Below are 144,179 nucleotides of genomic sequence, written 5' to 3' on the forward strand. Positions count from 1 at the left end.
CTATTTTTTAAATTAAAATTTATTTTTAATTCATGGAATAAAACAAGCATCTCCATAACATAGTACAATAAAAAAGATGATTACACATGAAATTGAAAAACTGCTATGCACAACTTGCTATTCCTTTCAAATATACAACAAAATTATCATGCAAATTTTTTTCTTTCCTCCCTCCACCACCCTAGAGATGGCTATCATTAGACACAACAGGTGTGTGTAATGTTCTCTTTTTAAATAAGACTTGTGATTTTTCTAGTGTGTCTTTCCTCTTTCTAGCTGCCCAGGCAAGACTAACTATCTAGGTAGCTTATGTCTTATGACGAATTAGACTTGCCCTGTGTTACAGGCAAGACTACACCTGGAAACTAGGCGGGAAGGAGAGCTAGAGGTTGAGAAGTGGAAATGTAGTGATGCTGTTGCCAAATGCTGACCTTTTTGCACAGGCTGTATCAGTTTTGGAAGACACTAGCAGAACATCGAGTTCTTGCAAGAGTAATCATAAAGCTAATCTTCCACAGGGGGATTTTTGAGTGAAAAACCCAGGATGAAAACCCACCCAGGAGAAGATGAGTCTGGGGGAGGGTATATTAGCTCTCTCTGCTACCTGGAAGATTGATGTGGGATGTGGATGCACTATAAGCTAAGAACATGTGCATTGGGAGCATTAAAATAAACTTTGCTTTGTTGCTAGCATTCTGATTGAAGTTCATCCACTATGTCTTATAAGTGGCTTTGAATAAAACAAAGAAAATATAGGATGAAGGAGAGGTATTTCATAGGGAAGATGAGGATTTAGCCATGACTCAGACTTAGCCTTAGCTAAGATGAAAATATGGACAGTGCCTACAAGGGGCAGAGCTAAGGTGTGAATGGTAGCTAGATGGTCTTACAGCTCAAGGCACAAAGAGCTCAGTAGTAATCCCAGGGAGGCCTCTGTTGCTGACTGATGGGCTATGACAGATGGGGCTGACCACTCAACAGCCACATGCCCAAGTTCCTGATTGCTGCAGAGAATCAGGCCCTCATCACAGCACCCCTTAGTTGTCACAGATGTGATTGTAGTTCTTCATGGCTATACCAAAAAAGATCAAATTCTGGCAAGTCCTTTTGATTTGAAAAGCTTATAGTATAGGTCTGAAAATGGATTTTGCATATATTGTCTGAAGGTCAGCCTCACTGAATTTGGAGAGGCTCCATATGAGAAGGTTGTTCAAGAGGTTAAATGTTTTTTTGTCTATATGAATAGGATCCTTTCCAAAGGCCTGGAGGGGTCATAATCTGCTTTGTTTTATTCCGGAATGTAATCTAGAGTCTAATTTCATACCCCAGTGAGAATGGGAATTTTTTCAGAGAATGTGGAATAATAGAAAGATGTCAAGACACTCTGGAAAAATGTAGTGAGGACCAAATGCTCTAGGAAGTTTTAACTTACCCTAACCCTTTGCCCTTAATAAGGTGTTTTGACTAGAGTGAATGAATAGTAATTTGCTCTCTTTTAAGTGTCAACTCAGCTGGTGGGTAGTACTTACCATGAAGAGTTTTAGATGGCAGTTGCTGACTACTTAATTACTCGTCTGTTGACAACACATCCGGCAAAATCTGAAGAATGCCATTTTTCCTCCAGTTGGGGCAATCTTACTTTGACTAATGCTCATTAGGTGGGGATATATGAGTGTAGGGATGGAAGTTCTGCCAGACAGCAACTAACCTTTGTTCAGCAGAGAAGGTGCTGACACAAAAGGTAATATTTTATAGACATTAAAAAACACACATAAAACTCTATTAATTCAGAAAAGCGCTTACGTCACAGTTGCACATTATTCTGTGCCTTGGCATAGTAACATGTAGATGCTTACTACACATTTGGAGGTACTAACTGGGGAGTCAGGAAACGAATTCAATTCCAGTTCTCTCACAATGTGATCACTGTATCAAATGGTCACTTTATTTATCATTTTCCTTTTCTGGGCCTGTTTTGTCAAATATAAAATGAAGTGACCAGACTAGATAATCTCTAAGGCTCCTTCCAGATCTGATATGCTAGGATACTAAGATATTTTTCCATGTACTGCTCAACTTAAAGCTATGCATTTAAGGTAAAACAATCAAAATTATCTTAATTTTTAGTTTTCCCTGAAGGTTTAAGCCCAGTATAGGAAATCAGGTAAGAAGGATCTAGGAATCAAGTATCTTTACCCTATGGTAAGAGAAGTTACATTTAACAGAATTTCTAATTCTTTCTTTCAACATATATTTACTGAATGTCTATCATTTAAAAGGCACTGTGCTAGACACATGTTCCTCCCTCTGAAAAACTTATAGTCTAGGAAGAAAGATAAGATGATAACAATGTATACTGGTATATAAGTGATGTAAAAATGGCACCCAGTGCTATGGGAGTTAATAGAAAGGACAGATAATTTCTAGTTGGAGCAATTAGAGAAGATACCATGAAGAAAGCAGGGTTTAAATAGGACCTTGAAAGATCATTAAGAGTATGAGATAGAGTTGGAGGAAAGTATAAGGTATAAGTATAAGGCAGAGGAAATGATACAAATGCAGAAGGGCAGAAAAATGTAGGGTTTATTTAGGCAACAATGAATACTCCAGTTTGGTTATAGTGTGGTGTGTACAAAGCCTAGTAATGTGAGATAAGGCTGAAAAAGTAGTGTGAAGTCATACTGTGGTGGGCCTTGAAAAGAATGGCTGAGGAATTTAGGTTTTCTTTGGTGGGCAATGGGGAGCTGCTGAAGATTTCAGAGGGAAGCAGTGACAAAATTAAAGTGATTTAAGTGATTTAAGAAGATTAAGTTAGAATAAATTTGCAGGATTGATTAAATGCATGAAATGCTCTGAAAATTTTTTTTGGGGGGGTAACACTTTTGTATGTTTTCTCTTGTGCACAGGTATTAAAAAAACAACTCATTTTCACTAGTTTGGAAAAAAATATATATACTTTAATTGTCTCCTAGTTCATGAAGGGTTGAATCAAATGTTATCAATTTTATCAGGAACTGTACAAACCCAGTACAAAATTACTTTTACTTAAATTACATCACATATACTACCATTCTTATGCAGTATTTTATTGCAGAAGAGAAATAAAATCAAATTTTTTACATATTTGAAAGCTGCAACAAGATTTTCTTTCCAGAAATTCCTATGTTTATGTTCTTCCCAGTAAATAGTTCGAATACAGTTGAAGGTAATATTTCAAATAAGTATTAACATGTATCAGATATTATCTGCAACCACTTCAGAAAATTCTGAGAAAACAGGCATATTTACAATAAGCGTTTAAATGATACTTATGCCTCCAAAATGTATTCGTTTGAGTGGCAATGACATGAGAAACTAAATAATTAAAATATCCTACCTTTTTTTTTTTTGAGACTGGGTCTCACTATGCTACCCAGGCTGGAAATGTGGTAAACACTTACAGGCTTGACCCTGATATTAATTGGCATGGAAGCTTAAACTCGCTGCTGCTGGTTTTTATTTTTTTCTTTTTTACTTTTGGGTTGTGTCCTGTTTGCCCCTCTTTGGGTAGTCTAGTGGACTTCCCCCTCCAAGGGGCTCACTGGATTAGTGCTGATCAATTCTACTGTAGTTCAGAACTTCTGAACTCAAAGGATCTACTGGCTTTAGCCTCCACAGGGGCAGGGATTACAGCCACACACCACCATGCTGGAATCCAGATTTCTATGACTTAGGGAAGATGTAATTCCACATCAGACTTGAAATAAAGGTAACTGATAAATACTTGGTCTCAATAGGACAACAAGATGCTATGTACTTAACTCATAGACCTACCAGAATAGATACACACATACGTACGTGTGTGTGTGTGTGTGTGTGTGTGTGTGTGTGTGTGTGTGTGTGTAAACATGGGAACTTATAAGAGTTTGGTAGCCTAGTTTCTCTCCAATAACCAAATATTTTTACGATAATATGGAAGAACTTTTTCCACAGAGTAGGACTGATAATATATAATAAGCAAAACCTTACTTAGATAAGATCAAAAGATAAGGGATTTTTTAATCTGAAAGTTCAGAGCAAGATCTCCCTCAAGAATTGCCATGGAAAACAGCTTCCACATTTTTAAAGGTACTGTCTTATGCCTTTGTCTTCGGTCGAATTTCTGAAATGCTGATGTGCATTTTGGGGGTTGGGGAGTGGGGAGGCAGCCCTATGTGAAATGCCCAAGAAAAACTGCTTTGGATTAGCTCTAGATGTTGTAGATCACCTCATCCATTTTTTTTCCATTACTGTTTGAAATGATACGGTTTTTATAAAACAGGGAACAATTTAAGAGTAATGCCTTTAGTTTATTCACAGGACAAAGAGGCAGCTGAATTTTTTCTGCTCTGCCATAGCAGAAAGTTACCAGTATTTGTTAGGCATTTAGGGCCTGAGAAACAAACTAGAGGTGTTAGATTACTAGTGTACATCATTCATCAGCCTGGTGGTATTGTTATTTAAAAAAAAAAAAGGACAAAATGGGCTGGAAGGAGAAAAGGAGAACCCACATACATTTTTTTTAGAGATGGAAATGTAAAATGGATGGGGAAAGAGAGATATGTTATCTCTTATTATTACCAAAAGGTAGTCTGTTGCACCAGGCAAAAGATAGTCTTTTAAAATACTAATTATTGGGGCAGCTAGGTGGTGCAGTGGATAGAGCACCGGCCCTGGAGTCAGGAGGACCCGTGTTCAAATCCACCCTCAGACACTTGAGACTTACTAGCTGTGTGACCCTGGGCAAGTCACTTAACCCCATTGCCTAGCCAAAAAAAAAAATACTAATTCTTTAAGCTGACCAATTCCCCCACAAGGAATTTTTTTGATCAATATCTATAAAAATATATGCGTACGTACCATGCATATATCAATTGCCCGTATTTCAGGATATGTGTATAGATAAACATATATACACATATACATATATGTTACTATAGCATCATTTATAAGTGTGAAAGATTATTTTAGAATATCAACTTACTAAAAACAGTTAATCCCTGTACTACACTTTCTGGTAGCAAAAATGTTGATAGCAAAAATGCATGTTACTCCATAGCTCAATTTTCTAGAAAAGTTATTTGATTTCAGCTGTTAAGTTCCCATTTATCATTTTCCACAACAAATGACTGCTTACAAGTGAGCATAAGGAGCAAGAGTAATGGTAAATGCCAGAGGCTACAGAAAAACAGTTTCCTAGAGCTGATTCGGTCTGAATCCTTGTAAAACCGAAAACCAAGGTAGGAAATGTATAAGTTGATTGGGAAAGAGATGATGGGAAAGGTCCATGTGGTGACTTTCAATATGGGGGCCATCACTGACAGTGCAATTAAAGCCAGGCAGTGGCGTAAGGCCACTCGCTTGCACATGGCAGGATGAGTGACGGACATCATACAGTAGCCTCCCCGGGAATAATCTTCTCGAAGGCCCCAGCTTAGAGCATTGAAATGAGGAAACTGCCAGGAGTAGAGGATTCCACCCAGTAGTAATGCTCCTGTAGAAAAATTTTAAGGAAAAGAAATGAAAACATTCATGAGGAGAAGTACATGAACACAAATCTCACAAAACATTTAAATTAAATTTATAATAAACTTTTAAAAATTTTATAAACATGATGCTTATTTTAACTTCGATTCTTTATTTCCTGCTGTCACCTTCCATTTATTGTTTATCCTTGTCCATTCACTCTTATATCTGTATATGCACACACACAGACATATGTACACATACACACCCAGATATCTATTATACACACATGTATGAATCTTATGGTTCTGCTTTTTTCAGAAGGCCTTTTAAATATATTTTTATTTTATTCTGCTTTTTTCACTTTGCATTACATTTCACATATCTTTTTTTTAAACTTTCTTTGTTTATTTTTAGTTTTCGACATTCACTTCCATAAGCATTTGAGTTTTCAATTTTCTTCCCTTCCCTCTCCTCCCCCATTCCCAAGACGGAATGCAATCTGATATAGGATCTATATATACATTCATATTAAACATATTTTCAATTAGTCATGTTATAAGGAAGTATTAGAATGAATGGGAGGAAACACAAGAAAGAAAAAACAAAACAAAACAACAAAAGAAAAAAAGAGATCAGCATTCAGATTCCAGAGTTCTTTCTCTGGCTGTGGATAGCATTTTCCATTATGACTCTTTTGGAGTTGTCTTAGATCCTTGAATTGCTGAGAAAAGCCAAGTCTATGAAAGCTAGTCATCACATAATATGGCTTTATGGGGGCAGTGAGGTGGCACATTGGATACAGCACTGGCCCTGGAGTCAGAAAGACCTGAGTTCAAATCCAGTCTCAGACATATAACACTTACTAACAGTGTGACCCTGAGCAAGTCACTTAACCCCACTGCCTAGCCAAAACACACAAACAATATGGCTATTACTATGTACAACAATGTTCTTCTGGTTCAGCTCATTTCACTCAGCATCAGTTCATATTTTTTTTTTGGGGGGGGGTTTGTAAGATATTAGTCTATGCTTAGTTTCTGCCATACTATTTTCCTAGCAGTTTTTGTTAAATAGTGAGTTCTTATTCCAGAAGCTAGAGTCTTTGGATTTATCAAATAGCAGATTACTATAGTCACTGACTACTGTGTCTTACATGCCTATCCCATTCCACCGACCTACCACTCTTATTTTTTTGGCTAGGCATTGGGGTTAAGTGACTTGCCCAGGGTCACACAGCTAGTAAGTGTCAACTGTCTTGAGGTCAGATTTGAACTCGGGTCCTCCTGACTCCAGGGTCAGTGCTCTATTCATTATGCCACCTAGCTGCCCCAACCACTCTATTTCTTAGCCAGAACCAAGTAGTTTTGATGACTGCTGCATTTCTTTTTATTAATTCCCTTCATATTCTGGACCTTTCATTCTTACAGATGAATTTTGTTATTATTTTTTCTAGCTCCATAAAATAATCTTTTGGTACTTTGATTGGTATAGCACTGAATAAGTAAAATAATTGAGGTAAGATGGTCATTTTTATTATATTAGCTTGGCCTATGCGTCAGGAACTGCTATTTTTCCAATTATTTAGATCTGACTTTACTTGTGTGAAAAGTGTTTTGTAATTGTGTTCATATTGTTCCTGGGTTTGTTTTAGCAGGTAGACTCCCAAATAATGTCTATAGTAATTTTAAATGGAATTTTCCTTTCTATCGCTTGCTGTTGAGTTTTGTTAGTAATATATAGAAATGCCAATGATTTATGTGGGTTTATTTTATATCCTGCAATTTTGCTAAAGTTATTTATTATTTCAAGTAGTTTTTTACTTGATTCTCTAGGATTCTCTAAGTATATCATCATATCATCTGCAAAGTTAACCTTGTGTTCTTACAGATGGATTATTTTATTTTTTTCTAGCTCTGTAAAATATTTTTAGTAGTTTCATTGCACTGAATAAGTAAATTAATTTAGATAGAATTGTCATTTTTATTATATGTTCATAGGTGGCCATGAACAATTAATATTTCTCTAATTGTTTGGATCTGATTTTATTTGGATAAAATGTTTTGTAATTGAGTTCAATTAGTTCCTGGGTTTCTCATGGCGGGTAGACTCTGAAGTATTTTATATTGTCTACAGTTATTTTAAATAGAATTTCTATTTCTATATCTTGTTGCCAGACTTTGTTGGAAATATATAGATATGCTGATGATTTATGTGAGTGTATTTTATATTCTGCAATCTTGTTGATGGTAATTATTTCAATTAGTTTTTTAGTTGATTCTCTAGGATTCTCTAAGTATACCATCTTATCACCTGCAAAGAGTGATAATTTTGTTTCCTCACTGCCTATGCTAATACTTTTTCTTCTCTAATTGCTATAGTTAACATTACAATTTCAATATTGAATATTAATGGTGATAATGAAATCTTTGCTTTACCCCTGATCTTATTGGAAAGGCTTCTAGCTTATCCTTATTACAGATAATTCTTTTATGATGGTCTTAGAAAGACACTAATTTTTTTAAGGAAAGCTCTACATATTCATTTTTTTCCAGTGTCTCTAATAAGAATAAATGTTGTATTTTATTGAAAGCTTTTCTGCATCTATTGAGATGATCATATAATTTTTGTTGTTTTTGTAATTGATATGGTTGTGCTGATAGTTTTCCTAATATTGAACCATTCTTCCATTCCTTGTATAAATCCCACCTAGTCATAGTGTATGATCCTTGTGATATTGCTGTAATATTGTTAGCATTTTATTTAAATTTTTTCCATCAACATTCACTAGGGAATTTGGTCTACACTCTTCTTTTTCAGTTTTTGCTCTTCCTGGTTTAAGTATCAGCACCATGTTTGTGTCATGAAAACAATTTGGTAGGACTCTTTATTTGCTATTATCCTGATTTTACAGATGAGGAAACTCAAACAAACACAGGTTAAATGACTTGCTCAGGGTCACAAAGCTATAAGGCCCACATTCAAACTTGAGGGACCAGTGCTCTAACTAATAGTACTTAGGAGTTGTGCCTGGTAAACAGGGTCAAATAATATGATTTGGGAAAGGATTCTTGGATGGAAAGTCTACAAGCTGTAACTTGAAGGAAAAGAAAAACAAGTATAAGCACAGAGGTCTAAGGAGGTTATATGTAAGGAATCTAGATAAAAATAGGTTAATCAATCATTATTTCCTAAACACCTGGAAGATCCTCTGATACATAAGAAATAGTTCAAGGAGCTCAGTATCTACTTAGGGAGATCGATACAAACAGAAACATTAGAGAAAAAATGAAGCATTTCACTTGATTAGGACTAACCAATATAATAGGTTTTTAAGGTAAATGGAAGACAGTGTGGGTTAGCATAGTTGGAGAAGGCTTTATGGACATTAGAGAAGGTTTTATGGAAGAGGTAGGACTTGAGTTGCATATCCAGCTAGATTTATAGATCTACAGAAAAGAGAAAGAAAAGTATTATAGATCAAGTGAATAACATGAGCAAAGGCATGGGGGAAGCATGATATGTGTGTAAAGCGATCTGTTTAACCAGGAATAGTGTAGAAGAAAAGAAAGGTAGTAGAATTAAAAAGGACTGGATGGAGGGTCTTAAAAGTTAAGCTAAGAAGTCTGTATTTGAATCTGTAGGAAAATAGGAGCTACTATGAACTCGTATCCAAGGGTGACATAATGAAGGCAGTTTTTCATGAAGATTAGTTTATAAAAATTTTTTTTTCCTTATGAAATAGTATTCTGTGCTAGTGAAAAGGGCAGTACTGATTTTCAGTTAATGAAGGTGAAATCATCTGAAATTCATGACTGAGAATTTGTTTGATTTCAAAGGAACCTTTGGAATCAATAAAAATATCTAAAAGGAAAATTATATGAATAAAAGAGCCTTTATGATGGCTGGTTGATCATAAAGGGTGATATGGTTTATTGGGAAGTCACTCAACAAGAATTTATTAAGTGCTTACTGTTTGCCAGGCACTGTGCAAAGTGTGGGCAAGCAAAAAGAAAAATAGTCCCTGAAGTTTACGTCCTAATGGGGGAAAACAACACATAAATGGGTAGCTGAAAAGTGGGTGGAGGGAAGGTGTCTGGGAGGGGCCTGGCACAGTTTGGAGAATGAGGGATGGCTGGTCTGGAGACCTTTCCTAAAATAAAAGCTCCAGGAAGAACCCACCAATGAGAGAAAGGGCTTTCAGAAGTGGAGCCAGTGAACTTGGAGTCAGGAAAGTTGGATTCTTGTCTTGGATTTGCCATAGCTGCATGATCTTGTGGGTAAGTGACTTCACCTCTCTAGGCCTGAGTTTCTTCATCAATGAAATGAGTTTGAACTAGATACCTCAAGATTCCTTTGAGCTCTGGGGCACCTAAATAATCTTTGTGAATTCAAGTCATCAGGTTCCCATTAACTATATCCCTGAGAAATAGAAGAACTGGCTAATGTTATGGCTGAGCCACTGTTAGTTTTGTTTTGTTTTGTTTTCAGGACTAGTGAGGGTAGGAGAGGTGGTATAGGCCTAGAGAAGGACAAATGTCCTGAAAGTGCAATAAAAAAAAACAGGAAGAGAGTGAAATCTGAGAACTATAATAAAGTGAACATGACTTCAATTTCTTAAAAATTGTGGAATATATTATTAAAGGTATGACTGTAGAAAAGGAAGTGGTGATTGCACAGCACCAGCATGGCTAACCCATGAACTAGTCCTATTTGCCTCATTTATTTTTGTGACAGAGCTACTCAACTGACAGCTTAAGGGTATGTTACAGATTGAGTTTACCTAGATGTTAGCAAAGTATCTGACAAAAAAATTTTTTTATGTTATTCTCATGAATAAAGTGGAAATAAATAGGATAGACAACACTATATGGTATATTTGCAACTGAATGAATGGATGGACCCAAAGATTAGTCACTGGGCTCCTAGTGGAGTGTCCCCAGGGACTTGTCCTTGGCTCTGTGCCATTTATTATTTTTATCAGTGACTTGTATGAAGTGATAGAAGGCACATTTCTCATTTTTGAAGATGATAGTCAAAAAGCATTTAAGTGCTTACTAAATGTGAGGCATTGTGCTAAGGGCTGGGGACACAAGGAAAGTCAAAAACAAAGCCCCTGCCCTCAAGGAGCTTACAAATGGTCATATAACAATAACACCACAAATGGAAGACAATCTAAGAGGGAAGACACTATTATTGAGGATGTGATAGGATGACTATCTAGTTAGCCTAGTCTTTTCCCCAAAAGGTTACAAGGTTGTTTCTGGGACTTGATTAATCTAAGGGGCTAAAACTAACTGCTTTTCCTCTGAGATACCTTTAGGGAGACCTCTGAAATGTACTGACATGGTCACCTAAGGGCTTAAGAAGGCCCAATCATGTGGAGTTGAGGTATTCCCCATTTGAAGGATGTCTCAAGATTTCTTTAGTCACCGTCCTGATAACTACCCTCCTGATGAGACCTGTTTTCATATGAAGGCTGCTGTAGGATTCTTCCTAAATATTTTTTCTTTGCAATGGCTAACTTTTTTAACAGTCACCTTTCACTAACTGTTCACTAATGATCAACAAGAATCTCATTTCATTTCAACTTTTAACCTAAACTAACAGGAAACTAGTTTGAATTAAGTACACTAATGACATGTAGGGAGGGACTGGGAAAGGCTTCCTGTACAAGGTGGGATCTGAGTCAAGTCTTAAAGGAAGCCAGAAGGGGAAGGGAAGTAGAAAAGTATGATAGTTAATCAATTAGGCACAGTTAATGCAAAGGCAAGGAGTCAGGAGAAGGAGTGTCAATATGTAAGGAATAGTGAAGCTAAGAAGGATAATTAATATATTAGAGGACAGATGCCTAGGAGGCATCTAAAGAGATAAAATTTAAAAAGGAAAAATATAAAGTTTTAAGAGGGTTCAATATGGGGGAGGTATGGCTATATACAAGTTTAGCTAAGAAATATCTTGGTGTTTTTGAGGACTGCACACTCAATGAGTATATTATGGTAGCCTACTGTGTACCACAGTAAGAGAAGTATGGAGTCCAGGGCCACTATAGGAATACTGTGTTCAGTTCTGGGGACAACATTTTAGAAAAGGCACTGATAAACTAGAGATCATCTAGAGCAGAGGTATCAAACTCACAACCTGCTGGCCACAAGAATGCAAGGAAACCAGATAAAAATGTAATTGGAAATGTTTAACAAAATAAAAACACTGAACAACATAGGTAAAGTTAATGTGTGATTTTCTAAACCAATATGTAGTCCACAGGGATCTCTGAATTTCATATGACTAATGTGGAGAACCACTGATGTAGTCAAAATTCTTGAGACTGTGTTACGTGAAGACTTGCTGAAGCATTTGGGATATCTGAAGAAGAGAAGACTTATAAGGATGCAAGAGCTTTTCTAAAGTATCTGAAGGGCAGCCATAAAGAAGAGGAATTAGACTTGTGCTTTACCTAAGAGGACTAGGTACTAGGAATAAGAGATGGAAGTTGCAAAGTGGCAGATTTAATTATGATGTGAGGAAAAACACACTGACAATTAGAGCTATTCCAAAAGGGAATGTGCAGCCTTAGCAAGTGGTGAACAAAGGTTGAATGATCAATTATTATGTATGTTAGGGAAGGAATTTGTGAAACTTTTAAGTCAACAAGAAAAATATATAAAATACTCAGAAGGGAAAATGGTCACATCAAAGGCGTTTAAACAGATAAAAGTCTATGGAGCAATGCTACCCATCTTAACTCAGTAATGTCCTAGGAAGTTTTACTATTAAATAGGGTTGGCAGTTTGGCATTTGCAGAATTATGACACGTGCAAACACATTGAGAAAAACACTATCAGTCATTTAAACTGAAACAGAGAGAGAGAGGGACAGGAAAGGTAATTTATGATCACCACCCAACATTCACAATTACTGTATCAATGGCTGGGTTAAAACAACAACAACAACGACAACAACAACAAAATGTGAAATAGAATATCAGTTCCAAAATAGATGTCAAATCTTCTTGTACCTTTCAAATATGTTGCTTTTAGTCTGCTGATCCCAAGAATTCTATTTTTCTAAATTATAATTTCCATTATTTTGCCTGAAATGATGCAATATAATAAAAATACTTCTGTTGAAGAAAACAACTATTTTTTTTTCCTTCAGAGAAAAGTAGGGATGTTTGGCTCATGTTTGAAATTAAAGGTTTTGGAAGTCACACCTTCACCTTTCATGGGCAGTAATCAGAAAATCATCACATGTAATTCTATGTGATATCCTGTTATACCTGGCTCTCCTTAGATAAAAAGAAGTAAAACAAATTACTCATTTAATCCTGATATGGTAAGTTAGGAAGAATTGTATTAGTACAGCTGTATCCACCTGCTTTGGGGATAAGCACAAAGCATTCAATTCTACTGCAAATGTTTCATCTTTCCTTTAGGAAAAAAAAATACTCTAATTGGTTTTCATTTCTAGGCCCAATCCCAAATGGTCTGTTTTTGAATTCAACAATAGAAACCTTATATATTTTGCTTCTTTAACCTGTGTTTTTCTTATATCAAAAACTCCCCCTTCCATACCCCATATATTATACAAATATGATTTAGCCATGTTTGACAGAAATTCCTATTTCCTTTTTTAAAATCACTACAAATCACTACAATCCATGAATGTGCTGGCAGCTGAATCTGTCCTGATGTAGGTGGGGACATCTGTTGGAGATTAGTTAATTCATGGCCATCTCTCTAGTTCAGGCCCTTGTCAGCTCTATATTGGACTGTCACAATAGTTTACTAAGTGATCTCCTTGCCTCAGATTTTATTCCTGTCTATTCATCAAACTCAGCTCTTCTGAAGAACAAATACAAAACATATTTTTCCTTCAGTAAGTTCTAAGCAGTACATGTCAGTGTAGGCTCTGAGGTCAGATTCAAAGGGAATTTCTCTTAAATCCTAAGCTCAGTTCAGCTCAGTTCTACTCCAATTAGGGTCTTTTTGATGAGATGAATGATCTCTACTTCAAACTCATATTTCTGCTATATATACATTAACTTGGCAATATATGCTTGTCCCTTAGTCATCAATTAGTTCTAAGAATCAAAAAGTTTCCACCCAGGAACACAATTGAACACAATTACAAAACACTTTCCACACAAATAAAGTCAGATTTAAGTAACTGGAAAAACATCAGTTGCTCAATGGGTAGGTCAAGCTAATATAATAAACATGACAATCCTACCTCAATTATTTTACTTATTCAGTGCCATACCAATCAAAGTACCAAAAAATTATTTTATAGAACTAGAAAAATAATAACAAAATTCATCTGGAAGAACAAAAGGTTCAGAATATCAAGGGAATTAATGTAAAGAAATGCAAGGGCAGGTAGCCTAGCCATACCAGATCTTAAATTGTATTATAAAGCAGCAATCAGAAAAACTACTTAGTACTGACTAAGAAATAGTGCTGGATCAGTGAAATAAGTTAGGTACACAAAACACAGTAGTCAATGATTACAGTAATCTACTGTTTGATAAACTCAAAGACTCCAGCTTCTGGGATAAGAACTCACTATTTGACAAAAATTGCTGGGAAAACTGGAAAAGTATGGCAGAAACTAGGCATAGACCAACATCTTACACCATACACCAAAATAAAGTCAAAATGGGTACATGATTTAGACATAAAGGCTGATACTATAAGCAAACTGGGAGAGCAAGGAATAATTTACCTGTCAGATGTATGGAGAACAGAAGAATTTATGACCAAAGAAGAGACAAACAACATCATGAAATGCAAAATGGGTAATTTTGATTACATTAAATTGAAAAGTTTTTGCAGAAACAATGTCAATGCAACCAAAATTAGAAGGGAAGCAGAAAGCTGGGAAGCAATTTTCACAACCAGTGTCTCTGATAAAGGCCTCATTTCTAAAATATATAGAGAACTGAGTCAAATTATAATACAAGTTATTCTCCAACTGATAAATGGTCAAAGGATATGAACAGGCAGTTTTCAGATGAAGAAATTAGAGCTATCTATAGTCATATGAAAAAATGCTCTAAAACACTACTGATTAGAGAAATGCAAATCAAAACAACTCTGACGTACCACCTATCAGATTGGCTAACATGACAAAACAGGAAAATGATAAATGCAGGAGAAAATGTGGGAAAAGTGTAACACTAATGCATTGTTGGTGGAGTTGTGAACTGGTCCAATCATTTTGGAGAGCAATTTAGCACTATGCCCAAAGGGCTATAAAAATGTGCATACTCTTTGACCCAGCAAGAGCACTTGTAGGGCTATATCTGAAAGAGATCATACAAACGGGAAAAGGACCCACATGTACAAACTCTTTTTGTGGTCGCCAAGAACTGGAAATTAAGGGGATGCCCATCAGCTGGGCAATGGCTGAACAAGTTGTGGTGTATGAATATAATGGAATACTATTGTGCTATAAGAAATGATGAGCAAGTAGACTTCAGAAAAACCTGGAAAGACTTGAATAAACTGATGCTGAGTGAAGTGAGAGAACACTGTACACAGTAACAGCCACAATATGCAATGACTAACTTTGATAGACTCATCTCTTCCTAGCAATGCAAAGATGCAAGACAACTCCAAAGGGCTCATGATAGAAAATGCTGTCCAAATTAAGAGAAAGAACTATGGAGTCTAAATGCAGATAGAAGCATACTATTTGCGCTCTCTCTCTCTCTCTCTCTCTCTCTCTCTCTCTCTCTCTCTCGCTCTCTCTCTCTCTCTCTTCTTTCTCATGGTTTGTCTCATTGATTCTAATTCTTCTTTATAATATGACTAAAGTGAAAATAGGAGACTATATCAAATTGCATGGTGTCTTGGGGTGGGGGGAAGGGAGAAATGGGGACAAAATTTGGGACTCAAAATCTTATGGAAATGAATGTTGAAAACTAAAAATAAATAAATTTTTAAAAAAAGAATCAAGGTTTCCCATATATTACCATCAAAGACCTCCTGTTAGTCATATACCACTCATTCAATCAATAAGCATTTATAAGGCATCTCCTATGTGCCAGGCTCTGTGTAAAGTGACAGGGATACAAAGAAAGGCAAAAAAGGACCTTTCCTCTCAAGGAATTCACTGTCTAATGCGTGAGACAACATAAAATTAACTATGTGCAAATAATATGTATAGCTTGTTTATACTTACTTATTTTCATAGTGTCTCTCCCATTAGATTGTGAGTCCCTGGAGGGCAGAGACTATCTCTTATTTTTATTTATCTTTTATCTATCTATCTTTTATTTTGTGCACAGTGCTTGGCACACAGCAGACACTTAAATGTTTACTGACTGATTGATTTTGAAATGTCTAATAGGCAACTGGAGATGTGAGACTGGAGGGCACAGCCAAGGTGGTGGCATAGAGGAAGCATTACAGCTAAGCTTTCCCAACATTCTCCTGCAAACAACCTTAAAATAACACCTCAAATCAAATTCTGGGGTGACAAAGCCAACCAGAGGTAAAGTGAGATATTTTTCCAGCATAAGATAGGAGTTTGGAAGGAGAGGTTTCTGATACTGAGGTAGGGCTGGCCCACAGTACAGGAGACAACATCATTAGCTCTTGGCCTTGAAAACAACTATAACAGCAGCAACAGCAGCAGCAGCAACTTTGGGAGCTTTTGGCTTACAGATGGTAAGGGGCTTCAACAATTGGTCAGAAAGGGATTACAGGATCTCCCTGTGCTGGCACTGGGTACAAGATCAGGAGTTGTCTGGCAACTGCATTGCCAATACTCAGTTCTGGGTTACAGTCCCAGGGAGGAAAGGAAAGCTTGTAGTTGCAAGGAAGCTGGGGCCCTTCCTGGGAAAGGGCCATAGCCTAGCCCAGAATGGTGATTATAACTCTCACTGAAAAATATCACCTTGGAAGCACTAAAAACTTACTGGGAAAACCGAAGTTTGAAGAAACCTGAAGCTTGGCAAGGTGCCTTCATGCCCCCCAGAGTGAGCAGAGCCTAACTTTAACATAAAGTTCAAAGTCAAGAAATAGGCTGGGAAAATGAACAAACAAGAAAAAAGTTACAAGCAAAGCCTCAAGGAAAAAATGCAATTTGGATATAAGGCCAACAAGAATTGCTAAAAGAGGTAAAAGTGGTAATGAAGTGAGAGAGAGAAGAGATCCTAGCAGTATTAAGCCAGATTGGGGTAAACCAAGCTGTGGCTTTCTTTTTTCTGAAGTTTTCACATGGAAAGGATCTAGCAAAACCCCTGTCTCAATTCCATCCCTGCTCCCATCAGGTAAGAGCATTGTTGATTTTTGAGATAGCAACAAACCACAAATGTCTCACTGAAACATGATGAATTAAAAAAACAAATACCATGCTGCAGCAAATAATGCATACAAGCCTCAGCACACTGGCAACAAAGGTCAAAATAAAATAGAAATTCCAAAATTTTAAGCTTCAGGATTTCTGTCAAACAACAAGTGTTACAGGCAGCTAAGAGAAAGATTCAACTGTCAAGAAAAATAAATTTAAATAGCCAGGGAGTAACTTCCTCTAAGAGAAATCAAAGAAGAGACTGGAATATGATGTTCCAAAAAAATATGGTTGCATACTAAAATAATATATAAACCACAAAGCTGAGACTAATTACCAAAAGAAAAATTGGCTTTTCAATAAAATATAGAAATGAATCATTCTTCAAAAGAAACCAAGGCTAAGAAGGGTATTCAATATTTAAACATTTTAAATAAGAAAAATTAAAAGAAAAATAAATTAGAAAGAGAAACAAAAGACAAGAGAGACATAGAGGGAATCAGGTAGGGAGAAGTGAGATAAGAGACAATAAAGTCACAGATACCTATGCTTGGCCTAGGATTGAGAAGATAAGAGAAGTGAGATTTATTTAATCTCTAGCCTTGCTAGGGACCCATGAGAGTATGGAAAGAGCAGTTTTGCTTGTGGGAAGGAGTCTATGGAGGAGAAGCAGGAGTTTTAGTCTTACCAGAGGTGGTAAAGAGGATGCCAAGGTGCATTCTTTTGGAGGCAAGGGAGGGAGGAAAGGGGGTCTTGCAACAGCTTTCCTTTAGAAGAAGTGGATACTCTTTTCCTGAGCAATAGCTGAGCTTCCTAGGACTGTATTTCAGACAAAGAAAGGGGATCTTTGTTGGGGACTGACAGTAATGAGATTACTCAAATCCAATTTGTGTTAGCAAAACTTGTCTTGGGCCAAGTTTTGACTTTCTAATGGAAGAAAAAAGGAGGGGGTAGATAAATATTAAATAAGCTGAAGAAAACACAAAACTATTATAACCTTAAATGTGAGCAGGTTGAACACTACAATGAAATGAAAGGCTATGGTGGAACAGACAAGAAAATACATCCTAACAATTTGCTGCATACAAAAAACACATTTATAATATTAAGACACACCAAACAAAGGTGAGAGCTAGAATGAAATTTTTATGTTTTTGGCAGGAGTTGAATTGATAGCTTCAAAATAAGGCAATAATAAAAATTGAGAACTTTCAGAGAGACAAAGAGAGGGAACTACACTGTGCTTAAATATATTGTTATATTACATATAATGTATTTATTTAATATGTTTATAAATAATAATGTTATTTATATTATATAATTTATATTATATATATTTAATATGTAATATTAAATGTATATGCAATAAAGGCCACGATATCTGAGTTTTTAGAGGAAAATCTAACTGAATTTTAAAAAACCAGATAGTAATACAATAATTGCAGGAGACTTTAATGTTCCTTTTTCATAGCTAACAAAACATAACAAAAACTAATAAAACATAAAGAAGCTGAACAAACTGATGAAAAAATTTCATTTATTAAGAAAGGTTCATGGCATCTTCTGAATGCGGATATTGAAGAATGTATACATTCAGCATCACATGGTATCTTCACAAAATTATAAAACTACTCACATCTTTGGGCACAAATAAAAAATAAATGCAAAAAGGTAGAAATATTAACATAAATTATAAACAAAAACACAGAGAAAACAGTAATTAATAAAGGGAGCATAAGAAAAAAGATAAAGATTCAAACTACATTACAATTAAAGGGACCATGAATAATAAAATAATATCAATCCTTAATATTTACCCACACTCACACCCACACCCATACACACCAAATGACACAGCATCTAAGCATTTAAAAGAGAAGATTAAGGAACGACATCTTGGAGGATAAGAAAGAAAAAAACACAAACAATAAATAACTATGCTAATAGTAATAGATCAGACACCATTTTTGTTAGTATTTTCACTTTGTGGTCCATACATGCATATATACATGCTGACACACTCATACAAGAAAGAGTATAAAGGGGAAACAAGAAAGGGCCAGTCAATGTGTCTAAGCAAAATTCAATAAAGGAGTGAATACTTTCAGATGAGGCAATGAGAAAAATCTACACAGGGAACTCACACAAAATGACAGATGGATGAGACTCATCTATGGAGAAAAATATATAAAAAATGAAAATTCAAACAAAAAAGTTCTACAAAAATTATTGTGTATATAATACATGGACAAGTCAAACTGTGGTTCAACAAAGATACCAGTAGTCTTATGAGGGAGGAAAACTGAAGGTAGAAGTAAATAATCCTTCTGAAACTTAGAACCTAGGTGACCTTGGGCAAGTCATTTAAATTTCCTGGGCCTCAGTTTGCTCATCTATAAAAAAAGGAGGTTGGATGAGGAGGCCTCTGAAGACCTTTCCAGCTCTACATCTATGACATTATGATTTTTCAAGGTAGACCAATCCTTTTTCTTACTGTAAGTGATTTTATGAAAAGCTTCAGAAATGTGGCAGGTAGAGACAGAGAATGGTTAAGTGGTCCTTTGATCTTTCATGTGAAAATTATATACTTGCATGTATTACAGAAGATACAAACATCTTGAAATACTTTGCAAAACTGTTGTCCAACAATCCCTTTCTCTCTCCTAACTGATTATTATACATGGCAACCACTTTGTAACTGAATTATGAATATTTCCTGAAAATTTTATGCTTGATTTACAAGTTTTTAACTCTGGCAGACCAAAATCTCCTAAATGTTTTAGTGTTTTAGATGCCCATTATATCAACAATTTAAATAGAAATATCAAAATAATCCAGTTGCTAACAACAACAACAACAACAACAACAAAGACATTCTTTTATCTGTATGGAACGAAAACAAACTTTATAGTACATTACAAAGGGACAATTAGGTGAACTGTTAATAAAGTAAAACCATTCTGTAATGTTAAATGAAGGATAGCTACTGGCTAACTTCTCTCTTTAAGTGGTAGACTCTGACCACCAATTTGACAGCACAAGTGTTTGCATTTGGATTAGGAATTTTACATTTTTTTTTTTTATTATATTATAGTCAGTGTATTAATGCAGTACTCTTTCTCACTTCCCTTTTCCTCCCATACCCTCCAAAATGAAAATGTGTATCATATCTGCTCTGACAGACTCATATCTGCTCTGACAGACTATAGAATGGAGTCAGAAAATAGAGAATTTCTTCATGGTTCCAAATTTTTAGTAATTTAAAGTGTGTCAGCAGCACATCTGTTAATAACATTGGTAATGAACATGGAGGAACATAAAAACCATTTTTCAGTGCTAGGGAAAATACAGAAACATAGTTTCTTGACATCTGTTTCAACTGTCTATTGAGAGAAAGAACATTTTATGTCACTAGCTACTCACCAGCATCAAGGCTACCAGTAGCTGCAGTCCAGCCCATGACTGGTGGGATGGCTCCAACGAGGGCTCCCACCCACGTGTTGGCAATACTAATCCTTTTCATAGGTGTATAACAGCAGGTGTACAGGAAAATGTTGAAAGCACCCAAAACTCCTGTGAGTGGATTTACCCCCCAAGTCAGGAGTGAGATTCCTGGAATGGCACAGCATGTAGCAAAAGATACAGCTAGCAGAGGACTGTAGGAAAGCAAAGAACAGAAATATTAAATGGTTAGCCATATTGCTTAGAACCTAAAATTTTATAAGTGAATAATTTATCCTTGCATTTAAAGTAATCCTTCCTCCACACTAAAAGATATTAGTTTGATCTCTTATATGTTGTAGGAAATAGACACCTTGGAGGCAAAGCAAAGATGGTAAAGTGAATTCAGCATTTTTGCTGAGCTTTCTCAACATACCTCCTACAACAACTTAAAAAAATGTGTTAAACCAAATTCTAGGTGGGAAAAACAACAATAAGTCATAATGAATCATTTGTCTAGACCAGTTAAACTTGGAAAGAGAGGCCTGTGGACAACTGGGGTAGAGGCTGGTTGGAAGTATGGTATGGCATAAGCAGCACCAGCTGTGGAGTAGCAGTGAGTACAGCCAAGTACCTTGGAATGTTAAGGGGACTGCACATCTGGTCAGAAAGAAACCCCAGGGGACCTTTGTGCTAGTACTGGGAGTAAAATTTGGAGCCATTTGGTGACTCTGTTGCCCATTACCCAGTACTGGGGATGCAGTTCCTGGGCAAAAAGAGTTTGCAGACACCTGTGAGCAGGAGTGCTACCTGTACAAGACTTCTTTCTATATTACACCACTTTGGAAGCACCAAAAATTTAAATCCACTGAGTTGTAAAAGCAACAGAAGCTCATAAAAGACAGAGGCTCAGGATAAACATTCCTCTTAATCTCCAGAGGTAATCAGCCCCTAATTCTAAATGAAGTCCAAAGTCAAGAAATAGGCTGGAAAAAAAAAAGAGTAAACAAACAAAAAAGAACCTAATCATAAAAAAAGATGGTGATAAGGAATTATACAAACACAGAAGAAGACAATGACTTGAAAACATCTACAAGCAAAGCCTTAAAGAAAAATATAGTTTGGACAGAAGCCCAATAAGAATTTCTAGAAGACCTAAAGAAAGGGGAAAAAAGGAAAAAAAAAGGCAACAAAATCACCCATTTTTTAAAAAATCAAATGAGGGTAGTAGAGGAAAAATAGAGAAAAAAGAGTGTCAGTTAAGAAAATAATGAAAAGAAAATTAATTATTTGGTAAAAGAGGTTAAGAAATACTGAAGAAAATAACTCTTTAAAAATCATAGGCAAAAAGGTACAAAGTCTCACCGAAGAAAATAACTCCATAAAAATTATAATTTATCAAGTAGAAGTGAATGATTACATAAGACATCAAGAAACAATAAAACAAAGTTAAGAAACTAAAAAAATAGAAGAAAGTGTGAAATATCTTATAGGAAAAAAACTAACTTGGAAAACGGTAAAGGAGAGACCACTGAAGAATTATTAGACCAGGATGTGAAGCCAAGATAATGGAGAGAAGCCAGGAAGTTGCCTGTTAAATCAAGCCTCTAAATGAATTCTAGAACAATAGAACCTATAAAAAGATGAAGTGAAACAATTTTCCAGCTTAAGATAACTTAGAAGGACTTCAGGAAAGATCTGTCTCATTTGGGTAAAAGTGGAGTGCAGCCTAGTGCAGTTGGTATCCAAGCAAGCCAGTGGGAGGGTCTTAGCCACAGTACGGATCAGTAACTAAGGCCTATCAGTCCTGGCTCAGGAGGCCATCTGTGAGGCCTCTATAGCCCCAGTGCAGAAGGCAAGTTGCCAGCCTGGGAAACCAGACAACAACAGGTGCAATTAGGCCAGGCCACCCCAGAACAGTGAGGAAGCCACTAGCACTTGGGGCCCCAGTACACAAAGCCACTGCCTAGGCCCCTGGCTCCCAGAACAACAAGCTTGGGACAGTGCCCCCTGTGTTCCAGGAGAAGAGCTCAACTTTAAAAGCTATGAAATAGGGCAAAAGAAAAAAAAATTATCAAGAAGCAAAACCAAACACTGACCAAAGAAAGTTACTACGGTGACAGGAAAGACGAAAACACAAACTCAGAAGAGGACAACATTGTCAATATACCTACATTAGAGGCCTCAAAAGGGAATATGAATTGGTCTCAAGCCCAAAAAGCCTTCTTGGAAGAACTCAAAAAGGATTTTAAAAGTCAAATTAGAGAGGTAGAAGAAAAATTGGGAAAAGAAATGAAAGGAATGCAAGAAAGAGTCAACAGCTTGGAAAAGAATACATTAAAAACAGATCGAAGAGAACAATCCCTTAAAAATATAACTGGCCAAATGGGGGGGGAAATCCACTGAAGAAAAGAACTCCTTAAAAAGCAGAATTGGCCAAATGGAAAAGGAGATACAAAAGCTCGGAGAAGAAAATAGTTCCTTAAAAATCAGAATTGGGCAAGAATGAAAATTCCAAGGAATATTGTAGCCAAATTCAGAATTCTCAGGTCAAGGAGAAAATATCACAAGCAGCCAGAAAGAAATAATATCCTAGAGCCACAGTCAGGATCACACAGGACTTAGCAGCTTCTACATTAAAGGATTAGAGGGCTTGGAATACAATATTCTGGAAGGCAAAGAGCTAGGATTACAACCAAGAATCAACAATCTAGCAAGATTGACCATAATCTTTCAGGGGAAAAGATGGACATTCAATGAAATAGGAGATGTTCAATCATTCCTGATAAAAAGACCCGAGGTGAACAGAAAATTGATCTTCAAATACAAGATTCAAGAGAAACACAAAAAGGTCAACAGGAAAGAAAAAAGAAAAACCAAACATATTCAATAAGGTTAAACTGTTTACATCCCTACATGGGAAGATGATACTTGTAACTCTTGAGAACTGTATTTTTATGAGGGCAGTTAGAAGGCATATAGATAGAGGGTGTGGGTATTAGTTGACTTTGATGTGATGATTTTAAAAAAGGAATGAAAAAAAGGATTGTAATGGAGGGGAAGAAAAAGAGGGAGGCAGAATAGGGTGAATTACATCACATGAAGGGGTGCAAAAGATCTATTTTAGTAGAAGAAAAGAAGGGGAGGGTAAGCATTGTTTGAATCTTACTGTCATCAGATTTGCCTCAAAGACGGAATAACATACATATTAAGTTGGGTATAGAATTCTATCTTACCTTATAAGTAGGAGGAGAAAGGGGAAAGAAAAAGGAGTGGGGATGGTAGAATGGAGGGCTCATTGAGGGAGGCAGTGGTCAGAAACAAAACACTAGTGAGGAGAGAATAGGTGAAAAGAGAGAAAAAAGTATAAACAGGAAGAAACCAGGATGGAGAGAAAGACCTAACTGTGAATGTGGATGGGATGAACTCTCCCCTAAGATGGAAGCAGATAGTAAAGCGGGTTAAAAACTATAATCTTACAATACATTGTTTACAAGAAACACATTTGAAGCTTAGAGATACACATAGAGTAAAGGAAGACATAGAATATATTATGCTTCAGCTGAAGTAGAAAAAAAAAATAGGGGTAGCAATCCTGATCTCAGACAACACCAAAGCAAAATTAGATCTAATTAAAAGAGATAAGTAAGGAAATTGCATCTTGCTAAAAGATACCATAGACAATGAAGTAATATAACAGCATCCAAATTCTTAGAGGAGAAGTTAGGGAGTTACAGGAAGAAAAAGACAGCAAAACTATACTAATGGGGGACTTCAACTTCCCCCTCTCAAAATTAGATAAATCTAACCATAAATAAATAAGAAGTTAAGGAGGTGAATAGCATTTTAGAAAGGTCAAGTATGATAGACCTCTGTAGAAAACTGAATGGGGACAGAAAGGAATACACCTTTTTCTCAGAGGTAAATTGTACCTACACAAAAATTGACCATGTATTAGGGCATAAAAACCTCACAGTTCAATGAAGAAAGGTAAAAATATTAAATGCATCCTTTTCAGATCATGATGCAATAAAAATTACTGGTAATAAAGGACCATGGAAGGACAGACTAAAAATTAATAGGAAACTAAATAATCTAATTCTAAAGAATGAGTGGGTCAAACAGCAAATCACAGAAACAATCAATAACTTCATCCAAGAGAATGACAATAATGAGACAACATACCAAACTTATAAAATGCATGGAAAGGGATTCTTAGGGGAAGTTTTATATCTCTAAATACTTATATGAATAAAATAGAGATAGAGGAGATCAATGAATTGGGTATGCAACTAAAAAAGCTAGAAGAAGAACAAATTAAAAATCTGCAATTAAACACCAAATTAGAAATACTGAAAACCAAAGGAGAGATTAATAAAATTGAAATAAAGAAAACTATTAAACGAATAAAACTAAGGGCTTTTCTACAAAAAAACCAATAAAATAAATAAACCTTTGGTTAATTTGATTAAAAAACAGAAAGAAAAAAAACAAATTATCAGTATCAAAAATGAAAAGGGTAAAATTCACCACCAATGAAGAGGAAATTAAAACAACAATTAGGAGCTATTTTGCTCAACTGTATGCCAATAAACTTGACAATCTTAGTGAAATGGATGAATATTTACAAAACTATAAACTGCCCAGATTAACAGAAGAAGAAAAAAAAATTTAAATAACCTCATTTCAGAAAAAGAAATTGAATAAGCAATTAACAAATTCCCTAAAAAAAATCTCCAGGGAAAGATGGATTTACAAGTGAATGCTACCAAATATTTAAAGAACAATTAATTCAATACTACAGAAACCATTTGGAAAAATAGGCAAAGAAAGAGTCCCACCAAATTCTTTTTATGATACAAATATGGTGCTGATACCTAAATCAAGAAAACCAAAACAGAGACAGAAAACTATAGACCAATTTCACTAATAAATCTTGATGCAAACATTTAAAATAAAATATTAGCAAAGACATTACAGCAATTTATCATGAGGATAATATACTACGACGAGGTGGAACTTATACCAGGAATGCAGGGCTGCATTCCTGGAATGCAGGAAAATTACCAGCATAACTGATCATATAAATAACAAAACCAAGGGGGCGGAGCCAAGATTGTGGAGTGAAAGTAGTGGCTTGCTTGAGCTCTCCCCCAAACCCCTCCAAATACTCATAAAAATGGCTCTAAACAAATTCTGAAGGAGCAGAACCCACAAAAAGACAGAGTGAAACAAATTTCCAGCCCAAGACAACCTGGATGATTGATCAGAAAGGTGTAGCGCTTCGGGCTGGGAATGGAATGCAGTGAGGCGTGGGCGCACAGGCCACAGCAAACCTGGAGCAGGCCTCAGAGGACTGAATCTTGGGCAGCTGTGGAGGTTTCCAGACTCCTCAATCCACCAATACCAAAGACAACTTAGAAGGTCAGTGGGAAAAGTCTGTTTCTACAGCGCTGAGACAGGAAAGTGGCCCTGGGCGGGTGGGGGGGGGAAGCTGTTTCCCGAGCTTCTGGCCCATAGACGGAGGGGGAATCCAGTGGCTGATCAGAGAGGGATTGCAGGGATCTCTTTGCCAGTGCTGAGGCAGGAATCTCTTTCTTTGCCCGTGTGGATCTGGGTCACAGTTCTGGGGGGTGCTGGGGTGAGGAGGAACTGGCATGGTGGAGCTTGTAGTGGCTGTGGAGAACCCCTCCTCACAGTTATAGGACAGAAAGGAGTACTTGTGGTCACAGGCCAGGAAAGGAGTAAACACCTCGCCCCTTATCATACCACCTTGGGAACTGAAAATTTACAGGTCCCTACAAGTATCTCTGAAAACAGCTATACAAACCCCTGAAGCTTGGGACAGTACATTCTCCACATTGGAAGCAGACTCTTACCTTAACAAAGAGTTTAAAACTCAAAATTGGCGGGATCATGAGCAAGCAGCAAAAAGAGTCAGACTATATTATCTTACTTTGGTGAAAAAGAAGATCAAAATATACAACCAGAAGAAGACAACAAAGTCAAAGCTCCTACATCCAAAGCCTCCAAGAAAAATATGAATCAGTTCCAGGCCTTGGAAGAGTTCAAAAGGGATTTTGAGAAGCAAGTAAGGGAAGTAGAGGAAAAACTGGGAAGAGAAATGAGAGTGATGCAAGAAAATCATGAAAAACAAGTCAACAGCTTGCTAAAGGAGACCCAAAAAAATAGTGAAGAAAATAACACCTTAAAAAATAGCCTAACACAAGTGGCAAAAGAGGTCCAAAAAGCCAATGAGAAAAATGCCCTAAAAAAAAAATTGGCCAAATGGAAAAGGAAGTCCAAAAGATTACTGAAGAAAATACTTCCTTAAAAATCAGAATAGAGCAATTGGAAGCTAGTGACTTTATGAGAAATCAAGACACTGTAAAACAAATCCAAAAGAATGAAAAATTACAAAACAATGTGAAATATCTCATCGGAAAAACAACTGACCTGGAAAATAGATCCAGGAGAGAGAATTTAAAAATTATTGGACTATCTGAAAGCCATGATCAAAAAAAGAGCCTAGACATCATCTTTCAAGAAATTATCAAGGAAAACTGCCCTGATATATTAGAACCAGAGGGCAAAATAGAAATTGAAAGAATCCACAGATCTCCTCCTGAAAGAGATCCCCAAAGGAAAACTCCTAGGAATATTGTAGCCAAATTCCAGAGTTCCCAGGTCAAGGAGAAAATATTACAAGCTGCCAGAAGGAAACAATTCAAGTACTGTGGAAACACAATCAGGATAACACAAGATTTAGGAGCTTCTACATTAAAGGACCGCAGGGCATGGAATATAATATTCCAGAGGGCAAAGGAGATAGGATTACAGCCAAGAATCACCTACCCAGCAAAACTGAGTATAATCCTTCAGGGGAAAAAATGGTCATTCAGTGAAATAGAGGACTTTCAAGCATTTTGATGAAAAGAACAGAGCTGAATAGAAAATTTGACTTTCAAATACAGGACTCAAGTGGAACATGAAGAGGTAAACAGGAAAGAGAAATCATGAGAGACTTATTAAGATTGAACTGTTTACATTCCTGCATGGAAAGATGATATTTATAACTCATGAGACCTTTGTCAGTATTAGGGTAGTTGTAGGAAAAAAATTATATGGATAGATATAGATAGATAGATAGATAGATAGATAGATAGATAGATAGATAGATAGATGGCACAGGGTGAGTTGAAGATTAAGGGGTCGTATCTGGAGAATAAAATTAAGAGATGAGAGAGGATTATACTCGAAGAAGAAGAAAGGGAGAGGGAGAATGGGGTAAATTATCTCACAAAAAAAACAGAAAAGAAAAGTCTCTTACAGTGGAGAGGAAATGGGGGAAGCTGAGAGGGAATAAGTGAATCTTATGCTCATAGGATTTGGCTTAAGGAGGGAATAACATACACATTCAGTTAGGTATGGAAATCTGTCTTACCCTACAGGAAAATAGGGGGAGAAGGGGACAAGAGAGCAGAGGGATAATAGAGAGGAGGGCAGATTGGGAAAGGGGCTAATCAGAAGTAAATACTTCTGAGGACAGACAGGGTCAAAAGAAAGAGTACAACAAATGGGAAGGCAGGATAGGATTAAGGGAAATAGAGTTAGTTTTTCACAACATGTCTACTATGGAGGTATTTTGCATAACTGCACATGTATAACCTATTTTGAGTTGCTTGCCATTTCAATGAGGGTGGGTGGGTAGGGAAGGAGGAAGAGAGAAAATTTGAAACCTAAAGTTTTAAAAACATATGTTTTTTTTAAAATGTTTTCACATGCAACTGGGAAATAAGAAATACAGGAAATGGGGTACAGAAGTCTATCCTGCCCTACAGGAAAATAGAAGGGGAAGGGCATAAGAGAAGGGGGGAGAGATAGAAGAGAAGACAGACTAGGGGAAGGGATATTGAGAATGCATGCCATCTTGGGGTGGTGGGAGGGGTGAGGTGGGGTGAAAATTTGGAACTCAAAAACTTGTGGAAGTGAATGTTGAAAATTAAAAATAAACAAATTTATATTAAAAAAATAATAAAACCAACAGAAATCATATGATTAGCTCAATTGATGCAGAAAAAGCTTCTGACAAAATACAACACCCATTTCTGTTAAAAACACTAGAGAGCTTAGGAATAAATGGTGTCTTCCTGAAAATGATAAGTAGCATCTATCTGAAAACATCAGCAAGCATTAAATGTAATGAGGATAAGCTAGAAGCTTTCCTAATAAGATCAGTGGTAAAACAAGGATGTCCATTTTCCACCACTGTTACTCAACATTATACTAGTAATGTTAGTTTTTAATAGGCAAATATTAGAATAAGCTATGAGAAAACAAAGCTATCAGTCTTTGCATATAATATGATATATTTAGAGAATGAACTTTACTTGAAATTACTTGAAATAATTAACAACTTTAGCAAAATTGAAGAATATAAAATAAACCCACATCAATCATCGGCATTTCTATATATTAGTAGCAAAGGCCAGCAGCAAGAGACAGAGAAATTCCATTTAAAATAACTGTAGACAATAGAAAATATTTGGGAGTCTACCTGCCAAGACAAACCCAGAAACTGTATGAATATAACTGAAAAACAGTTTTCTCATAAACAAAGTCAGATCTCCAATAATTGGGAAAATATCAGTTGCTGATGGGTAGGCTGAACTAATATAATAAAAATGACAATTCCACCTAAATTAATTTACTTATTCAATGCCATACCAATCAAACTATCAGATTATTAGGTACACAAGACACAGCTGTCAATGACCATAGTAATTTACTGCCTGATAAACCCAAAGACTCCAACTTCTGGGATGAGAACTTATTATTTGACAAAAACTGCTGGGAAAACTAGAAAACAGAATTGCAGAAACTATGCATAGACCAACATTTTACACTATATACCAAGATAAGGTCAAAATGGGTATATGATTTAAAAATAAAGGGTGATGCCATAAGCAAATCAGGAGAGCAAGGAATAATTTACCTGTCAGATCTATGGAGAAGGGAAGCATTTATGACAAAATAACAGATAGAGACCATTGTGAAATGTAAAATGGATCATTTCAATTACATTAAATTAAAAAGGTTTTGCACAAAACCAATGCAATGAATATTAGAAGGACAGCAGAAAGCTGGGAAACAATTTCACAGCTAGTGTTTCTGATAAAGGCCTCATTTCTAAAACAGATAGAGAACTGAGTCCAATTTTTTTTGAGGGGGCTAGGCAATGGGGTTAAGTGACTTGTCCAGGGTCACACAGCTAGTGAGTGTTATGCGTCTGAGGCCAGATTTGAACTCAGGTCCTCCTGAATTCAGGGCCAGTGCTCTATCCACTGCACCACCTAGCTGCCCCTTGAGTCCAATTTTCAAGAATACAAGTCATTCTCCAATTGATAAATAGTCAAAGGATAAGAACAGGCAGTTTTCAGATGAAGAAATTAAAGCTATCTATAGTCATATGGGAAAATGCTCTAAATCACTACTGAATTACAGAAATATCTGATTGGCTAATATGACAAAAAAGGAAAATGAGAAATGTTGGAGAAAATGTGGGAAAATTGGAATACTAAATGACAATCATTGGAGGGGCTGTGAGACCTATGAATTGGTCTAGCAGCAAACTTCTGTAAAGTTTGGATTCAGTCAAAGGGCTATACTTTAGGACCACATGTGGCCTCGAGGTCACAAGTTCCCCACCCCTAGCCTAACCATTCTGTTTCCATGTTGTTCTAAATTGCACAGGGTCCTCTGTCTCATCAAGAGTTGGATAATTTTCCCTCATTTTGTAGTATTTATTCATAGATGCTTGAACTCATTTCTTATATCTGAAGGACACATTTCCTTTTGTTGTTTTTCCTGTTGATTTATCTGCTTATGTTCAAGGTCTTTAAGTTTTCTTCTCCATGAAATCTTTGGTAATTTCAGTCCCCTCCCTGCCTTCTCCCCTTATTTTCTCCTATTGTTCACTTTCTGATTCTCTTCTGGCATCCTTAGGGGCTGGATCTCAAAGTGTCAGGCTTCAACAACACTGGGCAATTCACTGTTCACCAGTCTAGGCTTCTGCATTCCACATGACTTTTGGGTTGTCAGAACTGGCCCCAGAGGGATACTATGTATGCTCTTTTCCTCAGTCTTGAGGAATGCTGCATTGCCCATCCACACAATGTCCTGTCCTTATGTTCCTTACTTCTTCGGCCTCGCACTGGAAGTTCAGAGCTGAGCAATGCTGGTATTACAGGGCTCTCTGGCCCAGCAGGTCTTTATTCTTGTTTGTTGTGGCTAGGGTAAACTTCTGCATCCTGGAGCTGGGGTCTTCATGGTACTGGAAAGAAGAGAATGGGGGGGGGGGGTGGAACCAGGATGTGAGGGTAGGTTTTTCTTTAAGCTGCATAGTGTCCTTGGGTCTGCTAAGTCCCAGTGCAGACTCACTACTGGTACCATGGGAGGTAAGGAAGGGTGATGGGTGAGTTCAGAGCCAGTGAACTAGAAAGAAAATTTAAAAACCAACTTTTAAAGACTTAAAAACTGTCATCAATGAAATGACCAACCATGACTTCAGAGGACAGATGATAAAGCATGTTATCCAATCATCTCTCTTTTTAAATCAAATTAACTAATGGTTTATGTATTTTATAAACTTTTCTCAAAAAAGAATTTAGTTTTACATGTTAATTCAACTTTTTTTTGCTTTCAATTACCATCTGTTCCTTTCTTTAAAAATGTTTTACTGATGCTTTTTTTATACCATTGTTACCACCTACCACTATTTAGCCTTGTAACTAACAAGCAAAATATAACAGATCAAAAAGATCAAGCTTTCTTCTTGATAAAGAAAAAAGGTGAAATAAGAATTAATTCATTCTGCTTTCTCTCTTTCAATGGTTATCAGTGTCTCAACTACACAGAAACTTACGTACTGCTGCTTCTTTTCCCCTTGCCCCAATACAGCTTTAAAAAAAAAAAGAGCACTTTTTTTGTTTTTGTTTGTTTTTTTGGCATTTCTCAACAATCTTAGCTCATTCTGAGCTTTTTAAGAGTAATGCCACATTTTATATTCATCTTTGTAACTGCTCTTGCGGTTATGTATTTTCCAAACATATTTGTTAAAATTATGTTAGACAATGTGTGTATATAAATATATGTGCAAAATATAAATATACATATATTAACTTTTACAAACATTTGTCTTTCCCTTCCACTGCTCCCCTCACTAAATGAACAATAATAATCTTTTAACACCACCAAAATACTATAATCCACCAAAACAAATTCCCACATGGACAAGCCCGAAAATATATGCCTCATTCTGTATTTTAAGTCCTTCATCTCTCTGGCAGGAAGTGGGTAGCACAACTTTTCTTTAGTCCCCTGGAATTACATTTTATGATTGCATTAATCAGAGACATAATGTCTTTCAAAGTCGTTTTCTCTATGATGATTTCACTGTGTAAATTGTCCTCTTAGTTCTGCTCATTCTGTTGTGCATCAAATCATAAAGGTCTTTACATTTTGTTACACTTGTTTTGTTATTATATTTCATTACACTCATACACCAAAGTTTGTTTAGCCAATTTCCAAGGGGTAGGTACCTCCTCAGTTTCCAGTTTGAGGCTATTTTAATATTTTTAAAAGAGCCATTTTAATATTTTTGTACACATAGGTTCTTTTTTTGATATCTTTGGGGTATAGCTCTATTAGTGGTATATAATTAGGTCAAAAGAAATGTACATTTTTAGAAACTTTTTGGGTATCATTCCTTTCCAGAAAGGCTGAAGCAATTCACAGCTCTACATACAATTTCCCTTAGTCCTTGCAACATTTTTGATTTTCCTTTCACCTTTGTCAATTTAATGGGTGTGTCATGAGACCTCAGTTACTTTTATTTGCATTTCCCTAATTATTAGTGGTTTTGAGCGTTTTTATATGCATATTGATAGCTTTAATATTTTTTCCTTTCAAAACTGCCTGCTTATATACTTTGACCATTAATCTACTAGGGAATGATTTTTAGCCATATATTTGAACCAATTACTTCTACATCTTGGACATATATCATTATAAATATATATTCATATACATATACATATATATATGTATATATTTTGGTTATGATTTTCATAACCAGAGTCCGATAGCTCTTATGTTATCTTTCCTTGACCTGTTTTTCAGGCCAGTTGTTTTTGCTATTACATTTCTTAATTTTTTTTTCAGTGTTGGTAGATGTAATTTCAAAATTTTATACCTTTGGTACTTTTTTTTTTTGGTTTTTCTTTTTTTGCTAGGCAATGGGGTTAAGTGACTCGCCCAGGGTCACATAGCTAGTAAGTGTCAAGTGTCTGAGGTCACATTTGAACTCAGGTCCTCCTGATTTCAGGGCTGGTGCTCTATCCACTGCGCCACCTAGCTGCCCCCTTTGGTACTTATTTTGAATGAGATTTCTTTTTCTAGTTCTCCTGAGTTCCTTTGGGAATGCTGATGACTTTTGTGGATTTATTTTGTATCCTGCAACTTTTCTGGATTTATTTATTGTTTCCATTAATTTTTTGGTTGACTCTATACTTTCTAAAGTATATCATTATTTCACAGGCAAGAATTTCTAGAACTGGTAAACAGTAACATTGATAATAAGCGTTCTTGCTTTATGAGGGGTAGAGTCACTTAAAATATTTAGATAATTTTACATTCATATTTTTTTTCCTGTTCTTCCCGCTTTTTACTTTGTTGTTTTATTGAATTGTTTTTTGTTTGGCATTCAATTTGTGGCTAAGATCTACATCTGTTCTAAAGCATTCATTCTCCTTGCCATTCTTTCCTCCCTAATTTTGTATCTCTTGTTTTGTTTCTTCAACATAATCTTGTGGTCCTTGTGGCCAGGAACTTTTTTTTTAACCAAAGCTGTAACTGGACTTATTTTGAGGTTGCTCTCCTCCTTAGGGTCTACTCCCTGGCTGTCTCTCAGTTCAAAATATTTCCTTGCTTTGTTTGGAAGATCCAGCAAAAGAGACTGAGAAGGAGTGAGCCAACAGGTAGGAGGGGAACCAGGAGAGAAAACTTAGAAAGAAGGGATTATCAAGGGGATAAAGAGGAGGAACTGGTTGTAGACTGCCTTCTCAAGGAGTTTAGCCATGAAAGGGAGGAGAGATACGAGATAATATGGGAGACACGGATGTGTTTTTAGGCAATATAGAAGCAACTAGTACATAGGAAGAGACTGAAAATTAGTGAGAGCAGGGACAATAGAGAGGGCAATCTGTTGGAGAAGATGGGATGGAAAAGGATTGCATGAATGGGAGAGGTTTGCCTAAGCAAGTAGAAGAGACAACTTTTCATGTAAGATAAGGGTAAAGGAGGAGATAGTGGCAGAAGACATCTAAGTGATGTGAGATGAGGAGGAGGAAAGAAGGGGGAGCTCTCAGTGAACGACTTCAATTTTTCCACTGAAACATAAGGGAAAGTTTTTTAGCCAAAAATGTTTGGGGAGAACAAGCTATGGGAGATTTGAGAGGGGATTAAAAAATCTGGAAATGGTGCTATGGTGAGTGGGATAGTAAATCAATTAGGGAGGTGTAAGAGTATTCCCTTGTTGTAGTGAGGTCCTAGTTAAGATTATGTAATATAAATTTGTACTGGACCCAAGCTGCATGGTTTTGAAATTATTTTTGATTCATTTAGCAGCTTGTTGTTTCTTCCCTAACAACAAACTTCTGCATCCAATCCTTTCTCTCCCCTCAGAGAGCTATCACCTTAGTTCAAATCCTCATCTTTTCTCACCTAGATTAAGCTACATGACTGAGTCAGAACACCCTAGCCTTCAAAATAATTAATACTGAATGGCAATGGAAAAATGCAAGATGAGCATGAGCAGGTTGCAATAATTAGCAACAAATATAAGGCAAGTGAAATCATAGAGATGTGTACTCAGAAAAAGATGGGCCAGTCACGGACTGGCATTAAGGGATACCAATGGAGAGTTTATACACTACACTGCTTTCTAGGCAACAGCAAGAGATCTTGAAGAAACCCTCTAGCACAATGCACCTTTTGTGAAGGATTTACGGGAGGACGTGAATGAGAGGGCAGGAGGACATGAATGAGAGAGCATCGACAAATTGCAATTTGTATTATTTGAGGGAGGACTCTCACTGATGAGATTATAGATTCACTGACGCATGCAAATTCCAACTCTAATGCAGGCCACGGTTCTTTTTCCCCTGACCCTCATTTTATGAACATTATCAACAGAAAGACAATTTTCTTTCTCTCAACTGTCCACTTAGTTTCTTCCTACTCCTGACACAAGCATATATTGATTTGATTTGCTGCCGTTGATCTAGAAACACTGCAGCACATTAGCTATTTTTCTTTTTTTCCAGTTTTTACTTTGGTAAAGACATCAGTTTTACTCTAAACTTTAAATGTTCAATCTCAGTATTAGCCAATGCCTTTTAGTGTGTGTGGGAGAGAGAGGGAGAGAGAGAGAAAGGGAGGGAAGGAGGTGAGAATGGGAAAGGAGGAGAGAGAGAGAGAGAGAGAGACAGAGAGAGAGAGAGAGAGAGAGAGAAGAGAGAGAGAGAGAGAGAGAGAGAGAGAGAAAGGTAGGTAGGTAGGTATCTGTGGGATAACTTTGTTTTAGAATATATTTATTGGGCAGCTAGGTAGTGCAATGGATAGAGTACTGGTCCAGGAATCAGGAGGGCCTGAGTTCAAATCTGGTCTTAGACACTTACTAGTTGTGTGACCAGTCATTTAACCCCAATTGCCTCAAAAAACAAAACAAATATACATATATATATATATATATATATATATATATATATATATATATATATATATATATATATACATATATATATATACGTGTATATATATATACATATATATATGTATATACATATATATATACATATATATGTATATACATATATATATGTATATATATATATATACACGTATATATATATATTTTTTTTTTCCTTAAATACATGTAAAAATAAATTTTAACATTTGTTTTTTAAAATTGCTAGTTCCAAATTTTCTCTATCCCACTCTCCTCTCCTCCCTCATTGAGAAGGCAAGGAATTCGATACAGGTTATATATGAGATGATGAGATCTAAAGAGATTGGTTAATAAGATGAGATTCAAGTAGGCTGGTCAATGAAATAATGAAACTAACAGGGACCCCTCTGCCCTGGGCAAATGGGCTGAACAATGGAATAATGATGTGCCTACATATGCGAAAAACTCTGTTCTACTGCCCCACTGCCTACATGTCTCCAGTTACCTCATCTTTCTGTCCTTGATTACCTTTTCCTCTATAAGAATCCCTTGCTTCTTCTGGCTAGGGGGCATCTCCCTTAAGGAGTTGCCTCCCTTAAGGGACTTCAACCTTTCTTAAGGAGGAGCCTGTTTGGTGTTATCTGGAATAAATGCCATTACTTGATTTGGAGATAGCCTGCGCAAATTCTTTCAAGATGACACCACAAGTCTCTCTCTCTCTCTCTCTCTCTCTCTCTCTCTCTCTCTCTCTCTCTCACACACACACACACACACACACACACACACACACACACACACACACCCCTTCATATCTCAACAGTTTGGTGACCTTGTATCTCATCATTCTGACATCCCTGGGTAGGCCTGTCTCAGCCTCAGGCTCTCTCCAAATTGAGGTAAGCCCATAAGCCCATATTCCCTTTACTGCCAGCACCCCAGCCAGACTGGGGGTAGTTTGGGGTCTCTGCACTCTGTCTGCAGGTTCTCTCTAAGTAGGGGATGCCATGCTTGAGAACCCTGTGCCTTTTCCCTCTCATGGGATGCCACAGGGAGGCAATGTGGCTTAAAGGGAAAGTAACTTGTTTTAGACTTACAGCACAATGGATTAGTTTCCTTCCACACCACGAGACTCTCTGCTAGGCTGTCTTTTATAAAATTAGAAGAAACTCAGTCTTCAGGACCAAAAAGATGCCTTAAATTCCTTTGTAATATTGCCTGGCCTCAGTATAAAGGACCAAGAAACTTATCTATTTTACTGTTGAGAAGGGAAATAGACTGAAGTTCCATACATCCAGGCCTTCATGGCCCTTTCACAAGACCCCACCCTGCGGCAACAATGCAGAATGCTTTTGGTAAAATTTTTAGCAAGAAAAGGGAGGAAAAGGAGTCAGATCTCCTAGATGATCCTCTCCTTTCTACTCCTCTAGCCCTGGAGGCTCTGCCTTCCATGCCTACAAGCAACTTTTAGGAGGCTTGTAGCCTCCTACAGGACTTTCCTCTGTATCCCTCACCCCCAATCCTACATCCTCCATCACCAGGATCCCCCCTCTCCTTAGTCTCTCAAATATGAGAAGCAGGATCCCTTTCCTTCCCCAGCCCCAACCCCCTGAGCCTAAAAGCTACTCCCTTAAAACTTTGTCCTCTGAGAGAAGTGGCCAACAGGTGGGAAGGAATCACAAGGGTCTATGTTCCCTTTTCTATGTTCCATCTTTCTCAGGTCAAAGAAAAACTTGGCCATTACTCTGAGGATCCCACCAAATTTACTGAAGGCTTTAAGACCATAGCCCTCCAATTCGACCTAACATGAGGGGACATTAATATCATTATTGTTGTACTATAGAAGAAAAGAGGAGATTTTGGGACTTAGCCCAGCTTTTGGAGTATTTAACAACAGGTATCAAACTGCCGCAGAGGATAATGAGCCCAAGGCTAGGTCTAAGAACAGAGAACCGCCTCAACTTTTGGCTGCTACCATTTCTAGTACCCAGAAGGGTGCCACCCATGATTCTCTCAGGGAGGATTTGTGCTTTCGATGCCATAAGAAGGAGCATTGGTCTTGTAAGTGCCCACTGAAGAGGAAGCCACTGGCCCATGTCCTATTTGCAACCAGGAGGGTCCCCTGTTAGCTTTATTATTTCATTGACCAGCATATTTGAATCTCATTATCTCATTGTCCAGTCTATTTGAATGTCATCTCCAGAAAGGTTTCAGCTAATCTTATCACTAACAAGCTGGAAAACCTTTCAGTAGGGATTAAATGTTTATCATTTAAAGACTAGACTAAGTTTGGTGATTTCTAACACTATGTTAGTTAAAGAATAATAAATCTGTCAGCTACAGTAACTCTAAAAGATTATCTACAAAGTTACAGAGAAATTCAAATATTCATAAACAGAGTGAGCATCCACAGTGGTGAAATCATAGATCCTTCAAATACTGAAATATGTTCCAGTCTGGCTTCTGTGCAAATTCTAGTTATAAACAGTCCATGCTAAAATCATTTTACCATATTAGCTTGAATATAAGCAGGTAATCCTCCTTTATTCTTCCTTCCCCTCAAAAAAACCAACCAAACAATAACAACAACAAAAAACCCGGTTACTCTACATCAAAATGTGACCTATAGTTGTACTTCAATTGGCTTTTGTCTACCCTACCCATAACTTTCCACAACAAGAAGTCAAGGCTGAGTGTGAAATTTTTAAGAGTTCCTCACTAACTTCTTCCTCCATCGTCTACTACATGCAGCCAGCTAGGTGAATTTTGTCCCAGCTACCATCCTACCTAGGGCTCTTCCTCTTGTCCCTGGTCAGGAAAGCTAGTGTCATAAACAATACTCTTCAAACACTCAGTTCTGCTATGCTCTAATATTGCATTTGAGAAGAAATTGCATTGTATCATATCATCTTGTCTCCCTAACACTTGATAAACCTTATGAGAATTTAAATGCATTGTGTGGTCTTTTGGTTTCTAGTGAAAAGTATTTTACTGGTCATACCAATTTTTAGAGGTGTTCCACTTTTAGTCTTGTGTGGGAATGCTAGTCTAACTATACAAGGAAATAGAACAGGTATAAATAAGCATTTATATAGCACCTACCATATACTAGGCACTGTCTTAAGTACTTTACAAATACTATTCCAAAACAACCCTGCGAGGTATGTGCTACTAATATCCCCATTTTATGGTTGAGGAAACTGAGGCAGCAGAGGTTAAGTGACTTGTTCAGGAATACACAGTTATTAAGTATTTGAACTCAGGCCTTACTGACTCCAGGCCCAGCATTCTAGCCACTGCACCAGTTAGTTGCCTCTAAATCAACAGAAAAGACAGGGCATAAAAAGAATAAGATTAATATATTATTCACATGGGGTATATATTACTTTACCTGATCTGTCCTCGAACGAGAGGTCTGTTCTTTGTTCTGTTCATATTTGAATCAAATGGAACCTCAAAGAACTGCATTGAAGAATAAAATGACAGAAGAGACAAAAAAAGTGTTAAAATTATTTTTTACAGGAATGATTACCTTTCTAGTTACTTTATTCTTAATATTAAGTTTTTTAATATTTTTTCATTTAACAATATAAAAATAATAAATTTAATAATATTAAGGTTTTAGAAAGTAACTTATTGAAATCCTACTCTGATGTTTCATTGTGCCACAGAAGTGACCTTTTGTGACAAATTCAAGCTCAAAAGGCTTTACTAGAGGAGTAATGATAGACTGCCTTTCTGTCATTTGAGGACCAAACTATATAAGGGCCCCATCACCAGACTGACTACAGGGTAATGAAATTTTTGGCCATAGCAACTCTCAAAATTTATATACTACTCATAGGAGGGTAAATATTTGCATAGTACAACGAATGTGTTAGCTACTGGTATCTGAGGTACATTAAGAGAGATGTGCTTCCTTGGAATAGGGAGATAACTATACCACTGTGCTCTGCCCTTGTCAGATTGTATCTATAGTATTATGTTTAGTTTTGGGCACCACAGTTTAAGGACACTGATAAACTGGAGATTATCTGGATGACAGAAACCAGTATGGTGAAGGGCCTGGAATGCATGTCATACTGGGATCAGTTGAAGGAAAAGGAGACGTTTAGCTTGAAAAGGAGGACTCAGAAGGGATATAATAGCTGCTTCAAATATCTAAAGGGCTCTCATATGAAAGAGTTAGACCTGTTTTGTTTATCTCCCAGAAAAAGAACCAGGGGTAATTTTTTTTGGAAGTTGAAAAGAGGTAAATTTTGGCTTGATGTCAGGAAAAACTTTACAGCTGTCTAAAAGTGGGATGGGCTACATCAAGTGGAGGTCCTGGAGGTCTTCAAGCAGAAGCTGGATAAATATTTCTTATGTCATAGTAGGGATTCTTTTTGTATATGTGCTAGACTTGAAGTCTACTAAAGGTCCCTCCAACTCTCAAAATCAATAAATACCTCCAATGATCAAATTACAAGTCCCTGAAACATCAAAATATTGCATAATAAATTTCATTTCAGTTTAAATTTGATGGACTGAATAAAAATAACTGACATTTTAATAGCACTTTAACATCTGCAATGTGTTTCTATCTATTTATCATTTATGCCTCACAACAAACATGTCAGGTAGACACTACAGGCCCTGTTATCCCTTTTTTAGAGTAAGGAAACTAAGGCTAAGAGAAGTAAAGTTACTTTGCCCATGGTCACATGGCATATCTAGCAAATATCAGGGGTGGGATTTGAATCTAGGCACTCCTGTCTCCATCTCCAGTACTCTGTGAACTACAAGATGCTGACAACTGGTATTCCTTAAAAGATGGATGATGAAGTCAAAATGCAGATTGCAGAGGATTTAGAAAAGATTAAGCAATAATAATACAGGCTCCAAGTGGGACTTTTTTGAGTTAGGAAGGAGAGGAGAGAGATGGAATGATTACTAGTGGGGATGGAAGCATTGTGAGTTTTGTTCTGTTTTTAAATGATGAAGAAAAATAACTAGAGTAAGCAGGAGATAAGGGGTCAGCAGGCAGAGAGATGAAAACAGATGATGGGAGTGACAGTGGGGACAATCTACTATAGACAATGAGATTAAGGGTGAATGTGGATGGGGCTGGCCTTGGTGAGGAGAAGGCCTACCTCTTAAGACCAAAGCAAAGAAAGAAATTGTGGAAGAAGATGCCTGAGTGTTGTGACTTATGGAGGAGGGGAGAGAAAGGAGCTTTTGGTGAATGGCCTCAATTTTTTTGAAGTGTGAGATGAAGACCTCAGTTGAAAAGGTGGAATAAAGGGTGCTGTGGAAGGTTTTAGGAGATAGAAAAAGGATCAGAATAGCTGAGGCAAAGAGTGGAATAACAAATCTATTAGGTAGTAGTAGAATGACTGCCTTGCTGCAGTGAGGATCTCATTGAGATTAGGTAACATAAATTGCAGTGGACAGTTTCATGGGGCAGCTAGATGGCACAGTGGATAGAGTTCCTAAGTTCAAATCTAGCCTCAGACACTTACTAGCTTTGTACCCCTGGGCAAGTCACTTAACCCTGTTTGCCTCAGTTTCCTCATCTATAAAATGAGCTGGAGAAGGAAATGGCAAAACCACTCCAGTATCTTTGCCAAGAAAACCCCCAAAAGGATCATGAAGAGTTGGACATGGCTAAAAAATGTCCAAACAACAAAAACTAAACAATCAGCTTTGTAATTCTTTCAGTTCTGTTCTGTAGCATACGGTGGACTCATGTATGTCACTAATATATAACTGAGGAAAAACTATGAGTCTGGGATAAGGGGCCCAGGTGGGGCTGGGTACAAGCACAGGCTAACAAACTTAAGACAGAGAAGTTGTTAAAGCCTATACAATGAAAAGTCATTTTCAGATGGCCCTAGAGTGCTATAGTGGTGATTTATTTAGTTTCTAAGGGCCCCCCAATGCTGAATTGCATGCCTTCATGCTAACTCCAATATTAAGCTCATGTCTAATACTTAGATTAATAAGAGGGATGGGCTTCCTCCCAATTATTGCACATGTAAATGATCATGGGGCAGCTAGGTGATACAATAGATACAGTGCTGGGCCTGAAATCAGGAAGACTCATCTCCCTGAATTCAAATCTGCCCTCAGATGCTTACTAGCTGTGTGACCCTGGGCAAGTCACTTTGTCCTGTTGTCCTCAGTTTCCTCATCTGTAAAATGAGCTGGAGAAGGAAATGGCAAACCACTCCAGTGTCTTTGCCAAGAAAATACCAAATGGAGTCAAAGAGTTAGACATGACTGAAATGACTGAAAACAGCAAAAAGTGATCATATACATTTCTAGGTTGTATTAGAATAGGTATGTATGTATGAATACGTGTATACATACATATGCACACACACACACACACATACATATATATATATATATATATATATATATATTATATATATATATATATATATATATATCATCCTGATTTTTGCTAGCCCAATCTAGGAAAAGAGAGTGAGATATGGAGCCTAATTTCAGAATAGAATGCAGACAACAACAACAACAACAAAAGAGTATGTAAACCTGATGCTACTACAATCTAGGATGCATGAAAAAGAATAAATATGCCATCTTTCAAACAAGGAATCACTGTCATGTCTTGACTAGATATAATTGACATTAACTCTGCGTATATGATTTAACTCTATTGAGACAGCCTCTGAAATTTAAAGCATGCCACACCAATCATAGAAACCCTAGAGATCATCAACTTCAATTCCTTCATATAAAGTTAAGGCAACATAAAATGAGGCAACTGAGAACCAGTGAAGGAAAGTGATATGCTAAAGGTCAGAGATATTGAGGTCACAAACAAAGTAATCTATATAACTTTAAAGCAGGGCATTAACATTCAACAATTTCACATAAAACAGATAATCTTTGAAGGATTTCAAGCTTTAAATTTGCCATGCCAAATTCCATTAACCATCAAAATCCAAGCTATTAGTTATACATTTTCCCAAGCTGAATATTCATGGCATAACATTGGTTTACAAAAGAAAAAGAAAATCAGAGGGATTCCCAGAAGTCATTTAATCCAAACTATACCTAAATAAGAATCTCCTCTATAATATACTGGACAATGTTTACCCAACCTTTCTTTAAAGAAAGATGGGGAACCTACTGTATCCTAGAAAGCCCCATTATACTTTTGATACATCTTGACAAAATCTGCCTCTTAGCACCTACCATCTACTGCTCCTATTTTTGCTTTCTAGATCCAAGAAGAACAAGTATAATTAGGAGAAATGGGCTCAAATCTTATCTCTAAACCTTATTTAGTGATTACAAACAAGCCAATTAACCTCTCTGCCCTCAGTTTCCTAATATGGCAAAAACTTGTATTACCTACTGCATAAGCAGACAGTGGGAAAAGGGTTTTGTAAAACTCAAAGTACCTACAGAACTGTTTAACTCAAATGTCTTGTTAAAACATCCAACATAAATAGTTGGTGCTTAAAAACAATAAAGCTTATTTTACATTATTAAAATCTATTATTGGTAATGAAATACAACCATTTTAAATTTTCATAAACATTTAAACATTTTTTTAGAAGCACTATCACTCTAGGAATAAGACAATGGTAATAAAAAGACAACTGTGACTAAACTGAAAATCGTGACCTTAAAACATCAATATAGATTTTTGTCACTGTTTGAACATTAAGTAGTACTGAATTTATGATATATTATTATTCCCTACTCCTACAAATATGGTCAAGTCATGTTGGTTACAAATTAAAACACTACCTAAAGAACATTTGTTAAGTAGTAATATGTAGATCTTATTCTACGTAATCATATGCCTCTTCACTATCTATTGACTTGACAAATTTCAATGTTACCTATTAAAATATAGTCTTCAATAGGGTCATCAACTTTAGAAATTAATCATCAAAAGCCAAATGAATAAAAAACTGAAATAAGGTAGCTGTTTATTTATGCATTAAATCTGGTCAATATTGTTTAACTCCTCTGAAAGTTATCCAGGCACAAGCATATATAAACAAATATGAAACAAACACAATATTTTAATGAGGCAATCTGTCAGATCAGTACATCGCAGAGTAATAGATCTAAAGCTGGATGAGGTCATAGATGTTTACCTAGTCTAACACTTCATCTTATAGATGAGAGGACCAGAGAGGTTAAGAGACTTGCCCAACATCACATTAACATGTGACTCTTGGACAAATGCAACAGATGGATAATACACACGGCCCAAAACCGAGTAGGATAGAATCTTGCCATACTACACTTGGGAACTTTAAGAGTACCTTCAAGAACCCTTAATTCCCTAACACTGCAAAAGCCCAATATTTTAACACCAATTTCTTCCTGGTGATTCATGTTACATAGTTGAGAATCAATGACACGAACTCAGATGAATTCATAACCCAAAGTGTAAGAGTGAGTGATATAAAAGGGACCAACAAAATTATCTAGCCCAGTGTACACAATTTCACATATGAGGAAAACAAGGTTGCACGTTACAACAATTTAGTGTGTAATGAGTGGCATAAAGATGTTTTTGAGGTGATACATGACTGAAAAAGGAGGCTGGCCAGTCATGTGAGATAGATGTAAAACTGGATAGAATGATGGTACCTTCAAGTTACTAAAAGAACAGGAGGAAGACTTGCTATTGAAGATCTGTGCAAAACATGGTCAAAAAATACACAGATAAGAAAGCATAAAGTGATTTAAATTTGCACAGTAAGGAGTAACTACACCAATGAAATCATAGATTTCTCAAAATATTGAGTGGTAAAAACAAAGGTCTCATGCTTCTACAAGATTAATGTAAATAGGGACAAGCAGTGTAACCTAATTCCTTTCTACATTCCATATAAAATAGTTTTGTTTGTTTTTAAGATTCAAGTTATCTAATACTGAAAAGGGATATATTACTTTATATTTGCAAAGAGCACCAAATGTATATTTAATTAGAATGTTGTGATGATTAGTTTTATAAAAAACAAAACACATTAAACTAAATGCTACTAATGTGACTATAATACCAAACGATACATACCTGAGCAACAAAGAAAATTACAGCTATTTAAACCTATCAATCAGTCAGTCAATCAACATTGATCAAGTGCCTATTAATTATGTTCTAGGCACCATGCTAAATGCGGGGAATACAAAGAAATGTAAAAGACAGTCCTTGCCCTAAAGGAGTTCACAAATTAATGAAGAAGGACAAAACATAAAAAAAAAAAGATGAAAGGAGGGAACCTGCCAAGCATGATGAATATTCTAACCCCATCAGAGGGGCCTCTGGAGCAAGAGGTACTATACTAGGCATTCCAAGCTTAAAATAACCCTCCTCTAATACAATTCTAGTTAACAATGAGCAATTATTATAGAATAATATGGTTATATTCTAGGCAACTATAAAGCACAACAGGCATGCTTATTAATAATAGTAACAATATTAAAAATAAGGTAGTAGTTTGAAATTTGAAGCTAGTTTCCTTGCATTATGTAAAGATTAAATGCCTGAATCTACTGTGGTTCAAAAATCAACACTTAAAGCAGAAAATGAAACAAATAAAAGCCTCTACTATCCACATTTAAGCAAAACAGGGAAAATCATTAAGCAATCTGAGAACTCTCAGGAAATATACTTAATCCCACAGGAGTTTCAGTATGCATTTCAACTAGGTTATCCCTTCCCTCTTTAAGGACACAAAACCACAGCAAAACACAGAGTGACATAATACATACACTGTGAACACACAGACAGAAAGAATTTGCCTCTGCACCCCTGGCACCTGTTGCCTTAATCATCAGCAAATGTAGTATTTCTTTATATGGCAAAGACAAGAAGAGAAGATTGATTTTCAAGTGTGAAGGGAAATGTCTTTTCTTTTTGTCTATTTGTCACCAATTTTATGTTTACAGAATCTCTAAAGATTCATGTACTTTGTTTTTTAAATAACAGAGAAAATAATTCAAATAAATACTACTAGTACTTAAAGTACATATATATAATATATATAATATATATAAAATATATATAGTACTTATAGTGCTATATAAATACATGCTAACTATGATGATGATGATAATCCCTGAAGTACCTTCCAGCTTTGCATTTTTTCCAAACACTGTCCTGGGTGCTGGAGATACAAATACAATAAATGAAAAAAAAAATCCCTATACAAATAGTGAAATGAACATCTCCATTGTTAGTAGCTTCCTCACTGAATTAAGAAGTCCATGACCACTGAGAAATCTGAAATGAAAATGAAATGGGTAACAGAAGTGAGAGGTGCGCCCTGCAGCTATTTCAAGTGATCCTAGAGATGATCATCAGAATAAGTATTGACCCCAAGCTTCCCACCAGATAAAGACTTTGAGTAAATGCTCAGACTGGAGATCTGAGGTAAAAGTGAAATGCCTACTCACCAATTTCACAATGCATTTTACATTCTAATGTTATCTGGAAATGTTATATGTTACTGGAAAAGTATGACAAAACTTAAAGATTGTTATTTCATGTTCTAAATCTTTTTTTTAATGTTTTAATACAAATTTATTTATTTTTAGTTTTCAACATTCACTTCCACAAGTTTTTGAGTTCCAAATTTTCACCCCACCTCACCCCTCCCCCCACCATAAGATGGCATGCGTTCTCAATATCCCTTCCCCTACTCTGTTCTCTCTTCTATCTCTCCCCTTTTCTCTTATCCCCTACCCCTTCTATTTTCCTGTAGGGCAGGATAGACTTCTGTACCCCATTTCCTGTATTTCTTATTTCCCAGTTGCATGTGAAAACATTTTAAAAAAAACATATGTTTTTAAAACTTTAGGTTTCAAATTTTCTCTCTTCCTCCTTCCGTACCCACCCACCCTCATTGAAATGGCAAGCAACTCAAAATAGGTTATACATGTGCAGTTATGCAAAATACCTCCATAGTAGACATGTTGTGAAAAACTAACTCTATTTCCCTTAATCCTATCCTGCCTTCCCATTTGTTGTACTCTTTCTTTTGACCCTGTCTGTCCTCAGAAGTATTTACTTCTGATTAGCCCCTTTCCCAATCTGCCCTCCTCTCTATCATCCCTCTGCTCTCTTGTCCCCTTCTCCCCCTATTTTCCTGTAGGGTAAGACAGATTTCCATACCCAACTGAATGTGTATGTTATTCCCTCCTTAAGCCAAATCCTATGAGCATAAGACTCACTTATTCCCTCTCACCTTCACCCATTTCCCCTCCACTGTAAGACACTTTTCTTTTGGTTTTTTTTTTCTGAGATAGTTTACCCCATTCTACCTCTCCCTTTCTTCTTCTCCAAGTATAATCCTCTCTCATCCCTTAATTTTATTCTCCAGCTATGACTCTTTAATCTTCAACTTACCCTGTGCCCTCTACCTATCTATCTATCTATATATATATACATACATATAATTTTTTCCTCCAACTACCCTAATACTGACAAAGGTCTCATGAGTTATAAATATCATCTTTCCATGCAGGAGTGTAAACAGTTCAATCTTAATAAGTCTCTTATGATTTCTCTTTCCTGTTACCTCTTCATGTTCCACTTGAGTCCTGTATTTGAAAGTCAGATTTTCTATTCAGCTCTGGTCTTTTCATCAAGAATGCTTGAAAGTCCTCTATTTCACTGAATGACCATTTTATACTCAGTTTTGCTGGGTAGGTGATTCTTGGTTGTAAATCCTATCTCCTTTGCCCTCTGGAATATTATATTCCATGCCCTGCAGTCCTTTAATGTAGAAGCTCCTAAATCTTGTGTTATCCTGATTGTGTTTCCACAGTACTTGAATTGTTTCCTTCTGAGAGCTTGTAATATTTTCTCCTTGACCTGGGAACTCTGGAATTTGGCTACAATATTCCTAGGAGTTTTCCTTTGGGGATCTCTTTCAGGAGGAGATCTGTGGAGTCTTTCAATTTCTATTTTGCCCTCTGGTTCTAATATATCAGGGCAGTTTTCCTTGATAATTTCTTGAAAGATGATGTCTAGGCTCTTTTTTTGATCATGGCTTTCAGATAGTCCAATAATTTTTAAATGACCTTTCCTGGATCTATTTTCCAGGTCAGTTGTTTTTCCGATGAGATATTTCACATTGTTTTGTAATTTTTCATTCTTTTGGATTTGTTTTACAGTGTCTTGATTTCTCATAAAGTCACTAGCTTCCAATTGCTCTATTCTGATTTTTAAGGAAGTATTTTCTTCAGTAATCTTTTGGACTTCCTTTTCCATTTGGCCAATTTTTTTTTTAGGGCATTTTTCTCATTGGCTTTTTGGACCTCTTTTGCCACTTGTGTTAGGCTATTTTTTAAGGTGTTATTTTCTTCACTATTTTTTTGGGTCTCCTTTAGCAAGCTGACTTGTTTTTCATGATTTTCTTGCATCACTCTCATTTCTCTTCCCAGTTTTTCCTCTACTTCCCTTACTTGCTTCTCAGAATCCCTTTTGAACTCTTCCAAGGCCTGGAACTGATTCATATTTTTCTTGGAGGCTTTGGATGTAGGGGCTTTGACTTTGTTGTTTTCTTCTGGTTGTATGTTTTGATCTTCTTTTTCACCAAAGTAAGAGAATATAGTCTGACTCTTTTTGCACTGCTTGCTCATGATCCCGGCCAATTATTTGAGTTTTAAATTGTTTGTTAAGGTAAGAGTCTGCTTCCAATGTGGAGAATGTATTGTCCCAAGCTTCAGGGGTTTGTATAGCTGTTTTCAGAGATACTTGTAGGGACTTGCAAATTTTCAGTTCCTGCAAGGTGGTATGATAAGGGGCGAGGTGTTTACTCCTTTCCTGGCCTGTGACCATAAGTGCCCCTTTCTGTCCTATAACTGTGAGGACGGGCTGTTCTCCACAGCCACTACAAGCTCCATCGTGCCAGTGTTCCTCCTCACCCCAGCACTCACCATCCAGAACTGTGACCCAGATCCAAGCACGGGCAAAGAAAGAGATTCCTGCCTCAGCACTGGCAAAGAGATCCCTGCAATCCCTCTCTGATCAGCCACTGGATTCCCCCTCAATCTGTGGGCCAGAAGCTTGGGAAGCAGCTGCCCCCCCACCCAGGGCCACGCTCTTGGGAAATGGAGCTGAGACCACACCTTCCTTTCTCAGCACCATAGAAACAGTCTTTTCCCACTGACCTTCTAAGTTGTCTTTGGCATTGGTGGATTGAGGAGTCCAGAAACCTCCACAGCTGCCCAAGATTCAGTCCTCTGAGGCCTGCTCCAGGTTTGCTGCAGCCTATGCCCCCATGCCACACTGCACTCCTCTCCCCTCCTGCTGAGATATACCTTTCTGATCAATCATCCAGATTATCTTGGGCTGGAAATTTGCTTCACTCTATCTTTTTTGCGGGTTCTGCTGCTTCAGAATTTGTTTAGAGCCATTTTTTATGAGTATTTGGAGGGGTTTGGGGGAGAGCTCAAGCAAATCACTGCTTTCACTCTGCCATCCTGGCTCCGCCCCCACGTTCTAAATCTTTAAATGCACACTTAAGAGTCATGTTTTAACTTTTTTTTTCATGGAGGTGGGTATAAATAATTATCCTATACCTTATTTCCTTAGCACATTTGGGTACTTTTCTAGAAGAGACTTCAATAATCCTTGGAGAAGAATCAAACTTTAGCTTTGTTAAAGAGACTGTTGACAGAGTTCTATTTTATATTTCACCATTTTGTATTTATTCACACTATATATTTAGATACAGCATATAATTTACATACTTGCTATCTTTACCATTAGAATGTAAGCTCCTTACTGGTAGGGACTGTTTCATTCTTATCCTTCTATCTCTAGAGCCTAATACAATGCTTAGCACATGGTTGGTTAGTTGTCCTTCATGCTGGAAGAGGACCCAAATGACATCACTATGCTAGAATCAAGTTATGGTATATCCAACCGTGGCTGATGAGACCAATATGAGCTCAGAATGTTTTACCACAGGTCAGGCACAAATAGTCCATGTGAACATTTGGGGGTAGATTCTCTAAATTTGCGCATCTCATGTTTCTTTTGAGTTACTTCAATTCTGCTTTGCTCACAGAGCACAGCACCTTCTATGATATGGGCACGCCATGCTGAATGGCCCTGTGCCAGTGTCTCCCATGTCACACAATCAATTCTAAAGTTTTTCAGACAGACCTTGAGAGTGTCTTTGTATCACTTCTTCTGACCACCATGTGAGTGCTTTCCCCGTGTAAGTTCTCCATAAAATAGCCTTTTTGGCAAGTGTATGTTTTGCATTCAAGCAACATGGTCAGTCCATCACAGCTGTGCTCTCTGAAGCAGAGTTTGAATGCTTGTCAGTTTAGTTTGAGAAAGGACCTCAGTGTCTAGTCTTATCCTGCCAGGTGATCTTCAGAATCTTCCTAAGACAATTCAAATGGAATCAATTTAGTTTCCTGGCACGATGCTGGCAGACTGTCCAGTTGACCTCATTGCTTAGCACAGAGGAGGCACTTAACATCACTTATAATGTTTGTTGAATGATCTGTGTACACTTCAGCACCTACGATGGGATGGTATTTTGAGCCTAATAACATTATAAACAAAAACACCTTTGAATGACTTAAAAACTCTGATGAAGGAAAAGATCAACAGTGATTGTGGAGAGCTAATAATGAAGCATGATGCTTATCCACTGATGCAGGTGATAGACCTAAGATGCAGAATAAGACGCCCATTTAAATTTTTTTTTAATTAAAAGGCTTTTATTCCTGTCCCTTCACGTCCATTAAAAAAAAACTTTTGTAAGGGAAAACAAATTCTTACCTTGACTACATCCAAAAATATATGACAAATATTTTTGGACATGACCAATAAAGGAATCTGTTTTGCTTGACTATATGTATTTGTTATAAGTGCTTTGTTTTTCTTTTTTCTAATATGGTAGCACATAAGAGTCAGGGTAGAGGCAAGGAAGAAGAAGAGAGCATCATTTAAACATTAGTAAAGATAGTTTAATGCATAAAAGTATTATAGACCATTAAGGAAGCTCTGAAAGTTATATATGGGATTCATTACTTATTTAAAAGCAAGCTATATATAATAAAGATTCATAGTCTTATTACAATCTTCATCTGTTACACTATGTACGTGGAAATGCCAAATTTATTTATAATATTATTTATAATATTTATGTATAATATTCAAAATATTTAATAATGGAAATGGGGAGGTGGAAGGGAAAAACCTTTATTTTCATTCATTGAAAACATATTTAATATAAAAATAAAGGAAACAGAATTTTCCTTATACAAATTTTCATCTGGTGGACAACTTTGAGGGAATAAATTCTGTGAAAGATGGATATAGAACTATGATGAAACAAATATCTAAAGATGTTATAATAATTCAACTTTCCTTCCTTAGAAGAATGAAGGTAGTTCCCCGCCCCTAAAGCATAAAACCTTGATTAGCAGTTTTTGTGTCTCCCTCTTGACAAAATTACAATAGGAGAAGTATAATGCTTTTCATTTATCAACATTCACTTTTAATAGGGTTCATGCTATAGCTCAGTTGTACTTTTGTGAATTTATCCATACCAATGTAAGGAACAGAAAATTTAATAGCTGACTAAAAAGTGCTGACCATTATAATAGAAACAGATTGTCTAGTGGGTCTTCAATTATTATTTCCTCCAAGTGCACAACTATGAACATTCCTTCCTGGGCTTCTATCCTGACTCTTCAGATTTCCCCTACCATGCAACAGCAGCCTTGTCACCCCAGAAGTTTCCTCCGGACCTTCTCACACTGGATGTATACTCTGCCCTTGTGGACCGATCTCTAATTGGCTGGCTCCTCCTCAAATTTTCACTTACAGAAAAGAGCTCAGGACCGTCATACCTTCATTCTTCTTCCTGCTCTTTTTCTGACTCTCTGGACATTCTTGACTATGCTTATGCGGTACCTTTTCCACCCCTGCTTTTTATCATCTTTTATGTGTCTGTCCCTCCATTAGAATGTAAATTCCATAAGTGCAAGAACTGTTTTTCTTTCTCTTTGGGTTTTTTGTTATTTTGTGTTCCCAGTGCTTAGTACAGTGCCTGGCACATAGTAAGCACTTAACAGAGGCTGGTAGACTTGACTTCACTATGGAGTCTGCTATATCACCAAAAAGGACCAGAATGACCCAAATTTTAAATTAAAATAATGCATATAAAGACAGCTAATACATTAAATTTAGATACCTCTCATAAAAATCTTAAAGACGTAATAAGAAAATGACTTCAGTTACTATGTAAACAAATAATGGATATCTATCACAATGGAATACTGGATGTATTTTTAAAATACATTTTAAATACAAATTTATAATTTAGATACAAATACATTTTAAATCTTAGAAGCTGCAAAAGATATGGAATAAAAAAATTACAAAGCATATCTGAACACTACTTCTAATAATTTACACTGAACTTTTTATTCAACGGTTTGACTTAAATTTAAATGAATGGGACTCATATAAGTAAAATTTAAACAGGGAAGTAAACATTATGTACACTTTAAAAGAAAGATTAAAAAGTAAAATGCCCTGAAAGTAAATATATTTGAAATAATATTACATAATAAAAGATTTATCTATATACAAAACCAAAAGAAATAATATAACAATGAATCAACACATGAGCCTCTTAACAATCACAGACAGTATCCTGTTAAAGGAATTTTTCTAACTGACAATGAATTAGCATTTACTATCCCAAAGAAAATTCTCCATGAATGGCTTTGCCCCATACTCACACTACAGTAAACTAGATTTAGTGAGCTGAGTCAGTTATGGTGTCACTAACTGCTTCAAGTAGTGCTCCTCTTCACTCAGTGAATAAAATATTAACAAAGCTCTAGCCATTAACCTATATATTAGGACCTCAAAAACAATGAATTAATTATGCATTCACTGTGGGTCCAGAGACTATGCTTAATAGGATCAGTGCTGCTGTCTATTCTACTTAAGTACTGACATGTATTTTTAAAGGCTGAAAGTAAATTTGATCTTGCAACCTAAATCTTGCAATCTAAAACATTAGATCTGAAGTCTTCTCAAGACTACTTAATAAAGACGAAGTCTATTCACATGGCATGAATCATCTACTAATACCAGTTCATGTTTTGCTTTAGTTCTCTAAACTCATAGGTAAATTCTCAAAAAACTTCCGTCATTTTTATGGCCTCCTTATACTTCATTTCATTATTTTTCTCTCAACAATCCTCTTTTAAAATGCAACTTGGTGATAATTAACAACTAAATTTAAAAAATTTCTAGTAAAAATTGCCTTCATTACAGTAGCTACAAATACATGTTCTAAATGCTGACATTTCTCAATAGCAACAGGCTTATTTGGTATAAAAATGCATTTCAGTTATGTAGCAATTAAAGATTTCTTGTTTTTGTTATTGTTCAGTCATTCAGTTGTGTCTTATTCTTCATGATTCCATTTGGGGTTATTGTTGGGTTTTTTTGGGGGGGCAAAGATACTCTAGAGTGGTTTGCCATTTCCTTTTCCTGCTCATTTTACAGATGAGGAAACTGAGGCAAACAGGATGAAGTAACTTACCTAAGGTGATATTGCTAGTATATGTCTGAGGCCAGATTTGAATTTAAGATGATAAGTGCTCCTGACTCCAAGGTGCAGACTTCTTATCTACTATGCCATCTAGCTGCCCTAAAGATTTCTACATGTACCATACACATGGCACATTCTACATGTACCACTGTACCATACATGTGGCACATTCTACCTGTACCATTTCTATGGTACTATACATGCAAAATTTCATTAAAGTCATTCATAGTAGTCTTGAGGACTTAAGAGCTTTTATTATATTTTTATTAATATATGACAATAATGTCCCAAATCACCATGGTACTTTCTGTAAGTAAGGATGCTGAGATCTAACTTTATCACTTTTTAAGAACTATCCTCCTAATAACTTTTCTTTCAGTAGTGGCATGATAACAAAAGACTCAGACAATTTTACTAATGTGCATTCGATTCTACTTACTTGCAAAAGAATTTATTAAGCATCTAATATGTATAAGAAAAACACTTGTGATAATTTGTACACATACTTCCCCTAGCCCTTCAAAAAAGAATGTTTAAATTTATTGTTGACTTTCTAGGATCTCACCCCACTCTCTATTCTACTCTCAAAAAATTTCAACAAGTATTTCACACATGGATTTACTACTTGTTTTGGTTTTCTTCTGGACATAAAAAATAAGCAAGACTGGGAAAAGACAAAAATAAAACATTAAAGTTGTGATTACCCAAAGGAAAGAATACTTCTTTGTTTCTACATTTGTTTCTAAATATAGTTCATATAGTAATTGATACAGAAAATTTCTATAAAACAAAATTTGGAAGCAGCATGTGGGAGTGATAAAGCAATGGAAACAAGTATTACAAAGGAATATAAAATACTGACTATGTACCAAGCACTGTGCCCAGTAATAGGGATATAAATATAAGAGCAAGATAATCCCTGCCTTCAAAGATCTTACACTGTACATATTGGAGTTTGGGGAAGAGGATTTTGGTATGGAAAGTGACATAATGAAGAACAAAGCCAAAGAAAAGTAGACTGGCATAGTAGCAAGGGTATGACTGATTTCATTATGGTTCCAAATACAGAAAGTGGGCTAAGGAGGGTAGGCAACAGGCAAGAAAATGACCAGGGTGCAAAGTAAAGCATGGCTGGACTCATCTAGATAAAATGGGCTATGTAAAATGGGCTATGTGAGGCATTCAATCAGAACAAGAAGTGTGGTTTTATTTACCGGTTTTGGGGAAATAAACTTTGTAATGCTGTGACTTTAAAAAAATACTCCTTCCCTCAGATAAAAACAGGGCTTGGGATTTTGAAGTCAGGAGACCTGAGTTTGAATCCTTGGCTTTTCCCATTCGTTACCTAGATGATTCTGTGTGAGTCACTTTATCATATAAATATAGATGATATCATATATCATCTTTATATGATAGAAAACTGAGAAATGAGAAGGCACTACAGTTTATTTGAGAAAGTTATCTTGGCTCTGCCACTTTCTAGCTGTGTCTCTGAGCAAGTCACTTTATTATCTTTCTTGGTCTCAGTTGCCTCACCTGTACAATGGAAATTATAATATTCATACTGCTATCTCACAAGATTGCTGTGAGAAAAATGCTTTGCAAACTTCATATGAATGTGAACTATTTTTTACTATTTTTAAGTATGAAGAAATAAGTAGTACCATGATGCATGTTTCTTTTATAGCTATAGTCTGAGAGCACATTACATGAAAAATTCCACAAATAACCAATATATTTATTCAGTCAGCTAGTAACAGTCTAAACTATGTCTAATATATTGGTTTAATATCAGGAGGACATGTTAGCTGCAGAGAGAGAGATGGTTCTCCATCTACATGTATATATATGTATATTTATACATAGAGAGAGAAAGGACGCATCTTATACATAGATAGTGCTCCATCTCTTACAAATATATAAAAATTATGTGTGTACATGTATGTTTGTGTATATGTATGTGTATACTGCCAGGAGGCAGCTAAATGGTACTATAGACAGAATGTTGGTCCTAGAGGCAGGAAGATCTGAGTTCAAATCTATCCTCAGACACTTGCTACACATGTGTCCCTGAGCAAATCATTTAATCTCTGTCTGCTTCAGTTTACTCACCAATATTACGGATATAATAACAACACCTACCTCCTAGAGTTGTTATGAGTATCTGCAAATAACACTATAGTGACTCCATTTAGTTGTTCTGTTACAATATCAGTGATGTGCAGAAACACAGTATGGCTACCAATGTTGTTTTATAGTACTATCTGTGAAACTCATAATTCATAATCTTCTGTTAGATTTAGTAAATTAAGAAACAACAGAGAAGCTTTTGTAACTTTGGGAAGGTTCTGTAAATTCTAATTCTAAGGCATTTTTAATGTTTTGAAGCAACAAATAGTCAGTTTCTGAAATCAGTAGAGAACCAGATACAAAATTGATGAATTGGAGGCTTACTAAAATTTTGGCAGGAATGGGAAGTGAAGAAATAGACTATTATGTAACCATCTACAGCTGTAATTTTAAACCAGAGGGAAAAAAATTCAAATGAAGAGGAATGACTAGTTTCATAGCTGGATGTTACTACTAAGATAGCATACCAGGCAAAGGGGAAATTACTGAATAAAAAGGGGAAACATCATATGGTTTGACTTAAAATTGACTGATTAAAGATGTAAGTCTTGAACTTAAATTGCAGTCATCTGTTGTGCCCCAATTAGTAGCACCTATACTTTGCTGAAAAGCATGAGAACATTACACTACACATATAAAAAAACCACGCTGACTACATTTCACACACTTTGCTCTGAACAGAATAGATTTATTCATCTATTTCAGTTTCTTTGGGATACATTAATTATAACACTACTACAGAAATTGGAGAAATAATGTAACATAATAAATACTATATTTTAATTACAAACTAGCTTTATAAAAGATACGGGAAAATTTCCCTTTTTAATTATGAAAGTTACTTTCAAATGCTATCATCTTTTTGAAGACAAAGTTAATTACTCATGCCCTGCAAAAATAAAATTTTAATTACTATATATCTATCATTAAACATTAACAATGTCATCTGAGCAATTCAACTTCATTCAAGTTTTAAAACAATTGCATTAATGTTGCTTAAAAATTATTATGCCATGATATTCTTTTTTTTTTTTTAAGTGGACTGTTTACCTGAAGTTTTTAAAAGAAACTTTCTGGGGGGGATATCACTTCAAATATGTTTGTAATCTTTTGTAAAAACTTCAAATTTTCTTCATTCACTCCCATATGCTCTGTCTTTAAAATTGGTTTGTTTGTTATAGGTCTGACTATGCCACCTTCCTTCCTGCCTGGGGTAGCCTGCATACATAAAATAAGTGTACAACAAGGTTAAAATTAAGTACCTTTGTTCATTAGAAGATTAGAGATATGTAGTGGCTACAAGGCTTGTCTTCAAAACTCAACTATAACACTTGATACTTATATGACTATATTGCTTCACAATAGTACTTGTTCTATTTATCTTATATATTTATTGAAAAGAAAGCACTCTTTAAACAAAGCACCAAACAAATGTGATTAAAATAGTGATGTGAAAAGAAATGCAAATGTATATTCTCCTTTTGGGCTTAAATTTGTTTTTTTCTGGTTTCCATTATTTTTCAGTTATGAAAAGCATTAATACATTGCCTTACATAATCAAATACACTTGTTCCAACAGCTGAAAATTGGAGCAGGCACAACATGCATTAACTGCCTTTGAGAATTTCTTGGTGCTGACAACTATCACCAATAGCACCAGCAAGTAGCAGAATTAAAGGCAAGGCTGAGAACACAGAATAAAGGTCAAAGTAACGGAGTAGTCTAGACCAGGTGTGTCAAATTCAAACAGAAAGGATCACTGCAAGCTGCAAACTATCTTAGAAAACCATAAATTAATATTCTCTATGTTGTACTGTATTCTTTTTATTTTGTTAAATATTTCTCAAATACATTTTAATCTGGTTCAGGCTGCATTTGGAAGCTTTGGGGGCCATGAGTTTGACACCTTTGGATAAGGTTAGAAAAGCAGTAGTCAAGGCATAAATTGTAAGTAAGTCCAGATGGGAGTAATATCCAGATTCAGAAAACTAGGACAATGTCATGGGGAAGAAGGAAGGGAAGATGAGAGAGGAAGAGAGGGAGAGAAAAGAGAAAGAGAAAAATCTCAATTACAATTTTAGACAGACAATTTATTTAACCTTTCCTTATCTAGGAATTGGAGAGAATCTCTAAGGATTTTTTAAGATCTAAATCCTATGATGCTGAAAAGTGAGGGCAGCCCTCTCAGAACACAGTGAAGTTGTGTCTTGCCTAATTATTCTCTCTAGCTATTGGAAGTATTTTCTTCCAATACAGTCTACTACTTTACTTGGGGAACAACTTGGTAGTATATTGCACAGAGCACCAGGTCTGGAGCTTAGTTCAAATATGGCCTCAGGCAGTGACTAGCTAAGTGGCCCTGGGTAAATCACTTATCCATTTGCCTCAGTTTCCTCATATATAAAATGAAGATAAAATAAGATTGTTGTGAGGATAAAATAAAATAAGATTTATAAAATGATAAGCACATTGTCTGGTATACAGTAGGTATACTCTATGTTAAGAGACCACCAACACATTTTGGTGGAATTTATTGGACATGGTTTAGCCATAAAATGAGTTTGAACCTGCAGCACAGAAAGAAGTAACCATCTTGATGACATCATATATTCATGGAAAAAAAGTAGCATTTAAAATTATTTTGTATTTCATAAAATAAGAATACTTAGAGTTGAAAAGGACCTTAGAAAGAAAACCTTATTCAACCCTTCATTTTACAGATAAGAAAACTGAGGTTTAGGGTGGTTAAGGAACTTATGCAACATCACACAGCTAAGAAGTGTTTGGATATGAAAACAGATCTTCTGCCCTTTCTGATATAACACTGCCTATAATATTACCAAGAATTGTTAGTGTTTATAATTAGTTGTCACTTTCTGTACAACCTTACAAACCTTTAAAGCATTATATAAATGTTATCTATTGAATTATATTTCAATTACTGTGTTGAAAAGGATACGCTCCATACCCAAAAGTCCTAACAGCCATACAGAAATTGTTTCAAAGTTATAGTAATTATGCAGCAGTTTGAACTATTTTATATATAACATCAATAGCGAATCCAGAAACACTTCTTTGATCATTATATCACTGAAAACGAAAATTCATTAATTACCTAACATGTTCACAGCATATATGTTTTACACACACACACACACACACACACACACACACAACAAAACTAAAAACCACTCTACTGAATAACCTTATTTCAATTTGAGTAATTAAAAAAATACTTTGGAGGAATGTGACTTCTGTCCCCATCTTTGCAAAAACACCCAAGTGAGACATAAACAATTTTGTTTTTAATTAACTTTAATAAAAACCATACCAGAAATCTATCTGTACATAATATTAAAAGGAATAATTTCAAAGTAAGTGTAAACCTCAATAAGAATATGTTATGGAAGAATGATGATGGAGAATGAAGAGAATTAAGATAAACTATTAAAAGATAAATTAAAATTAAAAAGGAAATTATAAAATATATTTAGATATGAAAAAGACCAATACAGAATGGTATAAAATATAAATTAACTTTGTGATCTGACAGATGTTTGACAACTGCAAAATGGAAAACTAATCTCAGGTAATAGTACATAAACGATATCATTAAGCTCAAGACTTTCATATGATACAACATACACTATAGTAACTCTTCACAAGGTAATAGATGAATGCACACTGAAATTTTTATTGTTTTGAAGGTGCTGATGTTAAATGGATTTCAATTTCACTAAGTGTCATTTTACTGAAATTAATAGCCCTTTCTAAATATGCCAATAGTAAAAAGAAATAATTAAAAATACATTTAAAACTTTCAAGTGTTTCTTGAAATTACCTTTTAAGAACTGAGATGCAAAGAGGATAAATTATTTGTCTAAAGTCACAGGGCTATTAATTATCTGAGACAGGATTCAAACCTAGTGTCTTCCTGACCCTAAGTCCAGGACTCAAATATACAATGCTGTCCCTCAAAGTCCACAGAAGAAAACACCTTTCTAAATATTTTCATCAACAAAAGAAACAGATTAGACATGTAACTTTAAAAAAAAAAGAAACTTGAAAAGTAATAAATCAGAACCTCAACTACCAAATAGAAATTCTGAAAATAAAAAATCAAAAGTAAAAGCAATAAACTGATAATATTAAAGGTTGAATTGGGGGAAGGAACTAATAAATCAGGTAAACAAGTGGATAATAAGACAAAAAGAAAAGGAGGAAAAACAACTTGACAAATTCAAATAAAGAAAGTTATTAGAATTTGTTTTTCCAACTATATGACAAAATTGATTATTTAAATGAAGTAGAGGAAAACTAACAAAAACTTAAAATACATAGATTAACAGAAGGAGAGAAAATTTAAATAAATATCCCAACAGAAAAAGAAACTGAACAAGGTAGAAATGAACTCCCTGAGTGTGCACGGGCAGGGGGAAGCCCTAGTCCTAAATGGATAAGATTTTATTAAACATTCAAAAAATAATTAACTCCAATATTACATAAATGGGTAGCAATAATGGAGAAAGAAGATATCCTACCAAACTTACTGTGAGACAGATATCCCGATATTCAAACCAGGAAGAGAAGTAAAAGAGAAAGAAAAATATAGACAGAACAATGGTTCTAATAAATACTGATGTTAAAAAATGAACAAAGAGGCCACACTAACATATTAAAAATATTATACATTATGACCCAATTGGATTTATACCAGGAATACAAGGGCAAAATAAGATTAGATCATGTTCATAACAAAACAATAAAATCACAACATATCAATGGCTACAGAAAGCCTTTAATAAAACATAGCACCCATTTATGATTTTTTTAAAAATGTAAAATAAATAGGCCTTTCCTTAAACTGATAAATATCTCTCCAAAATCAAGAGCTAGCATTATTAGCTATATAGAGAAAGAGAAGAAGGCTTTCCTAATAAGATAAAGGTAAAGCAAGGATACGCACTGTCATCACTATTACTTTATACATTTCCAGAAATACAAGATATAATAAAGTAATTAAGGGAATAAGCAAAAAACAAAAAACCAAAAATTTTAAATGGGAAGCCAACATTTTTATGCCTTACTGAATCAGATTAAGCTTACCACAATTTAGTTAAATTAATATGTAAGCTATATGTAAAAACAGAAAGAAAATTCCTCCATTAATTGCATTCAAAAATGTATTATTAAGTACCTAATAAGTATGTAGTATAAACGGGAGATCCAAAAACAGAAACAAAACAGTCCCTACACTGAAGGAGCTTAAAACCTATTGTTACACATTTTTATCAGTTTGCTACTGCCATTTGACTCTATTACTATAGTGATGAAAACAGTACTTTCTCTTCACCATATCTAGCTACCTATAGAAACTGCCTTTATGATCCTCCTAAAATCAGAAACTAGGAGCAATCAATCAAACTCAGGAGGCATGAGAAGTAGTGGCAGAAGAAATGTGCAAGTACTCTGGTTCCACAACATTTCATACTGTCCCAAATATTTTCCTTCACTCTAGCCAAATATCTGACTTTGACAAGCCTTAAAATCAGTTAGTCAATAAACATTTATTAAGCACCTATGTGCTAGGCACTGTGCTAAACACTGGGGATACAAAGAAAGGTAAAATATAGTCCCTGCTTTCATGGAGATCAGAATCTAATGAGGAAGACAACATGCAAACAACTATGAACAAACAAGCTAGATAAAGGACAAACTGGAAATCAACAGAGGCTTCCTGTAGTAGTTGTTCAGGCATTTAGTTATGTCTAACTCTTCATCTTACCTAACAGGGAAGCAGGAGGGGAAGAAGCTAAGAGAAAGGTAATAGGTGATAAAAAAGGAGGGTAGATTAAGGGAGGTAGTAATTCAGAAGCAAAATAAACTTCAGAAGGGACAGGGAAAAAGAGAAAGACAAGGACAAACAGAAAAATAGAATGAAGGGAAGTTAATGGCATAAACTCACCCACAAAATGGAAGCAGATAGCTGAATGGATTAGAAACCAGAATCCAAAACTATCCTGTTTGCAAGAAACACACTTGAAAAAGAAAGATACAGACAGAGTTAAAATAATTGGCTAGGGAAGAAACTATTATGTTTTAGCCGTGGCTAAAAAAATAAAAAGGCAGGGGTAGCAATCATGATCTCAGACAGAACAAAAACAAAAAATAAATCTAATTAAAAGAGATAATCAGGGAAACTATGTCTTACTAAAAATACAAGCATTGAATAGCACAGTATGCAAATTCTTAAAGGAAAAGATAAGTAAGTTACAAAAGGGAACAGATAGTGATACTATATTAGTGGGGGACTTCAACTTTCTCATCTCAGAGTTAAATATATTTAACCATAAAAAACATAAGAAAGGTACCTCTGGAGCCAAGATGGTGGAATAAGGAAGGAACTCACCTGAGCTCTCCCAAATTCCACAACTTTAAAATAACACCTCAAAATAAATTCTAGAGTGGAAGAACAAACAAAAGGATGGGGTGAAAACAATTTTCCAGCCCAAGAGTATTTAGAAGGTGACAGTGGAGTGTAGTCCAGTGCAGGCAACCTAGGCAAGACAGCAGTGAGGCACCACACCACTGTACAGCCAGCAGCTAGGCCTCGCAACTTCCACAAGCCAGCAGTGAGGTCCTAGTCAGGGGGAAAGCCAGCAGCAAGGCCCTACACCCCAGGAAACCAGCAGCAAGGCCTACGCCCCTGTGTAAGCCAGCATGTAGCTGGCCCCATGCAACAAAGCTAGCAGCAGGCCCCACCCAGAAAGCCAGTGCAGGCTTTGGGGGCAACTGAATCAGCATCAGTGACTATAGGGGCTCTCATCCCAGAGATGGTAAGGGAGGCAGACAACTGGTCAGAAGATTACAAGGGATACTTTGCTGACACTGGGCATAGGAGTCTGTTGCAACAGGGATCCAGTTCACAGACCCAGTTCACAGTCCCAGGGTGAGGAAAAGCACTAGGACATTAGAACATGCAGCCAGAGGTGAGCAGAGACCCTGGTCACAGTTCTAGGATGGAAAAGAATGCTTGTGGTCATTCACAGAGCACAGCACAGGTCAGAAGAGCAGTGACCACACCTCTCCTTAGATCATACTACCTAGTAAGAACAACAAACTTACAGAGCCCCCCAAAATTAGCTCTGAAAACAGCAGCATGAAAAACCTGAAGCTTGGGACAGCGCCCCCTCCAACTAAGGAGCAGAGGTCAACTTAATAAAAAATTAAAAGTCAAGAAATAGGTTGGAAAAATGAACCAAAAACAACCAAAAAAAACACCATAGAAAGTTACCATGGTTACAGGGAAGCTCAAAACACCAGAGGAGGTCAACAATATCAAAATAGCTACATATAAAGCTTCAAAAGAAAAATGCAAACTCCCCCCCTCCAAAAAAAAAAAACTCCCAGAAGAGCTCAAAAAGGATTTTAAAAATCAAATAAGAGATGCTAAAGAAAAATCTGGAAAAGAAATGAATGATGCATGAGAATCATGAAAAAGAGTCAACAGCTTAGTAATGGAAACACACACACACACACACACAGAGACATACACACACACAAAACAACAGAAAAAGATGTAGAAAAACTCACTAAAAAAAAAAACAACACACAACTCCTTAAAAAGCAGAACTTGCCAAATGGATAAGCAAGTACAAATGCTCACTGAAGAAAATAATTCCTTGAAAATTAGAATTGGGCAAGTGAAAGACTTGAGAAGAAGCAATCAAATAAAATCAAAAGAATAAAAAAAACAGAATAAAATATGAAGAATCTCATCAGAAAAACAACTAACCTGGGAAATAGATGAAGGAGAGATAATCTAAGAATTACTGGACTACCTGACAGCCATAAAAAAAAATAGCCTAGAGAACATATTTCAAGAAATTATCAAGGGAAACTGCCCTGATATTCTAGAAATAGAGGGAGAAAAATAGAAAGTGAAAGGATCAACCAATCACCTCCTGAAAGAGATTCGAAAATGAAAACTCCTAAGAATATTATAGCCAAATTCCAGAGCTCCCAAGCCAAGGAGAAAGAACTGAAAGTAGCCAGAAAGAAACAATATCAAATATCATAGAGCCACAGTCAGGAAAACATAGAATTTAGCAGTTTCTACATGAAAGGATCAGAGGGCTTGGAAGATGATATTCCAGTAGGTGAAGAAGCTACCATTATAACCAAGAATCAACTACCCAGCAAAAACGAGTATAATTCTTCAGGTGGAAAAATGGATATTTAATGAAACAGAGGACTTTTAAACATTTATGATAAAAAGACCAGAGCTGAACAGAAAATCTTACTTTCAAATACAAGACTCAAGAGAAGCATGAAAAAGTCAACAGGAAAGAGAAATCATAAAGGATTCAATAAGGTTAAACTGCTCATATATTTCTACATGGGAAAATACTTCTAACTCTTAAGAATTTTATCACTATTAGGGCAGTTAGGAGGAGTATACATAGACAGAAGCCACAGGCATGAATTGACTATGATAGGATGATATTCAAGACAACAAAATTAAGGAGTGAGAAAGAGGGATGCACTGGTAGGAGAGAGAAGGGAGAGCTAGAATGGGGTAAATTATCTCATGTAAAATAGACATGAAAAGGAGCTTTTACAGTGGAGGAGAGGATGGGAGCAATGTTGGTGGATTATTGCTTAAACCTTACTCTCATCAAAATTGGCTCAGAGAGGGAATAACATACACATTCAGTTGGGTATAGAAATCTATCATGAACTACAGGGAAGTAGAAGGGGAGGGGGAAAAGAGAAAAAGAGGGGGACTGTTAGAAGAGACAGTGGACTGCAGAGGCAATGGTCAGAAGCAAAATACTTGTAAGAAGGGATGGGTGAAAGGAGAGAGAGAAGAATAAACAGAAAAAATAGAATGGAGGGAAATATACAGTTAGTAATCATAATGTGAATGTCATGAACTCACATATAAAACAGAAGAGGATAGCAGAATGGATTAAAAACCAGAATCCTTGTAAACATGTTGTTTATAAGAAATACTCTGAAGTAGGGACACACCCAGAGTAAAGGTATGTGCCTGTAGCAGAATCTATTATGTATCATAGGTAAAAAAAAAAAAAAGCAGGGGTAGCAATCATGATCTCAGACAAAAGAAAATTAGATATAATGAAGAGATGAGAAGAAAACTACATCTTGCTAAAAGGTACCATAAACAATGAAATTATAGTACTAAACATATATGCACCAAATATCATAGCATCTAAATTTTTAAAGGAAAAGTTAAATAAGTTACAGGAGGCAATAGATAGTAAAATTATACTGGGGGAGGGGGGGAACAATGCCTCAATTTTCCTCTCTCAGAACTAGATAAATCTGACCAAAAATAAACAAGAAAGAAGTTGAGAAAATGAATAAAATTTTATAAAAATTAGATATGACAGATATCTGGAGAAAATTGAATGGGAATAGAAAGGAAATGTGCTTTTATCTCAGTGGTATATATCACTCACACAAAAAATGTATTCTTTTAAAATCATAACACAATAAAATTATATTCGATAGATTAAAAGTTAATTGGAAACTAAACAATCAAATCCTAAAGAATGAGTGAGTCAAAGGACAAATCACAGAATCAATCAATTTCATTAAAGAGAATGACAACAATGAGATAAAATGCTAAAATTTATGGGATGCAGCCAAAGCAGTACATTGGGGAAAATTTATACTTCTAAACTCTTACATTAATAAAATAATGAGCAGATGAATGACTTGGGAATGCAACTAAAATAACTGGGAAAAAATATTTAAATCCTCAATTAAACTTCAAACTGGAAATCCTGAAAATGAAAAGAGAGATGCCATTGGTTAATTTGATTCGAAGAAAGAAAGAAAGAAAGAAAGAAAGAAAGAAGGAAAGAAAGAAAGAAAGAAAGAAAGAAAGAAAGAAGAAAACCAAATTACCAGTATCAAAAATGAAAAGAGTGAATTCACCATAAATAAAGCAATTATTAAGGCATTATTATATGCCAACAAATCTGACAAATCTAAGTGAAATGGATATTTACAAAAATATAATCACCCAGATTAAAAGAAGAGGAAATAGAACACCTAAATAACCCCATCTTAGAAAAAGAAATTGGAACAAGCCATTAATAAACTTCCTAAGAAAAACCCCTAGGGCAAGACAGACTCATACATGAATGGTATCAAACATTTAAAGAACAATTAGTTCCAATACTATATAAACTATTTGGAATAGGCAAAGCAGGAATACTGACAAATTCCTTTTTACTATATAAATATGGTGCTGATACCTAAAGCAGGAAGGGCAAAAACAGAGAAAGAAAACTATAAATTAATTGCCCTAATGAATATTGAAGAAAAATTTTAAATAAAATATTAGCAAGGAGATTACAGCAATACATCACAAGGATCACACACTATGACCAGATGAGAATTATACCAGTAATGCAGGACTAGTTTAATATTAGGAAAGCTATCAGTATGACTGATCATATAAAATAATGAAACTAACAGAAATCATATGATTATTTCAATAGATGCAGAAAAAGCTTTTGACAAAACATAAGACCCATTCCTATTAAAAACACTAGGGAGCACAGGAATAAATAGAGCTTTACTTAAAATGATAAGTAGTATCTTCTTATTTGTTTCAGTGGTTTTCATTAATGATTTCTTGAAATATGATATCCAGGTTCTTTTTGTAGTCAGGGATTTCAAGTAATCCAGTGATTCTTAATTTATCTCTAGTTGAGTTGTTTTCCAGGTCAGTTGTTTTTTATGTCATACCTAACATTTTCCTCGATTTTTTTTTTATCCTTTGACTTTAATAATTTTTATTGACTCCTGGAATCATTACTTGAACCATTCTAATTTTTAAAGAGTTTGTTATTAGGGCACAGTTTTGTGCCTCATATTAAGGCAACAGATTATTTTTCCAAGTCTCTGCTCGACAGCTCTCATTTATTTTAAAATAACTGAGGGCCAGTGACACTTGCCTCTTCATTCTTCTTTTAAGATACTCCATCTCCCAATTCTGCTTTTTGACAAGATTCTATCATGCCTGGAATTCTCTCTGTCGTTGCCATAACCTGACTTCTCTGTTTTCTTTAGAGTCCCAGTTAAAATCCCACTTTTTACCAGAAGCCTTTCCTAATCTACCTCAATTCTAGTGCCTTCCCTCAGCTGATTATCTTCAATTTATTCTCTATATATCTTGTTTACACATTGCTATTCACATGTTGCCTCCCTCAGACTATGATCTCACTGAGAGCAGAAACCTGTCTTTCTTTGTGTCCCTACCATTTAGCACAATGTTTAACAAGGTATACAATGAATATTTAGTCAAAGATTATGGATTGTCACCAGGCTGGATTCACAACAGCAATGCAGGGCTGGTTCAATATGATGAAAATTATAAATATAATCAACCACATTAATAAAAAGAACAGACTATACCAACAGATACAGGAAAAGTTTCTGACAAGATAAACCATTCCAGTTAAAAACACTAGAAAGCATAGGAATGAATGCATCTTTCCTTAACATAAGTGGTATCAATCTAAAATCAAGAGGGAGCATTATTTGTACTAGTGATAAACTATAAACCTTTTCAATAAGATCAGGGATAAAGAAAGGATGTCCACTGCTATTCAAATATAGTGGTAGAAATGCTAACCATAACAATAAGAAAGAGAAAATGAGGGAATAAATATAGGCAAAGTAGAAACAGAATTACTGCTTTTCGCAGATGATATGATGGCTTAGAGGACTCTAGGAAGTCAAATAAAAAAATAATTGAAAAATTAACAACTTTGGAAAAGTCATAAGATATAAAATAAACCTATAAAAATCATAAGTATTTCTGTATATTACTAATAAAATACAGCAGGAAGAGAGAAAGTCCATTAAAAATAACTCCAGAAAATATAAAATACTATGTGCCAAGACATATACAGAAAATTATGTTAACACAATTACAAAACAATCTTTACACAAACACAGAGGCAAATAATTGGAGAAATATTAATTGCTCATAGATAGGCTAAGCTAAAATAATAAAATGGATAATGCTACCTAAATTAATTTACTTTTTCAGCGTCATATCAATAAAATGCCAACGAACTGCTACATAGAGACAGGATAAAAACACAACACAATAACAAAATTGGTCAAGGAATAAAAGCCAAGAATCCCAAAAGAATTAATGGAAAAAAAAACTGGAAAAGAAAGGGACCCAGCAGTATCCACCTCAAAATATACTACAAAATAGGAATGATCAAAACCGTTTAGTACTTGTTAAAAAACAGAGAGGCTGATTAGGAATGGCTTAGGTACACAATATACAGAAGCAAACAAGCACAGTAGCCAGTGTTTGATATACCCAAAGATCCCAACTACTGGGGCAAAAACTGGAAAGTAGCCTAGAAGAAATTAGGTATAAAACATCTCAAACTGTAAACCATAATAAGCTCCAAAAGGGTCACACTGACTTAAGACATAAAGGGTAACATTATAAAAAAATTGAAAGAGCAAGGAAGAAATTACCTGTCAGATTTAGATAGGATAGTTCAAGAACAAATAAGAGATAGAAAGGATGGCAGAAGGCAAAATGGACAACTGTGATTACATAAAATTTAAAAAAAAAGTTTTTGCAATAACAACACCAATGCAGCTAAAATTAGAAATGAGTCTTATCAGAGAAACTTGCTGCAAAGATCCCCCCACTCGCAATTTACTGTTTCTCTTCTAATTTTACCTGCATTGGTGGTGGTGGTGTAAAAAAAAGGTTTTTTTTAAATTTACTAAGTAAAATTATTAAGGAAAAGAGCCATTCTCTAGTTGATAAATGGTCAAAGAACATGAATACTCAGATTTCAAAGGAGGAAATCCAAGATATCAACAACCATATTTTTAAATGCCCTAAATCATTAATAATTAGAGAAATGCAAATTAAAACAAAATTTTTAGTATTACCTTACACCCATCAGATTGTCAAAGTTGACAAAAAGATGGAAATGACAAATACTGAAAGAGCTGTGGGAAAACAGGTTACATTAATGCAGTGTTGGTGGAGATGTAAAATGGTCCAGCCATCCTGGAAAGCAATTTGGATCTATGCTCAAAAAGATAATACTGTGAATACTCTTTGATCTATACTACTAGAGCTATAATCCAAAGAGATCAAAGGAAAAGGATTTTTACATACAAAAATATTTATAATAGCTCTTTTTGTGTTGGCAAAGAACTGAGAACTGATGTGTTATCTGGCAATTATGGAATGGCTGAACAAACTGTAGTTTCTAAATGAATTAGAATACTACTGTACTGTAAGAAATAATAAAGGGGATGGTTTCAGAGAAACTTAAACCAGGCTTGTATGAAATGATGCAGGGTTAAGTGGGCAGAACCACAAAAAAAATTTTTACAACACATCATAAAGTCAAACAACTTTGAAAGCATTAGAAACTGATCAATATAATGACCAATTATAATCCCAGATGACTAACAGTGCAACATGCTACCACGATCCTAATAGAGAGGTGACAGACTTAGAATGAAGACTGTAACACTTTTTTTTAAGATGGCTAAGGCAAGAATTTGCTTTTCTTTACTATAAATGTGTATAAAAGGTTTTGCTTTCCTTGCTTTCTCAATGAAGGGGAGGAGCGGAATGTAGAAAAGGTATATCTTTGTAAAAATAAAATTATTTAATTTTTAAAAATATACTTGAAACAAAAATATTCATACTGTGATCAAATGAAGGGCTAAAGCAGAAACTATGAAACTTCAGGTTAACTGAAATAAGCAGAGATTTCTATCATTATTTTGGATGAAGTTATAGCAAAACTAGACTCGATAAAAAGAGGTGAACAGGGAAACAAATGATGCTTAAAGGCATCATAAATAAGAAATCAATATCAGTACTTACATACATTTACTTCACTGTATAGCATATAAATACTTAAAGGAAAAGTTAATTAAATTGTAGGAGAAATAAACATTAAGCAGTACAAGTAGGGAGTCTCACTTTAGGGGATAACTTCTGGGAACCAAGACGGCAGAGTAAGAAGTAAGTTGCTCTCACCTTTCCTTAGTGACCTCTGAAAGCCCAGAAAATATCACCCCAGGAAAAACCCTGGAACAGCTGAGTCAGCAGAAAGGCAGGATGCAGCAGGCTTGTAGCCCAGGAAGCTTGAGGGATAATGGGAAGGCCTCTCTTGTGGGGGGGGGAGAATGGTAAAGCAGTACAGGAACAGGAGTCCCAGCAAGCCAGTGGCAAGCCCCACCTCAGCAAAGCTGGGGGAGATCCTGAGCCCCAGGGTGGTGGAGCAAGCAAGCACCAACACCAAGACACCTGAGTGCCTCAGCACAGGCAGGGGAACCAGTAAACACTAGCGTTCTCTAGCAGCCAAACCTCCCAGTGCTTCAACACAGCTCCTGAAAGTACAACCCCAGGAGGCATAGCTCCAGGCTGGCAGACATCCTCCAGCAGCCAAACATTTGAGTGCTTTAAAGAAGCCTGGGTGAGCAGGCATCCTCCAGAGGCCAGACTTTCCACCCCTATCTTGAGAGCTCCAGTGGTGCTGACCCCAGCTCAGCACAAGGTAAGCTGCCAAAACCCTACAGACTCCAGCTGCCAGCACCTGAGGCCCCAGCACACAAAGCCAGGGACCAGGTCCTGGGCTCCCAGCACAAGAAGCTTAGGGCAGTGCCCTCTGCGCTTCAGCAGGAGAACTCAACTTAAAAAGCTGGGAAATAAGCAAACACCATGAGCAGAAAGCAGAAACAGACAATGACCACAGATTCTTTCTATGAGGACAGAGACGATCAAGGCAAAAATTCAGAAGAGGACAACACTGTCAACATACCCACATGTGAAACCTCAAAGGGAAAAATGAACTGGTCTCTAGCCCAAAAAGCCTTCTTGGAAGAGCTCAAGAAGGATTTTAAAAGTCAAATAAGAGAGGAAGAAGAAAAATTGAGAAAGGAAATGAGAGGTATGTACGAAAGAATCAATAGCTTCTTAAAGGAAGGACAAAAACTGACTGTAGAAAACAAGTCCTTAAAAAATACAATTGGCTTCGCTGAGGAGAAGAACTACTTAAAAAGTAAAATGAGTCAAATGGAAAAGGAGGTACAAAATCTAACAGAAGGAAACAATTCATTAAAAATTAAAATCAGGCAAGTGGAAGCTAATGACTACAAATCAGTCAAACAGAAACAAAAGAATGAAAAAAAGTAAGACAATGTAAAATACCTCATTGGTAAAACAACTGACCTGGAAAATAGATCAGGAGAGACAATTTAAAAATTATTGGTCTACCTGAAAACCATGATGAAAAAAAAAGAGCCCGGACAGCACCTTTCAGGAAATCCTCAAGGAAAACTGCCCTGAGGTCCTAGAACCAGGAGGTAAAATAAGTTGCTGAAAGAATCCACTGATCACCTCCTGAAAGAGATCCGAAATTGAAAATGCCAAGGAACATTGTAGCCAAATTCCAAAATTACCAGGTTAAAGAGAAAATACTGCAAATAGCCAGAAATACACAATTTAAATATCATGGAACCACACTCAGGATTATGCAGGACGTTGTAGCTTCTACATGAAAAGATTGGGGGGCGTGGAGCTTGGAACCCCAGTGAAATTGAGCATAATGTTTCACGGGAGGAGATGGACATCCAAAGAAATAGGGACTTTCAAACCTTCCTGACAAGATGACCACAGCTCAACAGAAAATTTGATCTTCAAATACAAGACTCAAGAGAGGCGTAAAAAGGTAAAGAGGAAAGAAAAAACAGGTTATTAATAAGGGCAAACTGTTTACATCCCTACTAGGGAAGATGATACTTGTGACTCTTGAGAACTGCATCATTATTACAGTATTTAAGAGGGGTATCCATAGAGGATGTTAGTATAAGTTGACTTTGATGTGATGATAAATAATGTAATTAAGTGGTGAAAAGAGGTTGTTCTGGGAGAAGAGGAAAGCAGGAGGCAAACAAGGGTAAACTATATCACATGGAAAGGCACCAAACCTATTACAGTAGAGGGAAAGAAGGGAGGCAGATGAGCATTGAATCTTACTTTCATTTGGCTCAAAGAGAGAATAACATAATCAGCTAGGTATAGAAATCTAACTTACCCTATAAGAAGTATGATGGGAAAAGGGAGGAAGAGGATGGATGGGAGAGAAGTAGTAAGGGTAAAGGGGAAGAAAAGTGAGAGGGATGATAGGAAGGGAGGGCAGACTGACGGAGACACTGGTTGAAAACAAAACTCTAGTGAGGAGGGAAATGGAGAAAGGAGAGAGACAAGCATAAACGGGGGTTGGGAGGAGAGTTAGGATGGAGAGAAAGACACAGATAGTAATCATAACTGCAAATGTGAATGGGATGAACTCTCCCATAAAATGGAAGTGGATAGCAGAGTGGATAAAGAACAATAATCCTACAATATGTTGTTAAAAAACCTGTTAAGACTTATATGAACTGATGCTGAGTGAGGTGAGCAGAACCAGGAGAACACTGTACACAGTAACAGCCACACTATGTGATGACTAACTTTGACAGACTTGGCTCTTCTCAGCAATGCAAGGATCTCAGACAAGTCCAAAAGACTCATGACGGAGAGTACTATCCAAATCCAGAAAAAGAATTTTGGAGTTTGAACGCAGATGGAAGCATTTGCTCTCCTTTTCTTTTGTTGTTTTGTTTTGTTTCTTTTCTCGTGGTTCCTCCCATTGGTTCTAATTCTTCTTTACATCATGACCAACGTGAAAATACGTTTAATATGAAAGTATAAGTAGAGCCTATATCAGATTGCACGCCATCTTGGGAAGGAGAGAAGGGAGATATGGGCAGAAAATTCAAAACTCAAAATCTTATGGAAGTAAATGTTGAAAACTAAAAATAAATTATTAAAAAACAAAAAACAAAAACCAAGATATACTTGGAGTAGAAAGTGAGGCCACACAACTAATTTTTCACCCCTAGGTTCTAGGTTATTTAAGGTAGATAATGTAGGGCAAAGGCCTGATGTTTAGTGTGATGCTTAGAACAAATCTATGATAAACTTTCCCCATTAGAATGGTTTCACATGTAGGATTTTCTATTTTTAATTTCAAAAATTTCAAAAAAGCACAAGGTGAATTTTGTATTCAAAGCTGAAAGGGTTTAGGTACATGAAGTTTCCTGATTTAAAAGTGAATTCATTAAGTCCCAAGATCAGGCCTTTAAATGATCAGACCTATTTTTGGCTTCAACACAATCCTAATGTTGCCAATTATACCATATGACTACTAACTCTGTATTTCTTAAATGATTACAAAGCATTTTCTCAGCAAGTTTAACACTATTTTTTTGAATTAAGAATGTATGATATAAAACACCAAATACAAATCAAGAAAATGAGATTTAAGGTTAGGGTTTAAATGATTTATATAATTTTACACAAGTGAGTAAATGCCATTTCTACTATAATTATAGTTATAACCTATATTAAAGAGAAAAGCCAAATTGATATTTTTCTCTAACATATGCTTATGTCTATTTATTAATATAAATTCAATCTCCTTTTTCTTTCAGAAAACATCTGTTTCTACATAACCACCCATAGCTATAAGTTATGTAACTTATACCACACAGTATAGCCAAGAAAAGACACTTTTACAAACCAAATAAAGATAACAAACTAACCTGATTAATGGCGTTAGCTGCACAAGATGCAAGGCCTGTTCCAACAGAGGCGAGCAGAAAACAATATAAGTCAAAAGGTACTGGAGCCAACACAAATCCAGCTGAAGCTGTACTTACGACTAAAGCTGCAACACAAAAACAGAAACAGCACCTACTATCATTATCAAAGCAACTTCCCAAACCTAAAAGCATTAAGAGAAAAAAATTAAATTCTTAAAATTCTGTTATATGTATATAATGTTGTTAGATGTTAATTTTTTTAAATGTACAGAAGGATTAGGGGTTTTGGTTTATTCTGCCAACAAATATTTATTAAGCATTTACATACCAGTTCTCAAACAGTATGCTTCCCTAGATGTGCTACAAAATTCCCCACACACCCAGACTTCCACACTACCCACTCTTGCTTCCAGCTGCAGTTTGTGGCCTTTTTAACATATATATTTGGTTCTTCATCAAACACCTTAATATTCACTTAATCCACTTAACTCCCATGACTACACCAAGTGTTTAACTTCCATGCTCATGTACTCTGAAATTCTTTCATCTGATCATAGTCTTTAATCATTTCAACTTTCTCTTATCTTATAACCTAAACCCCACTGGTCATCATCTAATTAATATACTTCTGAGTTCTTTTTCAAGACACCAACCACATATCAGCTAAACTTTCATTTCTTCCCAATCTGGATTGCTTGGTCAATCAATTCAACTGTACACGGCTGTCTATGCTCAAATTCTAGTGACACTGGGGGAGGGGAGGGTGCAGCCAAGATGGTGGAGTAAAAGCAGCAACTTGCTTGAGCTCTCCCCCAAACCCCTCCAAATAACTGTAAAAAATTACTCTAAACACATTCTAGAGCAGCAGAAATCACAAAAAGACAGAGTGAAATAAATTTCTGGCCCAAGAGAGCCTGGATGGTTGATAGGAAAGTTCTTAAAAAACAGACTAATCCAAATGGCAAAAGAAGTCCAAAAGGCCAACAAGGAGAAGAATGCCTTAAAAAGCACAACTGGCCAAATGGAAAAAGAGGTCCAAAAGCTCACTGAAGAAATGAATTCCTTAAAAATAAGAATGGAGCAAATGGAAGCAATGACTCTATGAGAAATCAAGAAATTATAAAACAAAACCAAAAGAATGAAAAAAAAAAGACAATGTGAAATACCTCACTGGAAAATAGATCCAGGAGAGATCATTTAAAAATTATTGGACTACCTGAAAGCCATGATAAAAAAAGAAAAGAACCTAGACATCATCTTTCAAGAAATTATCAAGTGAAATTGCCCTGATATTCTAGAACCAGAGGGTAACACAGAAAGTGAAAGAATCCACTGATCACCTCCTGAAAGAGATCCCAAAAGGAAAACTTCTAGGAATAATATGGCCAAATTCCAGAGTTCCCAGGTCAAGGACAAAATATTGCAAGCAGCCAGAAAGAAACAATTCAAGTAGTGTAGAAACACAATCAGGATAACACAAGATTTAGCAGCTTCTACATTAAGGGATAAGGGCTTAGAATATAATATTCTGGAGGTCAAAGGAGATAGGATTAAAACCAAGAATCACCTAACCAGCAAAACTGAGTATAATCCTTCAGGAGAAAAGCTGGACATTCAATGAAACAGAGGACTTTCAAGCATTCTTGATGAAAAGACCAGAGCTGAATAGAAAATTTGACTTTCAAATACAACACTCAAGAGAAGCATGAAAAAGTAAACAGGAAAGAGAAATCATAAGGGACTTATTAAAGTTGAACTGTTTACATTCCTACATGGAAAGATGATATTTGTAATTCATGAGACCTTTCTCAGTATGAGGGTATTTGGAGGGAATATATACATACATACATATATATATATACATATATATAGATATAGATATAGATATGGATATCTATATCTATATCTATATCTATATATATGTATATATAAACAGGGCACAGGGTGAATTGAATATGAAGGGATGATATCTAAAAAATAAAATTAAGGTGTGAGACAGGATTGTACTGGGAGAAGGAGAAAGGAAGAGGTAGAATGGGGTAAATTATCTCACATAAAAGAGGCAAGAAAAAGCTTTTACAGTCAACTGGAAGAGGGGGAAGTGAGAAGGAACGAATGAATCCTACTCTCATCGGATGTGGCTTAAAGAGGGAACAATATACACACTCAGTCAGCTATGGAAATCTATCTTACCCTATAGGAAAACAGGGGAAAAGGGATTTGTTGGGGGGGGGAGGAATGATAGAAGGGAGCATAGGTTGGGGGAGGAAGCAATCAGAAGCAAACACTTTTGAGGAGGGACAGGGTCAATGGAGAGAACAGAATATATAGGGGACAGGATAGGATGGAGGAAAACATAGTCTTTTATTCATATTATGGAAGTGTTTTGCATGACTACACATGTATAACCTATATCTAATTATTTCCTTCTCAATGAGGGTGGGCAGGGAGGGAGGAACAGAGAGAATTTGGAACTCAAAGCTTTAAAAAGGAATGCTAAAAATTTTTTTTACATGCAACTGGAAAAAAAGATATACAGGCAATGGAGTATAGCAATTTATCCTGCCCTGTAGGAAAATAGAAGAGAAAGGCAATGGGGGGGGAGGGGGCGGTGATAGAAAGGAGGGCAGACTGGTAGAAGGGATATTCAGAATGCATGCCATCTTTGGGTGATGGAAAGGGAGAGACGGGGAGAAAATCTAGAATTCAAAATCTTGTGGAAGCGAAGGTTGAAAACTATAAATAAATAAATAAATAAAAATGCTTAAAAAAATTGCTATGACACCTTCTCTTTTGATTGATTATGCCTGGCCTAACCCCAACTTTGGATTATTCCCTTTGTTGGATGCCTTTACTCCTATTCATGCAATGCTGAACAGTACTGGAGAAAATAATAGAACAGTGCTGAACGGGTGCATGACAAATTTATTATGTGATCTCAACTGGGCCCTCCCTAGAGCAAAATAGTCCCTTTCTAGTCCATTCACTATCCTACTCACCACAGCAGTTATTCTAAACCTTTTTATCTACCCTCAACCTTCCAGGGAATATCCATCTTACCACACTCTCAGTAGAGAAACACCTAGTATTTGACCCAAAAAATGGAAGCTATTTGATGAAAACTCTCTCTTCTGTCTTAATTTCACATCATTCTGACATCTTGCCCCACTATCTCTCCTTAACCCTTTTCTCTGGCACTTCTCCTCACCAAGGTAAATAATTCTAAATGCAACCTTAATTCAATCTCATTTTATCCAGCAGATTGCTTCTTCAATTGTCTCCATTCTCTAATCTTCAATTTCTCCAAATCTACTCGCTTGCTCTCTGCAAATTATAAATATGCCACCATTTCATTTCAAGTTTCCCTTGTATTTACTTTTTTCTTTTTAAAAATATTTTTATATTTTATTTTTTCCAGTTACATATAAAAACAATTTTTAACATTCTTTTTTTATGTTTTGAGTTCCAAATTATCTTCCTCCCTCTCTTATTTATCCCCTCCTTGCAAAGGCAAAAATTTAATATAGATTATATATATGCAGTCATAAAAAAAAATCCCACATTAGTCATGTTGCAAATGTCTCACACACACCAAAAACTAAAATAAAAATTTTTTAAAGTATGCATAAAGGGCAGCTAGGTGGCACAGTGGATGGAGCACAAGGCCTGGAGTCAGGAGGACCTGAGTTCAAATCACAATCCAACTTGACACTTACTAGCTTGTGTGATCCTGGCAAGTCACGTAACCCTAACTGTGTCACCAAAAAAAAAAAGTATGCTTAAATCTCATTCAAACTCTATCAGTTCTTTCTCTGGAGGTGGAAAGCATTTTTCATCATAAGTTCTTTGGAACTGTCTTGGATCACAGTATTGCTGAGAACAAGCTAAATCATTCACAGTTGATCATTATAAAATGTTGTTGTTACTGTGTACAATGTATTCCTGATTCTGTTCACTTCATTTTGCATCAGCTCATATGGCTTTCCAGGTTTTTCTGAAACTCTCCTGCTGGTCATTTCTTTCTTTCAGCGGGGGGGAGGGGGGGCGCCGGGGGCAATTGGTCACACAGGTTCACACAGCTAGTAAGTGTCAAGTGTTTGGTCTAAGGCCACATTTGAACTCAGGTACTTCTGACTTCAGGGCCGGTGCTCTATCTGCTGTGCCACCTAGCTGCCCCCATGCTGGTCATTTCTTCTAGCACAATAGTATTGCATCAGTTATATATCCCAACTTGTTCAGCCATTCCCCAATTGCTGAGTATACCCTCAATTTCCAATTCTTTGCCACCACAAAAAGAGCTGCTATAAATATTTTTTTACATATAGGTACTTCTCCTATTTTAAAATCTCTTCGGAATATAGATCTAGCAGTGTTATTGCTAGTTAAAAGGGCATGCATATTGGAATTGGAATTGCCCTTTGGGCATAGTTCCAAATCAATCTCCAGAATGGTTTAATCAGTTCACAACTCCACCAACGGTGCATAAGTGTCTCAATTTTTCCACATGCCCCCCAATATCTTCTCTCAAATTAGCCAATTTCATAGATATGAAGTGGTACCTCAGAGTTGTTTTAATTTGTATTTCTCTAATCAATAATGACATAGACTATTTTTATACAACTACAGACAGCTTTGATGTCTTCACCTGAAAACAGCCTGTTCATATTCTTTGACCATTTATCAACTGGGGAATGATTCATATTATAAATTTGGTTCAGTACTCTACATATTTGAGAAATAAGGCCTTTATCAGAGAAACTTGCTATGAATTTTCCTCATTTTTTTCTTTTCTTTTAATGTTGGCTATACTCAATTTGTTTGTGCAAAACCTTTATAATTTAATGACATCAAAATTATCTATTTTTACTCCTGTAATGCTTTCTATCTCTTCTTTTGTCATAAATTATTCCCTTATCCATATATCTGATTGACAAAATATTCTAATTTACTTGATATCACACTTTCTATCTAAACCGTATACCCATTTTGACCTTATCTTGGTATACAGTGTGAGATGTTGGTCTATACTCTATTTTCTGCTAAACTGTTTTCAAGTTTTCCCTGCAATTTTGGTCAAATAATGAGTTCTTATCCCAAAAGCTTGGATCTTTGCACTTATCAAAAACTACATTACTATGGTCATATATTACATAGTATTTTGTATTTCATCTATTCAATTGGTCCACCACTCTATTTCTTAGCCAGTAACTAATTGTTTACATGATTACTGCTTTGTAACACAGTTTCATATCTGGTATTGTGAGGCCACCTTCTTTCACACTGTTTTTTTCTCATTGATTCCCTTGTTATTCTGAACCTTTTGTTCTTTTTATTACTATTATTTTATTAATTTATTTTTAGTTTTTAACATTCACTTCCATAAGTTTTGGGGTTTTAAATTTTCTCCCCCTCCCTTCCTGCCTTCTTCCCAATAGGGCATGCAATCTGATATAGGCTCTTCATATACATTCTAATTTTGGTTGCATTGGCTTTGTTTGTGCAAAAACTTTTCAATTTAATGTAATCAAAATAACCCATTTTGCATTTCATAATGTTCTCTATCTTTTCTTTGGTCATAAATTCTTCTGCTCTCCATAAATCTGACAGGTAAATTATTCCTTGCTCTCCTAGTTTGCTTATAGTATCAGCCTTTATATCTAAATTGTGTACCCATTTTGACTTTATTTTGTTATATGGTGTAAGATGCTGGCCTATGCCTAAGTTTCTGCCATACTCATTTCCAGTTTTCCCAGCAATTTTTTTTCAAATAGTGAGTTCTCATCCCAGAAGCTGGGGTCTTTGGGTTTATCAAACAGTAGATTACTATAGTACCTAACCTATTTCACTGATCCAACACTGTATTTCTTAGCCAGTACCAAACAGTTTTGATGATTACTGCTTTATAATGCAATTGAAGATCTGGTATGGCTAGGTCACCTTCTCTAGCATTTCTTTTCACTAGTTCCCTTGATATTATGGACTTTTTTGTTCTTCCAGATGAATTTTGTTACTATTTTTTCTAGCTCCATAAAATAATTTTTTGGTACTTTAATTGGTATAGCACTGAATAAGTAAATTAATTTAGGTAGAATTGTCATCTTTATTATATTAGCTCAGCCTACTCATGAGCAACTGATGTTTTTCCAATTATTTAGACCTGACTTTATTTGTGTGAAAAGTGTTTTGTAATTGTATACATACGGTTACTTCCTCGGTTTGTTTTGGCAGGTAGATTCCTAAATATTTTATAAGTTCTACAGTAACCTTAAATGGAATTTCTCTTTTCTATCTTTCACTATTAGGTTTTGTTAGTAATATATAGAAATGCCAGTGATTTATGTGGGTTTATTTTATATCCTGCAATTTTGCTAAAGTTATTTATTATTTCAAGTAGTTTTTTATCTGATTCTCTAGGATTCTCTAAGTATATCATCATATCATCTGCAAAGTTAACCTTTTGTTCTTATAGATGAATTATTTTATTTTTTTATAGCTCTGTAAAATATTTTTTAGTAGTTTCATTGCACTAAGTAAATTAATTTAGATAGAACTGTCATTTTTATTACATGGGCTCAGTCCACCCATGAACAATTAATATTTCCCTAATTGTTTGGATCTGATTTTATTTGAGTAAAAATATTTTGCAATTGAATTCAATTAGTTCCTGGGTTTGTCATGGCAGGTGGATTCTGAAGTATTTTATATTGTCTACAGTTATTTTAAATAGAATTTCTATTTCTATATCTTGTTGCCAAACTTTGTTGGAAATATATAGAAATGCTGGTGATTTATGTGAGTGTATTTTATGTTCTGCAATTTTGCTGATGGTAATTATTTCAATTATTTTTTAGTTGATTCTCTAGGATTCTGTAAGTATACCATCATATCACCTGCAAAGAGTGATAATTTTGCTTCCTCACTGCCTATGCTAACATTTTTCTTCTCTAATTGCTATAGCTAACATTACAATTTCAATATTGAATATGAGTGGTGATAAGGCTTCTAGCTTATCCTTATTACAGATAACTCTTTTATAATGGTCTTAGAAAGATACTACTTATTTTAAGGAAAGCTCCATTTATTCATTTTTTTTCCAGTGTCTCTAATAAGAATAAATGTTGCATTTTATTGAAAGCTTTTCCACATCTATTGAGATAATCATATAATTTTTGTTGTTTTTGTAACTGATATGGTTGTAACTGATATAGATGATAATTTTCCTAATGTTGAACCATTCCTCCATTCCTTGTATAAATCCCACCTGGTCATAATGTATGATCCTTGTGATATATTGCTGTAATCTCCTTGTTAGTATTTTAATTTTTTGCATTAACATTCATTAGAGAATTTGGTCTGCACTTTTCTTTTTCAGTTTTTGCTCTTCCTGGTTTAGTTATCAGCATCATGTTTGTGTCATGAAAACAATTTGGTAGGGCTCTTTCTTTGTTTATTTTTCCAAATAGTTAATATAGCATTTGAATTAATTGTTCTTCAAATGTTTGGTAGCATTCACTTGTGAAACCATTTGGTCCTGGGAATTTGTTCTTAGGGAGTTCATTGATGGTTTGATTTCTTACATGTTTGCAAATATTCACCCATTTCACTTAGAGTGTAGGTTTTATTAGAATATAATTCAGCAAAACAGCTCAAATAATTGCTTTATTTTCATTGTCATTGGTGGTGAATTTACCCTTTTCATTTTTGAGACTAATAATTTGGTTTCCACCTTCCTTTCTGAATCAAATTAATCAATGGTTTTTCTATTTTATTGGATTTCCCCCCCCATAAACCAGCTCCTCCTTTTGTTTATTAGTTTAATGGTTTTCTTACTTTCAATTTTATTAATCTCTGCTTTGAGTTTCAGGATTTCCAATTTGGTGTTTAACTGGGGATTCTAAATTTGTTCTTTTTCCAGTTTTTTTTTCTTTTTTGTCTAATTCATTGTTCTGCTTTTTCTCTATTTTATTGATGTAAAAGTTTAAAGATATAAATTATTCCATAAGTACTTCTTTGGCTACATCCCATAAATTCTGGTATGCTGTCTTATTGGTGTCATTCTCTGTAATGAAATTACTGATCGTTTCTATAATCTGTTCTTTGACCAACTCATTCTTTAGGATTTGATTATTTAGTTTCTAATTAATTTTTAATCTATGTTTCCACAGCCCTTTATTGAACGTAATTTTTATAGCATTATGATCTGAAAAGATGCATTTGAAATTTTTGTTTTTCTGTATTTGGTTGTGAGGTTTTTATGCCCTAATACATGGTCAATTTTTGTGCAGGTGTCATGTACTACTGAAAAAAAGGCATAATCCTTTCTATTCCCATTCAATTTTCTCCAAATACTTATCATATCTAACTTGTATAAAATTCTATTCATCCCTACCTCTTTCTTGTTCATTTTTGGTTAGATTTATCTAGTTCTGAGAAAGCAAAGTTGAGGCCCCCCAACTAGTATAGTTTTACTGTCTATTTCCTGCTTTACCTCATTTAACTTTTCCTTTAAAAATTTGAATGCTATACCATTTGGTGAATATGTTTAGTATTGATATTGCTTAACTGTCTATGGTACCTTTTAGCAAAATGTAATTTTCATGCTTATCTCTTTTAATTAGATTTTTGCTTTTGTTTTGTCTGAGATTATGACTGCTACTCCTGCTTTTTTTTTTACCCCAGCTGAAGCATAATACATTCTGCTCCAGCCCCTTATTTTTACTCTCTGTGTTGATCTGTTTCAAGTGTGTTTCTTGTAAGCAATATATTGTTGGATTCTGGTTTTTAATCCACTCCGCTATCCACTTATTTTTTATGGGTTAATTCATCCCATTCACATTGACAGTTATGATTACAAACTCCATCCTATTTCCCCATCCCCACCCCTGTTTAGCCTTCTCACACACTCTCTCTCTGCCTTAAAAGTCTGTTTTGGCTTCCCTCAATTCATCCTCCCTTTTACTAACCACCCCCTTCCCTTATCTCCCCTCCCCTCCTACTTTCCTGTAGTCCAAGATAGATTTCTATATCCATCATACATACATTCCATATGTTATTCCCTCTCAGCTAATTCTGATAAGAATAAGGTTCGAGCAATATCCACTAAACTCCCATCTTCCCCTCCACTTTAAAAGTTCATTTCATGCCTATGTTATATGAGATAACTTCTTCCAATCTATCTCTCCTCCCCTTCTTCCAGTGCATTCTTTTGTCACCTTTTTTTTTAAATCATCCCATCACAATCAACTCACACCATGCCCTTCTAACGGCCCTAATAATGAGAAAGTTCTTAGGAGTCACAAGTATCATCTTCCCATGTAGGAATGTAAATAATTTAATCTTATAGAATCCCTTATGATTTCTCTTTTCTGTTGATCTTTCCACGCTTCTCTTGAGTCTTGTATTTCTATTTTCTATTCAGCTTTGGTCTTTTCATCAGGAAAGCTTGAAAGTCCTTTATTTCACTGAATATCCGTATATGCCCCTTGACACATTATCCTCAGTTTTACTAGGCAGGTGATTCTTGGCTGTAATCTTAGTTCCTTTGCCTTCTGTAATATCATGTTCTAAGCCCTCTGATCCTTTAATGTAGAAGCTGCTGTTATCTGTGGCTCCACAATGTTTGAACTGTTTCTTTCTGGATGATTACAATATTTTCTCCTTAATTTGAGAGCTTTGTGACTTGGCTCTAATATTCCTGGGAGTTTTCATTTTGAGATCTCCTTCAAGGTAATTGGTGGATTATTTAGATTTCTATTTTACCCTCTGCTTCTAAGATATCAAGGCAGTCTTCCTTGATAATTTCTTGAAAGATGATGTCTAGGCTTTTTTTTTTTAAATCATGGCTTTCAGGTAATCCAATAACTCTTAAATTATCTCTCCTTGATCTATTTTCCTGGTAAGTTGTTTTTTTTTGGGGGGGGGTTTGCTAATGAGATATTTCACATTTTCTTCTATTTTTTCCTTTTGATTTTGTTTTATTGTTTCTTGATGTCTCATTGAGTCATTAGCTTTCATTTGTGGACAAATTCTTTAAAGGAATTATTTTCTTCAGTGAGCTTTTGTACCTCCTTTTCCATCTAGCCAACTCTACATTCACTTGATGCCTAGTAAATTTCTTTCTATCCCCTCAGTTTTATTTTATTTATGTCTTTTTAAAATGTTTTTCTAAGCAGTAGAATGTAGGGTTTTGTTTTCTTATTCAATGTGTCACTCTTCTTTGTTTTATTGGATTGTTTAATCCAGGGGTAGGGAACCTGTGGACTCAAAGGCCACATGTGGTACTCTAGGTCCTCAAGTGTGGCCCTTTGACTGAATCCAAACTTCACAGAACAAATCCCCTTAATAAAAAGATTTGCTCTGTAAAACTTGGACTCAGTCAAAAGGCTGCACCCAAAGACCCAGAAGGCCACATGTGGCCTCAAAGCCGAATGCTCCCCACTCTTGGATCCATTCACATTTAAAGTTACTTATTTTTTCTTCTATATGTCTTACGTGTTTTTAAGTTATAATCTTTTGCTATAGACACATATTATGTTCCTCCAATTATTTCACTTTGATTTTTAATTTTTTTAAGGTGGCCTATTAGTACTGCCTCTCTTCCCCTCACCCTGATCCCCTCCTCTCATGTGTTACTCTTTTGCCTTCAGGGTTTTATTAGTTCCCTTTTCTCTCCCACTTTTAAATGGTTATATAAATCTTTACCTCCATTTTTCCTCTCAGTTAATCAAGCAGAATTCCCACTTCTCTCTTTCTTAATATTGTTCATTAGGTTTTTTTATTCATTTTTTGTGCTCTTTTCCAAAAAGATTTCTCACTATAGTAATCTATTATTTGATAAACCCAAAGACCCCAGCTTCTGGGATTAGAACCCAATTTGAAAAAAACTGCTGGGAAAACTGGAAAAGAGTATGGCAGAAACTAGGCATAGACCCAAATCTCACACCACATACCAAAATAAAGTCAAAATGGGTTCATGACTTAGATATAAAGGCTGATACCATAAGTAAACAGGGAGAACAAGGAATAGTTTACTTATCAGATCTATGGAGAACAGAAGAATTCATGACCAAACAAGAGATAGAGACCATTATGAACAGCAAAATGGATAATTTTGATTACATTAAATTGAAAAGTTTTTGTACAAACCAAAAAGATTTCTCTCGTTCTCTTCATTATCTACTCTCTCTTTCAGTCTAATCTAGACCTTCATTCTGATTCACGATGCCCATAACTATCTGGTCACTCTCTTTTCCTCATACATTCAAAGCTTCCAAGGCATCCATTCTAGTCTCTCCCACCTAGGCAGTTTCTGCCATTGATTTGTGGGGCTTGCCTCATAGATTCCCCTTTTCCATTGTGTTTCAATCCCAAAACAATGCTAATTACTGCAGGTATCAGAGAGAACACTGTCCTATGGGCAGGGCTTCCCCTTTCTTTCCCTGTCCCTAAATACACAACTCACTACAGATCTAAATCCTCTTCTGATTACCTTTTCACAAGGATCCAGTAGTAAAGACAGAAATCTGTTAGAAGTAACAATGAAAAGGCAGATGGGGCACTACGTATGGAACCCAGCAAGATTTTGCCTATAGATTAATCAATGTTGCTGGGTTTTTGGGTTTTTTTTGGGGGGGGGCAGTGGATTTGTGGAACCACATTACAACATGACAAGTTATATGAAAAAGAGGAGGCATCAAGGTATATAGAGGACTGTGTGATGTGCCAGTCAAATAAAAAACTAGCATTGAAGAGATAGTGATCTCTATGGTCTCAGAGACAAGTAAACAGTGGGTTAGATGGGAAGAGAGGGGAAAGGATTGAAATGGGGAGAAAGGAAAGAGCTTTGACTTTCATGGTGATGAATGCTCCCTTGGGTAAAGAGATGACCTTTAAAGACATTTTACCTTTAAAGAGAGAATAGGACCACACTTGGGCCTGGGAAATTAACTATTTGAAAAGTCTATTGTCCTACAGATAGAAAGGGGTTGTTGGAATCCTTAGGGATAGCATAAACCTATGAGAAGATTATGAGGCTGAACAAATTTCGGTACTCAAATGCATTGGAATAAGAAACCAATAATAAAAAATACAGAAGCATGGGAAGATTTATATGAACTGATATAAAGTGAAGCAGAATATGGAAAAGAACATACACCACAATGACAAAAATGTTTAATGGAAAGGACAATAATAAAACTAACTCCAAACTGAACTTCGTGTAATCATAATGATCAACCTTGGCCCCAAAGAAGAGAGAAGATAATGTTCTTCCTTTTCTTCTTTGCAGAAGTGGGAAAAATATAGAGAGAGCACTGTAAATTCACTGTCAGCCTGAGATAATGGGTTGGTTTTCTCCCTTTACTCACCCTTTTCTCGCTCTCCACACACCTTCCCCTCCCCTTCTCCTCAAACACCTCATATAAGAGATGGCTCTCAGGTAAATGGAGAGATACATTTCAAGATGAAAGTTATGCAAAAAAAACCCCTCAAAATATATCAATTAGATTTTTTTAATTGGAAGATAAAGGATATGAAATAATCAGGCTGATTTGGTATCACCTTTCAATTGGTCCTGTTTACAGTTAGGCAGGTAGGTGGTACAACAGATAGAGTGCCAGGCCTGGAGTTACAAAGACTGGAGTTCAAATACAGCTTTAGACAATTACTAGCTGTGGGACCCTGAGCAAGCCACTTAACCCTTTCTGCCCTCAGTTTTCTCATTTCTAAAATAACTGGAGAAGGAAATAGCAAACTACTCCAGTATCTTTGCCCCTAAACTGGATCACAAAGATTCACACACAACTGAAAAATGACTAAACAACACCACCAAGCTTACAATTAGTTGACTTTGTCCTATAACTACCTAAAACATGGAAGTTTTTCTCTGAACTTAGTTAAGAATTTGGCTAGACTGTAATGAGTTAAGTTTAAAAGTCAAAAGAAAAAGAAACAATTTAAAAAAAAAATTTTTTAAGTCTCTCTTGTTAATAACTTGCCTCAAAGAAATCTGTTACCTTTGAAAGCTGCAGATGGACATCAAGGATTCTGGTTGAGTATCTACACCAACCTTCAAGGATGTCAGTTTTGCTATCCAAAGAAATCTGGTCCACTATCTCATACCTTCCAGGTGGACTCAAACAATGAACATTTCTTAGTCACAGGAGCTAACTCATCATTCTCAATTTCCTATTGTCCCCCATGCCTCTGCTCTGTAACCATCATTGATTTCACCATTCATGATGTTGAGCTCTTTTAACCAATCATAATTTGTTCCTCACTTATGAAGTCCTGCTCTTTTTTCTGTACTCCCCAAAACTATAAAGAAGAGATATCTCCTTAGTTTGGGGTCTTAGCTTTGCTGAGGAAGCTGAGATCCTATTTATTGGCACACTTTACTGATATATTGATCATGCTCAGAATTTTGTGCCTCAGTTTATTTCATTTTGATTGTAACAGATATAAGTAATTTTAGCCATTATAGTTAAGGAAGAAGTCTTAAACAAAGGGAGAGATCACACATCATAAAAGATGAAATAGACAATGCCTACTAAATGAAATTGAATAGCTTTTACAAAAAAAATCAAATTAGCTTGAGTAGGGGAAACTGTCAATTGAGGCAAAACATCTTTCCACCAACTATCTCCAATATAGTTCTGATGGCTAAGATGTCAAAAACCATTCTATAAATACTAAAATGTCCACAGTATAGAATCCCTTTAAAAGGAAAGGCTTGTTCAGTAGGGAAATCATAAGACCATATTCAGAAATGAAAGTGATGTCAAAGCTAAAGTCATCAATAAAAAAAAAGTATTATGAGAAATTTAAGGAGAGATCCACTCACACCTGAGAAGAACCATAGAATCACAGATATATTGCTGGAAAGGACCTTATAAGCCATCTAGTCCAACCTCCTTATTTTATGGATCAAGGAAATGTGGCCCAGATGGGTTAAATAATTTGCCCACGCTCATACCTGAGGTAAGTGGAAGAGTAAGAATCTGAACTCCAGTCCTCTAACTCCAGAGAAAATGTTTTTCCTCCATGCAACTTCTTAGGAAAGGCCTCCCTGAAGGGAATGGCACCTGAAATGGACTTTGAAGAAAAAGTCCAAATTGAACAAGGGGAGAGTCAATTCCAGATAAAAGGAACAATCTTAACAAAGGCAAAGAAACAAGAGAGAAGAATGAGAAAAATGAAATGTAATGTGTGTTAACAGGGAGTTGTATGTGATAGCACTGAAAAAGTACTTAGGATTAAGATTATAGAGAGCCTTGAAAGGCAGGATCAGGAGTTTATACATTACTGTATAGGCAATAGGATCCCAATAAAGGTTTACAGTCTAGTGCATTAGGAAGATTATTGAGACAGCCCTGTGAAGGGGTTCCTGCAGAGGGTATAGACCAGAGAGAGGCAGCGACATCAGTAAGGAGGCTATTATTATACCCTAAACAAGAAGAAATGAGGGCCTGAAGTAGGGTGGCTACAGTGAAAATGGAAATGAGATGGTAGATGCAAAAAGTATTGACCACTCCTAATTCTCTGCCAGGGGCTAGCCAAGTCCTGAAAAGTCATGAAACATGTTAGAAGTCAACAAAATGGCAGATGTTTTGTATCCCCAGCACACAGCACAGTGTCTGGCATATAGTAGGCATTGTATTGCATTATGGTCCAAAAAAGGTACACATGATATTTCTGCTTTAGTACATTTGCTAATTAAGTTTTTATTTTCTAAACACATCATCAATTTTTATGAAGATGCCACGTACAATTGAGATAAAAGTATACTCTTCTTTTCCATTCAATATTCTCCAGAGGCCTATCATATTTAACCTTTCTAAAATTATATTCAATCTCTATTCTATTCTATCTCTTTAACTTCCTTCTTATTTATTTTATGGTTGAATGTATCTAGGTCTGAGAGGGGTAAACTGAAGTCCCCCACTAGTATAGTTGTATTATCTATTTCCTCTTGTAACTCTTTACCCTTTTCTTCAAGAACCTGGATGCCACCCTTTGACCCAGCAATAGCATTTCTAGGGCTGTATCCCAAAGAGATCGTAAAAATGGGAAAAGGACCCACATATACAAAAATATTTATAGCAGCTTTTTGTGGTGGCAAAGAATTGGAAATTGAGAGGATGCCCATCAATTGGGGAATGGCTGAATAAGTTGTAGTATACGAATGTTATGGAATACTATTGTGTTATAAGAAATGATGAGCAAGTGGACTTCAGAAAAACCTCGAAAGACTTGTATGGACTGATGCTGAGTGAAGTGAGCAGAACCACGAGAACATTGTACACAGTAACAGCCATGTTGTACAATGACTAACATTGATAGACTTAGCCCTCCTCAACAATGCAGGGATCTAAGACATCTTCAAAGACCTCATGATGGAAAATGCTATTCACATCCAAAGAGAGAACTATGGAGTTTGAATGCAGATCGAAGCATACTATTTGCTATTTTTTCTTCCATTTTGTTTTGTTTTCTCTTTCTTGTCGTTCCTCCTATTGGTTCTAATTCTTCCTTACAACATCACTAATGTGAAAATATGTTTAATAGGAATGTATATAGATATACATATCTATATCTATATCTATATCTATATCTACGTATATATACATATATATGTAGATATAGATATAGATATAGATATAGATATAGATATAGATATAGATATAGATATAGATATAGATATAGATATAGATATATATAGCCTACATCAGATTGCATTCCGTCTTGGGGAGAGAGGAGAAGGAGGAGGAGGGGAAAAATTCAAAACTCAAAAGCTTATAGAAGTGACTGTTGATAAATCAAAATAAATTAATTTTAAAAAATTTTGGATGCCATACCATTGTCTATGATAGCTCTCAGCAAAATGTAGTTTCCTTGATTATCTCTTTTAATTAGGTCTATTTAAAAAAATTTTTTTTGAGATCATAATTGCTACCCCCACACTTTTTACTTCAGCTAAAGCACAACAGATTACTCCATATCCTTGTTTTAAGTTCTGTGTGGAGACAATATATCCATGGATTCAGGGTTCTAATCCATTCTGCTCTCCTCTTTAATTTTAGGGGTAAGTTCATCCCATTCAAATTCACAGTTATGACTGCTGTATGTTTTCCCTCCATTATATTTTATTTATTCTTCTCTTTTTCACCCTATATCTCCAAAGTCTGTTTTACTTCTGACCACTGCCTCCCTTAATCTACTCTCCATCTTCTCCCTATCCCTCTTTCTTAGCCCCTCCCCTTCCTACTTCCCTGTTGGGTAAGATGAATTTCTATACCCAACTTTGTATGTAGATCTACATCTACATACATATATGTGTGTACACACACATATGTATGTATATATATCCTCATATACATATGCACATACATATTCTTCACTGTTTGAATCACTTCAGATGAGAGTCAAGTTCAAGGTATACTCACTCCCTCCATACATTTCCCCCTCCATTATATAAACTCTTCCTTGCCCTCTTCTTTCATGTGACATAGGGGTGTATGGAATATTCAGGGAGGAGTAGTACCTATAGTTTGAGGGCTTGCTGAGACTTTTATTCATCTACTTTTGGTATCCACCTTCACCCAACTCTTACCTCCAAGAAGCTGTAGCATGCCCAGTGGCCACACCCTGGTAAACCATCTCGGCAGACAGACTAACCCAGATTGAGGGTAACTGACAGGCCTCTAACCTGTCAGTGGGTTTACCCCAAGCTTGTGAAGACTTTCCCTAGTGGAAGAGGTAGATGAGAAAAATTTGTTCCAAAGGCCACAAAGGTGGTTAAAGAAGGTGCTGTGGACTGCTTACACCTTGGTCAGGATCAAAGATGCCAAGGTCAGCCACTGCATTGTGGGCCATTGCCAGCTGTCTCGACTTTTGTCTTGCCAATGGACTTTGATGACTCAGGAAAAGAAAGTGAGGCTGATGACTATACAATTCTGCCTCACTTAAATCCAATTCACATGCAAGTCAAAATACCACCTGTGACACCACTGGTCCTCTTTGAAAACGAAGGACAAATAACATATAAGATAATTTCCCCATTCATCCCAACATAACAGAATCACATCAATGACCTTTAAGTAGATTTCCTTCTAACTGCCCTAATGACGATAAAGTCTTAAGGATTACATGTATCATCTTCCCATACAGCAATATACGCAACTTAACCAGGTTCTCTTGAGTCTTGTGTTTGAATATCAGATTTTCTATTGAGCTCTACTCTTTTCATCAGGAAAAGCCCTCTTGGAAGTCTCCATTTCATTAAAGGTCCATTTTTTTCCCTGTAGCATTATACTCAGTTTTGCCGAATAAGTTATTTTTGGTTGTAATCCTAACTCCTTTGCCTTCCAGGATATCATATTACAAGCCTTCCACTCCTTTATGGTGAAGTTGGTAAATCTTGTGTGATCCTGACTGTGCCTCCATGGTATTTGAGTCATTTCTTTCTGGATGCTTGTGGTCTTTTCTCCTTGACCTGAATTTTAGCTATGATAGTCCTAGGAGTTTTCATTTTTGGATTTCTGTTAGGAAGTAACCAGTGAATTCTCTCAATTTCTACTTTGTCCTCTGGTTCTAAGATATCTGGGCAATGTTGCATTATAATTTTTTGAAATATGATTGTCAAGACTCTTTTTGCTGATGGCTTTCAGGTAGTCTAGTAATTCTTAAATTTCCTTTCTTTGATCTATTTTCTACGTCAGTTGTTTTTCCTTTGAGATATTTCACATTTTCTTCTACTTTTTTTAGTCCTCTGACTGTTTCATTGTTTCTTGATAACTCATGAAATTATTAGTTTCCATTTGACCAACTCTTTTCTTCAAAGAGGTTTTATGCCTCTTTCACCATTTCGACAGTTCTGATTTTTAAGAAGTTATTTTGATCAGTATTTTTCGGTGCCTCTTTTTAAGAAGGTGGTAATTCTCTTTTCATAATTTTCTTGGATTTCTCTCATTTCCTTTCCCAATTTTTCCTCTACTGCTCTTATATGATTTTTTAAATCAATTTTTTTTGCTCTTTTTTATCTCTTATTCGCTCTTTTAGGAATCCTTGTTGAGGTTGTGTCCAATCTAGATTCTTCTTTGAGGCTCTGCTTGCAGATGTTTTAAAGTCACTGTCTTTTTCTGTATTTGTGTCTTGAGTTTCCCTCTTACTACAGTAGATTTTTATGGTCAAGTTTGTATTTGCTCATTTTTCAGCCTACTTCTTGACTTTGGACTTTATGTTAGAGTTGGGTTCTGCTCACCTATGGTAGGATGATTACCTGGTCTATCTTTTATGTCCTACTGCTTTCACTGCTCAATCTAGGGATCTGTATATTTTTAGTGCTTCCTACTTGGTGTGATCCATGGAGAGATCTGCATTCCTGCTCTGTACTCTGGTTCTTTTACTGAATTCCTTTTACAGATAGGGCCCCTGCTCTCTCACAGTCATGACAAACTGTTCCTCTCTGCCTTGAAACAGTGATCCAGACCTGGGTAACATGGGACAGCTGGTAGACTACAACTATTCTCTGTGCTCTAGAACTGTGACCTAGAACTGGGTAATGGGCAAAAGAGCTGTCAAATGCCACTGATCCTATACCTAGTACTAGGACAAGGGTGCCCTGGGATCTCTTTCTACCCAGATTTTTAGTCCCTATAAACATCTCTGGGCACCACGCTGCTCCCTGCCACTAATGCCAACACTACCCCCTAGTGCTCCTTCTTCTATGCTATGCTCCTGACCTGCCCCTACTTCAGTGTCCATAGACTTCTCTATTTTCCTAAGCTGCCCTGTGCTGGAAAAATGACTCACTGTGACTTTTTCTTGGATTCACAGATAAGAATTTGGTTGTTGATTTTTCTGTGGTTGCTGCAGGAGAGGTTTTTGGGGAGTTTGGGCAGTTGTGACCTCTCATGCCACCATGTTGACTCTGCCTCCTCCTTTAAAATCTTTTGCACACAAAAATTAATATAGCTATAATAAGAGAACCCTATCTAAGGAGGAAAGAATCTTGATCTAATAGGAACCTGCACAAAAATATAGGATGAAGAGCATTCTTCCCCAATAGTGGACAAATTATTTAGATAACAGCATTACAGATTCAGAGTCAGAAAGGACCTCAAAAGTGATCTTCTTTTATAAATGAGGAAATATGGACCCCATAGGCTAAATGACTTGTGAGATCAAAGAAATTGTAATTATCAGAAGTGAGATTTGAACTTATTTTCTCTGATTGCAAAGGAGCCCTGGGGGTGGCAGCACCCCCTAGACTACCAGTCCTGCTTCCAGCTCAGCCTTCATACTCATCATTCAAGAAAACTGCTCCTGTGGTAACAAGGCCAGTCATCCTTACCAACAGTTAACCAACTGTCACACACATGGCAGGCAAGCCAACTTAGCTGAGGCAGTAAGGCACCCTGAGGGAGAGACAGGTGGCAGCATTTACAGGACATACGAGGTCACCCTCACTACCTTGAACACCATCTCCCTTCAGACCCTAATGGAGACAGCTTAGGACCCTGAACCCAAGAACTTATGGGAATAGAAGCATCCCTCAAACTACCAGATCTCCTTCCAGCTCAGCCTGAGACTGAGGGTGGTGCCCACTATCCTCATTAACAACTGCTGAACAAATGCTACCAATAGTCAGATAAGAAAAGGATCCCTCCTAATGGAGCACAGTGCAGGTTACTGGTATTGCTTCCAGCTCTCTTCACTGCCTTCTCTGGAAGCAGCTCCTAAGGCCAAACAACTGCCACACAAAGGGCAGGCAACCCAGCCTACCTCAAGTAGCAAGGCTCCCTGAAAGAGATAGGAGGAATCATGTGCTATCACCAATACCCTGATCATTATCATCCCACCATCGACTCTGATGACCACTGGGCCCCTGAACCCAAGAGTGTTGGGAATGGGCTATGTTGCTAACTCAGCCATCATGCTAGAAAGCAACCCCTCTGGAGATGCAGCCTAGCAACAGCTCCTGCAGGTGCTACAGCCAAGCAACTGAAGGTCCAAAAAAGAAAATTCTTATTACCAAAGTCTTTGGCATTGATAAATGGCTCAACATCAGAAACTGATACCATTTTATCAGTGGAAATGACATTAAAGAAGAGGCTTCAAAACTTTGTTTTGACACAGCTTAAGGACAATGGCACTTTTCCATCTGACAGTTTGTAGCTGGTGTTATCTCACCCATTAAAATGTGAGCTTCTTGAAAGCAGGGACTGTTTCACTTTTCTACTTGTATCCTAAGCTCTCACACAGAACTCTGCACAAAGTAAGTGCTTAATAAATGTCTTATTCAATTGGGCATTCATTCATTATAAATTAATTATTTATTATTCATTCTAACTAATAAGATAAGTTAATATTATACTATTTATTAATAACTAACTATAATTTGTGATCTACCTTTTTTCCTCTTATTTCTGTTAAAATCCATCTCCTGAAAAGGTCAGTAAGATTCTAAAGGGCATGGCTGAGTGATGAGATGCACTTTTATCCCTCAAGGCACACACTCCTTAGTTGTGCAGGACCCCAATTCAACTGTGAGATCTAATTTCTGTTTAGAGTATAAACAGAATCCAGTCCTTTGCCTGGAAGAGGAACTCCCTGTCCTTGTTCTCCTCCATTATAGTTCAGAGCAACCCAGCACATGAAGGAGAATACTAGCTACAGTGATCTGGATGAAGATGGCTTCCCCGGCAGGATGCTTTGAGGCTGCTAAATCTCATAAACAAGCCACATTTTCAGCAGAAGGAGCTAAAGACTTTTAGCCCAGCTCTTCATTAAATGTCCATCAATCAGGGTTGATTTTCCTTGTTGGGCAAGTTCTCTTTCAGAAGGCATTTCAGGGTCTCCCTCGGGGTCTCCAGTTACTGAGAGAAACCACAGACCATTAATTTATTGATTGCTGGCTAGCCTAATTAATAAATTGATTATTAATTACTCAGAAACTCTGTCTCTCAAGTTCTTATTCATCTCACTACAGAGCTAATGTTACCATCTTGCCTCTATAAGAATTTTCCAGAATAACTGCACACTATCAATAGTCACATAAAAGACCACTCTAGATCACTAAATCAACTCAGAGGCTTCATCTCATATCAATCAAATTAGCAAAAGTGATAAAAATGGAAATGAACAATATTACAGGGGTTATGGGAAGATACAAATATGAATAAACTGTTGGTGGAGCTCTGAATTTGTTATAAGAAAAAGTTACAAAACCTTCCTGTCATTGACATCCTTGCTACCTAGGTGGGGTTGCTGGATCAAAGGGTTATTAATAATTGAGAATCTTTTTTAACATAATTTGAACTTTTTGCATATATATGAAATATATATACATATGTACATATATAATATGTAATGTATATTTGTATATATAAATATAAAAGAGATTCAGAAAGCTATTAAACTTTGCACACCCTTTGACCCAACAATGCCACTACTAGGCCTATATTCTAGAAATCAAAGAAAGAAGAAAAGGACCCATATGTATAAAAAATATAGCATCTCTTTATACGTTAGGTGAATAAATTATTGTATGTGAATGTAATGGAATATTATTGTGTCTTAAGAAATGATGAGATGGAGCCCAGCTACGCAGAGATGCCAGCGGCCGTGGTTGTGTGGGCAGGCAGCCAGCTTCTTGTGTCTTGGCCTGTAGGGACAGGCTCTTTGTGGAAAAAGCAGCTTTACCCAACTACCTTACCTGCAATTTCCAGTTTTACATCGAGGGCTCCCCCTTGCAGTGTTTTCAGATTGCTCATCACCAGTATTGCCCTCTCTAGCCTGTCTAGTTTGTCAGTGACCCTCATGAAATGTGGTGCACAGAACAAAGATGACAAGACTAACCAGTTCAGAGTGTAGGGGAACACTGCCTCTGTTCACCTGGCCCTTGTGTTTTTAGCCTCCGAAGACCTTTGGAACTGATTGTGTGACATGGGAGACACTTGCACAGGACAGCCCAGCATGGTATGCCCTCATCAAAGAAGGGTTTGTGGTCTGTGAACAAAGCAGAATTGCAGCAGCTCAAAAGAAACATGAGATGTGCAAATGTAGAGACTCCACTCCAAGTGTTCACATGGACTATTTGTGCCTACCCTGTGGTGGAGCCTTCCAAACTTATATTAGTCTGATCAGCCATAGTCGGACATGCCATAACTTGACTCTAATATAGTGATGTCATTTTGGTCTTCTTTGAGACTGAAGGACAACAACCAATGTTTCTAGCATTTCTATTGAAACTGTCACCACTCTGGTTCAGGCCCTCATCACCTCACATCTAGACTACTGCAGTAACCTGCTGGTAGTTTTGTACTACAAGGAGCTAGGAGTCATCATCATTATACCAACTTGGCCCATGCCCTCCAGACTCAGTGTTGTATTTCTGCTCCTAGCAGAGGCAACACTGACACTACAGTTTCTTCACTAAATTGACAGCAGAAGAGCTATAGAAAGGAGTCTTAGCTGAGTCTAGTGCTGGAGCAAGGAAAGGAAGAGGAAAAAGAAGGAAGAAGGACCTAAACAGGGGCCAGATTAGTGAAGGATGTTCTGGTTTTCTCTGACCTGGTTTGAATGCCCCTGTTTTAAAACATGGGATGGTTCAGAGAATTAGCCAAAGAAGCAAAGAAGAATAGGAAAAAAATATAGGCTGAAATAATCCAGCAGAGAGACAAGTGGGAAAAAGAGAAAAAAGAAAATTAAATGGGAGAGAGGTTGGACTGGAAACTCATGGGGAGGAATCAGTTTAGGACCCCTAGTTCCTGATCCTAATGGAGAAACTTATGAAGATTTTGATACAGAATACTTGAGGTAAAAAGTGTTTTTAATATGACAGCAAAAGAAGGAAAGAAGAAGTCAGTGCGGGCCCTTGTGGTAGTTGGGAATGGAAAAGAAGCTGCAGGTTTTGCTGTTGGGAAAGCCTCTGATCAGGTCAATGCTTTTAGAAAAGTAAAGAATAGAGCAATTCATTATTTGCATTATATAAAAAGATATGAAGATCACACAAATTACCGTGATATTTCTTTAACATTTAAGAAAATACATATCAAGATGAAGAAACAGCCATGGTTATGGTCTTCATTGTTATCGAGCCATTATTACAATTTGTAAACTAATCAGAATTAAAGATTTGTATGCAAAGGTTACTGGATCTGTCAATTTAATTAAAATAATGAGAGGAGTCTTCTGTGCATTATCAAAAGAGGAAACTCATCAGCAGCTGGCAGAGAAGCAAAGCCTTTACGTCATCAAGTTTCAGGAAGAATGTGGTCCTCTGCCCATAGTGGTCGACTCTCCTCATGGAGCAATTAAAAAAGAGCCTGAGCCTGAAGATGAGGTGCCAGATACCAAATCAGACTGGGATGAAGTCAAGATGAGTCAGGGAATGAAAAAGTTAGTCTGGGCAAACTTGAAAAGAGCTGCAACCTGAACTTTCATCTCCCTCTTGTAGCTGAATTAAGGCATCAAAGTGCCAATAGAAAAGACTCAAATATGTTGTGCTTTTCAAGAAAAGTAAATGTCCCATGTAGGGACAGCACAACTGAATGAATGTAATTCTTTGTTAGTACTGTATATGGAATTCTCAGTGTGTTATTTAATTTGCTGGCAAACTGAGTTTTAAATTCTAGGTGTTCTCATGAGTACTACAATCAGAAGCACCATTTTTAAAGCATGTGAGACTCATGAGTTCAGTGTAACCCTATGTAATTAAGTTTCTAAATAAACCTGATCCTGATTTTTACAAAACTGAAAGAAAGAAAGAATGAAAGAAAGAAAGAAAGAAGGAAGGAAGGAAGGAAGGAAGGAAGGAAGGAAGGAAAAGGAAGGAAGGAAGGAAGGAAGGAAGGAAGGAAAGAAAGAAAGAAAGAAAGAAAGAAAGAAAGAAAGAAAGAAAGAAAGAAAGAAAGAAAGAAAGAAAGAAAAAGAAAGAAATGATGAAATGGACAGTTGCAGGGAAACCTGAGAATATTTATATGAACTGATTCTGAATGAAGTGACCAAAAAAAAGGGAACAATTTATAAAATAACAACATAAAAAAAAAACCTATTCAATTCAGTGACTAATCATGATTCCAAGGCCCAACGATGACACATGCTACCTACTTCCTGACTGAGAGGCAATGAACTCAAGGTGCAGAATGGGACATATTTTGGGACACTGCTAAAGTGGGAATTTGTTTTGTTTGACTGTGCATACTTATTACAAGTTTTCCTGTTTTCTTTTTTCCAATGAGCAAGGAGAGGAGAAAATAAATGTATATAAATAAAAAATAAAATAAAATACAAAGACTTCTAAGGAGAGTAAACCTGTACCTTTCAGTTTGATTTTTAGACAACTTTAATGGATAGGAAGTCTTTCCTTAAATCTAACTTTACAAATCTCTTTAATACTTCAAAGCACAGTGCTCCTGAGGCAGAGCCAAGATGGCAGAATGAGAGCAGTGACTTGCTTGAGCTCTCCCCCAAACCCCTCTAAATACTTATAAAAAATGGCTCTAAACAAATTCTAAAGCAGCAGAACCCACAAAAAGACAAAGTGAAGCAAATTTCCAGCCCAAAATAATCTGGATGATTGATCGGAAAGGGATATCACACCAGGCGGGGAGAGGAGTGCAGTGTGGCATGGGGGCGTAGGCCACACCAAACCTGGAGCAGGCCTCAGAGGACTGAATCACAGGCAGCTGTGGTGGTTTCCAGAATTCTCAACCTGGAATGCCAAATACAACTTAGAAGATCAGTGGGAAAAGTCTGTTTCTGAGGTGAGAGAGGAGCTAGGACTCAGAGCCAGTTCCAGAGCACAGGCGCTAGGGCGGTGGCTGCGTCCTGAGCTTCTGGCCCACAGACTAAGGGGGAATTGAGTGACTGATCAGAGGGGGATTGCAGGGATCTCTTTGCAGGTGCTGAGGCAGGAATCTCTTTCTTTGCCTGTGCTTGGTCTGGGCCACAGCTCTGGGCAGAGGTCCTGAGGCAAGGAAGAGCACTGGTGTAGTGAAGCTTGTAGTGGCTGTGCAGAGGAAACCTTCCTCACAGTTCCAGGACAGAAAGGAGTGCTTGTGGTCACTAACAGGCCAGAGCACAGGCCAGTAAAGGAGTAAACACCTCGCCCTTTATCATACCACCTTGGAAGAACTGAAAATTTACAGGTCCTTACAAGTATCTCTGAAAACAGTTGTATAAACCCCTGAAGCTTGGGACAGTACATTCTCCACATTGGAAGCAGACTCTTACCTTAACAAAGAGTTTAAAACTCAAGTAATTGGCCGGGATCATGAGCAAGCAGTGCAAGAAGAGTCAGACTATATTCTCTTACTTTGGTGAAAAAGAAGATCAAACCATACAACCAGAAGAAGACAATAAAGTCAAAGCTCCTACATCCAAAGCCTCCAAGAAAAATATGAATCAGTCCCAGGCCTTGGAAGAGCTCAAAAGGGATTTTGAGAAGCAAGTAAGAGAAGTAGAGGAAAAACTGGGAAGAGAAATGAGAGTGATGCAAGAAAATCATGAAAAACAAGTCAACAGCTTGCTAAAGGAAACACAAAAAATACTGAAGAAAATAACACCTTAAAAAATAGCCTAACCCAAATGGCAAAAGAGGTCCAAAAAGCCAATGAGGAGAAGAATGCCCTAAAAAGAAAAATTGGCCAAATGGAAAAGGAAGTCCAAAAGATTACTGAAGAAAATACTTCCTTAAAAATTAGAATAGAGCAATTGGAAGCTAGTGACTTTATGAGAAATCAAGACACTGTAAAACAAATCCAAAAGAATGAAAAATAGAAGACAATGTGAAATATCTCATTGGAAAAACAACTGACCTGGAAAATAGACAGGAGAGAATTTAAAAATTATTGGACTATCTGAAAGCCATGATCAAAAAAAGAGCCTAGACATCATCTTTCAAGAAATTATCAAGGAAAACTGCCCTGATATTAGAACCAGAGGGCAAAATAGAAATTGAAAGAATCCACAGATCTCCTCCTGAAAGAGATCCCAAAGGAAAACTCCTAGGAATATGTAGCCAAATTCCAGAGTTCCCAGGTCAAGGAGAAAATATTACAAGCTGCCAGAAAGAAACAATTCAAGTATTGTGGAAACACAATCAGGATAACACAAGATTTAGCAGCTTCTACATTAAAGGACTGCAGGGCATGGAATATAATATTCCAGAGGGCAAAGGAGATAGGATTTACAACCAAGAATCACCTACCCAGCAAAACTGAGTATAAAATGCTCATTCAGTGAAATAGAGGACTTTCAAGCATTCTTGATGAAAAGACCAGAGCTGAATAGAAAATTTGACTTTCAAATACAAGACTCAAGTGGAACATGAAGAGGTAAACAGGAAAGAGAAATCATAAGAGACTTATTAAGGTTGAACTGTTTACATTCCTGCATGGAAAGATGATATTTATAACTCATGAGACCTTTGTCAGTATTAGGGTAGTTGGAGGGGAAAAAATTATATGTATAGACATGGATATAAATATAGATATGGATATAGATATAGATATGGATATAGATATAGATATAGATAGGGAAAGATAAAGGGCACAGGGTCAGTTCAAGATGAAGGGGTCATATCTAGAGAATAAAAGTAAGGGATGAGAGAGGATCATACTAGGAGAAGAAGAAAGGGAGAGGTAGAATAGGGTAAATTATCTCACAAAAAAAAACAGAAAAGAAAAGGCTCTTACAGTGGAGGGGAAACTGGGGAAGGTGAGAGGGAATGAGTGAATCTTATTCTCATAGGATTTGGCTTAAGGAGGGAATAACATACACATTCAATTGGGTATAGAAATCTGTCTTACCCTACAGGAAAATAGGGGGAGAAGGGGAAAAGAGAGCAGGGGGATGATAGAGAGGAGGGCAGATTGGGAAAGGGGGTAATCACAAGCAAATACTTCTGAGGAGGGACAGGGTCAAAAGAAAGAATAGAATAAATGGGGGGGCAGGATAGGATTAAGGGAAATAGAGTTAGTTTTTCACAACATGTCTACTATGGAAGTGTTTTGCATAACTGCACATGTATAACCTATATTGAGTTGCTTGCCTTTTCAATGAGGGTGGGTGGGGAGGAGGAAGGAAGAAAATTTGGAACCCAAAGTTTTAAAAACACATGTTTAAAAAAATGTTTTCACATGCAACTGGGAAATAAGAAATACAGAAAATGGGGTAGAGAAGTCTATCCCGCCTTACCGGAAAATGGAAGGGGAAAGGGATAAGAGAACAGGGGGAGAGACAGAAGAGAGGGCAGACTAGGGGAAGGGGTATTCAGAATGTATGCCATCTTGGGGTTGGGGATGGGCGAGATGGGGTGAAAATTTGTGAACTCAAAAACTTGTGGAAGTAAATGTTGAAAACTAAAAATAAATAAATTTATATTAAAAAAAAAAAGATGGGCAGTTAGGTGGCGCAGTGGATAGAGCACTGGCCCTGAAGTCAAGAGGACCTGAGTTCAAATCTGGCCTCAGACCAAACACTTGACATTTCCTAGCTGTGTGACCCTGGGCAAGTCACTTAACCCCAACTGCCTAAAAGCAAAAAAAAAAAAAGCACAGTACTCCTAGTTCCATATTCTTGAGCAGAACAGAAAGTCAAATCTCCTTTCTACCCAAAAGGCCTTCAAATGCTGAAAAACAAGTATCATGTGCTCTGTAAAGTCTTCTCTTCTCCAGGCTAAACATCCCCAGTTCTTTCAAATGATCTTAACGTGGCACAATCTCAACTCTTCAATATCACGGCTGCCATCCTCTGAAAACTCTCAATTTCCAAAAATATAAAACCAAGAACTAAACACACTATCACATATCAATCAATAATTTACTAAGGACCTACTATGTGCCAGACACCGTACTAAATATTGGGATACAAAAGGAGGCAAAAGAGTCCCTGACCTCAAGGAGCTTACAGTTTAGTGGAGGAAATAACATGCAAACAAACATATACATAGCAAGCTATATTTTGTTGTTGTTCAGTCATTTTTTCAGTCATCTCCAACTCTGTGATTCCACTTGGGGTTTTCTTAGCAAATATACTGGAGTGGTTTGCTATTTTCTTTTCCAGCTCATTTTACAGATAAGAAAACTAAGGCAAACAGGGTGAAGTGACTTGCCCAGTATTTCACAAGCTAGTAAATGTCTGAGGCTAGACTTGAATTCAGGAAGATAAATCTTCCTCACCCCAGGTATGGCACTCTATCTGCTGCAACACCTAGTAGCCCTTTATCCAGAAGAAATAGGAAATAACTAACAGAGGGAAGGCATTAGAATTAAACAGTGTTAGAAAAGGCTCCCAGGAACTTAGAGGGAGCCAGGGACTTTAGTAGTCATAGTGGAGGACAGAAAAAATTCCAGGAATGGGAGACAGCCAGAAAAAATGCCCAAAACCAAGAGATGGTGTGTCTTGTTCATGGAACAACAAGGAAGCCAGTCACTGGATTGAACAGTACATGGTGCGAAGTAATGTGTAATAATATGATTGGAAAGGTAGAAGGTGGATAGGTTATTTGGAGTCAATGGGGAGCTAATGAAATCAACTGAGTAGGGGGATTACATGATTGGGCAGAGCCTCACTTTGGGAAATTTACTTCAGTGGATGAAGAAAGGATCAATTGGTTTCACCATGGCATATGTGGTCTCAACGTAGCAGAGGTCAGCAGGGCCATTACCTCATTAATTCTTGGATGCCATGCCTGATTTAATGCTTCTGAAATCCCATTTTTTGACAGTCATATCACCCCAATGACTCATGTAGCTCTTGTAGCCCACTAACATCTCTAAACCTTTTTCAGACAAATTGCTATATAGTTCGGCCTCCCCAATCTTGTTCTTGTGATGTTGCTGTTTTGAACCCAAGTATAAAACTTATATTTGTCCCTACTAAGTTTTACTTTATTAGATCCACACCAATACTCTAGCCTATGAAGGTCTTTTAAAATCCTGACTTCATCTAGTGTGTCTAGGTTTGTGTCATCTATAAATATGATAACCATGCCATCTATACCTTTGTCCAAATCACTGAAAAATATATCAAACAGCACAAAGCCAAGCACAGAACCCTAGAACATTCTAATGAAGAACACCTTGAAAAGTGACTCTGAACTATTAATGACTCCTCATTAGGTTTGGCCAATCAGTTCTGGTATCTAAATGTATTATAATTTAGATCTTATCTTTTCATTTTGTCCCCAAGAACAATGCGAGTGACTTTGTCAAATGCTTAGTTACAATCTAGAGTAACAGTATCTACAGCATTTTACTGAACTACCAGTCTAGTAACCCCATTAAAAAAAGAAATGTGATTAATCTGCCATGTCTTGTTATTGATTTCACATGCTGGTTCTTTGTGAACACTGTCTCCTTTTCAAGATATTTACTGACCATACCTTTAATAATATACTCCAGAATTTAATCAGTCAAGCTCTACAACTTACAGTTTGCAGATGCTATTTTTTTTCTATTTTTAAAAATCAGGGCATTAGTCCTCCAATTCTCCATGATCTTTCGAAGATCACTATGGAGTCATATCTACCAGTTATTTCAGTACCCAACAAAGTAATTCTTCTGCACCAGGTGATTTCAACAGGTGCTCTCTTACTATCTTCTTCCTTATGTTAGGTCTCAGCTTCCTATTTGCCATTTTTCTTCTGTTCTTTTAATCTAAAAATTATTCTCCTTGGCAGAGAAAATAAAAGCAAGATAAGAGTACAATAGCTCTGCCTTCTAGTTGTCCTTAGCTTTCCTCATCATCCTCATCTCATTCTGAAGTTTCATATTCCTGATGCTGTTCTTACAGGTGCATATACTTTGGATTCATTCTGTCATCTGATCTTGTGTCCACTGTATTTGCCTTTTAAAAAATCTAAGCTGTTTGATGAGCTCCCTATGTATCCACTTCAGACTTTCTTTCTTCCTCCTCAAAATTCTTTCAGAAATTCATTCTTGATAGGTACCCATACTTCTATATCCCCAATAGAATTTTAGCCCATGACATGCTACCTATGCACTTTCTAATGAAAGATAAGAAGAGGGAAAAGTTAAGTCAATTATCATTCCAAAGTTTCCAGTTTAGGACACTGAAAGAATGGTGGTACTTTGTTGGAAATGAGATAAGTGAAGGGATACCATTTTGGAAATGAGAATGCTATAACTAATGATATGCTCACAGCACTCTAGTAAGATGCTCTCTGCTTTCATCACTGGTCATTTCTCAAGTGCAGGGCTTGGGACACCTTTTTGTGGGATGAAAATTTTGATTTGATGGTCTTTCTTCTCAACAGCGAATCATCAACATCATCACTTTCAGGACAAACCTCCTAAAGGTCCGTAGGCAGCTGCATGACCAATCTTTCTGCTCAAAGATTGTATATAACTTGTTACTCATCTTTCATTTTTTATTGTTTCCTTTTTAAAATTTATTTCATTCTGAACTTAATACAACAAGCATTTCCATAATATAGAACAAAAAAAGGTTGCACATGAAAATGCAAATCTATTATGTACAACTTGTTATCCCTTTGAAATATATATTACTCATATAACTTTTTTCCCCTTTTTCCTTCCCCCTGCCCTAGAAATAACTGTATTAGACACAGTTTTGTGTGTGTGTGTGTGTGTGTGTGTGTGTGTGTGTGTGTGTATAAAATCATTCTGCACATACTTCTATTTATCAGTCCTTTCTCTGGATGCAGAGAGCACCTTCCTTCACAGGTCCTTTGTAATTAATTTGACTTCTTTCTTTAGAAATTCCTTGTTTCTCAGAATTGGCATCCCTTATACTTCTTTTTTTCTCCTCATCCTAATATCTGATCTATTGGCTCCCTATGTATAGCATCACAATTAATTCCAACCTTGATTGCTCATTGTCTGAACTTAGAAAATTCCCTGGCAGAGATATCATTTCTTTACTCCTCCTTTTACTGGCTTCCTAACTCTAACTGAGAGGTTTCTCCTCACAGTTTTCTGTCATCTCTGACTGCCTTGGCCAGATCCTTGATGTTCACAGCCCTTACACCACTTAGCAACTTCAGCTTTCTGTTAACTTCTCGGGTCAAAGGCTCTCTTCAAAATAAGCCAGGGCCCATTCTAAGTACACAGAGGAAACAAGTTCTGTTTGGTTGGTTCATTAGGTTTTACCTTGCATTCAAGCCAATTGCACCTGCAGAAGCTTCCTCACTATGAGGAAGTTTCATCTTGAGTAAATCCTTACTCAGATGTTCTATTATCTACCATTCTGTCCCCAAGAACATCTAGATTCAAATTCGTCATTCTCCCATTTTATTCTTCCCCTATTCACAATTTGTTTGGGACTAGAATCCAAAAGGGGGATAATTAATACACTTCTAGACTATAAGTTAATGCAGAAAAGATCCATCAGGGTATATCCAGACCAAAACAGGTTCCTTAATGAGCTGTCATTTAATGATTCAGATATATAGGTTGAGGGTAGCCAGTAGCAAGTGTTATGCTATCTACAACAGTCTGCTATTCTCCCATTACAGAAACTCAACTATAACAGGCCTCTATACCAAATGCTTCTTTAATGTAAAGTTGAATTAGAAATATAATTGAAGTAAGAATTAACATGCTGACATATTTTCAATATATTAAGTTGAAAAGAATATAATTTTAGGTAATGGCCTTGCAATCTATCAAATTAAACAATTCAAAACATTCAGATTTATATTAAAGTTCAATGAAAAACAAAAACAATATTAAGAGTCCCAGTTTTAATAAACTACTTTGTTATATACTAAGCAAAATTATCTCTTTATATAACTGGAGATGAACATGAAAATAAAGAAATAACCTAGTACAGTAAAAATAATAAATGTACCTGTAAGTTTGATTTTGGATAGCCGAGCCAAAATTCCTGGTAAGTCATCCAATTGTAGTTTCATTTCTTTCCACTGCTTTTCATCTTTGGACTCTGTCCCCATTCCTCCTAAGCTTTCAACTATTGATGTAGTTTCTAATTCTTTCAACTCCTTCTGATTTGAAATTTTAGACAAAGGTAGGTTGGGAAGTGAAATTGATCTGATCTCATGAACAACTGTTTTGGCTTGACTTAAAGATGTTTTCTCAAGGAAGTGAGATGTCTTTGGTTCTGGCTTGGGTTTTACTTGCTGGTAGAGTTTTCTGTTCAACTGCATCACATACTGAATGAAAAAGGTATTTTACTATAAGACATACATAGAATATTTTCAAATAAAGTTATTTTAGGCAATCAAAATTAAATCTTTAATTTAATTAGAACAAATAATGATGAGCATTTCCTTTCAATAACAAATACTTTAATCCATTCATTTAATATGTATTTTTGTGTGACTATTATTTCACCCCAGGTCCTAATCTTCATGTTTCCAAATTTCAGTTTAGTCTTTCGACTTTTGACTATTCCCTTTGCTCAATGGCTTTTTTGATTCTTGCCCCGCTGACACACAATCAGACAGAAGTTCAGAGTTGAAAGGGGTCTTAGAGGACACAAAGTTCAAACCATGTGCAATAAGAAATTCTCTCTACACTATTCCAAAAAAAGTCATCCAGGCTATGCTTGAAGATTTCCACAGCTTGGGGCAGGGAGAGGCTGGAGAAAAGGAAGGGCAACTCAATATCTTCCAAAACAGCTTCTGGACAGGTCTAATTGTTAGGAATAGTTTTAAATTTAATTTTACACACTGAGCTGAAATCTGTCTCTCCATAATTTTTGGCTATTACTCTGAGTTCTATTCTCTTGGGTAAAGCATGAAAAACCTAATCTCTGTTTGATATGGCATTTCTTTAAACACTTAAAGCTATCATGTCTCCCCTACATCTTCTCCTCCCCAAGGAAAAATTCTTCCAACTGATTTTCATAAAAAATGACATTTGGGCCCTCCAACTATATAAAATAATGTAGAAACGGATGAGGTGGCCTCTCAGTTTCTTTTCAGCTCTAGAGCTACGATCTCACGAGGTTTCTGGTCTCTGATTGTGATGCAGTTTATCAATCAGTGTTCTTCCTGAAACATGGAACCCAGAACTGAAGAAAAAACTCCAAATGTGCTCTGACTAGGGTAGAAAATAGTTGAACTATCATGTCCCCCATTCTGTTCACTATGTCTCTTTTTTTTGTTTGTTTTGTTTTGGTTTTGCTAGGCAATGGGGTTAAGTGACTTGTCCAAGGGTCACACAGCTAGTAAATGTTAAGTGTCTGAGACCGGATTTGAACTCAGCTCTTCCTGACTCCAGGGCCAGTGCACTATCCACTGTATCACCTAGCTCCTCCTCACTATGTCTCTCTTAATAAAGGCTAAGACTGCATTTACCTAGACATAGCAGTTCAACAAGAAGGGACTGGACTCCTTCTATAAGAAATGTTAGTTTAGCTTTGACCCAGAAAGGAGTCACTATAGGTTCTAAAATAGGTGACTGATACAATGAAAACTGTTGGAAAAGGAATATTCCAGCAGTTTTGTACAGGATAAAGTGAAATGGGAAGAAAAGAGGTAATAAAGGAAGTACTCATTATAATCCAGGAAATAGAGTGATGAGGATCTGAACAAGAGATAGAATGGAAAGAGCAATGGTCTTGGGAGTAAAAGATCTCAGGTTCATGACTTACTAGCTTTTTGGCTTTGAGCACATTATTTGGCCCCACTGAGCTTGAGTTATCTCTTCATTTATAAAATGGGAATATTCCTTATTATTAAATAAAAATAAAAACTCCTCTTTTTTCTTCAACTCTGTCCCCATCCAGTTATGAAAATGTAACATAACTAATAATATGGGCTTTAAGAAGGTGGATATCACTTGAAAAAAAAAGAAACAGGATCCCAAGGGAAAGGATCTATATGTACAAAAAACTGTTATAACAGCCTTTTTTTGTGGTGGCAAAGAATTGGAAACTAAGGAGATGTCTGTCAGCTAGGGAATGACAGAATAAATTGTGGTATATGATTTACAGAATTTGTAGTTCATTATTTGAGGATTTCTTGGCAAAGATACTGGAGTGATTTACCATTTCCTTCTCTAGCTCATTTTACAGATGAGGAAACTGAGGCAAACAGGGTAAGTGACTTGCCCAGGAGTAAGTGTCTGAGGCTGGATATGAATTCCAGTCTTCCTGACTCCTGGCCCAGCACTCTATCCACTGTACCACCAAGCCGCCCCTATGTGACAGAATACTACTGAGCTATAAGAAATGATGAAGGGGATGGATAAATTCAGAGAAACTTGGGAAGACTTATGTGAAATGATATAAAGTGAAGTGAACAGAACCAGAACACTGTACACAGTAACAGCAATATTGTAACCATGATCAGCTGTGAAAGACTTTGCTACTCTAATCAATACAATGATCTATAACAATTTTAGAGAACTCATGATGAAAAATAATATCCACCTCCAGCAAGAGTACTAATGAACTCTTAAATGCAAACTGATGCATACTTCTTTCGCTTTCTTTATTTTTCTTTCTTTTGGAGGATTGATGGGGAAGAGGGAACATGGCTAATATGGAAATATATTTTGCATGCCTTCACATATACAATGGGTATAATATTGCTTGCCTTGTCAATGGGTGGAGGAGGGGCTGTAGATAGGGAGAGAATCTGGAACTCAAAAATTTTTTAAATGAACAAATGTTTAAAAACAAACAAACAGGATTCCAAACCATGAATCTGCTAAAATTCCTTAACAGGGCATTAAGTCTTTGCCTTCAAACTTGTTACCTAAACCCTCTGATCCTTTGCAGTTTATAAAAATAGTGAAAATACCACCATCGGGAGGAAATAACACCATTAGGAAGCTTCTGTGCTCTATCCAGCTCAAAGAACGGAATATAGTAATGGAAAGATTTCATAAATGAATGCTACATTGTGACAAGCAGATCACTGCTCAGTTTAGATGCCATCTCCTAAAGAAACCTTTTCGAATCCCTCTAGTTTTTAGTGCATTCTCTCTCCTCAAATATCTTTTATTTACTTATCTGTTTACAGGTTGTATTTTCCAGATGAATGACAGTGACTCTGGAGTAGAAAGAGTTGGGTTCAAATCCTGCCTCAGATATTTATTACTTTGTGCCTTAAGCAGGTTATTTAAGCTCCTCTGGCCTAGTAATTTCTTCATTTGTCAAATAATGGGGTTGCATTAGATGACCTCTGGGATCCCTTCCTTCTCTCAACCTGGGATCCTGTGATTCTATGTGGAAGTTCCTTGAGGGCAAGGATGATTTTTTATTTTTGTCTGTATTTCCAGCATCTAACACAATCTCTTGCATAAATTAGAACTGAAAGTATAGATATTTCTTACACATATATAAGTACTTTGGATTATTTTAAAATAATGAGTCACTGTTACAGGAATGAATGTGTTATAAACTATGCATTCATAGATCTGAAAAATAACTTATGTTTACATAGAACTTTATTTCAAAAAGAACTTCACTTTCAACAACCTTTAAAGTAGGTAGTGTCAGTATTACTATATTCATTAAGTAACCACAGAAATTGAAGTTCAAAGAAGTTTACTGATTTACTCAAGGTCTCATGAATACCAAATTTAGGTTTTCCTTATTTTAGCTTAGTTAAGCATTTCTTCAAAATGAATTTGCAAATTCAGGACCATACTTATTAATGCTATAATTCAGAGTTCAGACTTACTTTAGAAAAAACCACCAAAGCAATAACACTGAAGTTTCTAAACCGAAGAAAATGCAAAATAACAACGCTTAATAAGTTTTCTATAGTCTATAAATCAGAATTGGAATATTTTCTAAACTTACCACGTGCTTGAGGAAATTAAGGTGCTGAAATGTAATCCATTGTTTATTAATATTCCTTAAAAGATGTATAAGTCTATGAGGTGTCTGCTGCATGGTTCTTCTTTTTAGGTGACAGATACATGCTCCTACCTGGCCTACATTGTAAAGGGAAAAAAAAAGATAGTTCAACTCACCACAAGAATGATTAAATCTAATCAGTAATCAAAATTAAAAATAATAGTTAATACTGAATTATAGAGCTGACAAAGACCTCAAAGCTATAAAGTTTAATAGCTTTGAATAATTAACTCTCCATAAAGTTATAACCTAATCAATGTTTTAATCAGCCCCAACTTTTAAGACAGGTTAAAAGGCAAACATCACAAACAACCAGCCTTTGAAATTATTATCAAGTCATGAGAGACCTTCCTCATTTTCTATTTTAAAAGAGTTACTAGCCTCAATAAAATGCTTTTGATATAGTCTACCTAGATTTTAGCAAAGCATTTGAGTCAGGATATTGTTAGTAGTAATAGGGGACTTCAATAATCTATACATCTACTAAAAGTAGAACATATAATACTTTTCTTGTCTTAATGCTAATTTCAACCTGCAAAATGTAGAGGAATTAACCAGGGGAAAAAACCTATTTTGGATCTGATTCTCACCAACAAGAGGAAACTTCCTGATGAGATGGAAATCATGTAAATCTACAGGGAAATGACTATTCTATTTTAAAATCTTTACAGCAGAAAGCCAAGTATAATCTTATATACATCCTAGAATCTAGGAACACAAATTTCAAAGATTTCACAGAAATCAAAGTTAAGGTTACAAGAATTAAAATTCTAGAGCGAAAGTCAGCCCAGGAGAAAAAGGAAACCTTGAAGAATAGAATTTTGAATAAAAAATGGCCACAAATTCTAATGAATAGAAAAAGGAAAAGTTGCCTAAAAAAAGACTAGTACAGATCCACAGGAAACAAATTTGATGGTAAGGAAACCATACAAATAAAAGCAAAGTAATCAAATAACAAAAACATGAACTTCACAAATACAGTATAGTGAAGGTATTGTTAAAAGTTTGTCTGAAAGGAAATTTGTGGTATTAGTGGACTACAAGACCAATATGAGTCAACAGTGGGATAGGACAGCCAAAAAATTAAATGTGATGTTAAGCTACACTAAAAGAGCCAAGCTGTTCAAGATTAAATGAGGTGATAGTCCTGGTATACTAAATACTACCTTCTAAGACTGAAGCAGAATTCATTTCTGGGTAGCACATTTTAGAAAGTGTACTGATGAGCTAGAGATTATGCTAAGGAGGACAGTCTGAAAGGTGAAGGGCTTTGAGATCATGCCAGGTAAGAATGGCTATTTAGCCTGCAGAAGTACTAGGCCAGAACAAAAAGCTATGGATACAAATTAAAGAGAAGCAAATTTACACTTATTGTAAGAAAAAATTTCCTAAACATTTTGCTGTTGTTCAGTTGTTTTCAGTCGTGTCTGAGTCTTCATAAATCCATTTAGGCTTTTGTTAGCAGAGATACTAGAATGGTTTACTATTTCCTTCTCCCTATCATTTTACAGATGAAGCAAATGAGGCAAATAAGGTTAAGTGACTTGCCCAGGGTTACATAGCTAGTAAGTATCTGAGGCCATATTTGAACTCAGGAAGGCGGCACTTTATCCACTGTGCCACCTAGCTGCCCCTCCTAAACATCAGGGTTGTACAAAAATATAATTGGCTTCCCCAAGAGGGACTGGGCTCTCCTTCATTAGAGGCCTTCAAGAAAAGACACTTACTGGTATCAAAGAAAATTCTATATTTTTCATTGTATACACAAATTTGACAAACAATTTTTATTAATTTATGATTATTCTAAATCTAAGCACATTCTGTTTAGAAAAAGAAGTGTCCAAACTGGCAAAGTTCCTCATGCCCCTGGATACCACTGCCATATAAATCATTTTAAAGTTGCAATTTTTAGGATTATTTAGTCAAGTTAATAATTCAATAGGAATTTATTAATTGCCTGCCATGTGCTAGGCACTATGCTAAGTGTTGGAGATACAAAGAAAGACATGAGAAAGTTTCTGCTCTCAAGGAGCAAAAAGCCTAACTGGGGAGAGAACATGAAAAGAACTATGGGAAGGCAGAGCCAAAATGGTGGAGTAGAAAGGAAGATAATGTGGCCAAGCTCCTGTACACAAAACTTTTCTAACTAGATCTAGAAAATTCATTAGACTGAATCCAGATAGGGAAATGCAGAAAAAATCTTAGTAAGACCTTTCTTGGCCTTGGTCAGCATAGGGAGACAAAAGGGAAGCTGGCTGACACTAGAGAATTGGTTAGGCCCTAAATGTTAGGTTATCTGGAAGAACAAAAGCTCAAGAACATCAGAGGAATCAACAGGTGACAAAAAGGAAATAAGAAGACCTATAAGTACCAGATCTAAAATGTTATTAAAATCACAAAGATCATAAAGAATCACAAGATCATAAAATGATACCATGAAAGTTACAATCTTCAAAACAATTTGGTAATAGATAACAAAGAGTGGCTAATCAATGGAACAGATTAGGCACACAATTTATAGAAGTAAATGAGCACAGTAACCTAGCATTGGACAAACTCAAAAATGTCAGCTATCGGGTAAGAACTCACTATTTGACAAAAACTGCTAGGAAAACTAGAAATAGTCTGGCAGAACCTATGCACTGACCAACATTTCATGATGTATATCAAGATAAGCCCTAAATGGTTATATGACTGAGACATAAACAGGGATATCATAAGTAAATTAGAGAAACACACACAAAAAAATTCCTGGTCTGATCTACAGATAAGGGAAAATATTTCATGACCAAACAAGAGATAGAGAAATTCATGGAAAGTATAATGGATAATTTTGACTACAAAAAATTAAAAGGTTTTTGCACAAACAAAACTAATGCAGCCAAAAAAAATTTTTTAAGTAGGAAACTAGGGAAATCTGCAACAAGTTTCTCTAAAAAAAAGGTCTCATTTCTCAAGTCTACAGAGCCAAATTTCTAATAAGAGCCATCCCCTAATTGATAAATGATCAAGGAACATGAAATGGCAGTTTTCAGAAGAAGAAATCAAAACTATCAATAGTCACATAAAAATTCTCTGAATCACTAATAATTAAATTAAAGGAACTTGAGGTACTACCTCACACCCATAAGATTGGCTAACAAGACAGAAAAGGAAAATGACTGGAGGGCACGTGGGAAAATAAGTACACTAATGCACGTTGGAGTCTGACCATTCTGGAGAGCAACTTGGACCTATGCCTAAATGGCTATAAAAGCATACCCTTTGACTCAGCAATACCACTGCTAGTTCTATAGCCCAAAGAGATCAAAGGAAAAGGAAAAAGATCAATATGTTAAAAAAAAAAGCAGTTCTTTTTGTGGTGGCAAATAATTAGAAACAGAGGGGATGTCCATCAGTTGGGAAATGACTAAACAAGCCATCAGATATGAACAAAGAAGGATGCTATTATTCTCTAAGAAATGATGAAGGAAAGAATTTATTACCAAAGAAGAGATACAGAACATTACAAAATGTAAAATGGATAATTTTGATTACATTAAATTGAAAGGTTTATGCACAAACAAAGCCAATGCAACCAAATTTAGGAGGGAAGCAGTAAACTGGGAAAGAATTTTTACAACCAGTGTCTCTGATAAAGGCCTCATTTCTCAAATATACAGAACTAAGTCAAATTTATATGAATACAAGTCATTCCCCAATTGATAAATGGCCAAAGGATATGAACAGGCAGTTTTCAAATGAAGAAATTAAAACTATCTATAGTGATTTGAAAAAATGCTCTAAAGCACTACTGATTAGAGAAATGCAAATCAAAACCACTCTGAGATACATCACACCTATCAGATTGGCTAACATGACAAAACAGGAAAATGATAAATGCTGGCAAAGATGTAGGGAAATTGGAACACTAACGTATTGTTGGTGGAGTTGTGAAATGATCCAACCATTCTGGAAAACATTACGGAACTATGCACAAAGAGTTATAAAAATGTGCATACCCTTTAACCCAGCAATAGCACTTCTAGGGCTGTATTCCAAAGAGATCATACAAATGGGAAAAGGACCCACACACACAAAAACATTTATAGCAGCTCTTTCTGTGGTTGTCAAGAATTGGAAATTGAGAGGTTGCCCATCATTTACAGAATGGCTGAAAAAGTTGTGGTATATGAATGTAATGGAACAGTACTGTGCTATAAGAAATGATGAGCAGGCAGTAAACTAAAAGATTAGTGAAAAAATACAAAAATAAGGCAACTCTGTGGTATTTGAGCTAGGCCTTGAAGGAAGATGGGGATTCCAAAAGGTAAAATGAGAAATGAGAAGATTACAGGTATGGGGCCTTTACAAAGGCAGGGAATCAGGAGATGGAATGCCATGCATGGAGTACATCAAGCAGGTAGTTTGTCTGGAGATTAATGAGCAATCAACCCTAAGAATAGACAGCAAGCAAACTGTGAAAGACTTTAAGTGAACGAGTCTACAATTTATCCTAGAGACAACTTGGCAGCTCTGTGATAGATAGAAAGTCTGGATATAAGGAAAATAATTAGAAGGCTACTGCAATAGTCTAAGAAAGAAGTGATAACAGCCTAAACTAGGTGGTTAGGAGATTTTTTAAAATGTGAAACCTCCACCTCTTAGAATCCCCATCTCCTTTCAACTCAGGTACCACTTTCCGAACACTCTTTCCTGATCTTCCCCATTGTTAGTGCTCTTCCTCCACATATCTTTATATCCATTCCCCTCACACAAATTACTTATCTGTGTATGTTATACCACCTTATTAAAAAATAAGTTTGAGGACAAGGACCATTTTATTTTTTCTTTGTATGCCTAATGCCTTGTACATAGTAGATGCTTAATAAAAAGCCTGTTGAATTTGTAACATGATAGATCCAGAAAATTTTTATAACACTTGACAAAGTTTCTGAACACCAAAAACTAATAGAAAAGCAACAAGATAAGCTTTGATCAAAATAAAGAAATAAAGATCATCTTTTGCATTTAGCTATAAACTGTTTTGTGGGGCCAACAAATCATATCTGGGACTAAATTTCCCAATCCGTCAAATAAGGAGGTTTGTTAACACAGTACAACGGAATGAAGCTTGGAATGAGAATTTGGGGAGTCTGGCAAATCACTTGTCTTCTCTGCCACTCAGTTTCTTCATCTGTAAAATGAGAGGGTTGTGTTAGATGGTCCCTTCTAGCTCAAAATTTATGACTCTATGCTAAGCCATTTAACCCCTTTGGACTTGCTTCCTCCTCTGACACGTTGACGCTACAGGAACTAGATGATCAATTAAGTCCCTTCCAGCTCTAATAATTCTGTAAATTCTAAGACAGGTAACTGAAGTAAGAGCTGATTCCTCAGTTACGGCTAAGCTGAGATCAATGCAACACATCAGCCTGGGTCAAGGGGCCCCAACAAGCACCTCTTGGCTCCAAACATTCTACCCCACGAAACCCCAGGATTCAGCCCCTCAGCACCAGGACAATGCAGCAAAATATCTACGGATGATGCGGATGGTGGTTTCTAGTGACAACCCAGAAACTAAAGTCCTAAAGAAAACCAGTGAAGAGAGAGCTGTGGAGGCTGAAAGGCGAAAACCAGAGACACTCCCCCATCACTCCGGGGATGCTTCCTCCCCTGTCCGGCAACAAGACTGTCAAGGCCTACCAAGGTTGTCTCAAAACATAATTAAGAATTACACCATTCGAGTGATAGGGAGCTAGAGGACTCGATACCTGTCAAGGCTAGTGAGGAACGTGCATGAGGACCGGCAGTCATTATGCGAAAAGCCGCCGACTACTTGCAGAGGTCAGCTAGGCTTTCTTGTCCCTCACCGCCTGCTGGGCGCCGCCATCTTGCCCCTCCCATTCCGTGAACAGCTATTTACGTCACATCCGGAGCCGGGCGTCTGTTCCTGAAAGGTATTTTGGGTGAGGCTGAAAGGAGCTAGACTGTAGCAAGTCTGGTTGACTCCTCCCCCTACCGAGGATTCTTGGAGACTGGGACTGGGGCTCTTCCTCATTGTGGTGCATGCGGCATGTAGCACAGGTTCGCTCCCTGTGCAGCCCGGGATTGATGCACACCTGGGAACATTAGAAAGGGAAATTAAGGAAATAATCATAGTAACAGGGCTTGATGCTATTACCTACACTTTTCACAATGTATTCTCTGCCCCACCATATAATGTATACTCCTTGAAGGTGGGAACTGTTTTGTCTTTGTATCCACATTTGACGAAATAAAATGCTTGGTTTTTTTTAAAATAATTTATTTACTTTTAGTTTTCAACATTCACTTCCATAAGATTTTGAGTTTTAAATTTTCTCCCCCTCCTTCTCCTCTCCCTGCTCCCCAAGATGGTGTGCAATCTGATATAGGTTCTACTAATACATTCGTATTAAGCATATTTTCACATTAGTCGTGATGTAAAGAATTAGAACTAATGGGAGGAACCACAAGAAAGAAGAAACCAAACAAAACAGGGAAAGAAAAGAAAAGCAAATAGTATGCTTCCATCTGCATTCCTACTCCATAGTTCTATCTCTGGATGTGGATATGTTTTTCTATCCTGAGTCTTTTGGTGTTGTCTTAGATCCTTGCATTACTGGGAAGAGCCAGGTCTATTAAAGTAGTCATGGCGCAATGTGGCTGTTACTATGTACAGTGTTCTGGTTCTGCTCATTTCACTCAGCATCAGTTCATATAAGTCTTTCCAGGTTTTTCTGAATTCTGCCTGGATAAAATGTTTGTTGATGAGTTAGCTGACCCTGGCCAATAATTGGCAAGTTGGCTTATTGATTGGTTAAGATTTGATATCATGAGTGTGGGTATTCACCACACTGATGCAGAAATGAAAAGTCTCATGTCTGTATCCTTTCATAAATCCCACAGGAGGGGTCAGTGTTTTTATGCTGAAGTGTTTTTCTGAATACCTTAACATTAAACAGCTACCAGTAGAGCAGAGGAGCAGTCCAGTTAATACTGGCTTTCTAACTATATATGATTATCCCACTTTTGTTTCTGATCTTGATTTTGTACTCAATCTTTGAACTCCTATGTATGTATCATCCTCCAAATACAACTTGGATCACTGCCATCATTATTTCTTACTCTTACACTTCAAGAAAAAGCCAACAGTCCCAACTGGACTGCTGCATGCTAATCCTTTCACCTTTTTCTAATAAACTCTTTTACATACTACCTAAAATAGTTGTTCTGAATCTTATCAAGCCATCTACACTACCACTTCCCCAAACCCTCTCAACAGAGGACTTTGCCCCATACTTAAATGAAAAAATGAGGACATTCATAAGGAGTTAACCCACTTCCTAAATTCCCATCCACTAGTATCATCCCCCAAGCTCTCTTCCTTTGCTTCAGCTCTTCTCCCTGCCAATGCTAACCCCTCTATTTGTACCCTTACTCCCATTTCTATTCATCTCCAGAAATTTGCTACTTTAATCATCCCCTCTCCCTAATTTTCAGCCTTTTCTTATCTACCAATGCACCTTTAGTGCTTTCTCCCCTAAAGCTGGACTTCCTATTTTGTGTTGTCTATTAGAGTGTGAAATCCTTGAGAACAAGGACTTTTTATCTTTGTGTCACCAGGACCAGGCATAATGCTTGGCACAAAGTAAGTGTTTAATAAATGCTTTTTTTCTTTCATTTATTCATTCATCTACTCCTTCCTTTTGCCTTTCAAATATGTCTAGATCTCTCTTCAAAAAACCTTCACATGACTCACCCATCCTTTCAAGCTATCATTATTTATAACTCTTCTATTTCAAGCCATACTCCTTAGGCTGGGGGGGAAGGAAAGAAGCTGTCTCTATTCTTTGCCTCCACTTTCTCAACTCCCACTCCTTAATTCCTTGCAATCTGGCTTCTGTCCCCATCAGATTATAGTTAAATAAGGAAATTTCAGAGTTCATAAACACAGAAATGGAGCATTTGTGAGTTATAACAAGATCAAGAGTATGACTGTGTACCTGAAGTGGAACAGAGGTGTAGGTTGTGGGAAATGAGGAAGCTGAACAACTGAAAGGGTGTGTGATTAAGGAAGAAAAATGTGGTTCAGATTCACTCCTACAATAAGACACACTCCTAGAGAGAGAAGTGAAGGTAGCTTTAATTAAGATTATAATATAAGTATAGAAAAGGTAGATTTACAGCAACATACAATTAGCAATACGACTATAGTCAGGCTAAGAATACAAAGAATAGCAATAATATAAGAAAACATCACCAATTCAGGGAAGCATCAACATCTGAAGTCCAAGCTGGGGATTCCCGGGGTACAGCTTTCAGGGTCCTGAATGGGAAAGTCCTAGGCAAATCATCCTCTCCATGGGTGAGAATCCGAAGATGGCTTTCCCAATTAGGATTTAAATAAGGCCGCTAACAAAGAAGGTTGTGCCTACTAACTGTAGGTGTCACCCCAAGCTCTGTTCTAGATCCTCTATACCTATTAACTTGGTGATCTCATCAGATTCCATGGATTCTGTTATCATCTTTATGCAGCTAATTCACATTTTACAGTTAAAGAAACCAAGGTAAATGGAAGTTAAGTGATTTTTCCAGGGTCACACAGCTCACAAGTGTCTAAGGTCAGATTTAAACTCAGATCTTCCTGACTCCAGACCCAATACTCTATCCATTGCAGCACCAAGCTGCTTTTAAGAGGTGGAAAAGAGAAAAAAGACTGTGTATGATTCAGACACTGAACTGAATGAAGAAAGGAAAAGAGTATCCAAAATTTTGATTGAGTTGTATATTTGGATTGACTAAACTTTAAAGGAAAAGTTACTGAGTAATGGAGATAGAAGAGAGAGCTGGTAGTGGCAATAGGGAGTGATGAGTATTCCCACTCCTCCATCTCAACCACTAAGTTGGAGGAATAAGTGAGAGTGTAACCAATGCTGGAAAGGGTGTCTAGGGAGGCTGTGTCATCTCTAGAGCCATCTCTCAACAAAAGCCAGGAGGTGGAAGAAGTGAGAAAAGATTTCAGATGAAAGCAAGTTTGATATCTATGGAGTACATATTTCAGAGAACATAATGAAAGGGGTGGATAGCTTTAGAGTTGTACATTTGAGAGCTTGGGTTGAGGGGGATGGGAATAAAGGAGCAGGCTGGGGGGTGGGGGTGGAGAACAAAGCTGGTACAATGGCAACCAGGGTTCAGGTTCACACTGCCTTCTCCCATGTCCCTCCATCCATATCTGACTGATTGCTCCTTCTAAGACTCTTTCAGGATAATCATCTATGATCACTCCCTGGGTACTTTGTCCTTAATAAAAGGATTTGTATTGTAAAACTTGGACTCAGTCAAAAGGCCACACCCAAGGACCTAGAGGGCCATATGTAATATGCCATATGTGGCCACATATTATACACAATTTTATTTTGTCAGTTAATAAACCCTGCCTTTTCCTTCTCCCCCCATCCTGGGAATAAAAGAAAAAAAAATCTTTCAACAAATATATGTAGTCAAGCAAAACACTTTATGACACTGGTTATGTCCAAAATGTGTCTCACAGTACATATTTAGTCCCTCAATTCAAGTGTTATCACTTGAATTGTAAATCATCAGTCCTCTAGAATCATCATTGATTATTGTATCGAGCAGAGTTCTTAAGTCTTTCAAAAATGTTCCTTTTTACAGTGTTGTTGTTAAATCATAAAATCTTCCCTTGGTTCTGCTCATTTCACTCTGCATCATACCAAAGTGATATTCAAGTGATGATCTACCCCTTCCTTTTTTGTTTAGACTTCTCCTTGTGCTCCCAATTATGTGATTTCTTCCTTCATTTCTCTTTTTCCTACTTTGTGTATCCTCCCTTCTCTTCCTTTCTCTTTTTACAATTATTAAAACATAACAAAAATAACTCCATCTTATTTGATTCCCGAGGTGACTCCTGCTGACATTACAATTCTTAGGGGATGCTTGTAACATCCCCTCCATTAGAATGCAAATACTTCATCTGCATAAAGTCACTCACAATTGCTTGTATTTACCTTTTTAGTTTGTTTTTTTCCTGTGTTTTTCAAAGTTTCTACTCAGCTTTGGTCTTTTCATTAGAAGTTCTTTATTTCACTAAAAATCCATTTTTCAAGGGCAGCTAGGTGGTGCAATGGATGAAACACTGGCCCTGGAGTCAGGAGGACCTGAGTTCAAATCCAGCCTCAGACACATAACACTTATTAGCTGTGTGACCCTGGGCAAGTCACTCAACCCCATTGCCTAGCAAAAAAATTAGAAAAAAGAAAAAAATCCATTTTTCACCCTCTTGGATTATATTGGTTTTGCTGGATAAGTTATTCTTGGTTGTAAGCTTAGATCTTTTGTCTTCTGCTTTGTCATATAAGCTCTCCACTCCTTTAGGGTGGTAGCTACTAATCTTGTGTGATCCTATATGTAGCACCTCAGTACTTTAATTTTTTTCTTTCTGGCTGCTTGCAGTATTTTTTTTTCTGTGATTTGGAACCTTCAGATTTTAGCTATGACATTCCTAGGAATTTTCATTTTCAAGCTTCTTTCAGGTGATGACTGGTAGATTCTTTCTATTTTTACTTTGCCTTCTGGTTCTAAGATATTGAGAATTTTCATTCATGATTTCTTTAAATATGATATGTAGGCTCTTTTATAGTGATAGCTTTCAGGCAGTCCAATGATTCTTAATTTATCTCTCCTTGATCATTTTAACAGGTAGGTTGTTTTTGCTATTCTATATCCTTTTTTTATCTTTTCATTTTGTTTTATAATTCTACTTTCTATTTAGTTTTTACTATTCTATGTTCTGATTTTTCAATATTTTGTCTTGGTTTTGATATTCCTTATTGCCTCATGGAATCATTGACTTCTATTTAGTGCATTCTAATTGTTGAGAGTCTTTACGTGGGTAAGGTTTGTTCCTTTTATTCCAGGATGTAAATTAGCTTTCCAAAAACCTCCTCCATGGCTTGAATACCTTTCTCAGTGCTTTCCTCTATCACTCTCATTTCATTTATAAGACCATTTTAAACTCATAAAAATGTCTTGAATAATTTCTTTTAGGAATTCTAATTGATAATGAGTCCACTAATATGATTGCATGTTAATAGGGTCTCTGAAGGCTTGTCTGAACTTATGAGAATGAAATTATGTTGTATAGTGGAAAGAGGCTGAAGAGTCAGATGATTTTTATTCTAGTCTGAACTTTGTTGCTAAGTAACTTTGTGACCTTGGGCAAATTACTTCATCTCTCTGGCTTTAGTTTCCTCATCTGTAAAATAAGATGACTTAGAAGTTTTCTTCTAACTCTCAAATTCTATCAATCTGTTCTCTGTAATGTTTGGTTTTACTTCAGTAAATCATTAAACAATATTTCTTGCTAGGCACTGTGCTTAAGCATTATATGGAATATAGAAATGAGTTAGATACAGTTTCTGTCCTTACCAGTTTCAAGCTAAATTGGAAAGATAAGACATGTGAATATGAAAAAATAACCAATAATATGAAGCTCTAAGAGTGTGAAATAATGCTAAAGACAGTGTGCTATGTTATTTCAGAGGGAGGAGAGATCAGTTTTAGCTGTGGGAATCAGGGAAGGTTTCATTAAGAAGGTGTCCTTTAGTTGAGTCTTGAAAGATCAGTAGAAATACTCTGTTAAAGATTATAGGCTTTACATTATATATTATGGTCACTGGAGAGCCACTAAATGTTTATGAGCAAAGGAGTGACACAAATAGAATTTGGAAGATTACCTTGGGTAATAGTGTAAAGTATGGAATGGAGAATGAACAGACAAGCAACAGAAACTAATGAAGAGATTTGGAATAATGTAGATATTACATAATAGGACTTGAACTCAGGTTATGGGTTTTGGTACTAGAAAGGGAATTTTGGATAAGAGAATCATTGCAAAGACATAAGGAGTTCAACTAAAATAAAATGTAGTTGAATCCCCTGGCAACTGGGAAAATACTTAATGTTGTTCTGCTTGGGGTGCGGGCTTGCCTGAAAGTAATCTTTCAAAAGCAGCTGCTGTGTTAGTTAAATGGCACCTAGGGATTCACTTGACATAAATGTCATATCTAATCTTATTCATTTATCAACAAAGTTAGCACCATATGTGTAGCTTTCTGGTAGCCCTACTTCTCTGAGGCACTATTTCCATTAATAGACTCGTTGTCTTGCATTAATCTACTGAAATGATTTAAATTTCAAAGTTCTTTCAATCTATATACACTTTGTTACCCAGTCAATCCCTTCTATAGGGCTCCTTCTGAGATAGTACAAATACAAATATAAAATTACTCTTTCAAACATTTGTTTTTAGGAAATATCCTGTTTCCTGTGCATTTACAGTAGGGGAAAAAGATGTTTCAAATGCAAGCACTTTTCATCTATAGAGATTTGTATTCAAACCATAAAACTAAGTTCAAATAAAAATGAGTTTTCTTTAAGTGAAAAGATGGTCATTAGTTGGAAGTTGGATTAAATGAGATATATAGAAGTTAAATGCTTTTGTTAAGTTCAGACTAAAACCACACTGAATGGTTAACTAGATCTGAAGACTACGTTACACTAGCCAGCATCTTCCCTTTATTTTTACATACTGCTGGAGGTATACACATGAAATCTGTTCTAAAGATAGTGTATTGTCACTATTGCCTAAAAACCGAATTGATACTGTGCAGCAATTTATTTCTCTTATTTTTTATAACATTAATTATCTTTAATAAATATTTTGTTATAAAAGTCAGGCTCCTTTAAAAAGTCAGATTGCTAAGTCATTCATCAGCAGAAAGCCTGAATGGGTTAATTTAAAACAGCTGGGGCAGACACAGTGTTCACACATGCCTCAACTTCAAAAAAAAACTGAGGAAAAGTTATGGATGACTTTTTATAGAAGATAAAAGGAATATAGGAATAGAACTGAGGTATTGTTATCAGACAGGTTAAGTTTTAGGCAGATGAATGAGACATTATGACTCCTAACAGAGTAGTTTTAGTTCTGTATTTAAATACTAGGTCTTGAACTACTTAACATGAGCTTAAGCTTAAATGAGCATAAGCTTAAATGTAGAAGGCTAATGCAATGTAATAGCCAAGAGAAACCAGTGGCTATTCCTATTAAAAAAAAAAGTATCAACATGTGCCATTTTTACTTTAGGAAAAATTTTGCTTTCCTCTACTTGGTGTTGTAAATTAATGAATTTACTAATTTGTGTAATTATATTGAATTAACTTTTAGATACACCTCCACTTGTGTCTTTGATTTTATTCATTCCTACCTCTTCTAGGACCTTAATCATCCCCTTTCTTCCTAGCTTCTCTATTTTTACTTTGATTTGCCCTTTCTTTGGAAGAAGAAAAACCTTACCCTTGATATACTAACTCCTGGAGCTTTTCTCTCCTTTACCACTATCCATTTATTCCTCATCCCCCTCTCCCCTCAACCTCTGTTGGGCAGAAAAATCTGGAGAGAATTTGGCAGAGAAATAGAATTTGGAGTCATCTTTATAGAGGTGATGGTTAGAATTGTGGGAATAAATTTAATTGCTAAAGGAGAAAGTATAGAGAAAGAAGAAGAAAAAGAACAAAACCTTGGGGAAGATCTAAATTTGGGGGGAGGGAGAGAGAAAGGAGCCTCTGAGAGAAACAAAGAAGGAAATGACTTGGTAGTAAGAGAACCAAGACAGAATGCATAGTACGTATATACTGTAAAAGAGATGAAAGTTTTAAGGAAAGCAGCACTCAATGTTGTGAAATGTAGAAGACAGGTAAAGGAAGATGAGGACTGAGAAAAGAAAATTAGCAAATCATTTGAAAAATCAGTTTTAATAAAGTGTTAGTAGTAGAAGCTACTTTGCAAGGGGGTGAGGAAAAGTAGGTACCAAGAAGTGGATGTAGTAAGTATAGATTATTTTTTCTAGAATTTTGGTAGTGAAAAGAAGGAAGAGAAAGGACAGTGGCTACAGGGTTTAACAGTCATAGGAAAAGGAAAAGGAAGATTTGAATATACTTGTCAGTCACAAGGAAAGAGAGATTGAAGATAGAACCAATGAAATAAGGACCTTGAGGGAATGGTATAGATAACACAATTGGAGGAATAAGCTTTGGGGAATCTTATAGATCATAGATTTAGAGCTGGCAGGTACTCAATACAGATCCAGCATTGCCTAAGTTGCTCATTCTATATTCCATTATATAATTGATATCATAATGGTATGCTGACTCCTAAACAGTACTGGAGTTTAGTGGGGGCAGTTCTTGAGGTAGACTTAGTATTGGCCCCTGAAAAAATTATTATGTGAAAAGAGGACGGTTTTTGGTTATCTCCAGACAGCCTCTCTTTACTTAATTCCTAGGATGATAGTTTGATAACAGTTTATATTATTCAACCAAACTTTTGCCCTTAATTTTTATAAGCAATAACATATAGAGCTTTTGAAAAGGCTAGGATTCTTTCTATCCTAATTATTAAGCATGGTATTGCAATTTAGTTCAACAAACATTTATTAAGTTCCAATGTATTTAGAGAACCATGCTGTGTCCTGGAGAGATATAAAGAATAAATAAGATTTGGTCCCTACCCTCAAGAAGTTTACAGTCTAGAAGAGGTATGACATAAAATAAATAATTAAAATACAAAATAAGTGCATAGAGGTGTATCAAAAGGTCATAACCAAGGGGATGACATAAGGGAATTAGGAGAGGTTTCCTCGAAGTGGTGTTTGAGTTGGACTTAAAGAAAGGATTAGAATCCAGTTGGAAAATATATGGATGACATTCCAGAGACAGTAAACAGCATGCACAATTGAATTGACACCAATAGAGACCTGGATTTGAATTCTGCCTTAGATATTTACTAGCTCTATAAGAGCAAGTCCATTTTTTGAGCCTCAATTTTCTCATATGTAAAATAGGCATAATACTTACAGAATCTAAGGCATAAAGTTATTTTGATGATCAAATAAGATAGTGCATATAAAGTGCTTTACAAGCCTTAAAGTGCTATATAAATGCCAGAAGTTATTATTATGTTGCTGTTAATATTCTTAAGGAGTTCCAAGAGCTCTTCATGTATATATTATATCAGCAAACCAGTCTGGCCATAACATTAATTGATTTTCATCTCTACCCTGTCATGCCAGTGGCTATTTTTCCATGAAAGGCATATTTAACCTGAAAAATGAAGGCTTAAGGAAAGGATAATTCCTGAGGAAACCTAAAAATAAATAATTTACTTTCCTCACCTATAGTGGGTGAAGATTAATGAAAAGTTTAAAATATCCAGTTAAAATATTTACAGGACCTAGTGTCACTGAAGTTATATCAGTATATCCAAACAAAGGGGCAACATGCTTATTGAGACTGAATGGAGAGACTATGTAGCAGCTGAGAATTATCAATCAGCAGGACCATGATTTTTTATAGATCATTTATTGTTTCCATCTGCAGTGAAAAAAAATTCTTTTGTGGAGATTTAAGTAATACAGTTATTTGTCATAAACTTTCAGAGAAGAATGGATTAAAATCAAATTTAAATGTTTCAGTGACAAATATTTAAGGTCACTTCTGAGATTTATTGCACTTTGTTCACCTTCAGAAAGATTTTATTTGAATGACAGAGATTACAGGGGTTGTCCATAAGAAGCTGGTTTTATCATTTTAGCACTAGTCTGAGAGTTAGCCAAAGTAATGAATAATAGCACTTTATGTACACACCTTCATTTGTCCTACATCCGTTATTGCCTTCAGAGACCAAAATAACAGATGTGACTGCTCCTGGCAGCTGTTGTATCAGTATTTCACACCTTCATGACTGTTAAACTAGAACAGGAGATTGGTACAACAATCCATTCCAGATCAAATCCTGCTGCCTTGCCTTGTGGCAGTAAGTTCTCAGGTAGTGAAAGAGTCATTATTATAAGCATAGGAACTTCTGTGCTGTCATTAGTCAATCAAAAATTTATATTATGCATCTGAGGTTCAGAATGTAAGCTCTAATAAGCACAAAAGGAAGTCATTTTTTCTCTTAAAGAACTTATAGGTTGAAGAGAATGAGAACACACTGTTACTATGTTTAAAATCTATTCTATTGTTTGCTTATTCAGTTAAATTCAAACAGTATTACAGACTTCCTACGTTCAAGGCACTATCTTAAGTGTTGGTGATAATGAATAAAAGTGAAACTCCCTCAAGGAGTTTGCATTCTACTGTGTGTGTGTGTGTGTGTGTGTGTGTGTGTGTGTGTGTGTGTGTGTATAAATATACATACATACACATACACACAAAGCATGTAAGTGAATAATGTAAGTGTAGCATTGTCTACCTTGTCCTTTACCTGTGTAGAAGGCCAAGGGTTTTCCCGTACCTTAAGGAAATTGAAGGCACCTAGACTCTTGATAAATTGCTGTAGCCCCCACCAAGGATGTTCCCTCCATTTATAGAGGGCATTAACAGTCAGACTAGCTTTTACAAGGAATATTTATTTCAGAAGGTATAATCATAAATATACAAACTTACTCCTCCAGCACGTTACGAGACATAATCCATCCCTTATACCCCACCCCCTTATATTACTTTAGTCTCTAGGAATGTGAAAGAGGGTAGGTCCATAGCTTAACTCAATTTCTATAGAGCATAGTTCCAGTTCCATGTCCAAAACCCACCTCAGGTTCAAATCCCAGAAGCCCTGGCTTCTCCATGCTTCTGTGTCAAGTTGAATGGCTGCACCATTGCCCCACCTGGAATCCTGCTCCAAGGCTGTCATGGCTTGAATTCTCAGCTCTTGTGAGAATCACAGCCAGCACGTAAAACCGAGAAGGAAAAAATAACACAGAACAAGACAACTCCATTCCCCCTTCTCCTCCCCACCCCAAACCAGCCTTATTTCTCAGAGCTGAGGTCAAAGAGAGGGAGAGCAGGGGAAGCTCTGTGTGGTCTCTCCATCCAGTCTCACTAACAAGCATAGGAATAAATGGAGCTTTTCTTAAAATGATAAGTAATTTCTATCTAAAACCAAGAGCACACATTTATAATGGGATAAACAAGAAGCCTTTCCAATAAGATCAGAGATGAAAAAAAGGATGTTCACAATCCGCATTACTATTAAATATTATATTGAATGCTAGCTATAGCAATAAGAAAAAGAAATTGAAGACACAAGTATAGGCAATGAAAAAAAGCCAAAACTATTACTTTTTGCAGATGATATGAACTAAATATCAACTAAAAACATAGTTGTAACAATTAACAACTTTAGCAAAGTTGTAGGATATGAAATAAACCAACATAAATCATCAGCATTTCTATATATTACCAACAAAACCCAACAGAAGAGATCGAAAGAGAAATTGCACTTAAAATAACTGCAGATTACATAAAGTATTTGGGCTTGTACCTGACAAGATACACTTAGAAACTATATGGACACAATTGTAAAAGACTTTCCTCACAAAGACAGATCTAAAAAATTGGAGAAATATTCATTGCTCATGGGTAGGCCAAGCATATATAACAACAACAACAACAACAACAAAAGACAGTTCTACTTAAATTAATTTACTTATTCAATGTCATACCAAACTACCAAAATATTTTATAGCACTAGAAAAAATAATAACAAAATTCATCTGGAAGAACAAAAGGTCAAGAATATCAAGGGATTCAATGAAATGCTGGAGGGGGTGTGGTATAGAAGTATCTTAAACTCAACAGGAAAAGAGTCATAAGAAAACAAAATCCAACCGTGATGGATGGATAATGAAGAGAAGATTAAAAGGGGGAAAAAAAGGGAAGAATGAGAACCTGTGAATTAGAGACTGGGTCAGAGGAATAGAAGAGAAGTAGTGGAAAAGAAGTAGATCAAAACAATCATAGGATTACTGATACTGAGCACACTCTTCTCTCATCAACTTCTTCCTTATAAAGAAGGTAGCGGAAACATAAGGAAGGAAAAATATAAAAGGATAGGATAGAAGACAGTACAAAATTAAACATCATAACTACAGACATAAATGTGATGAAATCAACTATAAAATAGAAAAAGACTGAAATGAATGAGAAAACAGAACCCATCAACATGTTGTTTACAAGAAGCACATTTGAAATGTAAAGATTCACATAGAGTTCAGATAATGGACAAAATCTGTTATTCTTTAGGTGAATTTTTAAAAAGCAGGGTTAGAAATTTTGGTTTTAAATAAGGTTTGGGGGTGGCGGAGAGGTAGCCAAGATGGTGAAGAAAAGGCAGAGACTTGCCCAAATTCCTCTCCAAACAACTTTAAATGATACCTCAAAATAAATTCTGAAGCAGAACCCACAAAAGGATGGAGTGAAACAATTTTCCAGCCTGAGACAACTTAGAAGGTCAACAGTGGGATGAGAGTGGAGCACAGTCCATTGCAGGCCAGGCCCCAGCAAACCAACAGCAGGCCTTGGGGGCAACTGAATCAATGGCAGCAGCAGCACCTTCCAGAGCTCTTAGCCCCTAGAGGTAAATGGGGGTTGGAGAAGTGATTAGAAGGAGATTACAAGGGTCCCTTTGCAGGCACTGGGTGCAGGACCCTGTTGCAGTTCCCAAAATCAGATCTGAGTCTCTGTCATGGGTTGCAGTCTCGGGGCAAGGAGAAGCACTAGGACACCAATGCTTGAAGCTTCAGGGGAATAGAGATCCTGGTCAGATTTCCAGGGTAGAAAAAAGTGCTTGTGGTTACTCACAAATAAGAGCACAAGCCAGGAAAGAAATGACCACAGCTCTCCTTAGATCATACTACCTTGGAAGAAGTAAAAATTTAAGAACCCCTAGAACTAGCTGAGAGCAGGAGCAAGAAAGGCCTGAAGCTTGGGACATTGCCCCTTCCACCCCAGGAGCAGAGTCTTTAACATAGACTTAAAAGTCAAGAAATAGGCTGGGAAATGAGTGAACAGCAAAAAAGAATCTGATCATAGAAAGTTACTGTGGTGACAGGGAAGACCAAAACACCAACTCAGAAGACAACAAAGTCAAAACAAGTACATCCAAAGCCTCAAAGAAAAATGTGAATTGGTCTCAGCCCCCCCCCAAAAAAAATCCCTGGAAGAGCTCAAAAAGGATTTTAAAAAACCAAATAAGAGAGGTAGAAGAAAAATTAGGAAAAGAAAGAAACAGAGATTAAAAGGTTAAGCCAAGAATCACAGAGTCTAAGGCCAGATTTCAACTCATGTCTTCCTAACTCCAGATCTAGTACTCTATCCACTGTGCCACTTAGCTGCTTCATAGAATATGATATGTGATAGTAGAGGCACAAGCCTGAAATATTGCCAACTAAACCCTAAAACTTCACTACAGAAGAACTGATAAATTTTATGGAAATAAATAAGAATGAGAGGGTGCGCAGATGGAAAGAGAAAAGGTGGAGAGTAGAGGGAAATATATGATATACCCTAATAATGTTGATGGCTGAACAACTAAGGAAAGATTATTCCTGTAGTATTCTCAGGAAGTGACAGTTGTCACATTACCAATAAGGTGATGAGGTCAGGGGAGCATGGACCAACAGCAAAGGAAGTAGATGAGGGGAGTGCTAAAGATTAATCATGAAAGACTTCTCAAGAAGAAGAAAGTAGCCATATCATCAAGCTTACTGGACAGTTTCAGCAGCTGGCTCTAATTAGAAATGGGTGGGATCAAATCTTCAGCATGTCAGTATTGTGCAGTAGGAATAGGGCCTATGATGAGTACATAGACTCTATAAACTCCATTGGCTATTAAATATGCAAACTCAGTTCTGGATCAGTAGCCAATCAACAAGCTTCACATCATATAATAAATAGAAACGAACCAGTAATAAAATAACTTGCATGCTTGGCATGCAAGATGGGGATTGTACCAGATACTATATGTGCTCAAAAAAACTGGGTTCTTGGGGGCAGCTATGTGGTGTAGTGGATAGAGCACCAGCCCTGAGTTCAAATCCAGCCCCAGACGCATAACACTCACTAGCCATGTGACCCTGGGCAAGTCATTTAACCCCATTGCCTAACCAAAAACCAAAAACAAAACAAAACAAAAAAACTGGGTTCTTATGCAGTTCTCCTTTACATTTAAAAAATATTAAAGACAAAAAATGGGAAAAACATTAAATAAAACTCCATAATCTGTTGCATACTAGAAACATATCTAAAAACCAAGGACAATGCAGAGAACAAAAACAAAAGGCTGGAACAAATTTAATGTGCAATGTGTGAATCCAAAAAAGCATGAGTTGAAATCATGCTAGCAAACAAAAAGAAACAAACAAAACAACCCATAATATATACAAAGACAGACAAGGAATTTACATTTTGCTATAAGGAACTATAGAAAAGGATTTAATGTCAATATTAAACTTTATGCTCCAAATGGAATAGAATCTAAATTTATGAAGAAAAAAGTAATAGTTGCAATCACATCAAATTAATAGAAAAACAGTTAATATAAGACTTTGATATTCTTTTTTTCAGAATTGGGCAAATCTAACAGAAAGATGATTAAAGAGAAAAAATTAAGTTAAATTTATTTAATAAATTTAATCGATTAAATAAATTGAATCGATTAAATTTAACTAAATAAAATTTTAAAAAATAAAATTAAAGAGAAACAAATCTGTTGAATAATTTAAAAATAAAAAAAATATGGTGTTTATCGATTAGACAACTGATGAATATATGTATTTCTTAGCACCACACTTGGAACTTTTATAAAAAAAAACTTTTATCAAAATAATGAACATGCATTAAGGCATAGGTATATTGCAAATAAATGTAAAAGGCAGAAATACTAAACACATACAATACTAAATACTATATGTAATACTAAATACAATGCTAAACACTTGCAATAAAAGTAGCAACAAATTCAGGGAGTACAAACAAATGACATAGACCTAAATGGAGACTTAATAATGCAATCACAATTATTCAGTCGAGGAAAAATGATAGAAAATTAAAAATCACAAAAATTGAAAAAGTTGCCACCAAATTCTGTTTATGAAATAAATGTGGTCCTAATACCTGAACCATAGAAGGATAAGGCAAAGAAAGAGAAATGTAGGCCAATATCATTAGTAAATATCACATTTTAAAAAATAAAATCCTGGTAAAAATCAATATATTATAATTTATAGAACAATTTATCCATGAAAGCAGTCATTATTACCAAGTTCAATTTACACCAGGGATGCATGGATGATCCAATATTAGGAAGACAATCAATCTAATAACTCATATTTAAAAAGAAAATATTAAAAACCATGTGATCATTTTAATAGCTGGTAAAAAAGCCTTTGACAAAGTTCAAAAGTCTGCTAAAGATTCTACAAAGTATAGGCCTGGAAAGACCTTTTTAACATAATAAAACATAAGTATCTAAAGCCAAAACAACACCACATGAACACACTAGAATCTTTCCCAATAAATACAGGAGAAAAGTATAGATAGCCCCTTTAGCTGCTGTTACTTGATATTGTTCTAGAAATACTAGCAATAGCAATGTGACAAGAGAACAAATTAAATACATAAAGATAGGCAAAGAGGAGAAAAATCTATCCTTGGTTTCTGATCATATTATGGTTTATATTTAAAAAAATTCTAGAGAAACAATGAAGAAACTGATGCAATTAGTTACTTTAGCAAAATTTCAGTTTCAAAATAAACCCACAAGGTCAATAGTATTTCTATATAATTATAGCAAAGTCCAGGAGGTGAGTCCCAAACTCACATTTGATTTATTCCCATTACTTTCTCCCCACAACCATGTGCTTATTCCTGTTGACTCAATTTCCATATATCTTGCCTTTCTCTTCTTCTTTCTACTCATAGAGCCACCATCTTACTTCATGGTCTCATTCTTTCTCATTTAGATTATCCTAATATCCTTCCAGCATCTGTTCTCACTCCTTTCAAATGTACCATTTATTCAGGTGATTTAAAAAAAAAATCTCCTAAGCATGAGGACTGACGATGGCACTTTCTTACTCAGTTTCTATAGAAAAGGATAAAATATGAATTCCTTATTCTGGCATTTAAAGCCCTCTACAGTCAAGTTTTCCAAACTTATTTCTCATTATCTTTCATGAATTACATCATTATGTTCTTTTCCCAAGATGTATTTGTATCACTCTCCCAAACTTGATATTCCACCTCTTGCCCTCATGCTTTGGTGAAGGATCTTCCTCAGTGCCTCTAATACATGTCTTCCTTCTCTCTGCGTTTTAGAATCCTCTTCCTTCTGACCTCAGCTTAGGTAGATCTTCCTTAGTTTCACCATTCATATGTGAAAGTATTCTCTTTCCCCACAAATTTTCATAAAGCATTTTTTGTACGTGCTCTGCTTCATTGCCTTACACCATACTGTGTATATTTATCTCTGGATTATAAACTCCTTAAAGGCAAGCACTATTTCATTTCTGCTTTTGTATGCCCAGTAATCAACACAGAGTCTTGAACATAGTAAGCACTTTATATTTGTAGAATTGAATTGAATTAGTGTGCCTGTCATATCATGCCCACACTCCCTATCCCCAGCTTCAACATATTTGTAGTAGAATATAAATTACTCGAGGGCAGGGACTGCACCATGAAAATAAACTATCTGTGTCACTTGTGCCCATATAGTAAGTATTTAATAAGTGTTGAAAAATTCCAACAGGCAGAGAGAATCCCCTTATCTTTGTGCTTCCACCTGTCTTATCAGTCCATAGTCCCTTTGATTTGGCATTCCATCATCAGAAGTTTCAACCAAAAGATATTTTAAGTGGAAGACCTGGTTGCATTTCATCATTTAAACTTCATGTTACCCAAACAGCTAGAATGTTATTTAGAATCATGTTAGATTTTTAAATGTTTAATCTGTGATACTTAATGGAGTAATAAGTTTTATTAATTTATCCATTCTGAAAATAGTTACATGCACATTCATATGGCTATTCACATGACATCATTGATCAATTGCGTGGAGATATAATGTTACATTAAGCATTGTTACCTGGTCATTTAGTTCCACAGAGAGTGGCATTACAAATGAGTGATTGATCAAATAGCATTATAATAGGGTTTAGGGAACATTTATGGTAGAGTTCAGTTAAAATCAATTAATGATACTATAGTGATTTGATTAATGGGAGCAATCATGTGAATTAAGATTATATAAACAGCAATTAGAAGGCATCCTCTTTTCAAAGCTGAGAACCTTTCTTCTCACTGCATCATTACCAAAAGCAAAGGAGCTCATTTATCACCATTCAAGTGATGATTTCTTGAAAATAAAATCAAGATCACTTGAAAAGGTTGGGAGAGGAATATGTGATGAAAACTGCCTATATGTATCTAACAAACTGGTGGGAGACAGTGGTATAATTGATAGAGTGTTGGTCTTCAAGCTAAGAAGACCTTTATCCAAATCATGCCTCTGCCACTTACACTGTCACCGGGCAAGCAATCCAACCTAATGTCTCTATGTATTAATTTCCCCCATATGTTAAATGGAGAAAATACATTAAAATGGGTGCTCAGAGAGTTGACATGAGAATCAAATGAGATAATGTGTACAAAGAAATTATATTAGAATACAAAAGTCAACAAAACCATTTTGGTATTGGTTATTTAATGGAATTGGTCTTTGAGATGAATCTATAAGAACACAGGGTGCTTGGAGTTAGCAGATCTGGATTTAAGTACAAATGCTGATACTTAGTAAAAAAAATAAAGGCAAGTCATTAAGGTTCAGATAATTAGATCTGGAAGAAACCTGTGCACAGAACCTGAGAGGTAGAATGAGCTTCATAAGCCACTGGATTCAACCCATCAGGGAATAAGAATCACTTCTACAACCTCTAAGAAGTATTCATTCTCATTGTAAAATGGGGATAATACTTGAACTACCTTCATCAAAGGGTGAGAAAAGTATTTAGTAAACTTTAAAGTGGAAAAGAGTATATTTGGAAATGAAGGTAATATAAAACCAAACATATATATATACATGTATATATATACATATATAGACATATATATATATATTTTGTTGTTATTATTACCATCATTAAAAAGCATTCACAAAAAAAAAAACCCTGACAGTTTGAATGGGTTTGAGGATCAATAAGGGTGAAATGGTAGCCAAAAAAAAGCTAATGTCATCATTAGACTCATTAGCAAAAGTATGGTTTCCAGAGAAAGAAACATTAAGTGTTACCTTGGTGTCATTCTGGACTCCATCCTCTCCCTTTCCCCTCCTATTCAATTAATTGCCATTTTTGAACAGAATAGCTGTTTACAAATATTTGAATGTCTCATATAAAATACTACTACTGATGGGTTTTTTAAATGTATTTGTTTATTTATTTTTAGTTTTCAACATTCACTTACAGGCTTTTTTTTTTGGAGGAGGCAATTAGGATTAAGTGACTTGCCCAGAGTCACACAGCTAGTAAGTCTTATGTGTTTGAGATTGGATTTGAACTGATTCAGAGTCGGTGCTCTATCCACTGTACCACCTAGCTGCCCCCCATGAGCTTTTGAGTTTTAAATTTTCTCCCTGTCCCTTCTTACCTCCCTCCTCAAGACTGCATGCAATCTGATATAGGGTCTACATATACTCTTATTAAACATATTTTCACATTAGTCGTGTTTTAAAGAATTAGAACCAATAGGAGGAACCATAAGAAAGAAGAAACAAAACAAAACAGAAGAAAAAAAAGAGCAAATAGTATGTTTCTATCTGTAGTCTGACTCCATAGTTCTTTCTCTGGATATGGATAACATTTTCCTTCACGAGACTTTTGGAGATGTCTTAGATCTTTGCATTGCTGAGAAGAGCTAGGTCTATCAATGTTAGTCATTGCACAACTTGGCTGTTATTGTGTACAGTGTTCTCCTGGTTCTGCTCACTTCACTTAGCATCAATCCATGCAAGTCTTTCCAGGTGTTTTTGAATTCTGTCTGCTCATCATTTCTTATAGCACAATAGTATTCCATTACATTCATATGCCACAACTTGTTCAGCCATTCCCCAATTGATGAGCATTCTCCTCAATTTCCAATTCTTGGCCACCATGAAAAGAGCTGCTATAAATATTTTTGTACATGTGGGTCCTTTTCCATTTGTATGATCTCTTTGGGATACAGTCCTAGAAGTGCTCTTGCTGGGTTAAAGGATATGCACATTTTTATAGTCCTTTAGGCATAGTTCCAAATTGCTCTCCAAAATGGTTGGATCAGTTTCACAACTCCACCAACATTAGTGTTCTAATTTTCCCACATCTTCTCCAACATTTATCATTTTCCTGTTTTGTCATGTTAGCTAGTCTGATAGGTGTGATGTGGTACCTCAGATTTGTTTTGATTTGCATTTCTCTAATCAATAGTGCTTTAGAGCATTTTTTCAAATGACTATGGATAGCTTTGATTCCTGTTAAAACTGCCTGTTCATACCCTTTGACCATTTATCAATTGGGGAATGACTTGTATTTTTATAAATTTGACTTAGTTCTCTATATATTTTAGAAATGAGGCCCTAATCAGAGACACTGGTTGTAAAAATTCTTTCCCAGTTTTCTGCTTCCTTCCTAATCTTAGTTGCATTGGCTTTATTTGCGCAAAAACTTTTTAATTTAATGTAATCAAAACTATCCGTTTTGCATTTCATAATGTTCTCTATCTCTTCTTTGGTCATAAATTCTTCTGTTCTCCATAAGTCTGACAGGTAAATTATTCCTTACTCTCCCAGTTTGCTTATAGTATCAGGCTTTATATCTAAATTGTGTACCCATTTTGACTTTATTTCGGTATATGGTATAAGATTTTGTTCTATTCCTAGTTTCTGCCATACTCTTTTCCAGTTTTTCCAGCAATTTTTGTTAAATAGTGATTTCTTATCCCAGAAGCTTGGGTCTTTGGATTTATTAAACAGTAGATTACTACAGTCATTGACTACTGTGTCTTGCATACCTAACCTATTCCACTGATCCAACACTCTATTTCTTATGTACTACCAAGTAGTTCTGATGATTGTTGCTTTATAATACAATTGAAGATCTAGTGTGGCTAGGCAACCTTACCTACCATTTCTTTTCATTAGTTCCCTTGATATTCTGGACCTTTTGTTCTTCTGGATGAATCTTCTTATTATTTTTTCTAGCTCTACAAAATAATTTTTGATAGTTTGGTATGGCACTGAATAAGTAAATTAATTTAGGTAGAATTGTCATTTTTATTATATTAGCTTGGCCTCCCCAACTGGTATTTTTCAACTTATTTAGATTTGACTTTATTTGTGTGAAAAGTGTTTTGTAGTTGTGTTCATATAGTTCCTGAGTTTGTTTTGGCAGATAGTCTCTCAAATATTTTATACTGTCTATAGTAACTTTAAACGGAATTTCCCTTTCTATCTTTTTTGTTTGTTTGTTTTTGGTTTTTTTGGCTAGGCAATGGGATTAAGTGACTTGCCCAGGGTCACACAGCTAGTAAGTGGTATGTGTCTGAGGCCAGATTTGAACTCAGGTCCTTCTGAATCCAGGGCGGGTGCTCTATCCACTGCGCCACCTAGCTGCCCCTCCCTTCCTATCTTTTGCTGTTGGGCTTTGTTAGTAATGAAATGCTGATGATTTATGTGGGTTTATTTTATAGACTGCAACTTTGCTAAAGTTGTTTATTATTTCAAGTAGTTTTTTATTTGATTCTCTAAGTATATCATCATATCATCTGCAAAGAGTGATAGCTTTGTTTCTTCTTTGCCTATTCTAGTACCTCCAATTTCTTTTTCTTTTCTTATTGTTAAAGCTAATGTTTCCAGTACCATATTGAACAGCAGTGGTGCTAATGGACACCCTTGTTTCACCCCTGATCTTATTAGAAATGCGTCTAGCTTATCGCCATCACATATAATGCTTGCTGGTGATTTTATATAGATGCTACCTGTCATTTTAAGGAAGACTCCATTTATTCCTATGTTCTCTAGTGTTTTTAATGGAAATGGGTGTTCTATTTTGTCAAAAGCTTTTTCTGCATCTATTGAGATAATCATGTGCTTTCAGTTAGTTTTGTTGTTGATATGATCAATTATGCTGATAGTTTTCTTAATATTGAGCCAGCCCTGCAATCCTGGTATCAATCCTAGCTGGTCATAGTGTATTATTCTTGTGATAAGTTGCTATAATCTTTCTGCTAATATTTTATTTAAAATTTTTGCATCCATATTCATTAGGGAAATTGGTCTATAATTTTCTTTCTCTGTTTTGACTCTTCCCAGTTTAGATATCAGCACCACATTGTATCACAAAAAAAAAATTTGGTAGGACTTCTCTTTGCCTATTTTCTCAAATAGTCTAGATAGTATTGGAAATAATTGTTCTTTAAATGTTTGATAGAATTCAATTGTGAATCCATCTGGCCCTGGAAATTTTTTCCTAGGGAGTTCACTGATGATTTGTTTAATTTCTTTTTCTGAGATAGGGTTATTTAAGTATTTTACCTCCTCTTCTGTTAATCTGGGCAATTTATATTTTTTGCAAATATTCATCCATTTTACTAAGATTGTCAAATTTATTGGCATACAGTTGGGCAAAATAGTTCTTAATTATTGTTTTAATTTCCTATTCATTGGTGGTGAATTCACCCTTTTCATTTTTTATATATAATAAAGGGCCATAGAAAGACAGACTAAAAATTAATTGGAAACTAAATAATCTTATCCTAAAGAATAAGTGGGTCAAAAAACAAATTATAGAAACAATTATCAACTTCATTAAAAGAGAATGACAATAATGAGACAACATACCAAAACATGTGGGATGCAGCCAAAGCAGTTCTTAGGGGAAGTTTTATATCTCTAAATGCTTACACAAATAAAATAGAGAAAAAGGAGATCAATGAATTGGGCATGCAACTAAAAAAAACAACTAGAAAAAGAACAAATTTAAAATCTCCAATTAAATACCAAATTAGAAATACTGAAAACTAAAAGAGAGATTGATAAAATTGAAATTAAGGAAAGTAAATAAAACTGAGAGCTGGTTTTATGAAAAAACTAATAAAATAACCTTTGGTTATTTAAAATTAACCTTGGGTGAATTAATACTGATGGTTTTTGTACTTGTGCTGCTGGTGCTACTACTAATACTAACTTCAAACCTATTTAGTTTTAGGTGGAAAATTACACATTCTGGGTCTTCTCAGAAGACACCCAGGTTTACAGGGAATCATATTTCAACTCATTAAAGGGAAGAACTTCTAAGAGTTATGTTTATGTAATAATGAAATGGGTTCCCTAGGGAACTAATGAGCTTCACATGGCTAGCAGTGTTTAAGCAAAAGCTAGATTAATGTGAATGCTGTGGAGAATATTCATGCTAGGGGCTCTAGCACATGGGCTAATTTTATTTGGTAAGGGGGAGAGATAGACATGTGTATATAGAGTCCTATGGAGTAAGGACTATGAAATTGGTACAGATCCCCGTGAGTGAAGGACCTGAGACCCATTGCTGAAGAGTCTACCCCTGGGAAAGAGAGCAAAACAAGGCTAGAATGTAGCCTTGGTCTGGGGAAAATTTAGGGTCCCACCTTGACCATGTGCTGGCTGACTTACACCATCATTGCTTTACAGGAAGCTTTCATGAAACCATGAAATGATATGAGTATGCCAGGGACAGAAGAAACCATTTTTCAGAGTCAAGCCCCTATTATGTCTCTATGATATTATTCTGTTCCAGTCTGTCCTCCAGACTTTCTGTACATAACATGCTCCCATCTTGGAAGTTTACTCTAGCCATGGAATTCATACATTGGAAGTACCCAATCTGCCAGTGGCCTTGGATTGAATGAGTCTTTCCCAAACTTTCATTTCTCTCTAGGATGCACTCTGAGTAGCTTCTCCCCAATTTCCAGTTTCATTTTAGTGTTGTTTCCCCTCCTTCATTAGAATGTAAGCTCCTTGAGAAAAAGGAACTTATTCTTCCCACTTGTATTTTTGGCACTTAGCATGGTGCCTGGCATGTAGTAAATAATATTAAAATTCTCATTGACTGACAACCCAGTGCTTTATCTTTAAAGAAGAGGTTTAAAGGGTCTGGAATAAGGGAGCAACAACAACAGCAATCTGGTGCTAATAGCATAGGTTAAATGAAAGTATGAAGGAAGGGATGTTACTGTCTGACACAGGGCCAGTGGAATAGTGTGAGGAATACGAGTGGCAGTTGGAGAACTACTACAATGAGAAGTCCTAGGAGTTTTTGCCCTAGGGCAAAAACCTAATCACTTTGCCCTAGTTAAAGTTTTGTATATCAGATAGGTTGAACTAGAGCACTTCTCAGATTGAAGTATGTCAAAATGGATAGAATTCTGGGCTGGAATCAGGAAGAACTGGGCTCAGATCCCACCTCTGATTTGTGTGACCCTTGGCAAATAACTTTTTCTTTACCACAGTTTTCTTATCTGTAAAAGTGAGGGAGTAGGACTATATGGCCCCTAAGGTCTCTTCCAGCACTAAAAATTATCTATAATTTATGATTCTATGATACTTCTAGGCTTAAGGTTCTATGATTCTAAGTGACTATATGTTGCTGTATAAAGTGATGACCAGATCATACTGACCACAATGTGCTTTGTAGACTAAAAAGTATAATATAACTGTAATATTGCCTCAACATGTGAGACACTAAAAGATTTTAAGTGACTCACCAAAATGGTCACACAGTTAGATTGTGTCAGAGGCAAACTTGTACCTAGTTCTTACTGACTTAAAGTCCAGGCTTCTATCTACTTTAGCTAGCATATTATTGTTTTATGCTATTAACAATAACACCTAACATTTCTTATCCCAGTGTTTATACAAACAATATTCTACAATTTTCAATCTTGTCTGAAAACTGTTTACCTCTGTTTAATGAGGTAACTTAAATTCAATTTGTAATGTACATGTAATGTAATGTAATGTAATGTAACATAATTCCTCAGCACAGAAGAGACATGTAAAAGCTAGGTGTTTACATGTCTATGTAATAGGAATAAGTTTAATAAATCTTTCATAAGAATAGAGCTTAAATATTCCAATTACATCATAAATAAGAAATAGCATTAGCTATAATCAAAAGAGCACTGGACTTGGAGACAAGACCTCTAGATAAGTCACTTCAACCTTGATGGCTGATTAACTTCTCTGAACATTAGTTTCCTCATCTGTAAAATGGGGTTAATAATAATAATAATAATAATGGCTAGCATTTATATAGCACCCACTACATGCCAGGCACTATGGTAAGTACTTTACAAATATTATCTCATGTGATCCTCACAACAACCCTGGGAGATAGTTGCTATTATTATCCTCATTTTATGGTTGATGAAACTGAAGCAGTGAAATGACTTGGCCAAGGTCATACAGCTAAGGCTGGATTTGAACTCAATTCTTTCTGATTCCAGGACCAGCAATCCATGCGCTTCACTACCTAGCTGCCTCACTACTAAGAGGATAGAGTTAAAAGGCTTTTTAGTGACCATTCAGTTTAACCTCTTCATTTTTCTGATGAAGAAAATGAGGCCCAGGGTGATAAAGCTAAGATTACACAGTTGGAAAGTAACAGAGGTAGAATCCAAACAGGTCTTTTGATCCTACAGAATTTTAAGGTTGGAAGGAATCTCAAAGGCCTATACCTGAAAAATAATCTCTATGTTGTCCCTAATATTTATTGTTCCTAACAAATGTTCCTTCAGCCTTCACTTGGAGACTGCCTCATGGTGCAGCCCATTCCACCTTTGGGTAGCTCTATTACTATCAAACCTAAATTTGCCTTCATCCAAACTAAGTCAATTTTTAACTTCAACAAACATTTATTAATCACCTACCATGTGCCAGCCTGTGTTAAGTGCTTGGGGATACAAATACAAAAAAAGAAAGAAAATTTCTGCTCTCAAGGAACTTACAATCTAATGGGAGAAAGCAACATAAAAAAAGAAGCTGAAAAGTGCATCCATGTGTAAGAAGGTTCTTGGAGCATGATGATGGTGGAATTGAATACAAGGAGTGCAGTTGGTGGGAAATGATTTGTCTGTGAGTCCTCTTTAAATGAAGGTTTAGGGAGGCATTTTTTTCTCTACCTTTCAGACCTCCAATATGAGAAGTAGACTCTATTGAGGGTGCTGATGAGGTGTGAGTCCCAAAGGTGACAAATTAACTTCAACTCATTACTCCTAGTTCTTTGCTTCTAAATCTAATGATCTTTCTACAGCTATATTGCCTACCACACAAGATTCCTGCAAGGAAGCTTCTCTGAAAGTCAGAAAATGCTATGTCAATGTGTTATGATGATGAAAATCAAAGGGACATTTGAAGAGAAAGCTCACCTCCTTCAGGATTCAAGTGTAATTTCAGAGAGTATGCTTAGGACCAGAACAGTTTGCAATATGTTATCTCATAATCATTTTAGAAAACTCTTTAGTAAGTTTGCAAACCAGGTAAAAGTGCCATGGTTTGTATATTTACTTTTCACCATATAGAAATTTAAAACTCAGAATAAAGTATGTATTTTTAAAGGCATGATATGAAGTTATGCATGTGTATATATATTTCTATTGAAAGAGAATTATGTATTTCAGTCCTAACAAGTATATTATGAAGTCTACCATAAAAATATGATAAACAGAGTCCATAAGTTATGAAAGGACATTTGTTTTTCCCAGGGCAGTAAAAGCATAGGCACATGAGTCAAGAAATTGACACATATATCTCCATAAGAATAAAATAAGCTTTTTTAAAGGCTGTTGATCAGAAAAGATTCAAATTCTCCAGGCTGTAAACATTTAAGGAGCCCATGACCTGAATAATCTGTCTTTTATGTGCATGACTTCCCAAAATTTGTGTGTGTGTGTGTGTGTGTGTGTGTGAGTAAGACAGAGAGAGAGAGGGTTAGAGAGAGACAGAGAGACAGACAGAGACAGAGAGACAGAGAGAGGCAGAGACAGAGAGTTTTTCCAATCTCTTTAGGACTGAATTCCATTCTCATCTGGGGAAGTCACACTTTAATTTTCATTGCATGGCCCTTGATTAGATGACTAGGCTCCCTGTAAAAGATCTCGGGTGTGTGGTCTCAAAATAGGGTTGCACAGCAACAACAAGAGGCGATAATTCTCAAAACAGAACTGGCCATGCAGTTGGAATTTTATCAAGTGATATCATCCTGTCACTTTTAAGATTCTAATGCTTTCCAGCTGTGTGTCAATCAGATCAGTAACTACACTTTTCATGTCCCTTGCAAAGCTATCTAGGGATCCATTACTTGACCAGCCATTTGGCCGTTGTATTCATACCCAGAGAATAATGTTTCTTTTTAGCTTTTGGTATGATGTCATCTGCAGTTTCTTATTCCCTTCCACAAAGCTTTCTTTCTTGTGATGAAGCAATTAGCTTACTATTAATAAAATGCTTCTGCATTCTGGTTATTTTTTAAAAGATGACATCATTACCTACTCTAATGTTTGGTAATGGAGCTATTCACACATATGGCCATTTATTACATCATGGAAACTGACCGAATTTGCTTTGCTATTTTTCAAAACATTATGCAACTTGGGCAACAAGGTGGTGCGGTGGATAGAATGCTAGGCCTGGAGTTAGGAAGACCTGAGTTCAAATCTGACCTCAGACTAGCTGTGTGACTCTGGGCAAGTCACTTAACCCTCTTTGCCTTAGTTTCCTCATCTGCAAAGTGAGCTAGAGAAAGCAATGGTAAACTACTTCAATATTTTTGCCAAGAAAACCGCCAAATGGGCTCTGAAAAAATAACTCAACATGTGGCTATATGTCTTTAATTTTATTTTCAAGTTGAATTTGTATTTAGTAAAAGGTACCTGATGGAAGCCTCTGAAAAACATGAGACTGTTTACCAAAATGAGCCACCCAAATTTCTCCAATTACTTCAGAATCAATTGAGTGGTGTTAACCTATGGGCTTGTGGTGGAATTGTATTCTCTCTTTAGGTCTGTTTGCCATTAAAAAGACTTCCACAGTCAAAACCTCCTCAGAAGTTCTAAAAAAATCAAATTAATTCCATTTTTGAGTAGTTTTAAGGAACATCATAAGACTTAAACCAAATGTTCAGTCATTTGGTTGTGTCCGACTCTTTGTGACCCTGTGGACTATAGCATGCCAATACCGTGCATGTGGTTTTCTTGGCAAGGATACTAGAGTGGTTTTCCACTTCCTTTTCCAGACGATTAAGGCAAATAGAGATTAAATGACTTGCCCAGGGTCACGCAGCTATTACGTATCTAAGACTGAAATTGAATTCAGGTTCACCCAGTATTCTATCCACTGAGCAACCTAGTTGACATTTTTGCTCGCATGTAATTCATAGATTCATATATATTGTTGATGAAATTCAAATAGAATGGCTAAGAAGAAGCCCAATATCTCAAGTACCACATAAAGCCACTTTAGGAGATAGTGAGAGTCAAGTAGGCTGGTCAATGAAATACCCAAACTAAGAGGGGCCCCTGTACCTCGTATAAATAGCTTGAACAATGGAATAAAGATGTGCCTAGATATTTGAAAAACTTTGAACTACAACTACATGAAAGAACTACAGCCTCCCCTTTGGTCCAGGATTCCTGCCCTAGCTATCCCTCTGTAGGCTTTAGACTGGGATAAATCCTGAAACTGAGACACCACTCAGCTCCTGGGGTCAGAGCCACACAGCTATTTGCTTCTAAACTTGTTTAAGCTCAGCACACAGACCTGTCTTCATACATAGGTCTCCTCAGACCACTATGGATCTATGACCTGGAGCAGGGTACTGAATGACAAGAGCTATCAATTGGCAACTATTCCTTCAATCTGTACAAGAGTTGGTCCACCTGTCTTCTTTAAAATTTTTTTTGGTCAATTTCATGCAAACAAAAATTTTAACAAGTTTTAAAAAAATATTTAGTTCCAAATTCTTTCTCTTCCTCCCTCTCTGATCCTCTCTTTGAGAAAGTAAGCAATTTGAGATAGATTATACTTGTACAGTCATGCAAAATATTTCCATAGTAGTCATGTTGTGAAAGAAAACACAAACAAAAAACTCAAACGAGTTAAAAAGATAACAAAAAGTATGCTTAAATCTGTATTCAGACACCATCAGTTCTTTCACTGGAGGTGGATAGCATTTTTCATCATAAGTCCTTTGGAATTGTAATGGATCATTGTGTTGCTGAGAATAGCTAAGTCAATTCACAGTTAAGCATCATAGAATATTGCTGTTAGTATGTACAATATTCTCCTGGTTCTTCTTCCTTCACTTCGCTTAACTTTACTTTGCATGTAAGTTTGCCCAGGTTGTTCTGAAAGCATCTTGCTTGTCACTTCTAATAGCACAATAGTATTCCATCACAAGTATATACCACAATTTGTTCAGCCATTCCCCAGTTGATAAGCATCCTCTCAGTTTCTAATTCTTTGCCACCACAAAATTGCTGCTACAAATATTGTCTCTTTACATTTTTTTAATTTCTTTGGGACATAGACCTATTAGTTGAATTGCTGAGTAAAAGTATGCACAGTGTTATGGCCCTTTAGGCATAGTTCCAAATTGCTCTCCAGATTGGTTAGATCAGTTTGCAACTTCACTAACAGTGTCACTATTTTTCCACATTCCTTCCAACATTTGTCTTTTTCCTTTTCTATCATAATAGCCAATCTGATAGGTTTGAGATGGTCACCTCAGGAGTCTTACTAGATTCCTTATATGATACAAATATGATGCTGATACCTAAATCAGGAAGAACTAAAGCAGAGAAAAAAATTGTGAACCAATTTCCCTAATGAATATTTATGCAAAAAATTTAAATAAAATATTAGCAAAAAGATTACAGCAATTTATCACAAGGATAATGCAATATGATCATTTGCACCATGAATGCAGGGCTGGTTCAATATTAGGAAAGCTATGAGCATAATTGACCATATCAATAACAAAACCAACAGAAATCATATGATATCTCTAGACACAGAAAAAGCTTTTGACAAAATATTGCACTCATTCTTATTAAAAATACTAGACAGCATAGGAATGAATGGAGCTTTTCTTAAAATGATAAGTGTATCTACTCAAAAACAGCGGTACGAATTATCTATAATGGAAATAAGCCAGAAACCTTCCTGATAAGATCAGGGATGAAACAAGGATGTCCATTATCACCAATATTATTCAATATTGTACTAGAAATGTTAGCTTTAGCAATAAAAGAAGAAAAAGAAATTGAAGGAATTGAAACAGGCAATGAGGAAACAAAACTATTGCAGATGATATGATGGTATACTTAGAGAATCCTAGAGAATGAACTAAAAAATTATTTGAAATAATTAACAACTTCAGCAAAGTTGAAGGATATAAAATAAACCCGCATAAATCATTGGCATTTCTATATATTACTAACAAAGCCCAGCAGCCGACATAGAGAAATTCCATTTAAAATAACTGTAGACAACATAAAATGTTTGGGAGTCTACTTGCCAAGACAGACACAAGAACTATACGAATACAATTACAAAACACTTTTCACACAAATGAAGTCAGATATAAACAATTGGGAAAATATCAATTGTTCATGGTAGGCTGAGCTAATATAATAAAAATGACAATTCCATCTAAATGAATTTACTTATTCAATACCATACCAATCAAACTACCAAAAATTATTTTATAGAGCTAGAAAAAAACAATAACAAAATTCATCTGGAAGAGCAAAATGTCAAGAATATCAAGGGAATTAATGAAAAGAATGCAAAGGAAGGTGGTCTGGCCATACCAGATCTAAAACTATATCATAAAGCAGCAATCATCAAAACTTTTTTGTTCTGACTAAGAAATAGAGGTTGGATCAGTGGAATAGAGAAAATGACAATAATAATCTACTGTTTGATAAACCCAAAGACTCCAGCTTCCGGGATA

At 36.1% G+C, this 144,179-nt stretch overlaps 1 protein-coding gene and 1 pseudogene across 1 annotated transcript; one reads left to right on the forward strand and one right to left on the reverse strand.

Annotated features, from left to right (window-relative positions):
* Positions 1–2,935: 2,935 nt before the first annotated feature.
* On the reverse strand, positions 2,936–114,146 carry COX10 (cytochrome c oxidase assembly factor heme A:farnesyltransferase COX10). Its single transcript, XM_020966000.2, has 7 exons — positions 113,991–114,146; positions 108,181–108,314; positions 104,254–104,575; positions 72,415–72,539; positions 38,400–38,470; positions 20,206–20,438; positions 2,936–5,512 (listed from the first exon to the last, which is right to left on the reverse strand). The coding sequence occupies exons 1-7, from the start codon at positions 114,031–114,033 to the stop codon at positions 5,106–5,108; spliced, it is 1,335 nt and encodes a 444-aa protein (XP_020821659.1). The 5' UTR covers positions 114,034–114,146; the 3' UTR covers positions 2,936–5,105.
* Positions 94,967–95,851, forward strand: LOC110193906 (small ribosomal subunit protein uS5m-like; annotated as a pseudogene).
* Positions 114,147–144,179: the final 30,033 nt, after the last annotated feature.

The sequence above is a fragment of the Phascolarctos cinereus genome, unplaced genomic scaffold (genome assembly GCF_003287225.1).
Source record: "Phascolarctos cinereus isolate Bilbo 61053 unplaced genomic scaffold, phaCin_HiC Scaffold_5;HRSCAF=322, whole genome shotgun sequence".
In the NCBI taxonomy this organism is placed as follows: Eukaryota; Metazoa; Chordata; class Mammalia; order Diprotodontia; family Phascolarctidae; genus Phascolarctos; species Phascolarctos cinereus.

What these genes read in the sequence shown, in the direction of transcription:
- COX10 (XM_020966000.2), bottom strand. Translation starts at nt 114,033, where the DNA reads ATGACTGCCGGTCCTCATGCACGTTCCTCACTAGCCTTGACAG. An exon ending in TTAATTTCCTCAAGCACGTG is followed by an intron (nt 104,576 to 108,180) that starts GTAAGTTTAGAA and finishes TTTTTCATTCAG; the next exon opens with TATGTGATGCAGTTGAACAG. An exon ending in CTCGTTCGAGGACAGATCAG is followed by an intron (nt 20,439 to 38,399) that starts GTAAAGTAATAT and finishes GCTTTCCTACAG; the next exon opens with TCCTCTGCTAGCTGTATCTT.